Source organism: Salvelinus alpinus, chromosome 13, assembly GCF_045679555.1.
Source record: "Salvelinus alpinus chromosome 13, SLU_Salpinus.1, whole genome shotgun sequence".
NCBI classification, from domain to species: domain Eukaryota; kingdom Metazoa; phylum Chordata; class Actinopteri; order Salmoniformes; family Salmonidae; genus Salvelinus; species Salvelinus alpinus.
The window spans coordinates 24,323,493-24,442,514 of NC_092098.1; the positions used below are offsets into that span (position 1 = coordinate 24,323,493).

Below are 119,022 nucleotides of genomic sequence, written 5' to 3' on the forward strand. Positions count from 1 at the left end.
CATCTTGAGCAATAAATATTGTCTGAATAACCACCGAAATGTGCTGTTCCCTTTCAAGCTGTGAAAAAATGCTTGTTAACCTTTTCTGATTTAATAGAGCTATGTATTAAAGTTTGGAGGCCACACCTATTTTATGCAATTAAATGTTTATGTAATGCAGTGTTCATATGTAGATCACATCTACAGCTGAAGTCGGAAGTTTACATACACCTTAGCCAAATACATTTAAACTCAGTTTTTCACAATTCCTGACATTTAATCCTAGTAAAAATTCCCTGTCTTAGGTCAGTTAGGATCACCACTTTATTTTATGAATGTGAAATGTCAGAATAATAGTAAAGAGTTTATTTCAGCTTTTATTTCTTTCATCACATTCCCTGTGGGTCAGAAGTGTGCATACACTCAATTAGTATTTGGTAGCATTGCCTTTAAATTGTTTAACTTGGTTCAAACATTTCGGGTTGCCTTCCACAAGCTTCCCACAATAGGTTGGGTGAATTTTGGCCCCTTCCTCCTGACAGAGCTGGAGTAACTGAGTCAGGTTTGTAGGCCTCCTTGCTCGCACACGCTTTTTCAGTTCTGCCCACAAATGTTCTATAGGATTGAGGTCAGGGCTTTGTGATGGCCACTCCAATGCCTTGACTTTGTTGTCCTTCAGGCATTTTGCCACAACTTTGGAAGTATGCTTGGGGTCATTGTCCAGTTGGAAGACCCATTTGCGACCAAGCTTTAACTTCCTGACTGATGTCTTGAGATGTTGCTTCAATATATCCACATCAATTTCCTGCCTCATGATGCCATCTATTTTGTAAAGTGCACCAGTCCTTCCTGCAGCAAAGCACCCCCACAACATGATGCTGCCACCCCTGTGCTTCACGGGGGATGGTGTTCTTCGGCTTGCAAGCATCCCCCTTTTTCATCCAAACATAACGATGGTCATTATGGCCAAACAGTTCTATTTTGTTTCATCAGACCAGATTTATCCAAAAAGTACGATCTTTGTCCCCATGTGCAGTTGCAAACCGTAGTCTGGCTTTTTTATGGCGGTTTTGGAGCAGTGGCTTCTTCCTTGCTGAGTGGCCTTTCAGGTTATGTCAATATATAGGACTCGTTTTACTGTGGATATAGATACTTTTGTACCTGTTTCCTCCAGCATCTTCACAAGGTCCTTTGCTGTTGTTCTGGGATTGATTTGCACTTTTCGCACCAAAGTACGTTCATCTCTAGGAGACAGGACTGAGCGGTCCCCGCTCCTTCCTGAGCGGTATGACTGCTGCGTGGTCCCATGGTGTTTATACTTGTGTACTATTGTATGTACAGATGAACATGGTACCATCAGGCCTTTGGAAATTGCTCCCAAGGATGAACCAGACTTGTGGAGGTCTACAATTTTTTTGGGGAGGTCTTGGTTGATTTCTTTTGATTTTCCCATGATGTCAAGCAAAGAGGCACTGAGTTTGAAGGTAGGCCTTGAAATACATCCACAGGTACACCTCTTTTGACTCAAATTATGTCAATTAGCCAGAAGCTTCTAAAGCCATGACATTTTCTAGAATTTTCCAAGCTGTTTAAATGCACAGTCAACTTAGTGTATGTAAACTTCCGACACACTGGAATTGTGATTACAGTGAATTATAAGTGAAATAATCTCTGTAAACAATTGTTTGACAAATTACTTCTTTCATGCACAAAGTAGATGTCCAAACCGACTTGCCAAAACTATAGTTTGTTAACAAGAAATTTGGAGTGGTTGAAAAATGAGTTTTAATGACTCCAAACTAAGTGTATGTAAACTTCCGACTTCAACTGTACACCAGAGACTCTGGATATAATGACGAGATGCTTGTCTCTGCCAATGACTGCATTCGGAAAGTATTCAGACCCCTTGACTTTTTCCACATTTTGTTACATTACAGCCTTATTCTGAAATGTATTAAATCATCTTGGGAAGGGTACCAAAAATGTCTGCAGCATTGAAGGTCCCCAAGAACAGTTTTCTCCATCGTTCTTAAATGGAAGATGTTTGGAACCACCAAGACTCTTCCTAGAGCTGAGCAAAACTGAGCAATCAGGGGAGAAGGGCCTAGCACTCCACCAATCAGGCCTTTATGGTAAAGTGGCCAGACAAGCCATTCCTCAGTAAAAGGCACTTGACAGCCCACTTGGAGTTTGCCAAAAGGCACCTAAAGGACTCACACCATGAGAAACAAGATACTCTGGTCTGATGAAACCAATATTGAACTCTTTGGCCTGAATGCCAAGCTTCACGTTTGGAGGAAACCTGGCACCATCGCTATGGTTAAGTATGGTGGTGGTGTCAGCATCATGCTGTGGGGATGTTTTTCAGCGGCAGGGACTGGGAGACAAGTCAGGATCGAGGGAAAGATAAACGGGGTGAAGTACAGAGAGATCCTTGAAGAAAACCTGCTCCAGAGCCCTCAGACTGGGGTGAAGGTTCACCTTCCAACAGGACAATGATCCTAAGGACATAGCCAAGACAATGCAGGAGTGGCTTCGGGACAAGTCTCTGAATGTCCATGAGTGGCCCAGCCAGAGTCCAGACTTGAACCCGATCGACGATCTCTGGAGAGACCTGAAAATAGCTGTGCAGCAACGCTCCCCATTCAACCTGACAGAGCTTGAGAGGATCTGCAGCGAAGAATGGGAGAAACTCCCCAAATACAGGTGTGCCAAGGTTGTAGTGTTATATCCAAGAAGACTCGAGGCTGTAATTGCTGCCAAAGGTGCTTCAACAAACTATTGAGTAAATGGTCTCAATACTTAGGTAAATGTTATTTTTTAAATATACATTTTTGCTTTGTCATGGGGTTTTGTGTGTAGATTGAGGGGGGGAAAACAATGTAATCCATTTTAGAATAACGCTGTAAGGTAACAAAATGTGGAAAAAGTCAAGGGGTCTGAATAATTTCAGAATGCACTGTATATCCTCCCCACAGCCATGTATTTAGAGTTGTGCCAATGCAGTTAATGCTATTTGATGCATTTACTTTACACTTCAACATTGTATGGCAGCCATGTTAGCTCCCCATTAACATTACATGGGGAATATTTAATCAATATTTAACTGAATGTCTAGAATTAGAAGAACATTCAAAATTGTAAAAGTTAGCCTAACTAAATATATTTCTCTGATCCGCCCTAACAATGGGATTCCTTGATCGCAGAGTTGAATGGTTGGCTGTCAAGCTACCGCTTATTCCTGTCTTTGGATTGGTGGATACATCTCGTTTTTTTTATGAGAGAGTTAACGTCAACTGCCTCTAATGAATATGCATAGACGTCTCGAATTTCTGTAGGGACAATTCTGATATTACTGTAATGACCTGACTAGATCATAAATGAACAATTGTCCAGACAGAGGGTTGAGTTTGCGAATTGACGGTTTATTAAACCAACTTTACACAGGCTACTGTTTGACCGTAGCCCACGCCAAATAAATGGAAGATAACCCACAAGCCAATCGTGACCTTCTCTTGTGAAGCCCAGACGTAAGAGAGAGAACAAAGGCTGAACCTGGTCTTAACTTCCAATGCTCCATCCCCCTCCACGCCACTCCGCCAACCGCCAGGATGCCCGGCATCAGAACATTCCAGGCATTCCCGTGATTGGCAGATAGCAGGTTGATTGACATGTCGGACCCCGCGAACACTGGGTACTGGTCAGTACAACACAACCACCTACTAGCCTAACACATAACACACAGCTGTCTGTGCGGGTCGCTACATTACGTTTTTTCCCTCAAAGTTGCTGTGAAGTCACGTGCATCACACTTATATCAGTACACGCGTAACAACCTAAGTACTACGAAACTTCTATTAGATCAAATAAGGCCTCATGTATCAAAATAGCAATTGTTTTTTTCTCCTGACTAAATTCGACACTACAAAACCCCTCACTTGCTTAATAATTCATGATCTGCTTAACGTGGACAGATTTGGGGGGGGAGTAAACCCTCTCCCTTCCTTTCTGTTTACACTCATTAGTGAGCCGTGGTTATTTGCGTATTAAAGTGTGGCCTGAATGAGTGCAGTTTGGTTTTCAATAGCCTATTGTTCATGTGAAAATATAGATCTAGTGCATTCAAATAGGTGCTCTGGTTGTGTAAAGCACATTGTTATGGGTGTAAGATGGCACAGTGATGCCATCTGTTGGTAAATGTTCATTACTGCAACTCATGTGTTTATACCGGGGTTGAGATACCCGGATGTATTGTGTTGTACGGAACAAGGCTGGTTACTCGCATCAATGTCTCTGTCTCGTCATTTAACATTCAAACACACATTTGTACTAAATAATATGTTATTTTAAAAACGTGTTTAATTGACAATTTGATAACGCGAGCGATTGAGCAAACTACGATTCCCAGACTACACTTCACTGCATTTCCGGTCCTGCGCGGTTTCTGGAGCGAATTGGAACCCGGAGTCAGGATTCTGTCAATGTGTAGTAGTTGGAGAGCAGGTAACGTGTTTATTTCTAAATTCTGCAGTTTGAACAAACAACAATTGTGCCACCGTGCAGAACATATATTTTTAGTTTGCATGGTGCACACGGAAACTCCCGGAGAGGCCAGAATAACGCCGTTCTGCGGTTGAAATGTACTGGCTCCAGATGGGGTTAGCGTCTCCATTCCAGTGGCCATGCCGATTGTTCTTTGTTACATTTGCATTGCCGCAAAAGACGCGTCTGAGATCTGAGTTAAAACCCGGCTAGAGTTTGGAATACGGCGAAAACCTGGATCCCATTCTTATTGTGTATCTACTCCCCTGGTGAATTGTGATTAGCGTAAAATGTATAGCGTTATTTTCATACTGGAGAAGTGTAACGTTATGGCCTTTGCTTTAGTGAAGTCCCCATACATTTACCACACCACTGTTTTTGTCCAGAATATAGCTCCAGGTTGAGTTATCCACATTAATCAATAAGTGTAGGCCTTACATTAGCCACTCCTTTGGTCCACTTCAGAGGATTGCATACATTCTTCAAAATTAATTAATTTGACCAACCTATTTGGTATTTATAAATGTATTTCTCTTGCAACCAACAGCCTATATCTATAATGATCATGCTGTAATAATGTAATGATAATCTCTAAGTAAAAATAGGTAGCCTACTGATCTTGTAAATAGCATTGGTTCCTTATCTTCCATGACCCTTTAAACTTTTGAACGTTTTGATTTCAATAAAGCAAATGATACACGTTACAAACGTTTGTAACACTATCCCTTAATCCTTTTCTTTAATTTTTTTATTGTTGATTGTCATAATGACGGAGCAAACACCAGAGGAGTTTATCTGTGAGTATACTGAAAACTTCAATGCCTTGAAATGGCAAAGTGCGCATTGCCATTCTATTGTAGCTCTCACTTGGTCTGCACATGCGTGTGTGTGGCGCCCTACAGGTGCATATGTGTGTATTTCACATTGTGCATGCCTGTGCCTATTTAGACATAACCCACTGGGCACAGACATCAATTCAACATAATTTCATTAAAATACATGGAAACAAGGTTGATTCAACCAGTGCGTGCCCATTGGGAAGGGTATGTGATATGTCAACCTCGTCTCAGAGCATTTCGTAGTATTCTGTATGTAAATTGCCACACTCCATTTAGGATAATACTGTATGCCTGCTGTAAGTTGCCTATATGCAGCATGAACAGAAAGAGGAATGTGGACAGAGACCTAGTAGAGCAGCACAGCCCCCTCAAGATTCTGAGCCTGCCTGGCAGGGTTGGTCCTGCAAAGCCAGAGCCCCCTGATGGGAGAGCATAATATACAAGGACATTCTCAAAGCTGCTAATGAGAACCTTGATGACCTTGTACCTAGCCGGTGGGGTACCCCCAACCAGGTAGTGGCAGTGCTGGCAACACTGGCTGCAGTAACCCATGGGGGGGGGGGTCACAATCGGACAATCAGAGAAGGGGCATATTATTGTGACCCTGGTGGGGTGTGTGTATCTGATCTCCATCACCTAGGACTTGACATTGGTTAATCAAATCTCCCCATTTTTGCCAATTTTGCTCAATCTTGCATGCTTTCTCAAACAGCTGTAACTGGATATGCATTTGTAAATCAAGTCCTTTCTTGAGTTGGGCTCTGTGATGTAACAACCATTGAGCATCTGAGCTTATGGTTGATTGTGCTGCAAAGGGGTTGAGTGTGTAAGAGTGTGTGTTTGTATGTATCCCACATCTGTTGCTAGGGGGTAAGGATGTTACGGTCAATATAGGATGAATCACAATAATTGTTTGCTATAATAATAATTGCTTGAACTGAGCTGTCAACATTATTACTCATATTTATTGTTAATGATGGGAATTGAGATATGCAAGATTTTTGAAAATGTATCGTTTTTTTAAGAGCTATGTATAAAGCAAATTGAGGTGAGAGCAATGGAAATGCTTTTAGCAGAAATCTGCTTCAGTTCTGTAGGTGGCACTGTGTGCTCTTTTCAAAGGATGGATCCTGGCCTCTTGTGGGGCCTAGGGATCCGGGGGGATGGGTGTGGCCGGTCAGTCACTGGGATGATTACCCAATTTGGGATGGGGAGGGGCTTTAGCAGGTGGAATAGTGGGTAACAATTGGAGGGTTACTTAGTAGTAATACAAATATCATGGTATAGCTATATATGGACACTCAATCACTATTGTACTTTTTAATGATAAATTTACAAATATATATTATGATAAATAGATTTGAAACTTGTATCTCATTATGGCAATTGGTGAAATAAGTGTAGACAGTTATAATTGTAATGGCTTAGCAGATAATAAGAAAAGACAAACAATATTTGTTTGGCTTAAAGAGAAGAAATATAATATCTATTGTTTACAGGAAACTCATTCAACAATTTTAGATTAAGTTGTGTGGGAAAAGGACTAGTCGGGGAATATACTTCTCCCATGAGCAGAGAAACTAAAAAGGGGTGATGATATTAATTAACAATAATTTTGATCTGAATGTGCAAATTGTCCAAACAGATCATCAAGGTAGATGGATTCTTTTAAATATGTTATTGGACCATAAACAGATATGGCTCATTAAGCTATACGGTCCAAATAATGATGATCCATATTTCTTTGAAAATATATATAATAAATGATCAACCCTACAAGCAATACACAACTCTACTATTATGGTGGGAGATTATAATACTGTTTTAAATACCGCATAAAGGAAATCACGGATGTCATGGATATATTGGAACTAGTGGATATATGGAGGCTAAAATATCCTGACCTAGTGAGATATACATGGTGGAGGCTCAATCAAGCTAGTCGTCTTGATTACTTATGTTTTTCTCATTGGCACCAAAAGTTTAAAAAGTGTTGATAGGGGACAAAATGCGGTCGGACCATCAGATAATTGGCATATACATTACTCTTACTGAATATCCACATGGGCGAGGATCCAGATTCTCTTATTGTATGGGACACGTTTAAATGTGCCTTTTAGAGGTCAGTACTCAGCTCTAAAGCAAGAGCAATTTAGATCAAAAGACTTCATATTAACAAAGGAAATAGAGGGACTAACAGTACAGATAGATAGCAATAAAACTATACCATAGAGGCACAGAACACGTTAGAGGAAAAACAAAAAGAAATGGAGGAACTTATTCAAGAAAGATCAAGTGTAATATATTATAAAAATAAAGCAAACTGGATGGAACATGGGGAAAAATGCACCAAATACTTTTTAAATCTTCAACATAGAAATGCTACCAAAAATGACTTACTGAAATGTGTTGCAAATGACAGAGTCACCCTTGATTCACCAAATTATATTATTGATGCAAGTAAAGCCTTTAAGTCCGGGAAAACCCCAAGGGCTGGATGGCATACCAAGTGAGGTGTATTTTATGATATACTCAGAGGACCGTTATTAGCATGTTTTAACCACTCCTATGTAAATGGTAGATTATTGGACATTCAACAAGAAGGTCTGATTTCATTTTACTGAAACAGGATACAAGTGGTAAATCTAAAGATCCAGTCCACGAAAAAAATTCGAGGCCCCTTACACTTCAAAAATTCTAGCAAAATGTATAGCGCATAGAATTAAAAAGGTATTGTTGCATATTATTCTCTCTAATCAGACAGGTTTTTTACATGGGCGATACATTGGAGATAATATAAGACAAGTACTGGAAACAATAGAACACAATGAAAAATCTGGTTAACCAGGCCTGGTTTTCATAGCTGATTTTGAAAAGGCTTTTGATAAAGTACAACTGGAGTTTATATATACAGTGGGGCAAAAAAGTATTTAGTCAGCCACCAATTGTGCAAGTTCTCCCACTTAATTTTCATCATAGGTACACGTCAACTATGACAGACAAAATGAGAAAAAAAAATCCAGAAAATCACATTGTGGGATTTTTAATGAATTTATTTTCAAATTATGGTGGAAAATAAGTATTTGGTCAATAACAAAAGTTTATCTCAATACTTTGTTATATACCCTTTGTTGGCAATGACAGAGGTCAAACGTTTTCTGTAAGTCTTCACAAGGTTTTCACACACTGTTGCTGGTATTTTGGCCCATTCCTCCATGCAGATCTCCTCTAGAGCAGTGATGTTTTGGGGCTGTTGCTGGGCAACACAGACTTTCAACTCCCTCCAAAGATTTTCTATGGGGTTGAGATCTGGAGACTAGCTAGGCCACTCCAGGACCTTGAAATGCTTCTTACGAAGCCACTCCTTCGTTGCCCGGGCGGTGTGTTTGGGATCATTGTCATGCTGAAAGACCCAGCCACATTTCATCTTCAATGCCCTTGCTGATGGAAGGAGGTTTTCACTCAAAATCTCACGATACATGGCCCCATTCATTCTTTCCTTTACACGGATCAGTCGTCCTGGTCCCTTTGCAGAAAAACAGCCCCAAAGCATGATGTTTCCACCCCCATGCTTCACAGTAGGTATGGTGTTCTTTGGATGCAACTCAGCATTCTTTGTCCTCCAAACACGACGAGTTGAGTTTTTACCAAAAAGTTATATTTTGGTTTCATCTGACCATATGACATTGTCCCAATCTTCTTCTGGATCATTCAAATGCTCTCTAGCAAACTTCAGACGGGCCTGGACATGTACTGGCTTAAGCAGGGGGACACGTCTGGCACTGCAGGATTTGAGTCCCTGACGGCGTAGTGTGTTACTGATGGTAGGCTTTGTTACTTTGGTCCCAGCTCTCTGCAGGTCATTCACTAGGTCCCCCCGTGTGGTTCTGGGATTTTTGCTCACCGTTCTTGTGATCATTTTGACCCCACGGGGTGAGATCTTGCGTGGAGCCCCAGATCGAGGGAGATTATCAGTGGTCTTGTATGTCTTCCATTTCCTAATAATTGCTCCCACAGTTAATTTCTTCAAACCAAGCTGCTTACCTATTGCAGATTCAGTCTTCCCAGCCTGGTGCAGGTCTACAATTTTGTTTCTGGTGTCCTTTGACAGCTCTTTGGTCTTGGCCATAGTGGAGTTTGGAGTGTGACTGTTTGAGGTTGTGGACAGGTGTCTTTTATACTGATAACAAGTTCAAACAGGTGCCATTAATACAGGTAACGAGTGGAGGACAGAGGAGCCTCTTAAAGAAGAAGTTACAGGTCTGTGAGAGCCAGAAATCTTGCTTGTTTGTAGGTGACCAAATACTTATTTTCCACCATAATTTGCAAATAAATTCATTAAAAATCCTACAATGTGATTTTCTGGATTTTTCCCCCTCATTTTGCCTGTCACAGTTGAAGTGTACCTATGATGAAAATTACAGGCCTCTCTCATCTTTTTAAGTGGGAGAACTTGCACAATTGGTGGCTGACTAAATACTTTTTTGCCCCACTGTAAATGCCTGGAACATTTACATTTTGGACAATCTCTTATAAAATGGGTTAAAGTCATGTATAGTAAAATGGGTTAAAGCTGATCTACCCCCTAAAAAATATATACAAATAAATAAATAAAATACTATATGTTACGTTTGGTATGGTTACATAAGACAGATGGTTACTTAAAGGCAAAAACGAAAGGAGGGTGGTTGGTCGAAGTAGGCGTATAACGTGAACATCTAGCAACCCAAAGATTGCGAGTTCAAATCTCATCACAGACAATTCATATTCATATCTTTAGCATTTTAGCTAATTAGCAACTTTTCAACAACTTACTACTTTTTAGCTACTTTGCAACTACTTAGCATGTTAGCTATCCCTTCCCCTACCCCTAATCTTAACCCTTTTAGCTAACCCTAACCGTAGCCCTTTAACCAAACTCCTAAACTTAACCTTAACCACTAGCCTAGCTAATTTTAGCGAGCTAGCTAACGTTAGCCACCTAGCTAGAATTAGTAACATATAATATGAATTGTAATTCTTAACATATCATACGAAATGGGTGATGGACAGCCACAAATGAATACATACCATACGAATTGTAACATGTCATACTAAATGGAGTGTCCCACATTTATATACAGTATAATACGAAATGCTCTGAGACCAGGTTGGATATGTGGTATCTGATATGTGACTTTTTAATGGTACCCTTCAGGATGTGAGGACTGTGGGCAGTATCATGACTCTGAGTGTCCAGAGCTGGGACCAGTAGTGACTGTACAGGACTCATTTGTTCTCAGCAGAGCTCGGTGAGTAAAAGTCCACCATGCAAAATATACAATGAGAGGGTTACTGAGTTGACTCCAGCATGGAGAGGGTTTCCAGCTTAGCTTAAAATCTTACAAATTGTGTCTTTAAAGATGGCAATATTTAACCTGATATCTGAGGAACAGAAATGGAGGAGGCTATGTATTGATAGATGTTGTATTGTTTGTCATTGGTCAGGTCCTCTCTGCCGGAAAATCTGGAGATCAGACAGGTGCCAGATGGAAAGGAGGGAGTGTTTGTCCTACGACGGTTGGTCAATAGGACCAGGTTTGGACCGTTTGAGGCTAAGAGGGTGTCCCACCTGGACAAAGGCCTGTTTCCTCTGAAGGTGCTTTCTCAACATATGGTGCTAATTTTATGGAGAAGATGTATATGTCTTTAACAGTTGAAGTTGGAAGTTTACATACACTGAGGTTGGAGTCATTAAAACTCGTTTTTCAACCACTCTGCAAATTTCTTGTTAATAAACTATAGTTTTGCCAAGTCGGTTAGGACATCTACTTTGTGCATTCATCATTCCCAAGGTTCATCCTTGGGAGCAATTTCCAAACGCCTAAAGGTACCACGTTCATCTGTACAAACAATAGTACGCAAGTTTAAACACCATGGGACCACGCAGCCATCATACCACTCTCCTAGAGCTGAACATACTTTGGTGGGAAAAGTGCAAATGAATCCCAGAACAACAGCAAAGGACCTTGTGAAGATGCTGGAGGAAACAGGAACAAAAGTATCTATATCCACAGTAAAATTAGTCCTATATCGACATAACATGAAAGGCCACTCGGCAAGGAAGAAGCCACTGCTCCAAAACCGCCATAAAAAAGCCAGACTACGGTTTGCAACTGTACATGGGGACAAAGATCGTATATTTTGGGAGAATTGTCCTCTGGTCTGATGAAACTAAAATAGAACTGTTTGGCCATAATGACCATCATTATGTTTGGAGGAAAAAGGGGGAGGCTTGCAAGCCGAAGAACACCATCCCAACCGTGAAGCACGGGGGTGGCAGCATCATGTTGTGGGGGTGCTTTGCTGCAGGAGGGACTGGTGCACTTCACAAAATAGATGGCATCATGAGGAATGAAAATGATGTGGATAATTTGAAGAAACATCTCAAGACATCAGTCAGGAAGTTAAAGCTTGGTCGTAAATGGGTCTTCCAAATGGACAATGACCCCAATCATGCGCCCAAAGTTGTGGCAAAATGGCTTAAGCTCAACAAAGTCAAGGTTTTGGAGTGGCCATCACAAAGCCCTGACCCCAATCCTATAGAAAATATGTGGGCAGAACTGAAAAGGCGTGTGCAAGCAAGGAGGCCTACAAACCTGACTAAGTTACACCAGCTCTGTCAGGAGGAATGGGACAAAATTCCCCCAACTTATTGTGGGAAGCTTGTGGAAGGATACCCAAAATGTTTGACCCAAGTTAATCAATTTAAAGGCAATGCTACCAAATACTAATTGAGTGTATGTACACTTCTGACCCACTGGGAATGTGATGAAAGAAATAAAAGCTGAAATAAATTCTCTAAATTAAATTATCATTCTCTCTACTATTATTCTGACATTTCACATTCTTAAAATAAAGTGGTGATCCAAACTGACCTAAGACAGGGAATTTTTACTAGGATTAAATGTCAGGAATTGTGAAAAACTGAGTAAGTGTATTTGGCTAAGGTGTATGTAAACTTCTGACTTCAACTGTACAGTGGGGAGAACAAGTATTTGATACACTGATGATTTTGCAGGTTTTCCTACTTACAAAGCATGTAGAGGTGTGTAATTTTTATCATAGGTACACTTCAACTGTGAGAGACGGAATCTAAAACAAAAATCCAGAAAATCACATTGTATGATTTTTAAGTAATTAATTTGCATTTTATTGCATGACATAAGTATTTGATCACCTACCAACCAGTAAGAATTCCGGCTCTCACAGACCTGTTAGTTTTTCTTTAAGAAGCCCTCCTGTTCTCCACTCATTACCTGTATTAACTGCACCTGTTTGAACTCGTTACCTGTATAAAAGACACCTGTCCACACACTCAATCAAACAGACTCCAACCTCTCCACAATGGCCAAGACCAGAGAGCTGTGTAAGGACATCAGGGATAAAATTGTAGACCTGCACAAGGCTGGGATGGGCTACAGGACAATAGGCAAGCAGCTTGGTGAGAAGGCAACAACTGTTGGCGCAATTATTAGAAGATGGAAGAAGTTCAAGATGACGGTCAATCACCCTCGGTCTGGGGCTCCACGCAAGATCTCACCTCGTGGGGCATCAATGATCATGAGGAAGGTGAGGGATCAGCCCAGAACTACACGGCAGGACCTGGTCAATGACCTGAAGAGAGCTGGGACCACAGTCTCAAAGAAAACCATTAGTAACACACTACGCCGTCATGGATTATAATCCTGCAGCGCACGCAAGGTCCCCCTGCTCAAGCCAGCGCATGTCCAGGCCCGTCTGAAGTTTGCCAATGACCATCTGGATGATCCAGAGGAGGAATGGGAGAAGGTCATGTGGTCTGATGAGACAAAAATAGAGCTTTTTGGTCTAAACTCTACTCGCCCTGTTTGGAAGAAGATGACGGATGAGTACAACCCCAAGAACACCATCCCAACCGTGAAGCATGGAGGTAGAAACATCATTCTCTGGGGATGCTTTTCTCTAAAGGGGACAGGACGACTGCACCGTATTGAGGGGAGGATGGATGGGGCCATGTATCGCGAGATCTTGGCCAACAACCTCCTTCCCTCAGTAAGAGCATTGAAGATGGGTCGTGACTGGGTCTTCCAGCATGACAACGACCCGAAACATACAGCCAGGGCAACTAAGGAGTGGCTCCGTAAGAAGCATCTCAAGGTCCTGGAGTGGCCTAGCCAGTCTCCAGACCTGAACCGAATAGAAAATCTTTGGAGGGAGCTGAAAGGCCGTATTGCCCAGCGACAGCCCCGAAACCTAAAGGAGCTGGAGAAGGTCTGTATGGAGGAGTGGGCCAAAAAACCCTGCTGCAGTGTGTGCAAACCTGGTCAAGAACTACAGGAAACGTATGATCTCTGTAATTGCAAACAAAGGTTTCTGTACCAAATATGAAGTTCTGCTTTTCTGATGTATCAAATACTTATGTCATGCAATAAAATGCAAATTAATTACTTAAAAATCATACAATGTGATTTTCTGGATTTTTGTTTTAGATTCCGTCTCTCACAGTTGAAGTATACCTATGATAAAAATTACAGACCTCTACATGCTTTGTAAGTAGTAAAACCTGCAAAATCGTCAGTGTATCAAATACTTGTTCTCCCCACTGTATGTCTATACAGTGGGGTACAGTGTGTACAGTGTATGTCTATACAGTGGGGAGAACAAGTATTTGATACACTGCCGATTTTGCAGGTTTTCCTACTTACAAAGCATGTAGAGGTCTGTCATTTTTATCATAGGTACACTTCAACTGTGAGAGACGGAATCTAAAAATCCAGAAAATCACATTGTATGATTTTTAAGTAATTCATTTGCATTTTATTGCATGACATAAGTATTTGATCACCTACCAACCAGTAAGAATTCCGGCTCTCACAGACCTGTTCGTTTTTCTTTAAGAAGCCCTCCTGTTCTCCACTCATTACCTGTATTAACTGCACCTGTTTGAACTCGTTACCTGTATAAAAGACACCTGTCCACAAACTCAATCAAACAGACTCCAACCTCTCCACAATGGCCAAAACCAGAGAGCTGTGTAAGGACATCAGGGATAAAATTGTAGACCTGCACAAGGCTGGGATGGGCTACAGGACAATAGGCAAGCAGCTTGGTGAGAAGGCAACAACTGTTGGCGCAATTATTAGAAATTGGAAGAAGTTCAAGATGACAGTCAATCACCCTCGGTCTGGGGCTCCATGCAAGATCTCACCTCGTGGGGCATCAATGATACATTCCAGTAACATTCCAGAGAGACATCAGAGATTGTAACGTTCTCAGCTTCACGGAAACATGGCTCACTCAAGAGACGCTAACGGAGTCGGTGCAGCCAGCTGGTTTCTTCACGCATCGCGCCGACAGAAACATACATCTTTCTGGTAAGAAGAGGGGCGGGGGTGTATGCCTTATGATTAACGAGACGTGTTGTGATCATAGCAACATACAGGAACTCAAGTCATTCTGTTCACCTGATCTAGAATTCCTCACAATCAAATGTCGACCGCATTATCTACCAAGGGAATTCTCTTCGATTATAATCACAGCCGTATATATTCCCCCCCAAGCAGACACATCGATGGCCCTGAACTAACTTTATCTGACTCTTTGTAAACTGGAAACCACACACCCTGAGGCTGCATTCATCGTAGCTGGGGATTTTAACAAGGCTAATCTGAAAACAAAACTCCCTAAATTCTATCAGCATATCGATTGTGCTACCAGGGCTGGTAAAACCTTGGATCATTGTTATACTAACTTCCGCGACGCATATAAGGCCCTCCCCCGCCCTCCTTTCGGAAAAGCTGACCACGACTCCATTTTGTTGCTTCCAGCCTACAAACAGAAACTAAAACAAGCTCCCTCGCTCAGGTCTGTTCAACGCTGGTCCGACCAATCTGATTCCACGCTTCAAGACTGCTTCGATCACGCGGATTGGAATATGTTCCGCATTGCGTCCAACAACAATATTGACGAATACGCTGATTCGGTGAGCGAGTTCATTAGAAAGTGCATTGACGATGTCGTACCCACAGCAACGATTAAAACATTCCCAAACCAGAAACCGTGGATTGACGGCAGCATTCGCGTGAAACTGAAAGCGCGAACCACTGCTTTTAACCAGGGCAAGGTGACCGGAAACATGACCGAATACAAACAGTGTAGCTATTCTCTCCGCAAGGCAATCAAACAAGCTAAGTCCCAGTATAGAGACAAAGTAGAGTCGCAATTCAACAGCTCAGACACAAGAGGTATGTGGCAGGGTCTACAGTCAATCACGGATTACAAAAAGAAAACCAGCCCTGTCGCGGACCAGGATGTCTTGCTCCCAGACAGGCTAAATAACTTTTTTGCTCGCTTTGAGGACAATACAGTGCCACTGACACGGCCCGCTACCAAAACCTGCGGGTTCTCCTTCACTGCAGCCGAGGTGAGTAAAACATTTAAACGTGTTAACCCTCGCAAGGCTGCAGGCCCAGACGGCATTCACAGCCGCGTCCTCAGAGCATGCGCAGACCAGCTGGCTGGTGTGTTTACGGACATATTCAATCAATCCTTATCCCAGTCTGCTGTTCCCACATGCTTCAAGAGGGCCACCATTGTTCCTCTTCCCAAGAAAGCTAAGGTAACTGAGCTAAACGACTACCGCCCCGTAGCACTCACTTCCGTCATCATGAAGTGCTTTGAGAGACTAGTCAAGGACCATATCACCTCCACCCTACCGGACACCCTAGACCCACTCCAATTTGCTTACCGACCCAATAGGTCCACAGACGACGCAATCGCAACCACACTGCACACTGCCCTAACCCATCTTGGACAAGAGGAATACCTATGTGAGAATGCTGTTCATCGACTACAGCTCAGCATTTAACACCATAGTACCCTCCAAACTCGTCATCAAGCTCGAGACCCTGGGTCTCGACCCCGCTCTGTGCAACTGGGTCCTGGACTTCCTGACGGGCCGCCCCCAGGTGGTGAGGGTAGGTAACAACATCTCCACCCCGCTGATCCTCAACACTGGGGCCCCACAAGGGTGCGTTCTGAGCCCTCTCCTGTACTCCTTGTTCACCCACGACTGCGTGGCCATGCACGCCTCCAACTCAATCATCAAGTTTGCGGACGACACTACAGTGGTAGGCTTGATTACCAACAACGACGAGACGGCCTACAGGGAGGAGGTGAGGGCCCTCGGAGTGTGGTGTCAGGAAAATAACCTCACACTCAACGTCAACAAAACAAAGGAGATGATTGTGGACTTCAGGAAACAGCAGAGGGAGCACCCCCCTATCCACATTGACGGGACAGTAGTGGAGAGGGTAGTAAGTTTTAAGTTCCTCTGTGTACACATCACGGACAAACTGAATTGGTCCACCCACACAGACAGCGTTGTGAAGAAGGCGCAGCAGCGCCTCTTCAACCTCAGGAGGCTGAAGAAATTCGGCTTGTCACCAAAAGCACTCACAAACTTCTACAGATGCACAATCGAGAGCATCCTGTCGGGCTGTATCACCGCCTGGTACGGCAACTGCTCCGCCCACAACCGTAAGGCTCTCCAGAGGGTAGTGAGGTCTGCACAACACATCACCGGGGGCAAACTACCTGCCCTCCAGGACACCTACACCACCCGATGTCACAGGAAGGCCATAAAGATCATCAAGGACAACAACCACCCAAGCCACTGCCTGTTCACCCCGCTATCATCCAGAAGGCGAGGTCAGTACAGGTGCATCAAAGCAGGGACCGAGAAACTGAAAAACAGCTTCTATCTCAAGGCCATCAGACTGTTAAACAGCCACCACTAACATTTAGTGGCTGCTGCCAACATAATGACCCAACTCCAGCCACTTTAGTAATGGGAATTGATGGAAATTATGTAAAAATGTACCACTAGCCACTTTAAACAATGCCACTTAATATAATGTTTACATACCCTACATTACTCATCTCATATGTATATGCTGTACTCTATACCATCTACTGCATCTTGCCTATGCCGTTCTGTACCATCACTCATTGATATATCTTTATGTACATATTCTTTATCCCTTTACACTTGTGTGTATAAGGTAGTAGTTGTGGAATTGTTAGGTTAGATTACTTGTTGGTTATTACTGCATTGTCGGAACTAGAAGCACAAGCATTTCGCTACACTCGCATTAACATCTGCTAACCATGTGTATGTGACAAATAAAATTTGATTTGATTTTGATCATGAGGAAGGTGAGGGATCAGGCCAGAACTACACGGCAGGACCTGGTCAATGACCTGAAGAGAGCTGGGACCACAGTCTCAAAGAAAACCATTAGTAACACACTCCGCCGTCATGGATTAAAATCCTGCAGCGCACGCAAGGTCCCCCTGCTCAAGCCAGCGCATGTCCAGGCCCGTCTGAAGTTTGCCAATGACCATCTGGATGATCCGGAGGAGGAATGGGAGAAAGTCATGTGGTCTGATGAGACAAAAATAGAGCTTTTTGGTCTAAACTCCACTCACCGTGTTTGGAGGAAGAAGAAGGATGAGTACAACCCCAAGAACACCATCCCAACCGTGAAGCATGGAGGTGGAAACATCATTCTTTGGGGATGCTTTTCTGCAAAGGGGACAGGACGACTGCACCGTATTGAGGGGAGGATGGATGGGGCCATGTATCGCGAGATCTTGGCCAACAACCTCCTTCCCTCAGTAAGAGCATTGAAGATGGGTCGTGGCTGGGTCTTCCAGCATGACAACGACCCGAAACACACAGCCAGGGCAACTAAGGAGTGGCTCCGTAAGAAGCATCTCAAGGTCCTGGAGTGGCCTAGCCGGTCTCCAGACCTGAACCCAATAGAAAATCTTTGGAGTGAGCTGAAAGTCCGTATTGCCCAGCGACAGCCCCGAAACCTGAAGGATCTGGAGAAGGTCTGTATGGAGGAGTGGGCCAAAATCCCTGCTGCAGTGTGTGCAAACCTGGTCAAGAACTACAGGAAACGTATGATCTCTGTAATTGCAAACAAAGGTTTCTGTACCAAATATTAAGTTCTGCTTTTCTGATGTATCAAATACTTATGTCATGCAATAAAATGCTAATGAATTACTTAAAAATCATACAATGTGATTTTCTGGATTTTTGTTTTAGATTCCGTGTCTCACAGTTGAAGTGTACCTATGATAAATATTACAGACCTCTACATGCTTTGTAAGTAGGAAAACCTGCAAAATCCGCAGTGTATCAAATACTTGTTCTCCCCACTGTATGTTGTTTGTAATGGTGCTAATATCCCACTCTGTATTCTCTGTGTCTTTGTTTTGTTGGTGACCTGGACAGATCTTCCAAAGAGATAGCCTGGTAGTCTGTTTTGATGCAGCCAATGAGGATGACTGTAACTGGATGACGCTGGTTCGGCCCGCCACTGACCATCAGCACCAGAACATGACTGCTTACCAGCACGACGACGAGGTCTACTTCAACACCTCACAGATATATGGTTGTAACCATATATCATATACTAATACTCCCAACCAAAGCAACTGAGAACAGTTTTGTCCATTCTGTAGTGGATAGGTCCCAATATCCACACTAGCGTACTATTTGATGTCCATGGGCAATACATCACTAATAACTGGAAGAGAGATCTCAGACACGGAGATGTTTCACTCTACTTTTATATTGTAACCCTCTGTCTTTTCCCCAGGATGTGCTTCCAGGGTCTGAGCTGAGGGTTTGGTATGGGGCCTTCTATGCCAAGAAGATGGAGAGGCCCATGCTGAAAGCCCCAGTCCCTCCTCCTCCAGCAGGTATGGAGCTCCACTGGATTCTGCATCATTGTCCCCTGACATGCAAACTGGTGTACTGTAGCTTTCACCCTGCTCTTAACGCAGATCAACTAAGTGTTCTGATGCTAAACTCATAATGAATGTGAAATATGTGACATTGTTGTACTATTGTTTTTCTCTCAGTTGTGCATACTGCCTGTACCAAGCCAGAGGGGACTTTGGGTAAAGCTGGACCATCACTGCCCCCAGCCGGTGGGAGAGAAGGATGCAGGTGAGTTACATTTACATTTACATTTAATTCATTTAGCAGACGCTCTTATCCAGAGCGACTTACAAATTGGTGCATTCACCTTATGATATCCAGTGGAACAACCACTTTACAATAGTGCATCTAACTCTTTTAAGGGGGGGGGGGGGGGGTTAGAAGGATTACTTTATCCTATCCTAGGTATTCCTTAAAGAGGTGGGGTTTCAGGTGTCTCCGGAAGGTGGTGATTGACTCCGCTGACCTGGCGTCGTGAGGGAGTTTGTTCCACCATTGGGGTGCCAGAGCAGCGAACAGTTTTGACTGGGCTGAGCGGGAACTGTACTTCCTCAGAGGTAGGGAGGCGAGCAGGCCAGAGGTGGATGAACGCAGTGCCCTTGTTTGGGTGTAGGGCCTGATCAGAGCCTGAAGGTACGGAGGTGCCGTTCCCCTCACAGCTCCGTAGGCAAGCACCATGGTCTTGTAGCGGATGCGAGCTTCAACTGGAAGCCAGTGGAGAGAGCGGGGTGACGTGAGAGAACTTGGGAAGGTTGAACACCAGACGGGCTGCGGCGTTCTGGATGAGTTGTAGGGGTTTAATGGCACAGGCAGGGAGCCCAGCCAACAGCGAGTTGCAGTAATCCAGACGGGAGATGACAAGTGCCTGGATTAGGACCTGCGCCGCTTCCTGTGTGAGGCAGGGTCGTACTCTGCGAATGTTGTAGAGCATGAACCTACAGGAACGGGTCACCGCCTTGATGTTAGTTGAGAACGACAGGGTGTTGTCCAGGATCACGCCAAGGTTCTTAGCACTCTGGGAGGAGGACACAATGGAGTTGTCAACCGTGATGGCGAGATCATGGAACGGGCAGTCCTTCCCCGGGAGGAAGAGCAGCTCCGTCTTGCCGAGGTTCAGCTTGAGGTGGTGATCCGTCATCCACACTGATATGTCTGCCAGACATGCAGAGATGCGATTCGCCACCTGGTTATCAGAAGGGGGAAAGGAGAAGATTAATTGTGTGTCGTCTGCATAGCAATGATAGGAGAGACCATGTGAGGATATGACAGAGCCAAGTGACTTGGTGTATAGCGAGAATAGGAGAGGGCCTAGAACAGAGCCCTGGGGGACACCAGTGGTGAGAGCACGTGGTGCGGAGACAGATTCTCGCCACGCCACCTGGTAGGAGCGACCTGTCAGGTAGGACGCAATCCAAGCGTGGGCCGCGCCGGAGATGCCCAACTCGGAGAGGGTGGAGAGGAGGATCTGATGGTTCACAGTATCAAAGGCAGCCGATAGGTCTAGAAGGATGAGAGCAGAGGAGAGAGAGTTAGCTTTAGCAGTGCGGAGCGCCTCCGTGACACAGAGAAGAGCAGTCTCAGTTGAATGACTAGTCTTGAAACCTGACTGATTTGGATCAAGGTCATTCTGAGAGAGATAGCAGGAGAGCTGGCCAAGGACGGCACGTTCAAGAGTTTTGGAGAGAAAAGAAAGAAGGGATACTGGTCTGTAGTTGTTGACATCGGAGGGATCGAGTGTAGGTTTTTTCAGAAGGGGTGCAACTCTCGCTCTCTTGAAGACGGAAGGGACGTAGCCAGCGGTCAAGGATGAGTTGATGAGCGAGGTGAGGTAAGGGAGAAGGTCTCCGGAAATGGTCTGGAGAAGAGAGGAGGGGATAGGGTCAAGCGGGCAGGTTGTTGGGCGGCCGGCCGTCACAAGACGCGAGATTTCATCTGGAGAGAGAGGGGAGAAAGAGGTCAAAGCACAGGGTAGGGCAGTGTGAGCAGAACCAGCGGTGTCGTTTGACTTAGCAAACGAGGATCGGATGTCGTCGACCTTCTTTCCAAAATGGTTGACGAAGTCATCCGCAGAGAGGGAGGAGGAGGGGGGGGGGGGATTCAGGAGGGAGGAGAAGGTGGCAAAGAGCTTCCTAGGGTTAGAGGCAGATGCTTGGAATTTAGAGTGGTAGAAAGTGGCTTTAGCAGCAGAGACAGAAGAGGAGAATGTAGAGAGGAGGGAGTGAAAGGATGCCAGGTCCGCAGGGAGGCGAGTTTTCCTCCATTTCCGCTCGGCTGCCCGGAGCCCTGTTCTGTGAGCTCTAGAGTTCACTTCTAGAGATGCCACAAATACTTTGCGGACATAAAGTACCTGTCAAAAGTTTGGACACACCTACTCATTCAAGGGTTTTTCTTTCTTTTTTACAATTGTCTACATTGCAGAATAATAGTGAAGACATCAAAACAATGAAATAACACATACGGAATCATGTGGTAACCAAAAAAGTGTTAAACAAATTAAAATATATTTTAGATTCTTCAAAGTAGCCACCCTTTGCCTTGATGACAGCTTTGCACACTCTTGGAATTCTCTCAACTATCTTCACCTGAAATGCTTTTCCAACAGTCTTGAAGTAGTTCCCACATATGCTGAGCAATTGTTGGCTGATTGTCCTTCAATCTGCGGTCCAACTCATCCCAAACCATCTCAATTGGGTTGAGGTCAGGTGATTGTGGACGCCAGGTCCTCTGATGCAGCACTCCATTACTCTCCTTCTTGGTCAAATAGCCCTTACACACCCTGGAGGTGTGTTGGGTCATTGTCCTGTTGAAAAACAAATGATAGTCCCACTAAGCCCAAACCAGATGGGATGGCATATCACAGCAGAATGCTGTGGTAGCCAGGCTGGTTAAGTGTGCCTTGAATTCTAAATAAATCACAGACAGTGTCACCAGCAAAGCACCCCCACACCATCACACCTCCTATTCCTCCTCGGGAACCATACATGCGGAGATCATCCGTTCACCTACTCTGTGTCTCACAAAGACAAAGTGTTTGGAACCACAAATCTCAAATTTGCACTCATCAGACCAAAGGACAGATTTCCGCCGGTCTAATGTCCATTGCTCGTGTTTCTTGGCCCAAGCAAGTCTCTTCTTATTATTGGTGTCCTTTAGTAATGGTTTCTTTGCACCAATTCGACCACAAAGTCTCCTCTGAACAGTTGATGTTGAGATGTGTCTGTTGTGTCTGATGTGTCTGAACTCTGTGAAGCATTTATTTGGGCTGCAATTTCTGAGGCTGGTAACTCCAATGAACTTATCCTCTGCAGCAGAGGTAACTCTGGGTCTTCCTTTCCTGTGGTGGTCCTCATGGGAGCCAGTCATCATAGCGCTTGATGGTTTTTGCGACTGCACTTTAAGAAACTTTCAAAGTTATCAACATTTTCCGGATTGACTGACCTTCATGTCATGAAGTAACGATGGACTGTCATTTCTCTTTGCTTATTTGAGCTGTTCTTGCCATAATATGGACTTGGTCTTTCACCAAATAGGGCTATCTTCTTGTCACAACACAACTGATTGTCTCAAATGCATTAAAGAAGGAAAGAAATTCCACAAATCAACTTTTAACAAGGCACACCTGTTAATTGAAATGCATTCCAGTCAGTGGTGGGAAAAGTACTCAATTGTCATACTTGAGTAAAAGTAAAGATACCTTAATAGAAAATGACTCATGTAAAAGTGAAAATCACCCAGTGAAATACTACTTGAGTAAAAGTCTAAAAGTATTTGGTTTTAAATATACTCAAGTATGAAAAGTAAATGGAATTGCTAAAATGTACTTAAGTATCAAAAGTAAAAGTATAAACCATTTCAAATTCCTTATATTAAGCAAACCAGACAGCACCATTCATAATCTTTTTTTGACGGATAGCCACGGGTACACTCCAACACTCAGACATAATTTACAAACAAAGCATTTGTGTTTAGTGGGTGTTTTCTTGATAAGTGTGTGAATTGGACCATTTCCCTGTCAAAATGTAATGTACTTTTGGGTGTCAGGGAAAATGTATGGAGTAAAAAGTACATTATTTTCTTTAGAAATGTAGTGAAGTAAAAGTTGGAAAAAATATATAAATATTTAAGTACAGATACCCCAAAAAATTACTTAAGTAGTATTTTACACAACTGATTCCAGGTGACTACCTCATGGAGCTGGTTGAGAAAATGCCAAGAGTGTGCAAAGCTGTCATCAAGACAAAGGGTGGCTACTTTGAAGAATCTCAAATACAAAATATATTTTGATTTGTTTAATACTTTCTTGGTTACTACATGATTCCATATGTGTTATTTAATAGTTTTGATGTCTTCACTATTATTCTACAATGTAGAAAATAGTACAAATAAAGAAAAACCCTTGAATGAGTAGGTGTGTCCAAACTTTTGACTGGAACTGTATGTATATCAAAAGAACCAGTCAGTCTTTCCACCTGTTTTACACCTATAGCTTCCCACCAGGAGTCAGAACCTGGATCAACCAGAAGGGAGTGCTATCTTCACAAATGTGATTTGTCTGAGAGACCCCGAACAGAGCGCTTGACATCAGCATTAGATTATGCAAAGATATTCTGTCTAAGAAAGGTGTTTAAAGGAGCATAGGGCTTCAGTCTGTATGGATCTTGCTATTGTCTTTTTCCACAGTCATGGACCCACAATAAGGCTAAACATCCACACTTAACATGAGGTGTGGACCAGATGGACCATCATCTGAAACGACCCTCATTCTCAGGGTTCACACCTTCAAATGTTGTTAATGTCCCTATGAGATATGTGAAGTGTTTGTTGTGTATATTAGCCCCAAGCGTTAAACAATTAGCTCTGTCTCTGTGGTGATGTGCATTACTGTGGTGTGAAGTAGGGTCCCTCATAACTACTAAGATCTCATTATTTCCCACATGGCCCATTTACATCTGGTCACCCCTCTATGTTAATAGAAATCAGGATAAGAAGTTGTTCTGCCGATCGAGGGGGTCTGTGGAAACTCGGATTGAAAAGGGATACTATTGTAAGAAAAATCATAGATGTTCATGACAAGGCAGGTTCATGACAAGGCTTGTGGTTTTGGATACCTCATGAGTAGGTTAGTATACTTCTCATATGAACCCACACAGTCCAAACCAGAGCCATATGGGCGATGTCATGTAAAACATTTTTTTAAATGATATTTCCCATGTCTCCTCAGGATATTTTTAGGGTCTTTGCTAGTGTTATGGTTATCAGAGGGAGAAAGGTGTTGGGTGATATGCCAACATTCCACTGTTCTTGAATTCCATCTTATTTACAAATATGGTGCTTATTGTTTTTCTGGGCAGAAATAGGAGAGTTGGGACTCGAGTGCTTTGACAAACTGGTTCAGTGTTAAATGCTCCCTGGAAAGGCTGGTGTTTGGTCTGTCTGGCCAGACCCAGGAAATGATGTCACATCTACTGGCCCTTCCCCTGCTTTCACCTGAAAAGAAGGAGGGGCCAGACTGAGTCAGGCAAGAGGGTGGAAAAAAACAAGGAAGGAAGCTCTCAGTAGGCATGTGTGTGTATGTTTAGTTCTTCTGAATGTGTGTTAGAGGAAAAAATAAGGATTTGGGGATTTCAACACTATTAAAGCCTTTCTAAAGATGGATATGGATGTTCCGGACCCTTCCCATGGGAATATGGGGCTGCTGAGAACCTTTGACTCCTCTGAGTTTGGGAGCTGGGAGAAGATAGGCTCGGGCGGATTTGGACAAGTATACAAAGTCCGGCATGTACAGTGGAAAACATGGCTGGCTATCAAGTGCCCTCCCTGCCTTCATGTAGATGACAAGTGAGTGGGACAGCTATTATTCTGGGATTCATTGTGTGTGGGGGTATGAAGAATGTTGTTTCAAGTATTTAAGCCTAGACTCCATGATATCTGTTTGATATCCTCTGTGGGCTTCAGAGTAAGAAGTTGTAGTTCTATGTGATTATGAGTTTGAACCTCTATCTAAGGGTGTGAGGTACGCTGTGAACTGGGCAGCATGCTTATTCAGCCTTATGTCACGGACTCATGGATGGTGGACATACACTGAGTGTACAAAACATTAAGAACACCTGCTCCTTCCATGACAGACTGACGAGGTGAAAGCTATGATCCCTTATTGATGTCACTTGTTAAATCCACTTAAATCAGTGAAGATGAAGGGGAGGAGACAGGTTAAAGAAGGATTTTTAAGTCTTGAAACAATAGACATGGATTGTGTATGTGTGCCATTCAGAGGGTAAATGGGAAAGACAAAAGATTGAAGTGCCTTTGATCGGAGTATGGTGGTAGGTGCCAGGCGCACCGGTTTGTGTCAAGAACTGTGACGCTGCTGGGTTTTTCACGCTCAACAGTTTCCCGTTTGTATCAAAAATGGTCCACCACACAAAGGACATCCAGCCAACTTGACAACTGTGGGAACATCCCTGTGGAATGCTTTCGACACCTTGCAGAGTCCATGTCCCAACAATTTGAGGCTGTTCTGAGGGCAAAAGGGGGGGGGGCAACTCAATATTAGGAAGGTTTAATTAATGTTTGATATACTAAGCGTAGCTAACGTCTCTCACGAGCAGTTCTTGTCATTGCACTTAAAAAGCTTGAGTATACAACCTAGAAAATGTATCTAGAAATGTGCAAATGATGTCAACACCACACTTCTCTCCTTTGGTCCACCTTCCATCAGACCCCATCAGGTTGCCCTTACTACCCTCTTATTAGACGACGGTCCAGATTGGCCGCCAGTAGTTTTTGTCATGGTTTAGAAAGGCCACAAATACAGAATGTTTCAATAATGTAAAAAAAAAAAAGCTAAAGTTAAATAGAACAACAAAAAATCTGTGGGGAGCATTGGAGTCAACATGGGCCAGCATCCCTGGGGAATGCTTTCAACACCATGTAATCCATGCCCCAAATTAATTGAGGCTGCTTTGAAGGCATGCCCTCTTGCGTGGGTGACCCATGATCTTTCACATGTATGCCAACAGCAGGAGGAAACACAAGAGGCCTAGCTCAGCTGTCCCCATCAGAAGAACATCCTGTCCCCATCCTGTCACCCTACCCTACCCTCTTCTTAACGGATGTTTCCACTCCACCATCTTGGATGTAGTATACACCTGAGCCCCCCCTGAAGCCTCAAAGAGGACTATCAGCTATTCTTTTACTCTCATTATTAGTTTCCTACTTTCTACTTGATTTAAAAATTAACCGGAGTGGATGTGTTTAAAAAATCTGTACAATGTCCTTTCATTCCTTTGGCACAAAAGGTGTTGCTTATGAAATGGTGGCTTTACATTCATCAACAGTGGAGAATGTTGGTGCATTTGAACATTTTTGGTGTCATATCAAGTTAATGTTTCTAAAGGTGTAAGAGGTTGGGAACATTGTTCAAGAGGCTTATAATATAGAACACTTTAACCGTTGTGACCATCTGTCATTTGAGAGCTTTTACAGCTTTGAAGACAATGATTGGATCAAGTTGCGGCTAAACTTAATTTCACTTGAGGCAGGCGCACAGACCGAATGCTGAACTTTCTGCTGTTGAGAACTTGTTGAAGGATTGTTCACTGTCACAGGCACTTTTAAATTACATTTGAGTAATTTAAGCTGATTACAGTGTTATTGGCATTACATTTGCACACAAAATCAGAACTTAAATGTCTCACAGAATGGAATAAATATAAATTAAAATTTTGATGTGTATACAGTGCTCCTTGGGGGGAGTGTATACCCAAAAAAGCAGACTTGTAAATATTGACATTTTGGCAAAATAGTGTTAAAACAACTGTTATAGATGTTACACCTTCTGTTATGGATATTAGTCTGAAATACACATTCAAATCTTAGATTTCTTGATAAATATCTATCATAAACACATGACATTTGGAATGTTTTTAAAATGTCAGCAAAAGGCATAGTACCTTAGGATTGTATAATTACACATAGCCTGAATAGTATACAAGCCATGCACCATACCCTAATACGTCATTTTTCTGTCATACATATACAGTTGAAGTCGGAAGTTTACATACACTTACTTAGGTTGGAGTCATTAAAACTCGTTTTTCAACCACTCCACAAATTTCTTGTTAACAAACTAGTGTTTAGCAAGTCGGTTAGGACATCTACTTTGTGCATGACACAAGTCATTTTTCCAACAATTGTTTGAAGATGATTTCACTTATAATTCACTGTATCACAATTCCAGTGGTTCAGAAGTTTACATACACTAAGTTGACTGTGCCTTTTAAACAGCTTGGAAAATTGCAGAAAATGATGTCATGGCTTAGAAGCTTTTGATAGGCTAATTGCCATAATTTGAGTCAATTGGAGGTGTACCTGTGGATGTATTTCAAGGCCTACCTTCAAACTCAGTGCCTCTCTGCTTGACATCATGGGGAAATCAGCCAAGACCTCAGAAAAAAATTGTAGACCTCCACAAGTCTGGTTCATCCTTGGGAGCAATTTCCAAATGCCCGAAGGTACCACATTCATCTGTACAAACAATAGTATGCAAGTATAAACACCATGGGACCACGCAGCCGTCATACCACTCAGGAACGTTCTGTCTCCTAGAGATGAACGTACTTTGGTGCGAAATGTGCAAATCAATCCCAGAACAACAGCAACAGCCTTGTGGAGATGCTGGAGGAAACGGGTACAAAATATCTATATCCACAGTAAAACGAGTCCTATATCGACATAACCCGAAAGGCCACTCAGCAAGGAAGAAGTCACTGCTCCAAAACCGCCATAAAAAAGCCAGACTACGGTTTGCAACTGCACATGGGGACAAAGATTGTAATTTTTGGAGAAATGTCCTCTGGTCTGATGAAACAAAAATAGAACTGTTTGGCCATAATGACCATCGTTTTGTTTGGAGGAAAAAGGGGGAGGCTTGCAAGCCGAAGAATACCATCCCAACGGGTGGCAGCATCATGTTGTGGGGGTGCTTTGCTGCAGGAGGGACTGGTGTATTTCACAAAATAGATGGCATCATCAGGAACAAAAATTATGTGGATATATTGAAGCAACATCTCAAGACATCAGTCAGGAAGTTAAAGCTTGGTCAAAAGTCTGTCTACCAAATGGACAATGACTCCAAGCATACTTCCAAAGTTGTGGCAAAATGGCTTAAGGACAACAAAGTCAAGGTATTGGAGTGGCCATCACAAAGCCCTGACCTTAATCCTGTAGAAAATTTGTGGGCAGAACTGAAAAAGAGTGTGTGAGCAAGGAGGCCTACAAACCTGACTCAGTTACACCATCTGTCAGGAGGAATGGGCCAAAATTCACCCAACTTATTGTGGGAAGCTTGTGGAAGGCTACCCGAACCGTTTGACCCAAGCTACACAATTTAAAGGCAATGCTACCAAATACTAATTGAGTGTATGTTAACTTCTGACCCACTGGGAATGTGATGAAAGAAATAAAAGCTGAAATATATCATTCTCTCTACTATTATTCTGACATTTCACGTTCTTAAAATAAAGTGGTGATCCTAACTGACCTAAGATAGGGAATTTTTACTATGATTAAATGTCAGGAATTGTGAAAAACTGAGTTTAAATGTATTTAGCTAAGGTGTATGTAAACTTCTGACTTCAACTGTTTGGGGTCACTCAGAAATTAAACTTTTTTGTCCATTAAAATAACATAAAATCAATCAGAGATACAGTGTAAACATGGTTAACCTTTCTGAACCACCCGTCCCGGATCCGGGATAATTGTCATCAGAAACGCTGACTAGCATAGCCTGGCGCCACAGGTATATAATATAATTTCATGAAATCACAAGTGCAATATTGCAAAACACAGTTTAGCCTTTTGTTAATCCATCTGTCGTCTCAGATTTTGAAATTATGCTTTACTGCGAAAGCAATACAAGCGTTTGTGTAAGTTTATCGATCGCTCGATAAAACAATAAGTACACCTAGCATCAGGTAACTTGGTCACGAAAATCAGAAAAGCAATCAAATTAATCGTTTACCTTTGATGATCTTCGGATGTTTTCACTCACGAGACTCCCAGTTAGACAACAAATGTTCCTTTTGTTCCATAAAGATATTTTTTATATCCAAATACCTCCGTTAGTTTGATGCGTTATGCCCAGGAATCCACCGGAAAGAGCGCTCGCGACAACGCCGACAAAAATCTCAAATTATATCCATAATGTCCACAGAAACATGTCAAACGTTTTTTATAATCCATCTTCAGGGTGTTTTTCAAATATCTATTCGATAATATATCAACCGGGACAGTTGGCTTTTCACTAGGACAGGGAGGAACAATGGCCGCCTTTCTCTGTTACGCAGAACTCACTCTGAGAGCCCCCACCTATCCACTTACGCAATGTGCCCTTTCACGCTCATTCTTCAAAATAAAAGCCTGAAACTATGTCTAAAGGCTGTTGACACCTTAGGGAAGCCATAGAAAAAGATGTCTGGTTGATATCCCTTTACATGGGCAATAGGGATGCATAGGAACAGAGAGGTTTCAAAAACAGGGTCACTTCCTGATTGGATTTTCCCCAGGTTTTAGCCTGCAATATCAGTTCTGTTTAACTCACAGACAAAATGTTTACAGTTTTGGAAACTTCAGAGTGTTTTCTATCCTAATCTGACACTTATATGCATATTCTAGTTTCGGGGGCTGAGAAATAGGCAGTTTCAAATGGGTACGTTTTTTTGCCAAAAACGAAAATGTCGCCCCCTAGTCTTATTAATGTTGTGATTGACTATTGTAGCTGGAAATGGCAGATTTTTCATGGAATATCTACATAGGGGTACAGAGGCCCATTATCAGCAACCATCACTCCTGTGTTCCAATGGCATGTTGTGTTACGTAATCCAAGTTTATCATTTTAAAAGGCTAATTGATAATTAGAAAACCCTTTTCAGTTATGTTAGCACAGCTGAAAAAGAAGCATAAAACTTGCCTTTAGACTAGTTGATATCTGGAGCATCAGCATTTGTGGGTTCGATTACAGGCTCAAAGTGGCCAGAAACAAAGAACTTTCTTCTAAAACTCATCAGTCTGTTTTTGTTCTGAGAAATGAAGGCTATTCCATGCCTTCATTACCAAGCAGAAATTACCAAGAAATTGAAGATCTCGTACAACGCTGTGTACTACTCCCTTCACAGAACAGCGCAAACTGGCTCTAACCAGAATAGAAAGAGGAGTGGGAGGCCCCGATGCACAACTGAGCAAGAGGATAAGTACATTAGAGTGTCTAGTTTGAGAACCAGACACCTCACAAGTCCTCAAATGTCAGCTTTATTATATAGTATCCGCAAAACACCAGTCTCAATGTCAACAGTGAAGAGGCGACCCCGGGATGCTGGCCTTCTAGGCCAGAGTTCCTCTGTCCAGTGTCTGTCTTCTTTTGCCCATCTTAATCTTTTCTTTTTATTGGCCAGTCGGAGATATTGCTTTTACTTTGCAACTCTGCCTAGAAGGCCAGCATCACGGGGTCGCCTCTCCACTGTCGACGTTGAGGCTGGTGTTTTGTGGGTACTATTTAATTACAAATGAGCTTTTCTTTCAAAACAAGGACATTTCTAAGTGACCCCAAACCTTTGAATGGTAGTGTATCTCAAAATGAACCTTAACCAGTTGAATTGCATTTTTTTATTTTTATATTGCAACAAAATGTGCAAATAAAACAATGTACATGTCCATATACTGCCAATAATTTTTCTGGACACTGGACGAAGTCAGTATATTTTGGGGGGCTTTCATTTCAAAAAGACACTCCAGGACAGTTCACAGATTGTTGATAAACACTTCTCATCTTTTTATCTAAAAAAACAGTACTGCCATGTATGAGAAATGCATTTCAGCATATATTTTCCATGAGAATCTTAGCTAGAACACATAATTTTCAAGATATCAACAATTGTTTCAGTAAAAGTCTGAAGAATACATCCCAGAAAAAGCACACAAAATGTGTTGAATGCACAAGCTTCTATGGTATGATACATCCATTGGTGGAAAAAGTACCCAATTGTCATACTTGAGTATAAGTAAAGATACCAAGAAAATGAAGTGAAAGTCACCCCGTAAAATACTACTTGAGTAAAAGTCTAAAAGTATTTGGTTTTAATTATACTTAGGTATCAAAAGTAAATGTAATTGCAGAAATATACTTAAGTATCAAAAGTAGAAGTAGAAGTATAAATCATTTCAAATTGCTTATATTAAGCAAACCAGACGGCACAAGTTTCTTGTTTTTTAATTTATGGATAGCCAGGGGCACACTACAACGTGCAGACATAATTTCCGAACGAAGCATTTGTGTTTAGTGTGTCCTCCAGATCAGAGGCAGTACGGATGACCAGGGATGTTCTCTTGATAAATGCGTGAATTAGACCATTATCCTGTCCTGCTAAGCATTCAAAATGTAATGAGTACTTTTGGGTGTCAGGAAAAATGTGTGCAGTAAAAAGTAATTGTTTTCTTTAGGATAGTAGCAAAGTAAAAGTTGTCAAAAATATAAATAGTAAAGTACAGATACCCCCAAAAAACTACATAAGTAGTACTTATGTACTTTACACCATTGGATAAATCAATATCCATCACATCCACAACCGTTATGGATGTTACAGATATCATCATGCTGAAAAAGGATACTGACAAGGAAAAGAGAGAAACCAGTAAAAGACCATATAAAACCTTGATTAAAGCTTTAAAGAGAACGTTTCAAGATGACCCGATGTAAGGCGCATGTTTTACAACTATTTATTTTAAATGGGTGTTACAAGACAGTGAAGACACTTCATTTTTGTATGTATTGCGTCATTAACATCTCATCTTTTTAATTAACACTGGGGAGCAGCTGTTAGTGGAAAAACAAGCTTTGTGAGCCCCTTCTAAAAGCCATGAAATATGAGACTTGGCCATCTACTCTTCAATGGTAAAAATTCATGCTTTAACCTCCGTAAACTTGTCATATAAAGCCTGAACTCCAACATGTAGATCTAAAGGATAATTATGAACGTGATTTCAGTTGGAAATGACTAACTTTTTAATTGTGCATGCTCAGGTTAACTTGCACTGAATCACCCTTTAGCAGACACTCACAAACATGAATTTGTTGCCTCCTTTAAATTGTTTTATTATGTTACTTCCTATGACCATTTATTTCACTTCTACCCTACTGCTTTTGCAAAACATTTACAAAGGAAAATGTCAGATACACAGCACAAGGAGTAAGTTCTTCAGCTTTTCCAATGACAAGCATTGACATCCATCTCCAATCCGTGGTAGCTAGACTCATGGCACCCACTAAACCTGAACTAAAGATGCTATCTGCTCTGAACATCTGAAAAGTACATGAACTGTAATTTGCCTGCCTGCACCCTGCCTCCACACACTCCTCTGACTCAAAGCCAGCTTTGTCTGACTGGGTCCCAACTCCCTTCTATGCAGACGATGTTTAGTGGAAACAATAAGAGAAGTTGCAGAACCAGTCTTGCTGGGCTCCTCTCCCTTATAAAAAGGGTCATTGTTTGGTTTTGAAAGGTTTCTGAGCTGAGGAGTTTTCTGGGTGATGCCAGGTGATTACGACTGTCAGCCCCTCTCTTTCCCCCCCAAATCTCCTAAATCCACACATTTGCACTGATTTTTAATGCTTGTCAGATTTATTTGATGAGAAAGCTTACACTTTTATTGAATTTAAATGATTTCATAATTGACACCTCCAAACATAATGAAATGGCTGCCTTAGAGACAGACTATACTTCATAATTGTATCTGCTTCTACTACTTTTTAAGGTGTTCTCATCAGCATGCTGTTTTGACATGAATGAATCCTTTGTAAACTCAAGTCGTTGCTCATTTGTAGTGAAGACACTCCCGTACACACACATTATTCATGATGATTAAGCAGTTTATCTGAGTTTGTTTTCAAAGGGACCTCTCCTTGAGACCTCTCTATTGAGGTCAGTAGTGATAGGCTTCACTGCTCTGTTTGCATCTGCATCTAGCCTAGCCAGGCTAACACCGATAAAGGTAATAGGAAATTGTGCAAAGGTTGAGCAACGAGCACAGAGAACAAGAGGTTTGTTGTGTTCACAACTCCACACAGACCTCGATACATTGGCATGGCTCTCTCTGGGGAATGTCATAAAGGCCTAGCACTGTCAGAGACTGGTTAATGCATGGGGAATCTCATGCATCTCAGTTTGTTGTCTCCTTGTATTCTACTGTGTAACGAAGTTTGAATTTGGGTCAATGGTAAAAGGTATTCCAGATGGTGCTGTTTTAACAAGGCTTAGAATACCAGTCTTAGTAAGATAAGAGAACAGCATTTTACGAATTTGTTGTGAATCGAGGTATGTAGATGGATGGGCAGGTTTATAGGACAGCTTAACCTAAATTCCCTTTACTCTGTACAGTATGAGTTACAGTATGTAGTTCAATCTGAACAGACAGGTATACAAGGCCTTTATGTACCACTTGGCGCAATGAAGGCTAAGTAAGTAGGTAAGTAAGTTAACAGACCGCTATGTCCTCTGTAGGGAGCGAGCAGAGCTGCTGGAAGAGGCTAAGAAGATGGAGGCGGCTAAGTTCCGCTACATCCTGCCAGTGTATGGGATCTGTGGGGACCCCCAGGGCCTGGTGATGGAGTACATGGAGACAGGCTCCCTGGAGACCCTGCTGGCTGCTGAGCCTCTGCCCTGGGAGCTGCGCTTCAGGATCATCCACGAGACGGCGGTGGGAATGAACTTCCTGCACTGCATGAGCCCACCCCTCCTGCACCTGGACCTAAAACCTGCCAACATCCTACTGGACGCACACTACCATGTCAAGGTGAGAGACGACTTACTTGGTTTGTTCATTGGAGGTCGCACAGGGCGCTGTGTGGGAAGAGCTTGCACATTTGAAACAATTGTTCCTGAAATACACATTGCATTGGTTCTAAATTGGGATTCTGCCTCCCTGGTGCGGCGGGCGAACTCAACCAAACACTCCTACAGTATTGCTACTGCTTCTGTTACTGTTACTACTGCTACTGGTTCAGAAGATTGGTGATACACAGAAAATGGCCAAAAACAGTAGAACCAGCTCATCTGCTTTTACACTATGATTTGACTATTAGATGTTCAATGTTTTTTTAGAAAAAATGTTTTAAAATGAATAGTTTCACCATATTAAAATTACAGTTTAGTTCAAGTAACAGGATTTAAAATGTGGGACAGTTTTTATTTAAAAAATGTTACCGTAAAATGAATCACTAATCACATTAAAAAAAGAATAATCTTCAGAAATGACTTTGTCAAAGCAACAAAATAACTAGGGCTTTACAATGACGGTGAAAACTTGTTGGGTTTAAACGTCTGAATTTAGGCACTTCAGCAAGTCTTTACTGTATATAAAACATCTGATTTTATTGAATTTTCCATGTGATCTATACTAAAGGCCACTTCATTTAATATAACAGGATTTTATATTTCAATATTGGTGCACAAATTCTACTTAAAATATCAGAGACACAAAGGTACTTATTTCATGGAACGACCCAAATATGTCAAATCAATACACTGTCTAATGTTAGAAAAGTCAGATTTGACCTTATACTGAGTATTTAGTAAACCTACACCCAAATGATGTAGCATGACTCTTTAAAACAACAGCCCAAACGCAATAACTTCAAGTCCTTTTAATAAGATTTGCTCAAGGATGAATTTCAGCTGACAGGTATGGAGGGAATCTGTTATTCACTTGAATTTTGCTTTAAATGGCCATCCTGTTGGACACATATGCTACGGGCAGAAAGGTGTCTCCCGCCCAGCCTTCATCCCACCTGATCTCCAACCTCCCTCTGCATGACTAATGGTTGGAGGTGGAGGAGAAATGGGTGGGAACCTTCCTTCAACCTGTCTGTTTTAATACCTCCATGTAAACACGTAGCCTGGGCCTGTCTTAACAGGCTGAGGTACTCTGCCAACACTGACTGAGTTTGTGTTCGGCTACTCGCCCACACATGTAACTCAGTCAAACAGGGTCTCAACTTCTGACACGAGGGGTAAGGAAAGCACCCACAGGCTAGGACAGGACATGGCTGGGAGGCACCGTCAGGCTAGGACAGGACATGGCTGGGAGGCACTGTCAGACTAGGACAGGACATGGCTGGGAGGCACCGTCAGACTAGGACAGGACATGGCTGGGAGGCACCGTCAGGCTAGGACAGGACATGGCTGGGAGTCACCGTCAGGCTAGGACAGGACATGGCTGGGAGGCACCGTCAGACTAGGCCGGTACATGGCTGGGAGGCACCGTCAGACTAGGACAGGACATGGCTGGGAGGCACCGTCAGGCTAGGACAGGACATGGCTGGGAGGCACCGTCAGGCTAGGACAGGACATGGCTGGGAGGCACCGTCAGACTAGGCCGGTACATGGCTGGGAGGCACCGTCAGGCTAGGACAGGACATGGCTGGGAGGCACCGTCAGGCTAGGACAGGACATGGCTGGGAGGCACCCTCAGGCTAGGACAGGACAGGACGTGACTGCCTCTGACCTCATCATGGCTCTGGATGCATAGAATACAATGAGGGCTCAGCCATCAGCTTGAGGGTAAAGTTAGTCATAGGTAGCCATGACCATAAGAACAAAGGGAAAGGCTGAGAGTTCCAGTGGGTTCTTGTCTTATGTATATGTTCTGTATATCCTCATCTCCCCCCTTAGAAATTGTATGTTGGTCTTGTCCTAACAAGCTGTGTTCTGTTCTGTATCTCCCATCTCCCCCTTCAGATATCAGATTTTGGTCTGGCACGATGGAACGGCCTATCCAGGGTTGATGAAATCAGCCGTGACGGGTTCTGTGGCACCATTGCCTACCTGCCGCCGGAGAGCATCATCGAGAAGGACAGGGTGTCAGAAACCAAGCATGACGTCTACAGGTGAGTGTCTTCACCTTCACTTCTCTCTGTGCTTGTCTGCCAGAGGGGTGGAACGTTGTCTGTTTAAAGCTTAGTCATGATGTTTGTTTTTTCACTTCTTCCCTCCATTGTTTGTTTTACAATATTGGTTTTAATCAATATGAATCTGAATTGGATTTACACTGAGTTTACAAAACATTAAGAATACCTGCTCTTTCCATGACAGACTGACCAGGTGAATCCAGGTGAAAGCTATCATCCCTTATTGATGTCACTTGTTAAATCCACTTCAATCAGTGTAGATGAAGGGAAGGAGACAGGTTAAAGAATGATTTTTAATCCTTGAGAACTGAGACATGGATTGTGTATGTGTACCTTTCAGAGGGTTAATGGGCAAGACAAAAGATTTAAGTGCCTTTGAACGGGGTATGGTAGTAGATGCCAGGCGCACCGGTTTGTGTGTGTCAAGAACTGCACCGCTGTTGGGTTTTTCACGCTCAACAGCTTCCCGTGTGTATCAAGAATGGTCCACCATCCAAAGGACATCCAGCCAACTTGACACAACTATGGGAAGCATTGGAGTCAACATGGGCTAGAATTCCTGTGGAACGCTATCAACACCTTGTAGAGTCCATGCCCTAACAAATTGAGGCACTTCTGAGGGCAAAAGGGGTGCAACTCAATATTAGGAAGGTGTTCCTAATGTTTTGTACACTGTGTATATTAATCAATTATAAGTTATGCCTGGAAAACCCATAGTGAGTCAGTCATTCAATCATTTATCACTTTTGACAGTATGCCTTGATACTGAACTGTTGTTATTCCCTTCCTGTTACAGCTTTTCCATAGTCATCTGGGGAATTCTCACACAAAAGAAACCTTACCAAGGTGAGACATGTTGAGGAAATGTATAGATATTCTGTTCTCATGTAAAGACACCTTGTAGTCCTTCAGGGTTTGTCTTATAAAATGCACTCCTAGTATTTCTTAAACTCAAAGTTACAGGACTGCAATGGAGCCCCACAGGGGAGGTATCATTATACCCATAAAACCTAGCGGTCAAACAGGGAAATGATTCCAATGATTCCAATTGTTTTTCATAAAATCCCTTTCTCATAAGGGATTTTAGAAACACTTAAAATAAGGGCTGTGTTTCATGTAGGCTTACTCTGGCGTGACTTTTGATAACCATGTAAATCTCTCTCGGAGATACCAAAGAAGCCAGGGTGATCTGAGTTTAAGTCCACTGCCTCTGTTTGCTTTGAATTATTGACTGACTGGCTGACTGGCTGGTCCCAACGCCTGATAACAAAGAGACCATTAACAGAAGAAGCCTAAGAGATTTTTTCAGGCCTGGTGTGGGAAACAAACAAAACATCTATACACTTTCCTTATCTGAGCGTACATGAATGATAATAATGATAATAATTAACTGTACATACTAGTGTCAGTCTTACCCAGATTAGTTTATGTTGCTTCTCCATACCTTCAACAGCACACAATCAAGACATAATTGATTGATATTTTTATTTAGAATAATGTGACCTTAGTAGACCTTATGGACTGAGGTATCATATGAACAGTAGAGAATTGAATGAAGTGTATCAATGTGTCTTATGTCTTGTGTTGACTGGAAACATATGTCCTCTATTTCCTCCAGGGGAGAACAACATCCTGCAGATCATGGTAAAGGTGGTAAGAGGGGTGCGCCCTGACCTCAATGTTGTTCCCCGGAGTCGACCCCAGGCCTGCACGGGGTTCCTGTGCCTCATGCAACGCTGCTGGGCCACCTCACCTGACACCAGACCCAGCTTCCAGGGTGAGTAGAGACCAAATGGGGCCTATGTCTCTAAAGGGTGGGTGTTTGTGTGCGTCTTAAAGCAGTAAGAACCCAATTAAACTGTGTTACACAACATCATGATGTACTGTGCGTAGCTTTCTGAAAAGGTGAAAATCAAACCAAGGGATGCTATTCTGTACACCTGACCAAACCTGACCTTTGTTGTTTTCTGTCTGCAGAAATCACATCAGAAACGGAGGAGCTGTGTTCTAAACCCCAAGAGGAGTCCAAGACCCAAACTCCTGAGCTCGAGAATAACCACTGCCATGGACTACCCACTGACAAGGTATAACCTCCACACTTCTATTTCCCTGCCTTCTCCCTCTGTTATTTCTATTTATTTCTATCCTCTTCTTCTCCCTGACATGCCATACTATATAGTATTCTGTCAGTCTTCTTTGGTGTTCTTCTGTAATGTAATTAGAAAACCCTCTGGTATGTCGGAATGTTTGAGTGCCTATTTTTGAGATTGCTTTCCTGTGTACTGGACCTGTTATTGCTTCCATAATACATACAAAGTCAATGTTTGATCCTGACAAACAGTTTCCTCATGAAATAAGAATGCTGTTTAGCAGCATTGTTTAACTTGGTTAACTCTGTTGCGACACATTCTGAATGTTTGGTGCTCGATGTACGTGACAAACTGACCGACACCCGTTTACCAAATATGACAGAATTTACAGGTGTTATTGTGCAATGTGTGAAGCTGATATATTGGTGATGATAAACAGTCGGAGAAAGGCATGAAGACTGGGTTTGAGAGAAACTATTGAAAGGCCCAGTGCAGTCAAAAATGTGATTTCCCTGTGTGTTTTATGTATACTTCCACACTATGAGGTTGGAATAATGCTGTGAAATTGTGAAAATTATGAAAATGCAGAAACAAGTCAGGCCCAAATCGGCCATGCTGCCAGAGAAAGACTACAGCCTATCAGAGCTGCTGAGCCAGGTGGACTCTGGGATATCTCGGAGCTTTGACCGTGTGACGGAGGACTGCTGTCCCAGCAAAGACAACACCAGCAAGAGACTGTCAGGGATCTCCTCTGTAGACTCTGCCTTCTCCTCTCAAGACTCCATCACCCTCTCCTTTGAGAAAGATAATATATGTGGTAAGACTGGCTGATATGGTGATTGTAGTCAATACATTGTGGCATTGTCCATGGTTTTCTTTAACAGATGACAGGAATTCTTATTTATCAGGGTCATATATCCTACATATAAGTAATACAGTTCTGAATGACTTCTGGAGCATGTGGAGTGTCTCTTTAACTTTCAGACAGGTTCTTTGTCGTTTTGGCCCTGAGTCTATACTGTATCTTCTATCTCCTTGTTGTTTAGACTCAGGGGAGGTGCAGAGGAGGAAGCTGAGCGACGCCATCCGTACCAAAGACATGTCCAAGCTGATGAAGATCCTGCAGCCTCAGGACGTGGACCTCTTATTGGAGGGCGGCTGCAGCCTGCTCCACCACGCTGTCACGCAGGCCAATGAGGAGGCCATCAAGTTCCTGCTCCTCAACCACGCCAACACCAACCTGGCCAACGCTCGCGGCTCCACCCCACTCCACCTGGCCACCGAGATGCACCTGAAGGGCCTGGCCGAGCTGCTGCTGGGCCGTCGGAGCACCAACGCCAACGCACGGGACGAGGACCAATACACGGCCCTGCACTGTGCTGCTCAGAACGGGGACGAGGCCATCACCCGCCTGCTGCTGGACCGCGGCGCCTCCATCAATGAGACGGACGCCCAGGGCCGCACGCCTGCACACATCGCCTGCCAGCATGGCCAAGAGAACGTGGTCAGGGTGCTGCTAAGCCGCGGGGCAGACGTCCACGTGAAGGGCAGAGATGACTGGACGGCACTTCACCTGGCTGCTTGGCAGGGCCACCTGGGCATTGCCAAACTGCTGGTGAAGCAGGCTGGAGCGGACGTAGACGGGCAGACCACTGACGGGCGCACGCCGCTGCACCTGGCCTCCCAAAGGGGGCAGTACAGGGTGGCAAGGATCCTGATAGAGCTGGGGGCAGATGTCCACGTGACCTCCATTGGCCTCCACACCCCCCTGCACGTGGCGGCTGAGACAGGCCACACCAGCACCTCCCGCCTCCTGGTCAAGCACAATGCAGACATCCAGGCCCGGACTGACCAGGGTCTTACCGCCCTCCACCTCGCTGCCCAACGCGGCCACTTGCCCACAGTGAAGATGCTGATGGAGGAAGGGGCAGACCCCTACTGCACCAATCAGACCCTGCGTACCCCCTGCCACCTGGCGGCAGAGGGGGGCCACTGTGAGGTTTTCAAAGAGCTTCTGGACCACTGCCCTGAGGCTGTTAGTCTGTCAGACGAACAGGGCCTCACCCCTATGCACCTGGCTGTGAGGGGAGGCTATACAGATATCACCAGCATGCTGCTGGCCCAGGGGGTGGAACTATCACCGGAAGTACCACAGGACTCCATCTCCCAGCATACACAAGAGTTACAACAGGACTCCATACCCCTGCCACAGGATGTACCACAGGACTCCATCCCCCAGGACACCCTGCATCCAACAGCAGAGGACTGCCCAAAGCTCCTGGCTCGTAGGCCTAGCCAGTTGACCTTGCGGCTCCAGAGGAAGGTTGTAATCTTGAAACTGACGGAGCGTGAGGGTAACGAATGTCCAGAGTCCACTGGTGCACTGTGAGCCTCGGCCCTCCGTTGAGAGGAGGGAGTCACCCAGTGACTGGATTGTACAGAACTGTCCTTGAATTGAAAACAGTCAGGGATCTCTTCTATTCCCTTCCCCATTGATGTGATGGGAGAAGTGTCCAAGCTAAAGAGACCAGCTGCTGTATTGTGATTTTGTTTTTTTGTACATAGTATTTTTGATTGATTGTGTGTTATTATTATGTCAGTCTTTGATCGTTCATTGCCAGATGTTATGATTATTTGGTGCTTTGGGCCTCTCAAAGCCCCTGTTATCTTACTTTGGTATCTTGTCAGGGAAGGAATGCTTTAATGTAAATACACTGTATATAGAACCATGAGCTCATTTGGATCATTATTTACTTTTTTCACTTCATGTTAAATATAGACTCCATGTCACGTTTCCCCCTTAATAGTGTAACTTTTCTACTTTGCATATGCACATTCGTACATTCATTTCCGTCTGTACAGAAAGAGAATGTTGACATCTGTGGAATGCTCATTTGTATTTTAATTTCCCATCTACTTACTCGAGCTGGTATGTTTATCATGTCCATAAGTTATATTCTCTAATAAAACAAGTGTCAATACAAGTGTGTGTGTGTGTGTGTGTGTGTTGTGAGTGTACCCATGTGCGCCTGTGAATGACATCTTCAATGCCAGGCAGAATAGGCATGTCTCTATCTGCAGCCAGCGTTGTTCTTATCTGTGCCTCCTGCCTATCCCCCAGACCCCACAGAGCATGCTCAACTTGGCACCAGCCATGGGAACTGCCCTCGGGGGGGATCACAGGCCAGGCAGGTGGGAGGGGGGTGGAGTGAAGAGTGGGGAACATGCCTGCCTTTCCAGGCTGTTGGCTCATTCCACAGACCACTTAAACTCCTAAACCTCACTCTCTTTAACCAACATGCCATTGTTGACGCTTGCAGGGCTGGTCCTCTTGAGGAGTCGTAACCCAAGTCTGAAGCCCTCCTGAGCTGAGCCCTGCCGAGCCTTGTAATTGCCCTGTTTTTACAGCTCATGTTTGCGGAGTCCCACAAATTTGATTGGTGAGTTTTGTGTAATCAGAGGACTTGTTTTGTGTGTGTGTTTATCTCACCTGTTGCCAAGTGATCCTTAGTGGTGTGGAAGATCATGTGCTGCCATTACTCAATCTTCCCTCAATTATCATGTAATTCCTTCGCTGTACCCTTTCTACATACTGTACACAGTAGCTTGTTATTCAAGTACACTCCCTCTACTTGCACTGTGCCTACCCTTATAGTGTTTGATGAAAAAGTAAGTAGAGAACATTATTTAAATGTATTTGACTCTTTAAACCTCTCATTGGAATAACAAACACTGCTTTGACTCATTGCTCCCTCTTAGTGACGCTCATCTCTACTTCATCTTTTGATTGTGTCAAGATGATTCATATCATGTTAATGTGCAGAAAATGTTCCTTCTGATCCCTGGGCCTCCAGCAGTCGCAGCATGCAGGCCTCTAGGTCCTCCTGGTCCAGGGAGTGATCCAGGGTGGCGGGAAACTGACTCCTGCCTGAACCTTGCTGGGCTGAGCTGGACAACATCCCCTGTGGCACCGGAACACTCAGATCCCAGCCTGCTGGCTGGGTTCAGCCTCCAGCTCAGTGGAAGATCTTCTTAGCCTCTTCCAGGGAGGTGACTGCAGGCAGGGAAATGTCCCTTAACCCCTGCTGGGGCCGGTGACCTGGGTCAGAGGGCCCTGGGAGACTTTTGCAGCTCTGAGGCTATGGCTCTGAAGCTGTGACAGAGGGCTGCTGGAGTCTACCTGGAAGGGATCTGCTCCAGCCTGAGCCTGAGGGGCGCTGTGGAGACAATAGGATACATCCTAGCATCTGTGGATCCTCCTGTGTAGGACCAGGGGACCCCAGCCTATTAGGCCATCCTATAGGACTCAGGCCTCCACTGTGCGGCACGCTGGTCTTGGTGTAGCTGGTGCTGAGGCAGCCAGTAAGTAGCACTGTGCATGTACTGCACAGACACACCTACTGGGCCTGGGGGCCAGAATGAGATCGGTGGCCAGGTTGGCCCTAGGTCCTCCCTGTCCCTGTCTGTGGGTAGTACACCTAGGGAGGACTGTGGAGCCATATCCCCTTGGTCTGCTGAGGCCACATGTATGGAGCCTGCATCTACATGATAGTGGTGTCCAGCATGGCTGAGGAGCTCATTTGTCTCATGTTAAATACTAGACCGTGACGAATATGGAATGCCAACAAAGGTTCTCCCTGAATTTGCAGCACATTTTTGTTACCAAGCAAGTTACTTTCACTTGAATTACTACCAATTAGGTTCAAGAGATAGCTAGGTCTCACCTGGAGGTCCGTTACTCTGATAAGGGAAAAATAAATTAATTTGAAGGTGGCAGGTAGCCTAGTGGTTAGAGCGTTGGACTAGTAACCGAAAGGTTGCAAGACCGAATCCCCGAGCTGACAAGGTAAAACTCTGTCCTTCTGCCCCTGAACAAGGCAGTTAACCCACTGTTCCTAGGCCGTCATTGAAAATAAGAATTTGTTCTTTACTGACTTGCCTAGTTAGATAAAGGTTCAAATAATAAATAAAAATGGAGCGAGTAGATGGTGAATGACCATTCACTATTTAAATGATTTCTGAACATTCTGTCTGCTATTATTCCTGTGGAAATCAAGTTCTATTGATCTTTTGATATTGTAAGACTAAATGTTTTTCATTATGAATCATATAATCTCTAATAGTAGTCTGATCCATCCTAAGGTTAATAACTCTACTGTATTTAATTGGAAACAAGCCAGTTATTGTCTGCCCTCTCTGTGTAGTCATCTGGCCAGCCTGGCCTTTTCCTGTCAAGGTCTGTCTTAAAGGTCATGGGACTTCCTCCCTGGAAGACGCTAGTACAGGTTGTACTCACCTGGATGCTACAACAGGGCCTTTTTGTGAGGAGTCATACCTCAGTGGCAGGAGACCCATCCCCAAACACTTCCCTGAGTCGAACGGCTGAATGGACGCAAGCCCCGTATTTGTAATATCATTAGACATATCTCTGATGAAATCTGTGAATGTATTGTAATGTTTTCTGAATTGTATAAACTACCTTCATTCTGCTGGACCCCAGGAAGAGTAGCTGCTGCCTTGGCATCAGATAATGGGGATCCATAATAAATACAGTAGACTGAACCGCTTCTGATTTAAAATATACCAAATAAAGTGATTTCAGAAAGCAATCATTTTAAACAGCGGTAACATAACAGTAGCCTAACATCTTTACAAACTCACAAGCTGGCTGCTCAGAGCTAAAACGATCACATGATCACTGAAAGCTTTTTTAACCTGACAGAACTCGTCTAACCAGATCTGAGCTGGTGTCTCTGGTTGTGAACAAGCAGCAACCTGTAGACCAAAGATCGCCTTGGGTTGACAATGTGGGTGCACTGAGGCAGTGATGATGACTTCCTGTAGATTTAATGGCTGAATATGTAGACGCTAAAAGCACCGTGTTGAACTCATGAAAAGTTACTAATTGACAGAGTTGAGAGGCAGAGAGAGAAGGGGGTTCATGTCCAGTGAATTGGAAAGATAAATGTTTAATGATTATTTCTTTCCTGCGGTGGATAAACAAACATGTCACTGTGTATCTTATTATTGATGTACATATTTTCAATCAGTTTAACATTATTTACAGATTAAAATAGTACAATATTTTGCTTCTGTAGTTGTATGCCCACATTTGATGTACAGTGCATTCGGAAAGTATTTAGACCCCTACTTCCACATTTTGATACGTTACAGCCTTATTCTAAAATGGATTAAATTGGTTTTTTTCTCCCTCATCAATCTACACACTACCCCATAATGACAAAGCAAAAACTTTTTCTTTTTTTTTTAAAACATTTTTGCATGTGTATTAAAAATAAAAAATGGAAATATTACATTTACATAAGTATTCAGACCCTTTACTCTACTTTGTTGAAGCACCTTTTGCAGCGATTGCAGCCTTGAGTCTTCTTGGGTATGACGCTACAAGCTTGGCACACCTCTATTTGGGGAGTTTCTCCCATTCCTCTCTGCAGATCCTCTCAAGCTCTTTCAGGTTGAATGGGGAGCGTTGCTACACGGCTATTTTCAGGTCTCTACAGAGATGTTCGAGCTCTGGCTGGGCCACTCAAGGACATTCAGGGACTTGCACTGTGTGTAGATTGCTGAGGATTATTTTTTATTTTATCCATTTTAGAGTAAAGCTGTAAAGTAACACAATGTGTAAAAATTCATGAGGGCTGAATACTTTACGAAGGCACTGTATGTCTGCATAAGTCATTTGAGTTGTTAATCCTCTTCCAAACCAAGTGCTTCTTCATAGTGAATGAGATCCATTTGGTGAGCTGGTTACATGACAAGTCTTTTCCCTTAACTTTACCCCCTAATAGGCCTGTTGAGAAGAAAATCAAAATGTCCAGTTTACTCCACGTTATTGAGGTCATAAGAGACTTTGTTCAGATTGTGTACCTGTAGCACTTTCTCTTACCACGAGGGGGCTCTGTTACCCTATCTTTAAAATGTGTTGTCAATGTTTGTCTTAATATATTATTTATAGAGAGAACATTAGCATAATGGTACATTTGTTATGGTTGAAAACCTACCCGATTACACCCGTTCTCTGAAGCTACAGCTGTTTCTTTTTTAGTCCCTATTGTAAAGGTGATAGCTACTGAACAAGCAGTTCAACATCAATCTGATTTTATTAGATTTTAATGGGGAAGGCACAGATCTGTTTTGATCAAGCAGAATCATTCAAACGGCTCTTTATTCTGGTGCCAAATTGGAGGTGCTGTGTGTTTCCATGATGCAGGCATGAGATGAAACACTAGAATAAGCTGGTGCATGTCACGTTTTAATGACCATTGTCAACATGCCCTGAAATATATACAGTTGCAGGCTGCAGTGAATCAACATAGGTTGCATTGTTTTAGAGGAAAAATATGTTGTAAACAGTTTTCTACTGGAAAAACACGTCTCTGTGGACCTGATTAGCCATTAAGCCACATTCAATCATTGAACTGCAGTGGATCTCTGCATATGAAGGCCCATGTGTTTTGCCATTAGACTTGAGTCAATTAGTCAAATGAAAACTGCTTAGGAATACATTCAGGTGACGCTCCTGTAGTAATTCACATTATATACGCCACCTCATGGGGGCTAATGACATTGATACCGCTGTGTGGTAATGTGGCCATAATAGCCCTGATGAGGCGTAGTAGGTCATAAATATTGTCATGACTTCATGGTCAGGATGAACAGAGATCACCAATGGCAGGGTATAGTAGGAGGCCTAACAGAGGAGGCCAGGGTATAGTGGGAGGCCTAACAGAGGAGACCAGGGTATAGTGGGAGGCCTAACAGAGGAGGCCAGGGTATAGTGGGAGGCCTAACAGAGGAGACCAGGGTATAGTGGGAGGCCTAACAGAGGAGGCCAGGGTATAGTGGGAGGCCTAACAGAGGAGGCCAGGGTATAGTAGGAGGCCTAACAGAAGAGGCCAAGGTATAGTGGGAGGCCTAACAGAGGAGGCCACGGTGTAGTGTGAGGCCTAACAGAGAAGGCCAGAGATATAATCACTGCTTGTCAAGGTGATCATAAATTCACAGCATCACTCCATAATGGAACACAAGGCCCTCTTTTATATACTACTTATGTTATGCAGCTCTTTGTCTTCAGTATTTCCTGATACAGTGCTGTGGGCTGATACAAGTGTAATTAGGGTCGTAGGGTCGTAAATGGAGATGTTTGCCCAGCGGGAGTGGGAGAAACATGCATTATGGATTGTAAATCCACACCAACCCAGACTGTCCTTTCTAAAATTATTAAGAACTCCTCTTCTCTCAACAGAGGAAGCTACCTTGCTGGAAGCCCAAATCAATCTCAATGAACTCAAAAAGGGCATTGGATAACATGAATAAAGGCAAATCAGCTGGGTAGGATGATATTCCTCCTGTTTAAAATGTTTGAATAAATTAGGTCCATATTGCTCTGAATGATTCATAGAGCCGTTCACAAAGGTTAATTTAGGAGACGTGAACACAACACTAATTTGGCTCCACCTAATGTTCTCACTATTGCCCCCTATCTTTGAAAAACACAAATATTAAAATTTTCCCAAATGTTTTCCTCTCGTCTCGAGACTAACTTACCCAAATTGATCCACATGGACCAAAGCGAGTTTGTTAAAAAGCATTTATCCTCGAATAACCTCCGTTGACAATTACAAACACTGCATGACCAAAAGTATGCGGACACCTGCTCATCGAACGTCTCATTCCAAATCATGGGAATTAATATGGAGTTGGTACCCCCCTTTGCTGCTATAACAGCCTCCACTCTTCTGGAAAGGCTTTCCACTAGTTGGAACATTGCTGCGGGGACTTGCTTCCATTCAGCCACAAGACCGTTAGTGAGGTCGGGCACTGATGTTGGGTGATTAGGCCTGGCTCGAAGTCGGCGTTCCAATTCATCCCAAAGGTGTCCGATGGGGTTGAGGTCAGGGCTCTGTGTAGGCCAGTCAAGTTCTTCCACACTGATCTCGACAAACCATTTCTGGACAGACCTTGCTTTGTTCACGGGGGCAATGTCATGCTGACCATTATTCCTCCTCCACCGAACTTTATAGTTGGCACTATGCATTGTGGCAGTTAGCTTTCTCTTCTCCCCCAAACCCAGATTTGTCCGTCGGACTGCCAGATGGTGAAGCATGATTCATCACTCAAGAGAATGTGTTTCCATTGCTCCAGAGTCCAATGGAAGCGAGCTTTACACCACTCCAGCCGACAACGCTTGACATTACTCATGGTGATCTTAGGCTTGTGTTCGGCTGCTCGGCCATGGATAAGAAGAGCAGTTCTTGTGCTGATGTTGCTTCTAAAGGCAGTTTGGAACTCAGTAGTGAGTGTTGCAACCAAGGACAGTAAATTTTTACGCACTACGTGCTTCAGCACTTGGTGGTCCTGTTGTGAGCTTGTGTAGCCTATCACTTCGCGGCTGAGCCGTTGTTGCTCCTAGACGTTTACACTTCACAATAACAGCACTTACAGTTGACTGGGGCAGCTCTAGCAGGGCAGAAATTTGACAAACTGACTTATTGGAAAAGTGGTATCCTATGACGGTGCCACGTTGAAAGTCACTGAGCTCTTCAGTAAGGCCATTCTACTGCCAATGTTTGTGTATGGAGATTGCATGGCTGTGTGCTCGATTTTATACACCTGTCAGCAATAGGTGTGGATGAAATAGCCGAATCCACTAATTTTTGTATATATTGTGTATCTTAGACACTTCATCAGAAACAACAGCTCCTTGGGCTGTATTATCTCTCGACGCAGAAAACGCTTTTGATAGACTACAATGGTCATATCTCTAGTCTGCTCTTGGAACATATGGGAGTTGGCTTCAATTTCATTAATATTATTAAAATACTATTTGTCAATCCCTCAGCCATACTTGTAACAGGCAATATCAGCTCTGCTCCATTCAGAATCACTAGACGCAGCAGACAAGGAGATCCAGTCTGGCCTCTGCTATTCTTATTATCCATGGAACATCTGGCCCAGACAATTAATGCATTGAAAGAAATACCACCAATTTCTCTCAAATCTACTGATAATTTCATATCATTATATGCAGATTATATTTGACTATATCTAGACAATGTATCGCAATCGCTCCCAAATGCATTGAAGATCATCAATAAATTCAGCTTCATCTCAAGTTATAAAATGTATCTGACCAAATCAGCCCTACTGCCTCTCAAGGCCCTGATGGAGGACTCCATCTCTACTTATGGAATCACAATCGTTTCCCATTTTAAATATCTGGGAGTAGATATATTTCCTTCTCTAGATAAAACCATTGCCAGAACCTTTAACAGAACGCTGAAATCAATTAAATCCGACCTCAGTTGATGGAATAATATCCCAATTGCTTTAACCTGCAGAATATCTATTGTCAAAATTAATATATTGCCAAGGTGTTCAGTGCTTCCCATGGCTCCCCCTTCTGGCTATTGGGATAAAATTTGCTTCAACAATTAAATGCCAAGGTAAATTATTCCAGATAAAGGTGTAGGAGGACTATCTGTACCAAACTTTAAATTGTATTTCCAGGCTCTAGCATTTTGTCCCATTCTAAATTGGTTTAGACATGATTATTTTGCCCTCTGGCTGAGTATAGAGAAAAATATGGTGCCTCCTATTGCCCTGGAAGAGGTGGTCTTCACTGATATATGCCTTAAACAATGTAGTAAATTACGCTTGGTCCTTTTATTGCTCACACAATTTTCAAAATGGCACGCCCATACTCCAATATTTCACAATAATGCCTCTGGAGGATGGCCTTTTGCACCCCCCAATGGTCCACATGTTGAGTCCGTACCCTTACCGATATCATGGACAGTAAGGGTTTGATAACATTCCAAGATTTGAAAGATACCTACGCATTACCAGGAAACTTTTTTCTATATACAATTTAGGTCAGCTATGGAGTACTTTGGGAAACCCTACTACCAAAACATCCAATGATGGGATTTAGAAATAAATGATCTGGTCGCCAGAAAGGACTGATCTCTATAATATATTAACTTTTGGAAAGGTCATATTCTGAGCTAGCCATTAAAAAAAGTATGGTTCACAGATTTAATTGAATCTGAACCACGCTTTAACTGCAACATAATATCGAAAATATGACCTTGGCATCCCGTAATCCAAACCCTCAATTTATACATTTTAAGTTTGGTCACAGAGTGTAATTAACACCAACGAAACATTTTACAATGAAATTGGCCCCAACTCCCAAGTGTTCACTGTGTTCCCTAAATCAAGTAGGCACCTTCCTTTATATGATGTGGGAGTGCCCTGCAGTTAAATGCTTCTTGGGCAAAGTTACAAAATTCATTTCGAAGTGCATGAATTTAAATGTTGAACGCTTTCCATCTATTATGTTACTTAATTAACGATGATAGCCCCTTGAATATCTATCCTATTCTACTCTTAGTCTATGCCACTCTGACATTGCTCGTCAAAGTATTTATATATTCTTAATTCCATTCCTTTACTTTAGATTTATGTGTATTGTGAAATTGTTAAATATTACATGTTAGATATTACTGCACTGTTGGAGCTAGGAACACAAGCATTTCGCTACACCCACAATAACATCTTCTAAAAGCATATATGTGACAAATACAATTAGATTTGATTTTAATTAGTCTGAAAAGATTACTGCTGGCAGTCAGCACTGCTGTGAAAAAAATGTTGACTCTAAGATGGAAACCACCTCACTCTCTCCCATTTAACCAGTAGATACAGTTACTATTAGAAGTTATAACATTAGAATTATCAACAGTGAGAATGGGGGGGGGCAGTTACGTGTTCTGGCGTCCTGTTGTGTGGTTATCAGGGCACGTTTACCAGTTACTCAGGGCGTTTCTCTGCATCCAGCATGCCAATCACCCTGCTCTCTGCCAATCAAAGGAATGCCTGAAATGTTTCGGTGTCAGGCGTTGCTGGTGGCCAGCGGGATAGCTACCTGTTATTGTTATCAGATTTATCAGACAGTAGCCTGTGTGAGTTCTGGGTCAATAAACCGTTCAATTGGAGAACTCCAGAACTGTTGTGGACATTCTCTCATTTATGATCTATTGAGGTAATTAAAAATATTTTATACAAGGTGTGTCTATGTTAAATTGTTTACCACGATGACGTAATCCTGTGGTTGAAATTTCACCCTCAAAACAACAGCATACTGTAATTGATGCATTTTTGCAAATTAAATCAATTTTCCATGTAGATTCACGTCACAATACGTTGACAAATTACGTTGAAACAACGTTGATTCAACCAGTTTGTGCCCAGTGGGAACTGACCACAGGAGTTGACATAACGGCACAAACTATCTGGGACCAATAGTGTTTAGCGATTAACAGATTATTATAAAACAAATTGGTAACTAATTGACGACAGCTATCGGTTAAATGATTTGAATTCAATTTCATTCAGTTTTTTCCCCCTGAGCTTAATGTGCAGCTTTTCTATAGATACATCTGATCACGCCCGAACTGTGCATATAGTAGTGGTTTCTAGTTTCCAACAGGCCAATGTTCTACATACACTACATGTGTATGTGGACACCTGCTCTCGCACCCTATATAATTATTTTTGATCATACATGATGTTCCAACTCTTCCATGTGTTCCACTGTTTTGTTGATGTTTCTTCAATATACCCATACCAAAGTGTTAGGGGTTCAATTATGACAAATTAATTTAAAAAGGGAATCTAGAGCTTGAATAATGATGATTCGATATAACACGTTGATATATTCGTTGTGCTTTGTTTCAAAAGTGTGTAATTTATTATATATGCAGAACGATTTGTATTGAATTTATATTGATATAATAACCCACCCCCTGATTTACAAGTGGTTCGTTCCCGAAAGGTGGGTGGGTTTTTCTCCGCTCAAAGAAATGTGCTAGTCTGCAAGCCACCATCAACAATACTTTACTGCCCCACAGGCGCTCGAGGACCGAGGTAAAGGGAAGTCAAACACCCGTGAATTCCCTTGACGATTTGACAAAGGATTAGCTAGCTACAAGGTAAATGTCAGACAGAAGAAATACATCATATGTCATTACCCTGTTTTATCGTTTAGATAGCTACTAATACTATTATTTTGTTGGGCTCCTGCTGGAAATGATTAATATTGACGACCAGATAACGGGTCACGATTAACGTAAGTTCGATAGCAAGCGTATGTTGGCTAGCTAGCAGCTAGTGTTATAGGTTTTGCTAACAGCAAGCTAACATAAGGTCAGTCGTTTAGTTAACTAGTTAGCCACTCATTTCAGATGTATGTCAATGTAGCTAGCTAACTAGCTAGTTGTATGTGTTAGCTAGCTAGTCGTAAGTTAGGCTAACTTCCTATTTTTCATGTTTTTTCAAATTCATGTTGTGAAGATGTTACTGTCATTTGTCCTTTCCTCCTTGTGTTAAACCTAGCAAACTACTCAGACAAAAAAACAATTATGTTAGGGAACAGCGGTTGTTTTCTAGTTGTCCCTGCCATGGGCATCAGGTGGCAACAAATTCACTGAAGGCTGTTGCAAGAAAATGTACAATAATTGCCATATGAGACCACACTTAACTAAGGTTTCATTTAGACTTCAAATACATCCACATAATTATCCAGTAGAGTGTTAAGGTTCCAAATGAAACTGTGGTTTGGTGTTATACTTGGGGAATACTGTATTCCATGTTATAGAAAATCTTCTCCGGAACACAGAACACTTTATGATGAGGATATCTTATGATATGATTGAAAAAGGTTGCGGACTGGTCAATGTTAATCCCTAGTCAATAATGGCACCAAACAGTGCGACCTGTCATTCAGGGCACCTGAATTTGCTGCTTTAATCTCCACTAGTTTAGCTAAAAAAAATATGTTTTTGCATGATGCCATTAATTCATTTAATTCAACTTTTAAAGTTTTAAACGATTAGGCCTACCATGTCACAGCTCGTTTGCTTGCACTTGCTTATATTTAGCGCGAAGTGTTGATGATATAAGAACAAACATACACTACCGTTCAAAAGTTTGGGGTCACATAGAAATTTCCATGTTTTTGAAAGAAAAGCTATTTTTTTTGTCCATTCAAATAACATCAGATTGATCAGAAATACACTGTAGATATTTTTTATGTTGTAAATGACTATTGTAGCTGGAAATGGCTGATGTGTTAGGGAATATCAACATAGGCCCATTATCAGCAACCATCAAGCCTGTGTTCCAATGGCACGTTGTGTTAGCTAATCCAAATTTATCATTTTAAAAGGCTAATTGATCATTAGAAAACCCTTTTTCAGTTATGTTAGCATAGCTGAAAAAGAAGCATACACTGGCCTTCTTTAGACTAGTTGAGTATCTGGAGCATCAGCATTTGTAGGTTTGATTACAGGCTCAAAATTGCCAGAAACAAAGAACTTTCTTCTGAAACTCGTCAGTCTATTCTTGTTCTGAGAAATTAGGGCTATTCCATGTGAGAAATTGCAAAGAAACTGAAGATCTTGTACAACGCTGTGTACTACTCCCTTCACAGAACAGTGCAAACTGGCTCTAACCAGAATAGAAAGAGGAGTGGGAGTGCACAACTGAGCAAGAGGACAAGTACATTAGTGTTTAGTTTGAGAAACAAACGCCTCACAAGTCCTCAACTGGCAGCTTCATTAAATAGTACCCACAAAACACCAATCTCAACGTCAACAGTGAAAAGGCGACTCCGGGATGCTGGACCTCTAGGCAGAGTTACAAAGAAAAAGCCATATCTCAGACTGGCCAATAAAAAAAAAGATTAAGATGGGCAAAAGAAGACAGACACTGGACAGAGGAACTCTGAATGATCACACCTGTTTGTTGGTACGTGTGAAAAGGTTAAGGTAGGGTTTGCATAAAGCATTAACAAATCTTCATGCTTTATGCAAACAGAGTTTGAAACAATTTATGATATAAAATGTAACTTTTACTACTTCGTGTAAATTAGATACGTAATATGCTAATTAGTATGTACAGCATGTCAAATTCCACACGTTAAGCTCATTCATTTATAGAAAGGTGGTCATATTGTTAACATATATTGATGTTTTATGCAGAACTGGGAGGTAACTATTTAATGAAGCAACACCAAATAATTAATATAATTGTTTTTATGAATTATGCTAATTAGCTGGTGAATTGCAACGTTCCATTCACTTCAATTGGAAACATTTTATAAGCTTCTGCTCTTACACCTTTTAAGGAAGACAAACTTAAAAATAAAATAAAAATGCACAAAGTTGGTGTGTGTGAGGTAGTACGTGTGTGTGCGTATTGTGTGATTAATATAGACACCACAGGACCTGGAAAAAAATGGGATGAATTTACATTGAATATAGACATAATAAATCTAAAATGCAATTCAAATAAATTCATTAGTTCCTAATCTATGGATGACACATGACTGGGAATACAACTTAAAAAAAAAACAGAAAGGTAGGTGAGTGGATCAGAAACCCAGTCAGGATCTGGTGGGAGCACCATTTACCTGCTGCAGTGAGACACATCTCCTTCACATAGAGTTGATCAGGCTGTTGATTTTGGCCTGTGGAATGCTGTCTATTACTCTTCAATGGCTGTGTGAAGTTGCTGGATATTGGTGGGGGAATCCCAAACATGTTCAGTGGGTGATGTCTGGTGAGTATGTAGGCCATGGAAGAACTGGGACATTTTCAGCTTCTTGGTATTGTGTACAGATCCTTGCGACATGGGATCGTACATTATCATGCTGAAATATGAGGTGATGGTGGTGGATGAATGGCATGACAATTGGCCTCCGGATCTCGCCACGATATCTCTGCATTGAAATTGCCATCGATAAAATGCAGTTTTCGTCGCTTATGCCTGACCATACTATAACCCTGCCGCCATCATGGGGCACTCTGTTCACAACATTGACATCAGCAAACCGCTCGCCCACACAACGCCATACATGGCATCTGCCCGGTGCAGTTGAAACAGGGATTAATCCGTGAAGAGCACACATCTCCAGCGTGCTAGTGGCCGTCAAAGGTGAGCATTTTCCCACTGAAGTCGGTTACGAAGTCGAACTGCAGTCAGATCAAGACCCTGGTGAGGACGACGAGTACGCAGATGAGCTTCCCTGAGACTGTTTTTGACAGTGTGCAGAAATTATTCAGTTGTGCAAACCCACCGTTTCATCACCTGTCCGGTGGCTTGTCTCAGACAATCCCACAGGTGAAGAAGCCGGATTTGGAGGTTCTGGGCTGGCGTGGTTACACGTGGTCTGCGGTTGCGAGGCCGATTGGACGTACTGCCAAATTTTTTAAAACAACGTTGGTAGAGAAATTAACATTAGAATTCTCTGGCAACAGCTCTGGTGGACATTACTGCAGTCAGCAATCCAATTGCATGCTCCCTCAACTTGAGACATCTGTGTCATTGTGTTGTGTGACAAAACTGCGCATTTTAGAGTGGTCTTTTATTGTCCCCAGCACAGGGTGCATCTGTGTTATGATCATGCTCTTTAATCAGCTTCTTGATATGCCACACCTGTCAGGTGGATGGATTGTCTTGGCAAAAGAGAAATGCTCACTAACAGGGATGTAACCTAATTTGTGCGCCAAGTTTGTTTTTTGTTTTTGTTTTAGAAATACTATATTTGTACATATGAAAAAAAATATCCCAGACATTTTATTTCAGCTCATGAAACATGGGACCAACACTTTTACATGTTGCCTTTATATTTTTCTTCAGTATAGTTGACTGAACTGTATAAACAATTATGACTATTTAGCATTATAAGAATTACAATTATTAACAATCAAACAATGTATCCCATTTTAACTAGTCAATTATGGGCAGGTGACCTGGTAAAACAATACCCTAACATCTAGCCTAGGCCTCTTTCATATCTCTCTTAATCTCTCTGACACATGCATACAAAAAAAACTCACCAAATCTCTCATTCTCTCCCATGGGTACACACACTGCCAGCCAGTCAAGCAGATATCTCTCTTGACGGGCACAGTATTAGTAAAAAACATTGACTTAGAATACTGCAGTTTGCAATACTGTCTAAAACACTTAATGTGCTGTTACTGTAATATCTGCATATGTAGCCTAATTGAGTTATTTTTGTCATTACTTCTGCTACGCATGGTATGTACTTTTGAAAATGGTCTAAAAGATTTCATTTTCAATCTTTCGGGATACTGTAGTGCTGCTAGATGACTGATTTGTATTGGATTTGCCAAAGGTGGATTTGGCGCATTCGCACTTGGTCAAAACAATGTAATAGTTTTTATTGTTAAGTACATACTGTAACGGCAGTAATGACGATAGTTGTTCCGCGAAACTCCTGATTTTGGTGAGTGTAATCGTTATTACTTTTGTGTTATTATTTCTCTTTCCCTGCAATGTTGGGAAGCGCCCATAAGTAAGCATTTCACTGTTAGTCTAAACCTGTTATTTGTCACATGCTTCGTAAACAATGTTTTTTAATTAAGTACCTAAAGTATTTTGACAACATTAGCTATCTAGATTTATGCTCTCCTGTCTTGTTTTATTTTTTATTTAACTAGGCAAGTCAGTTAAGAACAAATTCTTATTTACAATGAAGCCATACCAAAAGGCCTCTTGCAGGGACAGGGGCCTTGGATTTAAAAAATAAAAAATAAATAAAAAAATGGTTGTCTTTCCACTTGGTTTGTCATACTGTGCATATTGTATTTTTATTTGTGCTATTACTGGGAGTTATTTTCAAATGTCAATATAGGCTATATTTAGGGACAGTATAAAAGAAGAATGGGAACCTTGAATATGTGCGCCTACTCATTCATTTTAATCTCATTGTGCAGTTTAGTTATGTAATTCTTCAGATAAACGCAAGGAAGAAAAGGATCCTAGGGGAGAGAGGGAGAGACAATTATTTTCAATTACCCGCTTGGTTGTCACATTCCGAAATGGTCACCAATGTAAGCCGGGGTAAGTTAATTTACCAAAAGTAAACATGGGTCACCAGACAAGACTCACAGTTTCTGTGAGATCACTGTCGGGTCCTCGTTTACATGGCTTTTTCATAAGCTTTTTAAAAGGTGTTCCATCGTTTTGAAAATCAGGTCATCCCTCTCCTTTCTCATAAAGGGGGATCTCTATCTTCTGCGCTGTTTGATATTTCATCAGATATGCTTTGAGTGCACTGCCTTGAACAAACCGTACCTCTCAGCATGGTAATGACAGTCTCATTCATGATGAGCAATTTACATCAGAAAGTCTCCCGTTCCGTCTGACTAGTACAAGCCAAGATGTACATTTGAAAGAGTTTCTCTGTTCAAGAATGAGGGAGAACTCTTAGAGGTCAATGAATGTTGTGCTAGTCTCATTTCCTTTCATGTCCTCTTATCTCCATGTTTTGTTACTCCCTCTCAGAGATAGTATGGACAAAGAGGAGCAGTTTGTCAACATCGACCTAAACGACGACAACATCTGCAGTGTCTGCAAGCTAGAGACCGACACGGGGACCATGTCCTTCTGCCACGTCTGCTTTGAGCTCAGCATCGAAGGTGAGAACGTGAAGTGGGGGGGAGGATATCAGATATCACATTTTTCATTCAACTCTTATTGGCCATCTGCTGCCTGGGAAGAACGGTGGTCTAGAACAGTACTCGTGTTACTTGATAAAAAAATGTAGTCAGTGGCAGGATAGCACACAACAGCACAGTAGCGTCTTGTTCAAAAATTTATTGAATTCCGTTGGTCATACGTCCATTAAACACAGTCTTGCTCCGCTACTGGTCGGACAGGTGTAGTGTGTCATAATGCAAGATGGAAGGGTCTCTCTTCAGAGGTCGCATTTATTTTGGAAGATTGCAAAATATGACCTTTACTGTCAAGACAGGAGAAACATATTGTTTCAGGTGATAATAAAACATATTTATTTCATTTACTTTCTATCAAGTCAAGCTAGCTTACACAGAGCAGATAGCTAGCTAAAAGCTAGGTTGAATGTAGCCAGCTAACCCAATGCCTAATAATTATCATCATAAACAAATGTCATGAATACCATCAAGAACATTTTCGGAATTGTAATGGCAGGCTACAGTCATATAATTGGCTTAACTTTTTAGGAATAGGGGGCAGCATTTTCACTTTGGATGAATCGCGTGCCCATAGTGAACTGCCTCCTACTCTGTCCCAGATGCTAATATATGCATATTATTATTATTATTATTATTACTATTGGATAGAAAACACTCTGAAGTTTCTAAAACTGTTTGAATTATATCTGTGAGTATAACAGAACTCATATGGCAGGCAAACTTCCAAACAGGAAGTGGAAATTCTGGGGCTGGTTGATGTTAAATTCATCGTCTATTCACATCCCAGTAAGATATGGATCTGTTCGCACTTCCTACGCCTTCCACTAGATGTCAACAGTCAGTAGAACGTGGAATGCAGCCTCTAGTGTGATGTGGGGCCGGATGGCAGCTATTTGAGTCAGTGGTGTGGCAGAATGCTAGTTCCTGGTCACGCGCGCTAGTCATGATATGGCCATGCGTTCCATTACTCTGTAGACAAAAACGAATGCTCCGGTTGGACGTTATTGGATATATATGATAACAACATCCTGAAGATTGATTCCCTACTTAATTTGACCAGTTTATTCGACCTGGAATATAACTTTTTGAAGTTTTCGTCTGAGTTCGCCTGGACCTGTGCCAGCGTTTGGACATGTGAACTAAACGTGCTAGCAAAAGTAGCTAATTGGACACTAGTAATGGACATTATCGAACAAAACAACGATTTATTGTGGAACTAGAATTCCTGGCACTGCATTCTGATGAAAGATCATCAAAGGTACGGGAATATTTATGATGTAATTTCGTATTTCTGTTGACTCCAACATGGCGGAGAAATGTTGTGTATTTCTGAGCGCTGTATCAGATTATTGCATGGATGCTTTTCCCGTAAAGTTAAAAAAAAATCTGACACAGCGGTTGCATTAAGAACAAGTGTATCTTTAATTATATGTAAAACATGTATCTTTCATCAAAGTTTATGATGAGTATTTCTGTTATTTGACGTGGCTCTCTGTAATTACTCTGGATATTTTGGAGGCATTTCTGAAGATGGCGCCAATGTAAACCGAGATTTGTGGATATAAATATGCACATTAACGAACAAAACAAATGTATTGTGTAACATGATGTCCTTTGAGTGTCATCTGATGAAGACTATCAAAGGTTAGTGATTAATTTGATCTCTTTCTGCTTTTGTGACTATCTTTGGCTGGGGAAAATGGCTGTGTTTTTTGGATTTGGTGGTGATCTAACATAAATTTATGTTGTGTTTTCGCTGTAAAACATTTTAAAAATCAGACACGATGGGTAGATTAACAAGATGTTTATCTTTCATTTGATGTATTGGACTTGTTATTGTGTGAAGAAAAAAAAATAATATTTTTTTACATTTCGTGCGCTGCCTTTTCAGTGGATTGTTGTGGGTGTTCCGCTAGCAGAAACCCCGGGCTAGAAAGGTTAACAGCCAATGTATTATTCAACGTTACTATTAAAATAGTACTCATTGTTTGGATCATTGTTTACAAGTTGCCCGCTATCCTATAAAGCCATTGTGGAAAACTACATTTGTTCTGTGGTTTTTCTACCTTCCTGTTCTGGTCGGACTGGAGATGATGCAAAGTATGCGTCTCGCAACAGAGCCTTGGACGCAAGGGGGCATTGCAATGCCACTCTGGTGTGGATTGTCCCCATTGAAGTGAATGACTTCCGGCGCAGCACAATTGGAATGTGAATGAGGCTTAGCAGGGTTTGAAATTCACTTTTTGGTCCACCAGCCACTGTGGCAGGTAGGTAGGTAGAAATAAATAATAATCTACCATCCACTGAGATGTTTTTACAAGCCAAAATAGTTTTCCCATAATTGCACAACAAAAATAAAACCAATAAACGGATGACCATGCTTTTGGTTTTTCTAAAACAAATGTATTACTAGTAAGAAGTAATGGGGTATATTGCTTAATTTCATTTTTGTGACCGGTCTTTTAACCAATGTATGTTAATTTATATTTTAGATACAATAGTAGAAACGGATACAATGCATTCGGAAAGTATTCAGAACCCTTGACTTTTTCAAAATTTTGTTAAGTTACAGCCTTATTCTAAAATGGATTAAATCGTTTTTTTTACCCTCATCAATCAACACACAATACCCCATAATGACAAAGCAAAAACAGGGTTCTAGACACTTTTGCTAATTGATTAAAAATAAAAACCTGAAATCACATATTCAGACCCTTTACTCAGTACTTTGTTGAAGCACTTTTGGCAGCGATTACAGCCTCGGCTTCTTGGGTATAACGCTATAAGCTTGGCACACTTGTATTTGTGGAGTTTTTCCTGTTCTTCTCTGCTGATCTTCTCAAGCTCTGTACAGAGATGGTTTTCCACAGAGGAACTCCCATTTCCACAGAGGAACTCTAGAGCTCTGTCAGTGACCATCGGGTTCTTGGTCACCTCCCCGACCAAGGCCCTTATCTCCCGATTTCTCAGTTTGGCTGGGCAGCCAGCTCTAGGAAGAGTCTTGGTGGTTCCAAACTTCTTCCATTTAAGAATTATGGAGGCCACTGTGTTCTTGGGGAATGCTGCAGACATTTTTTTGGTACCCTTCCCCAGATCTGTGCCTCGACACAAGCCTGTCTCAGAGCTCTACAGACAATTCCTTTGACCTCATGCCTTGGTTTTTGCAATGACATGTTGTCAACTGTGGCACCTTATATAGACAGGTGTGTGTCTTTTCCAAATCATGTTCAGTCAAATGAATTTACCACAGGTGGACTGCAATCAATTTAAAGAAACATCTCAAGGATGATCAATGGGAACAGGATGCACCTGAGCTCAATTTCTAGTGTCATAGCAAAGGGTCTGAATACTTATGTAAATAAAGTATTCATGTTTTTTTATTTTGACTAAATCAGCAACATTTTCAGAACTGTTTTCGCGTTGTCATTCTTTTTTAAATCCATTTTAGAATAAGACTGTAACGTAACAATGTGGAAAAAGGGAAGGGTTCTGAATACTTTCGAAATGCGCTATAAACAGTTCTACAACAGAACATCAAGAATCAATAAAGTGCCTACCCTGCCACAAAAGGCTGAGTGATATGGCTTATTTATTATTATAGTTCAGGGTTCCACCAGGGTCTAAAATTAACACCCGCCAACTTTCATATACGGGTTTATTTTGGCATTGGCGGGTAAGGGGTGGATCGAAATGTACCTAATGGTTACCTGGAGGAAATGGGGGAGGGTCATGCTTTTAAAATTTCAGTCAATAGAAGGGTTTTGTATTTTTTTAACCTAGTTCAGGGGAGGGTCATGTAATTGATTTTAAATAGTTGTCAGTGTTTTTAGAATTAGTTAATTGCTAGGCAATACAGTGCCTTCAGAAAGTATTTATACCCCATGGCTTATTCCACATTTTGTTGTTACCACCTGAATTCAAAATGGATTGCTTTTTTTCCCCCTCACTCATCTACACACAATACTCCATAATGACGACCTGAAAACAACATGTTTTTTGGAATATTAGCAAATCTATTGAAAATTTTATGCAGATCTCATTTACGTAAGTATTCACAACCTGATTCAGTAAATGTTAGAATTACCTTTTGGCAGTGATTACAGCTGTGAATCTTTCTGGGTAAGCCTTTTTTTGCACATTTTTATTTTTTAAATTCTAAAAGCTCTATCAAGTTGGTTGTTGATCATTGCTAGACAACCATTTTCAAGTCTTGCCATAAAAATATAAAAAAATTGTCAACTAACTAGGCCACTGGATCTGATTTGATGTAAAGTGATCTATAACAGCGCTTTGGGCTTGCTGGAAGCAAGCTGTAAAATACCCATCAAAGACGGGACTCCAATGCATATAATAATATCATTGTTTCTTTTCTTTGACATTCTGAGGCTGAGCTACAACCTTCTATAGATGAGACAAACATAGACTTTTCTTGGGTAGTAATCTAATTCTGTCACTCAATTGATTTAAGCTATTCACTTTCTGTACTATAGAAAATGTTTAAACCCAGACAGCTTTTAAGAACACACGTGTGACCTTCTCTTGTTGGGTTAAGCCACGGAAGAGAGTAGCCAACAATTAAAGCTTCCATTTTTCTGTGTCGGTAGGCCTACTCTGTCTGGGGTGGAAAGGTTGGCCAAACTTTTTAAAGTACCATGTTCAGATCCCTAATGTCTGTTGTGGCATGTTCCTGTATTACCAAATGAGGAGAGTTACAAACTACACACCAGTCAGAGTTATACTTAAACTTCATCTTTAATGAGCTTTAAGCTTTATCCTTTGACTTTCAACAATTCACTATCTATAATGAATTTTGAGAGTTCCAACATAATGGCATCTGAGATCTTTTATAGCAAAGATCCACCCCCCTAGTCGACATGACAAAACACAGATAATAGGAACTGTTCACAAAGAAAGACTTTTACTTGAGAGAGGAGTATCCCATAGCCAGATAGCATTCGCTATAAATTATCGTTCAGTTTGGTCTCTAAGACGAGGTTCTAATCTCGTTCCTGGTACTTCAGGAGGCTGAAGAAATTCGGCTTGTCACCAAAAGCACTCACAAACTTCTACAGATGCACAATCGAGAGCATCCTGTCGGGCTGTATCACCGCCTGGTACGGCAACTGCTCCGCCCACAACCGTAAGGCTCTCCAGAGGGTAGTGAGGTCTGCAGAACGCATCACCAGGGGCAAACTACCTGCCCTCCAGGACACCTACACCACCCGATGTCACAGGAAGGCCATAAAGATCATCAAGGACAACAACCACCCAAGCCACTGCCTGTTCACCCCGCTATCATCCAGAAGGCGAGGTCAGTACAGGTGCATCAAAGCAGGGACTGAGAGACTGAAAAACAGCTTCTATCTCAAGGCCATCAGACTGTTAAACAGCCACCACTAACATTTAGCGGCCGCTGCCAACATACTGACTCAACTCCAGCCACTTTAAAAATGGGAATTGATGGAAATTATGTAAAAATGTACCACTAGCCACTTTAAGCAATGCCACTTAATACAATGTTTACATACCCTACATTACCCATCTCATATGTATATACTGTACTCTATATCATCTACTGCATCTTGCCATCTTTATGCAATACATGTACCACTAGCCACTTTAAACTATGCCACTTTATGTTTACATACCCTACAGTACTCATCTCATACGTATATACCGTACTCTATACCATCTACTGCATCTGCCATGCCGTTCTGTACCACCACTCATTCATATATCTTTATGTACATATTCTTTATCCCTTTACACTTGTGTGTGTGTGTAAGGTAGTAGTGTGGAATTGTTAGGTTAGATTACTGTTGGTTATTACTGCATTGTCGGAACTAGAAGCACAAGCATTTCGCTAAACTCGCATTAACATCTGCTAACCATGTGTATGTGACTAATAAAATTTGATTTGATTTCATAGCACAGAACTATTACCTCATCCAATGGCATAACTCAATTGTCAACTCTAGATACACCCCACTCCTTGACAAGCTCACTGAGGGGAGTGACTTGTGCACAGACATTGTGGAGGCAAGTAATTGGTTCCCCCTTAAACCATGTGAAGGGATGGCGTGATTAACAGATACATTCACATATGAAGACAATGTTCCATCCTGTCTCTTGCCTTTCTGATATTCTGCATAGTACCAGAGACATGTAAAAGACAAGCCTGACCTCTCCCCTCTGGGCCCCAAATGACTGGGCCCCAAATGACTGAGCCCCAAATGACTGAGCCCCAGCTGAGGGAAGAAATGCAACTGCCAACACTAGAGTCTATTAGAAATACATTCTAATAAAAAGTATATCACATAAGAATATTATGCAGATATGACATCTTAATTACTTATGTTACCCAACTAATACTGATTCATCCACCACATGACTTCTCAGATTGAATTATTGTTCAACAGGTACAGTTTCATTGCAAACAAGACACTGATTTGGCATTGGAGAAATATGATAAGATGAACAGAATTATCTCTGTCCAGCCTGTAATTTTGGTAATTTGTGTGGTATTAAAAAAAGCTCTAATATGTAAAATTATGTAGACTTGCATGAAATGTTTATGAAAGGCTGTTTTTTCTCAGACCTGCAAATACTATGGTAGATGTAGGCAATGCTTTTACTATAAAGGTGATCTTTTCACCCTTAATCTTGTTCACGGTGGTCTGCGAACCCACAACCTTCTGGCCCACAGCCCTGTGCTCTGTAAAAATTCCTGTGTTGCCATGTAATGCTTAATGGATGAACAGTTTCTAAACCTGCATATCCAAAGCTCTAGTCTGTCCAATAAGTGTTCTCTGCTCTTTTTTTAAGCATTCAGGGACGGTGTAGGGAGGGCCATCCATTTAATTTCAGAGATCCGATTTTCTCCATGTAAGCCTTTATTATAAATAACGTTCACTCCCTAACACGGAATCCAAACCGGCTGCGCCATCGTGCATTAATGTATTTTGTCCCCCCACACCAAACGCGATCACAACACGCAGGTTAAAATATCAAAACAAACTCTGAACCAATTACGTGGTTTGGGGACAGGTCAAAGTATTAAACATTTATGGCAATTTAGCTAGCTAGCTTGCACTTGCTAGCTAATATGTCCTATTTAGCTAGCTTGCTGTTGCTAGCTAATTTGTCCTGAGATATAAATATTGAGTTGTTATTTTACCTGAAATGGACAAGGTCCCCTTCCGACAATTAATTCACACACAAAACGGTCAACCGAATCATTTCTAGTCATCTCTCCTCCTTCTAGGCTTTTTCTTTTTTTGACTTTATATTGAGATTGGTAACTTTTCATAAATTAGGTGGATTACCGCCACTGACCTCGTTCGTCTTTGTCACCCACGTGGGTATAACCAATGAGGAGATAGCATGTGAGTACCTGCTTCTATAAACCAATGAGGAGATCGGAGAGGCAGGACTTGCAGCGCGATCTGCGTCACAAATCGAACTGACTTCTATTTTAGCCCTTGGCAACGTAGACGAGCGCGAGCGGTGTGGGTGCAATAATTGAATAATGTAGACTTCTAAATTTATTTTTCAGCACACGCGACGCGAGCGGTGTAGTCAGCCTGTAAGAATGTCTAATTCACCAGCCACGTTGGCGGCTGGTCACACTCATGGCAAGCGTTTCATAACTCAAGTATGGGCACCAGTGCAAGTTGTGATTTATAGCAAAATACATGCTGTTTTAAAAAGTATTTCTGCAATTTTGTTTTATATCTGGTAATGCACAAAGAAATCATAACGTTAACGTATCCCACCTTGCGCAGCAATACTTCCTGTCTGGAGGGCTGTGAGCACTGAGTGAAGTGCTGAAAGATTTGTTTTTAAATGCAATGAGTACAGGCATAAACTGTGTTCTAATTTACTCAAGTCTACTAAAGTGATACTTTGTCCTTGTGTTTCTTGGCTATTTATACTGAATAAAAATATAAACGCAACATGTAAAGTGTTGGTTTCATGAGATTACTTTTTTCCATACGCACAAAGCTTTTGTCTAATGTTGTGAACATTTGTTTACATCCCTGTTAGTGAGCGTTTTATTCTTTGCCAAGATAATCCATCCACCTTACAGTTGTGGCATATCAAGAAGCTGATTAAATGGCATGATCATTACACAGATGCACCTTGTCCTGGGGACAATAAAAGTCCGCTCTTAAATGTGCAGTTTTGTCACACAACACAATGCCACAGATGTCTCAAGTTGTGTGCAATTGGCATGCTTCTGCAGGAATGTCCACCAGAGCTGTTGCCAGAGAATTGAATGTTAATTTCTCTACTATAAGCCACCTCCAATGTCGTTTTAGAGAATTTGGCAGTACATTCAACCGGCCTCACAACTGCAGACCACATGTAACCACGTCAGCCCAGGACCTCCACATCCGGCTTCCTCATTTGCGGGATTGTCAGGGGAGGGGGAGGTGTTCTGAGGAATATTTCTGTCTGTAATAAAGTTATTTTGTGGGGGGAAAACTAATTCTGATTGGCTGGGCCTGGCTCCCCAGTGAGTGGGCCTAGCTCCACTCCCAGCCCAGTCATGTGAAATCCATAGATGAGGGCCTAATTTATTACAATTGACTGATTTCCGTCTATGAACTGTAACTGTAAAAATGTTGAAATTGTTGCATGTTGTGTTTTTATATTTTTGTTCAGTATCCATTGTTTTGTTCTCAGCTAGGTTGCTTTTCAATGTTTGAGTTTGCTTCCACTGCTAGCAAAAAGAGAAGTTGTCAGCCTCTACTAGTGAGAGTGTCACTGGCACATGTGATGACTCGAGTGGCCCTGTTACCAAAGTAACCTTAAAGAGGCAGCAACATTTTTTTTGTCTCTGATATTTTGGTTAAAAGACTCAAATCACAGAATGTTAAATTAATATGAGCAATATACCACATTACATCTTACTATCATATCAAATTGTATTTGTCACATGCGCTGAATACAACTCACTGTGAAATGCTTGCTTACAAGCCCTTAACCAACAATGCAGTTTTAAGAAAAATACCCCCAAAAATAAGAAATAAAAGTAACAAATAATTAAAGAGTAGCAGTAAAATAACAATAGCGAGGCTATATACAGGGTGTACTTTTACAGAGTCAATGTGCGGGGGCACCGGTTAGTCGAGGTAATATGTACATGTAGGTAGAGTTATTACTATGCATAGATAATTAACAAAGAGTAGCAGCAGCGTGTGGGGGGGCAATGCAAATAGTCTGGGTAGCCAATTGATTAGATGTTCAGGAGTCTTATGGCTTGGGGGTAGAAGCTGTTAATTAAGAAGAATTTTGGACCTAGACTTGGCGCTCTGGTACCGCTTGCCGTGCGGTAGCAGAGAGAACAGTCTATGACTAGGGTGGCGCTGGAGTCTTGGACATTTTTTAGGGCCTTCCTCTGACACCGCCTGGTATAGAGGTCCTGGATGGCAGGAAGCTTGGCCACAGTGATGTCCTGGGCCGTACGCACTTGCGGTCGGAGGCTGAGCGGTTGCCATACCAGGCAGTGATGCAACCAGTCAGGATGCTCTCAATTGTGTACCCGTTGAACCTTTTTGATAATCTGACGACCCATGCCAAAGTCTCAGTCTACTGAGGGGGAATAGGCTTTGTTGTGCCCTCTTCACAACTGTATTAGTGTGCTTGGACCATGTTAGTTTGTTGATGATGTGGACAACAAGGAACTTGAAGTTTTCAACCTGCTCCACTACAGCCCCGTCGATGAGAATTGGGGCGTGCTCGGTCCTCAATCATCTCCTTTGTCTTGATCACGTTGAGGGAGAGGTTGTTGTCCTTGCACCACACGGTCAGGTCGCTGACCATCCTATAGGCTGTGTCATCGTTGTTGGTGTTCACTGTTGTGTCATTGGCAAACTTAATGATGGTGTTTTGGAGTTGTGCCTGGCCGTGCAGTCATGAGTGAACAGGGAGTACAGGAGGGGACAGAGCACGCACGCTTGAGGGGTCCCCGTGTTGAGGATCAGCGTGGCAGATGTGTTGTTGCCTACCCTTACCGGCCCGTTAGGAAGTCCAGGATCCAGTTGCAGAGGGAGTTGTTTAGTCTCAGGGTCCTTAGCTTAGTGATACGCTTTGAGGGCACTATGGTGTTGAACGCTGAGCTGTAGTCAATGAATAGCATAGGTGTTCCTTTTGTTCAGATGTGAAAGGTCAGTGTGGAGTGCAATAGAGATTGCAACATCTGCGGATCTGTTGGGGCGGTATGCAAATTGGAGTGGGTCTAGGGTTTCTGGAATAATGGTGTTGATCTGAGCCATTTACCAGCCTTTCAGACGTGAATGCTATGGGTCTGTAGTCATTTAGGCAGGTTAACTTAGTGGTCTTGGACACGGACTATGGTGGTCTGCTTGAAACATGTTGGTATTACACACTTAGTCAAGGACAGGTTGAAATTGTCAGTGTAGACACTTGCCTGTTGGTCAGCGCTTGCTTTGAGTACACGTCCTGGTAATCTGTCTGGCCCTACGTCCTTGTGAATGTTGACCTGTTTAAAGGGTTTACTTACATCGGCTATGGAGAGCGTGATCACACAGTTGTCTGGAACAGCTGATGCTCTCTGGGATATGTGGGACGGTAGCGTCCCACTTGGCCAATAGCCAGGGAAAATGTAGAGCGCCATATTCAAATAAAATGATATAAAAATCATTTTTCAACATAGTTGTCTTTGCTGTCCTTGTATCCAAGATAATTGTGTAGTTTTGAGAAATTGTCGAGGTTACCTAGCCAGCTACACGTTCAAACAAAGTCAACAACGTAGCCACTGCTAGCCAGCCTACTTCACCGCCAGCAGTACTATATCATTTTAGTCAATAAGATTTTATTTTATTTTTGCAACGTAAGCTTAACTTCCTGAACATTCGAGACGTGTAGTCCACTTGTCATTCTAATCTCCTTTGCATTAGCGTAGCCTCTTCTGTAGCCTGTCAACTATGTGTCTGTCTATCCCTCTTCTCTCCTCTCTGCACAGACCATACAAACGCTTCACACCGCGTGGCCGCTGCCATTCTAACCTGGTGGTTCCAGCGCGCACGACCCACGTGGAGTTCCAGGTCTCCGGCAGCCTCTGGAACTGCCGATCTGCGGCCAACAAGGCAGAGTTCATCTCAGCCTATGCGTCCCTCCAGTCCCTCGACTTCTTGGCACTGACGGAAACATGGATTACCACTGACAACACTGCTACTCCTACTGCTCTCGCCTCGTCTGCCCACGTGTTCTCGCACACCCCGAGAGCTTCTGGTCAGCGGGGCGGTGGCACTGGGATCCTCATCTCTCCCAAGTGGACATTCTCTCTTTCTCCCCTGACCCATCTGTCTATCGCCTCCTTTGAATTCCATGCTGTCACAGTTACCAGCCCTTTCAAGCTTAACATCCTTATCATTTATCGCCCTCCAGGTTCCCTTGGAGAGTTCATCAATGAGCTTGACGCCCTGATAAGTTCCTTTCCTGAGGATGGCTCACCTCTCACAGTTCTGGGTGACTTCAACCTCCCCACGTCTACCTTTGACTCATTCCTCTCTGCCTCCTTCTTTCCACTCCTCTCCTCTTTTGACCTCACCCTCTCACCTTCCCCCCCTACTCACAAGGCAGGCAATACGCTTGACCTCATCTTTACTAGATGCTGTTCTTCCACTAATCTCACTGCAACTCCCCTCCAAGTCTCCGACCACTACCTTGTATCCTTTTCCCTCTCGCTCTCATCTAACACTTCCCACACTGCCCCTACTCGGATGGTATCGCGCCGTCCCAACCTTCGCTCTCTCTCCCCCGCTACTCTCTCCTCTTCCATCCTATCATCTCTTCCCTCTGCTCAAACCTTCTCCAACCTATCTCCTGATTCTGCCTCCTCAACCCTCCTCTCCTCCCTTTCTGCATCCTTTGACTCTCTATGTCCCCTATCCTCCAGGCCGGCTCGGTCCTCCCCTCCTGCTCCGTGGCTCGACGACTCACTGCGAGCTCACAGAACAGGGCTCCGGGCAGCCGAGCGGAAATGGAGGAAAACTCGCCTCCCTGCGGACCTGGCATCCTTTCACTCCCTCCTCTCTACATTCTCCTCTTCTGTCTCTGCTGCTAAAGCCACTTTCTACCACTCTAAATTCCAAGCATCTGCCTCTAACCCTAGGAAGCTCTTTGCCACCTTCTCCTCCCTCCTGAATCCTCCTCCCCCCTCCTCCCTCTCTGCGGATGACTTCGTCAACCATTTTGAAAAGAAGGTCGACGACATCCGATCCTCGTTTGCTAAGTCAAACGACACCGCTGGTTCTGCTCACACTGCCCTACCCTGTGCTTTGACCTCTTTCTCCCCTCTCTCTCCAGATGAAATCTCGCGTCTTGTGACGGCCGGCCGCCCAACAACCTGCCCGCTTGACCCTATCCCCTCCTCTCTTCTCCAGACCATTTCCGGAGACCTTCTCCCTTACCTCACCTCGCTCATCAACTCATCCTTGACCGCTGGCTACGTCCCTTCCGTCTTCAAGAGAGCGAGAGTTGCACCCCTTCTGAAAAAACCTACACTCGATCCCTCCGATGTCAACAACTACAGACCAGTATCCCTTCTTTCTTTTCTCTCCAAAACTCTTGAACGTGCCGTCCTTGGCCAGCTCTCCTGCTATCTCTCTCAGAATGACCTTCTTGATCCAAATCAGTCAGGTTTCAAGACTAGTCATTCAACTGAGACTGCTCTTCTCTGTGTCACGGAGGCGCTCCGCACTGCTAAAGCTAACTCTCTCTCCTCTGCTCCTCTCTCTCCCCTCTGCTCTCTGCTCTTCTAGACCTATCGGCTGCCTTTGATACTGTGAACCATCAGATCCTCCTCTCCACCCTCTCCGAGCTGGGCATCTCCGGCGCGGCCCACGCTTGGATTGCGTCCTACCTGACAGGTCGCTCCTACCAGGTGGTGTGGCGAGAATCTGTCTCCGCACCACGTGCTCTCACCACTGGTGTCCCCCAGGGCTCCGTTCTAGGCCCTCTCCTATTCTCGCTATACACCAAGTCACTTGGCTCTGTCATATCCTCACATGGCCTCTCCTATCATTGCTATGCAGACGACACACAATTAATCTTCTCCTTTCCCCCCTCTGATAACCAGGTGGCGAATCGCATCTCTGCATGTCTGGCAGACATATCAGTGTGGATGACGGATCACCACCTCAAGCTGAACCTCGGCAAGACGGAGCTGCTCTTCCTCCCGGGGAAGGACTGCCCGTTCCATGATCTCGCCATCACGGTTGACAACTCCATTGTGTCCTCCTCCCAGAGCGCTAAGAACCTTGGCGTGATCCTGGACAACACCCTGTCGTTCTCAACTCACATCAAGGCGGTGACCCGTTCCTGTAGGTTCATGCTCTACAACATTCGCAGAGTACGACCCTGCCTCACACAGGAAGCGGCGCAGGTCCTAATCCAGGCACTTGTCATCTCCCGTCTGGATTACTGCAACTCGCTGCTGGCTGGGCTCCCTGCCTGTGCCATTAAACCCCTACAACTCATCCAGAACGCCGCAGCCCGTCTGGTGTTCAACCTTCCCAAGTTCTCTCACGTCACCCCGCTCCTCCGCTCTCTCCACTGGCTTCCAGTTGAAGCTCGCATCCGCTACAAGACCATGGTGCTTGCCTACGGAGCTGTGAGGGGAACGGCACCTCCGTACCTTCAGGCTCTGATCAGGCCCTACACCCAAACAAGGGCACTGCGTTCATCCACCTCTGGCCTGCTCGCCTCCCTACCTCTGAGGAAGTACAGTTCCCGCTCAGCCCAGTCAAAACTGTTCGCTGCTCTGGCACCCCAATGGTGGAACAAACTCCCTCACGACGCCAGGTCAGCGGAGTCAATCACCACCTTCCGGAGACACCTGAAACCCCACCTCTTTAAGGAATACCTAGGATAGGATAAAGTAATCCTCCTAACCCCCCCCTCCCCCTTAAAAGAGTTAGATGCACTATTGTAAAGTGGTTGTTCCACTGGATATCATAAGGTGAATGCACCAATTTGTAAGTCGCTCTGGATAAGAGCGTCTGCTAAATGACTTAAATGTAAATGTAAATGTAAACTTTCATTAAATCACACGTAAGATACCAAATTAAAGCTACACTCGTTGTGAATCCAGCCAACATGTCAGATTTCAAAAAGGCTTTTCGACGAAAGCATAAGATGCTATTATCTGATGATAGCACAACAGTACACAAAGAGAGTGTAGCATATTTCAACACTGCAGGCACGACACAAAACGCAGAAATAAAATTTAAATCATGCCTTACCTTTGACGAGATTCTTTTGTTGGCACTCCAATATGTCCCATAAACATCACAAATGGTCCTTTTGTTCGATTAATTCCGTCCATATATATCCAAATTGTCCATTTATTTGGCGCGTTTGATCCAGAAAGAAACAGCTTCCAATTTGCGCAACGTCACTACAAAATATCTCAAAAATTACCTCTAAACTTTGCCAAAACATTTCAAACTACTTTTGTAATACAACTTAAGGTATTTGTAAACGTTAATAATCGATCAAATTGAAGACGGGTCTATCTGTTTTCAATACAGGAGAGCAACAAACTAACGCTACTTTTTTTGGTCTTGCGCAACTCTCAAAAAGTACACATGACGTTACACTGTTTCCAGATGGCCTTACTTCTTCATTGCACAAAGGAATAACCTCAATCTATTTCCAAAGACTGGTGACATCCAGTGGAAGCGGTAGGAACTGAAAACAGAGTGATTAGAAATCCAGTATCCCAATAAACTCATTGAACAGACAGTGACCTAAAAAAAATGAAAAGAATGAATGGTTAGTCCTCGGGGTTTTGCCTGCTACATAAGTTCTGTTATACTTACAGACATGATTCAAACAGTTTTAGAAACTTCAGAGTGTTTTCTATCCAAAGCTACTAATAATATGCATATCTTCTATTCTGGGGATGAGTAGAAGGAAGTTGAAATTGGGCACGCTATTTATCCAAAAGTGAAAATGCTGCCCCCTATCCTAGAGAAGTTAAATAGACAGGTACGAAGAATATATGTGAACTCTCTTGGTAGATAGTGTGGTCTACAGCTTATCATGAGATCCTCTACCTCTGGCGAGCAAAACCTCGAGACTTCCTTAGATATTGTGCACCAGTTGTTGTTTAGAAATATACATAGACCGCCACCCCTTTTCTTACTAGAGGCTGCTGTTCTATCCTGCTGATACAGTGTGTAACCTGCCAGCTGTATGTTATTCATGTCGCCGTTCAGCCACGACTCGGTGAAACATAAGATATTACAGTTTTAATGTCCCGTTGGTAGGATATACGTGATTATAGTTCTTCCACTTTATTATCCAGCAATGTAAGTTGGCCAATAGTACCGATGGCAAAGGCAGATTAGCCACTCGTCACCGTATCCTTACAGGGCACCCCAATCTCCTTCCGCGATATCTCCGTCTTTTTCTCCTGCGAATGACTGGGATGAGGGCCTCGTCGGGCGTCTGGAGTAAATCCCTCTCGTCCGACTCATTCAAGAAAAATGATTGGTCCAGCTCAAGGTCAGTAATCCCTGTTCTGATGTCCAGAAGCTCTTTTCAGTCGTAAGAGACGGTAGCAGCAACATTATGTACAAAATAAGTTACAAACAATGTGAAAAAACAAACAAAATACCACAGTTGGTTAATAGCCCTTAAAATGGTAGCCATCCCCTCCGGCGCCATTACATCTACTAGTAATACATTTCTTGTTTTAGAAACTTTACTAAGCATGCTCATCTGTTTTTTGGGGTGTAATTATAGCCCACAAAATGTTTTTGCTGGTGAAGAATTGGAGTGGCTGGTATTATTATAATTTTTTTGTGTACCTGGTACAGTGGCTGGTATACAAAAAAGTTTGTTTCAGGCCCTGTTGACATGTTTTACAAGGAGTACATGATGTGCCCCAAAGTACAAATGTTGAAGCGCACAAATAAATCTCGTAGAAAAATTATTTGAATGTTTTAATGATGCGAAATTACTAAAAGTTAATTTATATGTTTTTAGGAGTGATCCATCCTCAATCAAGCACAATCATTAGGTGAGACAAACATTTTCAGCTGCCCCTTTAAGGGACAAACTGTTACCGTGGTGACTTGGGCACTTGCTTGTCTGTGATTGAAATAGACATGCTTACCCACAAGTGACAAAATCTACCCGCATTTGGCAGGTGGTTGGTGTTAATTTTCAACCCTGGGCATAAGGCCTTGCCAGTATAATTTTCCAACAGCTTTGGCCTATAGGAGAAAAGTCTGCATGGCAAGTTAACCACAGTGTGGTTTGTGTTCTGTGTGTGTGTGTAAGCTGTGGGCCCAGCAGGTTAAGGTGGGGGTGTAATGGCTTGAATCACCTCCCTCCCACCGCCTGTCTCAACACCTGTCCCAGTGAATCTGCTCCCTGTCTCTAGGTGAAAGCCCTAATGGAAGCTTGATGTTATCCAGATTGATGATGTGCGTCCTTTGAGAGGATATGTTTTGGCGTCTATTCAAGCTCTGCCCTTGTCTTCATCAGGGACCGTATGTAATTTCCCCATGCAGTGGACAGAATGGGTCTGAAGGGCCCATAAGAGGCGAGCTGAGCATCCATTAATTCATTAATTCACCCCAACCCTTTCGTTAGAACACAGTAGACAGACTGCTGCTCAGCCTCCTCCTCATGCTTTGCCACTCCAATACGAGGTGCAGCAATGTGTTTTGAAGTGGCTTTTTCCATTTTTAGTTAATGATTGGCCTATGTTGAATGAAAGAGAACGCTACCTCCGAGGGGACTTGATGTGCTGTGTGGCTCAGCGTTTGTGTCATCTCATGGACAGACAGAGCCACTGTACAAGGGCCCCTCTTTTGTGAGGGAGAGCTGTGCATTTATCTCCACATGAAAGGAGAGAGTCATCCTATTGAAGCAGCTGATAGCAGAGCAGACTACATTTAAAAATATATATATATATTTAACTAGGCAAGTCAGTTAAGAACAAATTCTTATTTACAATGACGGCCTACCCGGCCAAACCCGGACGACACATGGCCAATTATGCTCCGCCCTATGGGACTCCCAATCACGGGTGGCTGTGATACAGCCTAAACTCGAACGAGGGGCTACAGTGAGGCCTCTTGCACTGAGATGCAGTGCCTTAGACCGCTGTGCCATTCGGCAGCCCAATGATACATCACTGAATACTTTTTTGAGTATAGTATTATGTAATTCTGACAGGAAGGGTAATTCATATGCATCAAGGATGTATGCTGTGCATGCATTGAGCAGTTATCGAATCCTGGAACTAAGGGAATATATCCTGACTGAGGAATGGTAATAATATATCCTGTTTGTTCCAGGCTGAGTTGTTTATTGTACTGCAGCAGGGATTTATTGTAGGTTTCCCAGAAAGAGCATGATTGTGAGTGGAATGGACAGATGACTCAGTCTGCGTTACCGTTGTCATTGTTGCTCCACTGTGTCTTTATGTGTCTAGATAAGCCTAGCCTATTTTGGCTATTGTTGCAGAGATGATACAGCCTGTGTGGCCACTGTCCATGAAGTAAGCAGAACAGTCGGGCAGGTGGAATGTGCTTTGTGGCTGCCTTTATGGGCTGGTGACATTTACAGTGCCTTCGGAAAGCATTCAGACCCCTTGACGTTTTCCACGTTTTGTTACGTTACAGCCTTACTCTAAAATAGATTTTTTTAAATTAAATCCTCAATCTACACACTACTGCATAATGACAAAGCAAAACCAGGTTTTTAGACATTTTTGCAAATGTACTAAAAATAAAAGCAGATTACTTGAAATTGAGCTCAGGTGCATCCTGTTTCCATTGATCATCCTTGATGTTTCTACAACTTGATTAGAGTCCACCTGTGATAAATTCAAATGATTGGACATGATTTTGGAAAGACACACCTGTCTATATAAGGTCCGACAGTTGTCAGAGCAAAAACCAGGCCATGAGGTCGAAGGAACTTGCGTGTGTGTCATACTGCAGTGTCCTTTAGTAGTTTATTCTCGCTGTGAATCCTTCAATCATGATTCTTTATCTAATAACTTTTTGACAATCCAAAAGTTGTACAGCAATGACCCGTTGGAACTGAAACTTGGCATTTACATTTACTACTTTCGGTCTGGTAGAAGATTTGGTCAGTGCCATTAAGGAGCCGAATTTCGATACCCCTCCCTATTGATGGGGAATAAAACAGTTGGGCTGCTGTAACAGTTGTTAAAGATTTATATGATACAGCGTACTATGTTGATGTTTACATAACATTTTAAATAGAGAACTTGATTAATATGTTTCACATCTGTGATCATTACTTTGTTTCATACTTATAACTATAACACACACTTTAACCCTTTTCAACAGATGTCTGGCTGAATAAGGAAAGGCCTTACAGAATTAACATGCAACTAATGTAAAGAAAGGGGGTTAGAATATTGTAATATGTATGCTGACGCATTCAAACAATCTTAAAATGAATGGTATGCTACTTGAAATGTTAACCATTTGTGTGTGCAATGGACCATTTACATTTTTGGGCCAAGTACCTTTGACCTTAAGGCAAACATTAAGCTACACCCGCAATAACATCTGATAAATGTGTAGGTGACCAATATATTTTGATTTGAAGTAATACAAGAACTGTTCTTGCCGTATGGGCAAGTGCCTTTGAGCGCTAAATGTCAACCCCTGTGTGTGTGTGAGACATTATTAGTAATAGTGATATATGGGAGGGAGCCAAGCATCTCCAGGCCCTGCTTACAGTCGAATCCCTCTGTGGCCAGGCTACGTTACATGCCCACTGATCATCTAGGCTAATGCCCGCGGCTTATCTGATTCTGCCCGACTGCAACTGCTCTCTGTCCACACTGCTCAGAGTAGAGTAGACCATGCAGAAGTCTCTCGCTCTCTCTGCCTCTCTTTGCTCTCTCGCTCTGCCTCTGCTCTCTCTCTCTGCCTCTCTTTGCTCTCTCTCTCTGCCTCTCTTTGCTCTCTCTCTTTGCTCTCTTTGCTCTCTCTCTTTGCTCTCTCTCTCTGCCTCTCTTTGCTCTCTCTCTCTGCCTCTCTTTGCTCTCTCTCTCTGCCTCTCTTTGCTCTCTCTCTCTGCCTCTCTCTGCTCTCTCTCTCTGCCTCTCTCTGCTCTCTCGCTCTGCCTCTGCTCTCTCGCTCTGCCTCTGCTCTCTCGCTCTGCCTCTCTTTGCTCTCTCGCTCTGCCTCTCTTTGCTCTCTCGCTCTGCCTCTCTTTGCTCTCTCGCTCTGCCTCTCTTTATCACTGTTCCTCATGGGTGAATTAGCACTGCTGAATATTCATCAACGCGACACACTGCTCTCTGAATATTTAAGAGGAGCCACACAACACACATTTTCTCTACTAGGCTACACTCAATAGTTCAAGACTGAGATGTTATCCAGGCCTTCATTCTCAGACTCAGTTTGCCCCTAGTTCAGAGTGTAGGCCTATAGCGCAGCAGTGCACTGTTGCTGTGGAGGGAATGCATATAGGGCTGTTTCTTTGTCCCTAACCACTTTCAGCTCCACACTCAGAGCTTCTCCCTAGCGTAGCCCAAGGTTAACATGAGGCCTTGGATATTCCGGCATATCACCTCAATTTAAAAAAAGAGGCTGACGTTGACAGACACTGCTGTGATTTTTTGCTTTGTTTTTTGTGACAATTCTATTATTGTTGATTGTCCAAACTCCATAGACAACAGGGCAGGTCCTGTAGGACCAGTAGCAATCTATGTTGTTTTGAATTAGGAGAGAGAACTGTGCAGCATGCCTGGCCCCTTCAGTGTGAAGAAAGGCTAAGAAGAACAACCTCTGTTGTTATACAACGGGTGGTTTGGAATTGTTAGAGCCTATCCTTCCCATGATATACTAGACAACATACACATGGCCATATTCTAAAAGTGCCATCGGGATGAGAAATGTCAATAGAAAAACAAGTAAAAACGAAACAAAATGCAGGTAGTTTGCTGTCATTCCAGCTTCAGTCGAAGTGATCGTGTTGGCTAGCTAGCAAGGGGGGGGGAAGAGCCTCCATAGCAACCATTTATGTTTGTCATACTTTTTTGTTTGCAATAGCAACTTGCAACTCAACCAGCACTTGGGTAGTTTTGCTTTACATGGCAGTCAATATGAATAGGACTAATGACCAGTAAACGCCTAAAATTGCACTTGACAACCAGTGTTAGTGAATGTAGCATCACGTTTTGTTGAAAAATATATTGTTTGGGAAAGAATTGTGCTATTTAATGCTGGTAACAAGTTGTATGAAAGCAATAATACACTTGAGTCCATGTGTTTGACGTTTTTATCACAGCCATGACAAAAATGTCCTTGTATTATCGCTTAGTTATAACATGTCTGAGTGTGCTTGCTTATGTTTAGTCTTGGAGGTCTTCTTTTTTTGCCTGGCTACCCAGACTCCTTGCTCCGGGCATACGCTACGCCACGCCCACAGACGTTAGTTTAATCTCTGAAATTAGTCTGGATCTGAGTACCTCCCCAACGATCCTTCAACGAATGTGAAAACATTCGAGGCCGTCTGGTCCAAAACCCGGTGGGTTGGACCAGAGCCAGAACACACATGGGTAAAGCAGCAGTTAAAAAATGTATTGGCTTTGATACGATCCAATTGCTGATGACGTTGTTTTGTACAATGCTCCTCATGCCTTTCGTCATCAGGCTAGTCTTTAGGACTTACAGTAGGAACGTCTATGTGTGTTAGAGCCCTGCACAGACATGGAATTGAAGCACGTGCCTTTCTAGTTACATATCGCTATAATATTTTTGACAATGTTATATTGATACTTTGACTCCAGGTATGGATTTGTAATTGTTGGCTAGCGCTAGTCGGCTGTTCGTGCGCCAAAACGCAGGTATTTTTCATCCTATAAGGTGTTCTCCATCTTATTTTTAAATAGTGAGTATGTTTTCAGCACTTTTATTTCCATGACTGATCTAAGCAAATGTTCTCATGCTCTCTTGTCTCTCTCCCGCAGACATATAGTGATCCATATGTTTGGTACATCAAATTGCAATAAAACCGCAGTATCAAATCGCAATTGTGAGAATCGCAATACTTATGGTATCGGCACCTAAGTATCGTGATGATGATATATTATGAGGTCCCTGGAAATTCCCAGCCCTATCAGCAAAGGCTCCGCTTTGGGCTGAACATTGAGATGTGAGAGCTGTTTTTAGCTAGCTACTTTTCGTCACTCTAAACTCCAACAAAAGTCACGGAACATTGTTATTTTCTGTGAAATAATCTCTCCTGTCAACATCGACAATGTTCTGGTCACCATGTTATGATCTTAGTAAGATATAACTGTACAGAGACGCACAGAAGAGCAGAAGCAAGTGGCTCCGCTTCAAAATGTTTTTGATCAATTTAGTCATTCTTGAAAATAATGTATCCTAGCTATTGATGGGGAAAAAACGGCCCTACACGGCCCTAACCCGATGTATAGTGTGTCCATGTGTTTCTAGCTGTCAGAAGCTACAGCAGTAATAGTAGTGGCTATTTTTACACTGCTACTGCAGCATTAGCTGGTTATTTATTTCCTTTCCCTGTTTCCTCCTACACCAGCTGTGTGTGGCGATTTTGGTAGCTGCAGGGCCCAGAGTATCACCACAGTGCAAACAATGGATTGTGACTGTTATTGCAGTCCTTCACTCACACCCCCACACCACAACACACTCCTCAAGGCCAAACAGGCTTTAAAGTTTGACGTTTCTCTGTGGGAGAGAGGGCTGTTTTTGAAGTAATTATGGTTGGCTATTAGCCTATGTTTTGTGGTCTCTGTCCAAGCCAAACTGATGTTTTGCCTTTTTATATTTGAGTTTAGGGGACATTTGTTTTTTGAATTGTGCTTTTGCACCTTTTGAGTGTTATTCACCACAGCATCCCTTTTGTGCTTCAGTTGCACTTCTCCACTCGGATGAGAATTCACAAACGGGCATTCTATCAGCACACAGTGCTCTGACCAGGGGTCGCGACTAACTTTTTTCCCCCTCACTGTCCAGAAGTGAAATTTCAACTGTCCCAAACTGAACTTGAACTGTCCCAAAATTAAAACAGACAAACATCCATTACATGATTAATAATTATAATTGATTAATTGAACATGTTAACCATATGTATACAATATATCTAAGAGAGAACAATGTTATTGTGAACTTGTTACTGATTAAACTGCAGCGGTCTAAGGCACTGCATCTCAGTGCTAGAAGCGTCACTACAGACCCTGGTTCGATTCCAGGCTGTATCACAAACGGCCGTGATTGGGAGTCACATAGGGTGGTGCACAATTGGCTCAGCGTAGTCCAGGTTTGGCCGGGGTAGGCCGTCATAGTAAATAAGAATTTCTTCATATCTGACTTGCCTAGTTAAGTTAAATAAAATAAAAAGTTAGAGATTTCTTTCACATACTTGCTGTGCTGTTTTGTTAATTTGTTCAGTCGTTTCATTCTCAACCAGGATTTCTATGGAACACCATGTTTTTATTTCACCTTTATTTAACCAGGTAGGCTAGTTGAGAACAAGTTCTCATTTACCACTGCGACCTGGCCAAGATAAAGCAAAGCAGTGCAACACAAACAACAACACAGAGTTACACATGGAATAAACAAACATACAGTCAATAATACAATAGAAAATGAGGTACAGTGTGTGCAAATGAGGTAGGATAACGGCGGTAAGGCAATAAATAGGCCATAGTGGCGAAATAATTACAATATAGCAATTAAACACTGGAGTGATAGATGTGCAGAAGATGAGTGTACAAGTAGAGATACTGGGGAGCAAAATAAATGAAATAGATAACAGTATGGGGATGAGGTAGTTGGATGGGCTAATTACAGATGGGCTATGTACAGGTGCAGTGATCTATGAGCTGCTCTGACAGCTTGTGCTTAAAGCTAGTGAGGGAGATATGAGTCTCCAGCTTCAGTGATTTTTATTTTATTTTTTGCAGTTCGTTCCAGTCATTGGCAGAAGAGAACTGTAAGGAAAGGCGGCCGAAGGAGGAATTTGCTTTGGGGGTGACCAGTGAAATATACCTGCTGGAGCACGTGCTACGGGTGGGTGCTGCTATGGTGACCAGTGAGCTGAGATAAGGTGGGGCTTTACCTAGCAGAGACTTAGATGACCTGAAGCCAGTGGGTTTGGCGACGAATATGAAGCGAGTGCCAGCCAACGAGAGCATACAGGTTGCAATAGTGGGTAGTATTATATGGGGCTTTGGTGACAAAACAGATGGCACTGTGATAGACTGCATCCAATTTGCTGAGTAGAGTTTTGGAGGCTATTTTATAAATGACATCGCCGAAGTCAAGGATCGGTAGGATAGTCAATGATAAATGTTTTACGAGGGTATGTTTGGCGGCATGAGTGAAGGATGCTTTGTTGCGAAATAGGAAGCTGATTCTAGATTTAATTTTGGATTGGAGATGCTTAATGTGAGTCTGGAAGGAGAGTTCACAGTCTAACCAGACACCTAGAATATGTGGACAATTACAAATACCTAAGTCAGAACCGTCCAGAGTAGTGATGCTGGGCGGGCGGGCAGGTGTGGGCAGCGATCGGTTGAAGAGCTTGCATTTAAGAGCAGTTGGAGGCCACGGAAGGAGTGTTGTATGGCATTGAAGCTCGTCTGGAGGTTAGTTAACAGTGTCCAAAGAAGGACACGTGGGTCCTTGCTTGTCAAAAAAGATTCACATCAAATAACACTATTTGACCAATCAGGACCTGAATATGACTGCACGTCACATAATAATTTAACACGTTCATACATTTTTTACGTAATTATTATACATTGGTTACACTCACTCGTATTTCATATGCCACAACGATTCATCGGTACGTGTGCTATGATGCTGGTAAAGTTGTCTCGGTCACCTACAGTGCTGGTCATAAAATAAAGCTAGCTAGCTCATGGATGCAAACAATGGTCTTCCCCAAAAACATAGCAAAACGACAATCTGTTTCAGTAACTATAGTTAGCTAGCTAACTATATAGCTAGGTGTCATCATCTAAAATATAACCCTAATTTAGAAGATGGTTCTTATTTGATTAATGGTGGTGGACCCATCTGTGAAGCTAGCCAAATAAGGATTAGCCACAATAAGGATTAGCCACAATCGTGGACTTTGCTGTTAGCCTTCAAAATAAAAGTATATCATAATTCTACTATTTGTATTCATTTGCATCACTGTAAATTACATACTTTTATTTTGAAGGCAAACCCGCAAATACCATTATTGTGGCTAGCTTCACAACACATAACCCGGTCCGGTCGAGCCTCACTAGCCAGATGAAGCTAGCTGGCTGCTTATAACATTAGCTTTGGGCAACAGCGTTAAGTAGCTGGCTAGCTATTTATTTTCATGAACTGAAGTTCAATTTCTATAGGCGAACAACAAGTGGCAACCTAGCTAATACTTACTCACAAGGATTCCTAAATCATTGCTAAGAATAATGGAAATGACTGCAGGTTCTACTGGTCATTGTTTTCAGACTGGTTGTATTGGTGCTAGCTAGGTACCAAGCTAAAGCTAGCTATCCCAGAAGTTGCTGGCGAACAAATGATGCTTTATTAACAACGCAGTATTGTAAGCACATAGTTTGTGGCCGGTGTTTGCTTGTTTGCAGACTTTTTGTACAGCTTTGACAGTGCTACTGTATTTTTTTTTGACATGCAAAAACCCGAACGTTCCTTAGTATGTATGTTGTGAAGTTAATAGCAGTGACGCTATTACTGTATAACTCCAGTAGGGCAACATCTGAAAAATAGCGCACTTGGTAGTGTGTACCGGTGCTCGACCAGTCAGCGAAAGCCAACATCACCCACGACAGAGTACGGTTGATTGTCAAGGGCAATGAATTCCGTTATCTTGGCTTTAACCTTTTGAGTTGTCTCGCTGAAATGTTCTTACTCTTTCAAATGACTGCTCGACTTGTTGACTGCTCGATCCACACAGCAGACATTGTGGGCTAGGTTAGGAATGCTACGTGGCGTCATTACGTCATGTACCTACACATTTTTAGCTAATATGGGCCGATTCCGACATGTTCACCAATATATTGTGCATCCCTAATTACAAGTAGGAAGTAATGTGGTATATTGTTTAATTTCATTTTGTGGCCTGAGTCTTTTAACCAAAATATCACAGATGAGACACAAATTGGGAGGTTAGCATTGTAACGCTGACTAGTATCCACATTGCTTCTCTTCCCTAGCAGTTGAAACTCAAACATTAAAAAAACAACCTAGCTTGTGAACAAAATAAAGTCTCACTTCAGTTGACTTTCATTTCAAGTAAATTAAACTAACTTTTATGCCTTCTAAAAATGAATCTGTCACTCAGCTCTTCACGTGCGCACGCACAGCCCCAGCCAGGCAGTGTTGCAGCGGGAGGCCAAAATACTTTACACATTTTAGTGTGCATTCGGTTCGTGGCCAGGGAGAGGCGACCATATTCTCTAGAATACCATAGTAACTAGCCATAGCCTACAGACAATGCAAATACCACAGCAACTCCAGGCACACGCAACCTCGGCTCGCAGACAGGCTGGGAGATAGTAAAATGTGCATTCTAATAGGCCTATTTTCCCAACATTTGAATGATATTCTAATATTATACATTTCCATAACTTAAATAATTACATATGTGATGCCTAGTCAGCCATATCATTGTTTGAAACCTGAATGTTTTACATAGTTTATCTTATCTTGCTTTTAATAGCCTACAGCCAAAATAGAAAAAAGCAGATAAAAAAAAAAAAGCAAATTCTTTAAGATTTCCTGATATGCCATTGAAACCAGAATGTATTATTCTACTGTCCAAAAGAATTAAGGCACAATCCTATTGTTGCATCTTCAGATATTCACTCCTTGTAAGTTTCTACCATTAGGCTGTATATCCTTCTCTGTTGCATTATTAAAAACTGCTCGCATCAGGTGCGCGTTTTAGAAATGGTGTTCTCCCGTAATAACATTTTGTAATATTCATGCATATGGCTGAGACGAGTGAACACATTGCTGCGCTTGTAATGTGAGTTAATCATAGTTTATCAACGTTTAAGCTAAATGTTTTGATCTGTTTCATCAGCCTCGTCTTTGTGTTTAAACATTTTAGTATGGAACCACTTATCCCTCAACTGTCCCAAATTCTGTTTTGACGACAGGACACCCTTCATTTCGGGCCCTAGCTCTGACTGATGTGTAGCTTACTTTTCTCTGGTAAAATGCTAGATTAACTTCAAGCAAAACATTAGGAAATATAGCTAGCTGTGTTCTTTCTAAACATTATAAAAAATAAAAAAATGTGAATTTACTTGTGTGGCTGCTAGCCAAATAGCGTTGCAGTTCTGTTGTCATCTGATGAAATGTTATTTTCTGCCGAATGTTGCACTAATGTATTTTCTGTGAAGGAAAACTATAGTTGCATGTCCCTGATCACTCTAAAGCAACAAAAAAACACTGTTCACTATCAATATAAAGTACAGGTGAAATGGTTTAAAAAACAGATTTTCTGATGGTCTGCATTATCAAGATGCTGATTTTTCAACTCTAATGCGACCCTTGCAGCTGTTTCAGAAGACGGCTAAACGCATCCAATATTCTTTGAAGATTTAACCTGATGCTCTTGAGTCAGAATACATCAGTTTCACATCAGAGATTGTTTTTCCCCTGAGCTGACAGGCCTCAGGCTGTTGAGACAGAGTAACCACCTCAGAGCCCCCCACTCTAACCTGAGAGCTGTTATGTGTCCTGTCCTTCTGTCTATCACACAGGTGTGATGTGACCTCAGTCTCTTCTCTCACAGATTATAGAAAGCAGACCGCGGTTCAGATGAGCAGCAGCAGGTTTCGGTCCAAGGCAAAACCGCAGCATTCCTTCCACTTCATCCCGTTACATAACGGAGATGGAATCTTTGCTGAGGCTAGTGACGTTACACACTCGCACACAGCTGGCATCATGAGAATGAAAAAGGCCAGGGGGAAATTCCAGAGAACGAAGAGAGGGGCTCAGCAGATCTGAGTCAGACACAATGCAGTGGAATGATGAAGCTGAAGCTGTCACTGTGCTGCTGTTAGGGGTCATTGTGCTGCTCTCTGGTCTAAACGGCCTGTTCATTGTGGCTGAACTCCTCACCTCGAGGTGCAAACAGCTCTGATTATGTTAAGGGCTGTGGCAGCCTGGCAGCTCCGTGTAGCCGATCTGAACAGGGGTGTTGGAGATAGAGGAACATGCTGACTTTGCTATAGCTGATCCCAGAGCCACTATTCCACCCCCCACTGAGCACAAATGGCTTTCAGTTTTGGCATTTGGGATATTTATTTTGGAGTGGTCGTGTAATCTACTGCTTTCAGCGGTAATTCCAGTGTTGGACAAAAGGCCTTTATGAATTGCATTAATAGGCCTATGTTTTGGGAATACAGTAATATTTAGGCTAATTCATTAATAATTTGCACCATATGCTGTTCAGCTCTATCTAGATTGACCTGCCTAAATACATAACCGTATACCAAATGTCAGGAACACCTTACGAATATTGAGTTGCTTCCTCTTTTGCCCTCAGAACAGCCTCAGTTCATCCGGGCATGGACTCTACAAGATGTTGAAAGCATTCCACAGGGATGCTGGCCCATGTTGACTCCATTACTTGCAACAGTTGTGTCAAGTTGGGTGGTGGACCATTCTTGATACACTGTTGAGTGTGAAAAACCCAGCAGCGTTACAGTTCTTGACACTCAAACCGGTGTGCCTGGCACCTACTACCAAACATTTTGTTCTACTGAATCATCCTCTGAATGGCACACATACACAATCCATGTCTCAATTGTCTGAAGGCTTAAAAATCCTTATTTTTTAAACGTCTTAGGGATAGGGGGCAGTATTCGGAAGTTTGGATGACTGAGGTGCCCAAAGTAAACAGCCTGTTACTCAGGCCCAGAAGCTAGGATATGCATATGCATGGTAGTATTGGATAGAAAACACTCTAAAGTTTCTAAAACTGTTAAAATAATCTGTGAGTATAACAGAACTGATTTGGCAGGTGAAATATCTTCAAAGGTAAGCAATTTTATTTTATCGCTATTTCTGACTTTCGTGACGCATCTGTTTGGTTGGAAAATGTTTTTCATGCTTTTGTATGCGGGGTGCTGTCCTTAGATAATCGCATGGTATGCTTTCGCCGTAAAGCGTTTTTGAAATCTGACAAAGCGGATGGATTAACAAGAAGTTAATCTTTAAGCCGATGTATAACACTTGTATTTTTTATGAATGTTTATTATGACTATTTCTGTATTTTGAATTTGGCGCTCTGCAATTTCACCGGATGTTGTCGGTGGTTCGCTAGCGGAACGCCTGCGCCAGAAAGGTTAACCTGTGGATTTAACAAGTGACATCAATAAGGGATCATAGTTTCACCTGGTCAGTCTATTTCATGGAAAGAGCATGTTTTGTATATGAAGGCAATGTAACAGAATTTAAAAAGGTAACTGCTTAACTCACTGTATTAACTCCTAGTTTCTGTTCACCCCTACTGGTTAAAAGTCCCGCGTCTTCCCCCTCCACCACTCAGTAGTGTAGCAGCAGGACTAAAGTGTGACCAGTATGTATGGTGTACTGTACACACGTGAGTTCTGTCTGTTTTCCAGGTTTAGCTCTGCAGTTGTTGACAGCCGTGCCAAGCTCTATTTAGACATATCACCATGACCCCTGCACCAATTTTCACTACCAACCTCCTACCCCGACGACTCCGAAACTGTGTCAAGGATCGAATGTTCTTGCCTAATGTAGGCCAACACACAGACACAAACAGGGTTGAGTGAAACAATATGCAGATAGGAAAGCAGTTACCTATAGCTTGTCATTATGGGCATACTGAGGCATAGTCTGGTTCTTTGGGACCAAGGGAGTGTGTTACTAATACCTAATTCACATAGGATATGCGGTATGTTGCCTGAAAAAGGAATTGGATAATGTTTATATGGTCTGCTTTCAAACAGCCACATTCTTGTCGGCATTTGCCTTACTATATTTGTGTCTTATTATGGATCCCCATTAACTGCTGCCAAGGCAGCAGCTACTCTTCCTGGGGCCCTCAGGCTCCTACTCCACTACCACATACAATGACTCCAACACTTAGGTTGGGGTCATTAAAACTCGTTTTTCAACCACTACACACTTTTTTTGTTAACAAACTATAGTTTTGGCAAGGCGGATAGGACATCTACTTTGTGCATGACACAAGTAATTTTTCCAACAATTGTTAACAGACAGATTATTTCACTTGTAATTCACTGTATCACAATTCCAGTAGGTCAGAAGTTTACATACACTAAGTTGACTGTGCCTTTTTAAACAGCTTGGAAAATTCCATAAAATTGTCATGGCTTTGGAAGCTTCTGATAGGCTAATTGACATAATTTGAGTCAATTGGTGCACCTGTGGATGTATTTCAAGGCCTACCTTCAAACTCAGTGCCTCTTTGCTTGACATCATGGGAAAATCAAAAGAAATCAGCCAAGACCTCAGAAAAAAAATTGTTGACCTCCAAGTCTGGTTCATCCTTGGGAGCAATTTCCAAACGCCTGAAGGTACCACGTTCATCTGTACAAACAATAGTACGCAAGTATAAACACCATGGGACCACGCAGCAGTCATACCGCTCAGGAAGGTGACGCGTTCTGTCACCTAGAGATGAACGTACTTTGATGCGAAAAGTGCAAATCAATCCCAGAACAGCAGCAAAGGGCCTTGTGAAGATGCTGGAGGAAACCAGTACAAAAGTATCTATATCCACAGTAAAACGAGTCCTATATCAACATAACCTGAAAGGCCGCTCAGCAAGGAAGGACCCACTGCTCCAAAACCGCCATTAAAAAAGCCAGATCACGGTTTGCAACTGTACATGTGAACAAAGATTGCACTTTTTGGAGAAATGTCCTCTGGTCTGATGAAACAAAAATAGAACTGTTTGGCCATAATGACCATCGTTATGTTTGGAGGAAGAAGGGGGATGCTTGCAAGCCGAAGAATACCATCCCAACCGTGAAGCACAGGGGTGGCAGCATCATGTTGTGTGGGTGCTTTGCTGCAGGAGGGACTGATGCACTTCACAAAATAGATGGCATCATGAGGCAGGAAATTATGTGGATATATTGAAGCAACATCTCAAAACATCAGTCAGGAAGTTAACCTTTCACGAGCCTCTACCCCGGGTCCGGGATCACCCCCCACCCCCCCCACACACTGATTAGCATAGCTAGCATAGCTTCACAAGTAGATAGTAGCATCTAAATATCATTAAATCACAAGTCCAAGACACCAGATGAAAGATACAGATCTTGTGAATAAAGCCACCATTTCAGATTTTTAAAATGTTTTACAGGGAAGACACAATATGTAAATCTATTAGCTAAACACGTTAGCAAAATACACCACTTTTCTAACTCCATCAGTTTCTTACTCCTTCAGGTGCTATCACCAATTCGGCTAAACTAAGATATTGATAGCCAATAACCTATAAAAAACCTCTTCAGATGACAGTCTGATAACATATTTATGGTATAGGATAGGTGTTGTTAGAAAAAAGTGCATATTTCAGGTAGAAATCACAGTTTACAATTGCACCGACCATCACAAATCGACTAGAATTACTAGATAGAGCAACGTGTATGACCAATTTACTCATCATAAAACATTTCATAAAAATAGACAAAGCATAGCAATGGAAAGACCCAGTTCTTGTGATTTCAGACCATATTTCAGATTTTCTAAGCGTTTTTCAGCGAAAACACAATAAATCGATAAGTTAGCATACCACATGTGCAAACGTTACCAGAGCATCGATTCCAGCCAAAGAGCGCTATAACGTAATCACCGCCAAAATATATTAATTTTTTCACTAACCTTCTCAGAATTCTTCCGATGACACTCCTGTAACATCATTTTACAACATACATATACAGTTTGTTCGAAAAGGTGCATATTTAGCCATACAAAACCGTGGTTACACAATAAAAATACTAGGAAATCAAGCCTCAATATGTCTGACGTCATCTATCAGAGTGATCTAGTTTAATTGAAAGCTAATCATATACTTGACTAAAAAATACAGGGTTGACAGGAATCGAAAGACAAATTAGTTCTTAATGCAACCGCTGACTTACATTTTTAAAATTATCCTTACTTTTCAATACAGGGTTCGCCAAGTGACGCGATAACAAACAAAATGGCGAAATATGCGTTTAAAATATTTCGACAGAACAACGATTTATCATATTAAATATTGCTTACTTTGAGCTGTTCTTCCATCAGATTCTTGGGCAATGTATCCTTTCTATGTTATAAACGTCTTTTGGTCGATAGATGTCCTCTGTCCTTCGAAATGTCCACCACCAACGACCGACACCCCGAAACGTTTCCAAAGCTAAAAAGGGCACGACAAAGAAATTCCTCAAAATCGCACTAAACGGATATAAATTGCTATAAAACGGTTCAAATTAACTACATTATGATGTTTTTAACAACTATAACGACTGAAAACATGACCGGAGAAATATAACTAGTTAAACAACGATTTGGAATGAGGCAGGTCCGATGTCCATCTTGCTTGTGGCGCGCGGAGAAGAGAGGGAGGTCCTCCCACGTTTTGTGGTTTTATATGGGCTGGGATTGTGCAATAGACTCCATTCAAAACGTGATGACGTACAGACACCCAGAGGAAGACGTAGGCAGTGTCGGTTTCTTCATAGCATTCACTGTCGCCTTAAAAACAGACTCCAGATCAGGGGTAAAAATTTCTGAAATCTGACCCCTGTCATGAAAAGTGCTGTAGATATTGTTCTGTACCACTCAGAGACAAAATTCCAACTTCTATAGAAACTAGAAAGTGTTTTCTATCCAATAATAACAATAATATGCATATTGTACGATCAAGAATTTAGCACGAGGCAGTTTAATTTGAAGACCCAAATATGCTAATGCGGAACAGCACCCCCTATAGTTGCAAGAAGTTAAAGCTTGGTCGCAAATGGGTCTTCCAAATGGACAATGACACCAAGCATACTTCCAAAGTTGTGGCAAAATGGCTTAAGGACAACAAAGTCGAGGTATTGGAGTGACCATCACAAAGCCCTGACCTCAATCCCATAGACAATTTGTGGGCAGAACTGAAAAAGCATGTGCGAGCAAGGAAGCCTACAAACCTGACACTAGCTCTGTCAGGAGGAATGGGCAAAAATGCATTTTGTAAATGTTGATGTAACATTTGTGAGAACTGTTCCAATGGGATGGTGGCTGTGTGTGGCGTAGGGGAAAGAAATAAGACAGTGCACAAACCCATATATTAATCATGAATTCATCATAATATTATTAAACATTGCCTATTAAACAAATATATTTTATAGCTATATGTTGATGTAACTATTACAGCGGGAATTGTGGAAACTGCTCCATTGGGAGGGGATGGGGGCTGTGAGTGAGTGAGGCGCATGGGGGAAAAAACATAGTTTGCACAAAACTGTATTCATCGCAATATTAAATAAATATGAATTTCCTTTTTAACAAAGACATTTTAGCATAAACACATTTGACCTGGGTAAATTCCTGCGACAGGACATCGGTAGAATATATTTGTAGCTATTGCATAGACGAGTTCAGGAGCTCCGTGCTGGGTAAGGTCTCGGTCATTGTCGGGTAGATTGGCAGGGTTTAGAAGTTTTCCATGCAAGAGAGATGTCTCAGATCATCTTCTGCGAATCTGTCATTAAGGCCCTGGATCAGGTGCGAGATGAAGTCTGTGCGTGCACACTTTGCCATCCCCGCTGAAGAGGAGTTTGTGGCTTTTGTAGTAACCGGGGTTGGCAGCGGTCTCATCTGTCTGTCTGAGATATATTGTAGGGCGGACCTGGTTGCCGCAACCATCGGCTTGATGTGTGCAAGAGACACATTTTATTTATGGAAAAACAGGTTCAGTATGTCCATGATTGGAAGCAAATCCAGCAAGAAATGGGTTATTGCTGTGAATCTGTCAGGCAATTTTCTGTGCCTTTTGATGCATTGGAGGACACAAGTGCAACACGATGTGCACTTTGAGCTGGTACAGATTTCTTTCCCGCAGTCTGACCCACCCCTGTGCCTTTTCCAGTCATGATACTTGACCTGTCGCTGCCCAGTCCCACCATCTTTTTAAAATCAATAACCTTTGATTAGAATGTTGCTAGGATGGCATTTGTGATTGTTTGGCATCTCCATGCGGTATCATTACATTTGCTAAGAACACAGTCTTCGCCTGGCCCTCATGCACATACCTCACAAACATCACAAGTTTCTTCTTGACTACAACTGTCACAGATTTTAACTCTGATTATTCCAACATACGGACTCTGTTCTATTTCCTGAATGCCCTTCTCAGTTAGTTTGACCGATGGCGTTTTGCATTTGCGCAATGCTGGAGTGATGTGTGTAGGTGGTACCCGACTGAATGGCAGGGTAGACGCTTTTATTTTTGTAGCTCTATCAACACTGGAAACTTGCGCTCTGCTATTTCCTCTTTTGCCATACAGTCCGTAGTTGCACAGTTTTGGAGTTGTCTGTTTACTTTTCTGCCTCTTCCTATGTTACTACAAAACATTTTCATTCTGAAGCAATACTGCATCATTGTGGTCGATCTGCATGGCATTTTTATGCACCTTTCTAATAGGTTGCGCAGCCTGTGGTGAAGGAATACATTTTTCCCAAACTTCTCACATAAAGATACAATATGTTTACCTGACACACCATGTACTACTTTTTCCTTCATGTGAAGCCATTTCTGTGGGAGATAAGCATTAGCTACAGCATTTTCTTCTACCCTAGCTGTTTCTGTTGCTGCGATCTCTGTCTGGGTCACAGTCTCCGTCGCAATCGCAGTCTCTGTCTCACTTTCATTTCAATTTAGGAGAGGTTAAAGAACCTTTTATAGTTTTTTTGTTGTTGTTTTAATTGACTTGTCATTGCTTTTTTTTCTTCAAAATTCCAGCGTTTTAAACATACAGTACCTAGCAACGAAAATGCCACTGACAACATCTTCCGCCACACACACCCGTCCCGCACTGCCGCAGAGACAAAGCGTGTGTTTTGGATGATGGATGAAACTTTTTGAATAATCACAGCGAGTTTATATTTAAATAGACATTGAGTGTCATGGTCGGTACACCTGCGTTTTCCAGAATGCAACACATTTTTTTCCTGTGTAAAAAAATAAAATAATAAATCCAGTGTGGAAAATGCAGAATTCTGCATTCTGAATGGATCATGTCTCTCTCTGCTTCCTTAGCCTCTGGGATTAGCTGTAGCATTTCGGGTTGGAGTTACTTACTCACCATATAGCATGATGACAGATCATTCCTCATGTAATATTTACCTTCCCTATATATGGTTCCTTTTAGCTTTTACTTAGACAGCGTTCAATCCAAACAGGAGTTACTCACTGATCGTTCCTCTGCTATCTATGCTCCCTTTGCTTTTACTCAGACACCATTCAAACAGGAGTCTGACTCTGACGGCATGGTGAATGTTTTGCACAATGCTTGGATGATGAGGCTGCTCTGTGGCTTTGTTTCTTTGAAGGCTAGGTAAACGGCTTGAACCGAAGATGTGCTAAAGCTAACAAAAGGATGATTCACAGGCCAGTGTTCTGTGTTCACACACGCCTGTTGCTCATCAGCTGCAGTGTTATGCTGCTGCTTATTTCCCTGACGAGTTGACTGCCACTGTCTGAGACGTTTACTCACCGCTGAATGGTGTTTGTGTTCCTGTTTGTGTGACAGAAAGAGTATTGCTAGCCAATATCCATAGCTGCTTAGCTCTGGGCTGGTACACTGCTCTGGTTGTGGGCCTGTGATTTGACCGTTGGGACTGTTTTTTAAATTTATTTTATTTGTAATTTAAATAGGACAGAGCCGTCAGTAGTCGATGCCTGATTTATCTGTTCGGGCTTAAGGCATTGCTCTTGGCTGGGCGGCTTATGGAGAACCTGGTAACTGCTGAGCAGGTTGGGTTTTTACATTTACATTTACATTTAAGTCATTTAGCAGACGCTCTTATCCAGAGCGTTTTAGGGAATGTTCTGTAGCCAGCGACAGACACAACACTGTCCCAGGTCAGCTATCCAAGCCTCAAGTATATAAGACTAATCCACCACAGAGCTGTCTCTCAGTGCTCAGGGTACACACACACACACACACACACACACACACTCTCTCTTACACACAGCCACACAAACACACACAATGATTGTATAGGCCAAATTGTTCTTAAACACAGTATGCTTGTTTAGTTTTTAGTTTTTTTTACTTTACCTTGTGTGTCATGGGGTTGGTTAACACAAGCAAGTCAGCTATTGTGTCTTAAATCTTACGGCGTTGAACAACTTGATGCTTTCCTGCTTGCTTTTCTCTGTATTCTGTTACAGGCAGCCAAGCTGCTCGCTGTGTGAGTGAGCTAGGCTGGCTGAAGGTCTTCCTCTTTTTCTGGGATATGGCTTTAGTTAAGTGTATCTTCCTGTTGTTGGCCCTGACATTAATGTAACACACCAGGAAATGGCCTGATCATGTTGACCTGATTTAGTTTGTGCTCTTTTTTTTTAAAATAATTTTTCTTCAAGTTGAGGCTAATGCTTTCTGATGACTGATATGGGCTGAATTCTCACCTTGCATATTTAGAGTTATTGTACAAGACTAGTTCAATAGGCTAGTCATTTGGTGGTCATATGCCTTCTTACATCTCCTCTCTTTCCTAGAGGTGTGTTTGCGGTGAACCTACCTAACGAGCATCCGCTTTACTGCCTCTCACTGTGTCTTGACGTTGACTAATCCCCTAGTTTCATGTTCCAGCATGTCTGTCTGCGTGATAGAAATGTAGGCCAGGAGGAAAAATACTGAAGACAATGCTTGTACAAACACACCCACTAGCTTGCTTGCTAACTTGTTCTCACACACTGCATTCAGTGTTTACACCATTGCCAGTCCACAACACTGCCCCCAGGTTACTTTAAGGTGATTTTTGACTTTGGATGTGGTAAATTATTCTGCATTTCTTCTGTATGTTAAGTGGGTTAGAGAGTGAATGGCCTCTTGCAGTCTGAGTTTAGGAAATGTTGTGGTATCCCAGGTGATCCTCTCACTCTGAGGAAGCTGGAGGCTCTGTTATTATGACTCAAATACCCTCACTCTCTGGAGAGCACACACCACAGCAGAGCAACTTCTCTTAAATAGTTACTCAATGAGATTCTTCAGAAGGATTTAAGTAATGTCAAAGCTTTTATCTTTGCAAAGATGGTAGCCTACTTGACTCTGTTCTTCTTTTACAAATTCTGTGAGGCCAACACTGCATTTTAGGTTATCTTTGAAAAGCCATTTTAGATATTGAGTAGGCTGAGGTGAGACAAAATTCAGCCTAGCGGGTATCTGTCCATTTAAGATGGGTAAATCTCTCCCAGCTCTGCTCTCTCCCTGGTTCAGAAGCCCGCTATCCCCTAGACCAGGGCTGGCCTACCCTTTTCCTGGAGATCTACTGTCCTGTAGGTTTTCGGTCCAACCCTAATTGAGCATATCTGATTCAGCTAGTTAAGGTCTTGTTGAGCAGATAATTAGTAGAATCAGGTGTGTTAAATTAGGGCCTTTTAGGCTGCCTTCAATAGGTTCATAAAAAAATAAATAGGTTAGTACTGTAAAACCGTTTATAGTTTTATGTCCTTTGAGAAAAACATCTAGAGCAGGAAATCATTTAAATATGCAGTGGTGCCTCCCGAGTGGCGCAGCGGTCTAAGGCACTGCATCGCAGTGTTGTGGCGTCACTACAGCCTGGGGTTCGATCCCAGGGTGTGTAACAACCGGCCATGACTGGGAGTCCCATAGGGTGGCACACAATTGGCCCAGCGTCATCCGGGTTAGGAGAGGGTTTGGCCAGGTGGACTTTACTTGGCGCATCGCATTCTAGAGACTCCTTGTGGCGGGCCGGGCGCCTGCAGGCTGACACTCGGTTGTTAGCTAAACGGTGTTTCCTCCGATACATTGGTGCAGCTGGCTTCCGTGTTAAGAAGTGCGGCTTGGCGGGTCATGTTTCGGAGGGTGCATGACTCGACCTTCGCCTCTCCCGAGCCCGTTGGGGAGTTGCAGCAATGAGACAAGATCGTAATCACGAAATTGGGGCGATAAAGGGGGTAAAAATTACAAAAAAAGAAGACAAAGATATCTTTAGTGGCTTGACTTTGAAAAAAGAGCAAAGCCAACAGTACCTCATTTCAGTTCTTAGCCCTCTGTTTCCTAGCAATGTATCAAATGCTTTGATGTACATATAGCATTGATTGCCAAACAGAACATGTAACTAATTGTCTTCTTTAACTGATTGCTCTCTCCCTCCCTCCAGGTGTGTCTCATGCCACCCTCCTGCACACCAAATCCCTACGAGGCCACCGGGAGTGTTTTGAGAAGTACCACCTCATTGCCAACCAGAAGCTGTCCCGCTCCAAGGTCTCCCGCAGTCCCTACGAGGGCATGAAGCTGGCCCTTAGCCAGAAGATCAGCCGCATCGTGCAGTACGCTCAGAACAAAGACTCTGTCAGCTCAGAGGGGAGTCCTGGCCGCCGGGGGGGCAAGCACCAGCTCCTCTGCTACAGCCAGAATGGAGACCGTAAACTACTGCCCCAGTCGGACGCCCAGGTGCCCCGCTACACCCCACGCTGGAACCAGGGGATGGGGGCAGGAGGGCTGCCGGACTACGCCACGGGCATGCTGGAGTGCCACTCGACCGAGGAGCTGGGGCTACTGGAGGACGTGCGCGGCCTCGGGGCCTTGTGGGGGGTCACAGGGAGGAGGGGCCTTCTTCACTGCAGCCACAGCCAGTCTTCTGGAGGAGACCACCAGACACTGCATTCAAACAATGGTCACAGAGGAGACGAGTGTGAGTTCGCAGTCAGCCTCATTTACTTTACACCACAAACAGTAACTAGCCTTCCTCCATTCCTAAAACACCACACTGGTTGTGGTCAGATTCTCTCTACCCCTCTATTCTCCAGAAGTGTGCTTTCGTTCACTCCCCCCATGGATTAAAAGCATTGCATTGGTGTAACATAAGCGTGGCTAGATGGAGCCTCGCGGAAAGAGTGCACCATTTTAGGAGAAGGGTAGATAAGTCAGACTATAGCCAGAGTGTTATTTAGCTGGTTTCTGAGCCTCTATAGGCTCCTCGTGAACTAGGGAAGCCTGGGGAAGTTCCATGGAAGAAATCCTCTAAAGAGGGGTCAGAACCCGCCGTAAATCTGTGACGCCTCGCAACACGTCAAACCAATCAAATGTCTTGTTTGGGTGGCTGCTCCGAAGATGCTCACCAGATTAGTGCTGTAGGAGCAGCAGTGTGTGAGGACTAAACATTTCAACAAAACAAGCACTGGTGACAAAACATTTTAGAACCGTTTTTGCAGCACACTGGTTTTCACAGCATTTCACTATTATTTCGAGATGAGCTAAAGCTGCAGCAAGAGGTGAGAAATGGTCTACAATGCTGGCCATATCAATATTTTGACATTTCTGAAGTGATATTTGGCTGTAAAGGCTAGCATTAGGGACAAGTAGCTAGCCACGATGAGGTTCGTTTTGAGAAAAGTCAGCCAACCTTGTAAACTACCTAGGTATAACTAGCTAGCTAGCTACTATATAGCCAACAAAATGTGAATAAGCATATTATTGATCTGAAAGGCTAGCTGTGTTAGGCCAGTTGCTAGCTTATCCAGGGTCAGTGATACATAGAGCAACCATGTATTGTATCTCTAAGGGAAATGCAATTTTGCTCAAATGAATGAAATAAATGAACCTCATTAAATGTTAACTGTAATGCTGATCTCCAGTAGCCTAATTGTCATCTCCTTATTTTCATATACTGTAACTAAATTACAAGGGTTGGATTTGCACTGAATGTTATATGTCAGCGCTTAAAAGGCATGTACAGCGTCTGGTATATGGTTGGCCTCCTATACATTGTCTATTGTTATGGTATCAGTTGAAATTGAGAGCTTAGTTTAGTTTAACTTGTAAACAATGTGTGAGTGTAGCTAATCTCTGCATCAGATGCCCATAAGGCCAGTAATGTTATCATACTGTAGGCTTATTGCTGTATTGGCGATGCATGCCATATGATAAGCTGCAGATTGGATTCACAGAGCTGATATACTGAGAGAGAGTGACAATCAAATAAAACAGATTGGAGATCTTACAACTAGACAAAAAGGATCGTACAACTAGACTCATTTTAGAATACAACACCGACATGTTAGAGACCGAACCCTTTCCCCTCTTTATTGCAGGATTGTGATGTGGTTAATCAACATTGACATTAGTTCATTTTGAATAATAGTTTAACAATTAAAACAAGTTCAAACACTCGCTTCACTTCAAAGAATCAACACTTCATCGCTTCAAAATGTACACATACGTGAACTTGTATGTAAAGATTAGACATCTTAGTCTAAATAACAATAGATAATTGAGTAGTAACATGTCAGCTATTATTACTAAAGCATAATTTCAGGTGAACCAAAAAAACTCCATACAAGCGGTGGCCAACCTTGCTCCACTGATCCCTGATCTACTGGGTGAGCAGACTTCTATTCCAGCCCAGCAATGGCACACTTGATTATGAACTCTTTAGATTTGATAAGTTGAATCCTGGTGTGTTAATGCTGGGCTGAAACAGAACCCTGCTACATCCAGCAGACCTCCAGCAGGGTTGTCCTGCTCCAATTGAAATAGGTTTATACATTGTGTGATGTTTCTACACACATAACCAATGGCATATAGGATATACCCTTAGTTTCTTGTGACATTCATTGGGACCTCTCTTCATATGCAAACAAGCTTTTACAGCTTTCCATGTCTGGGGACAGAAAACATCACAAGAAACAGTCTTCATTATATTTAAATTAGACAGCACTGAATATGATGTTGCTATTATCTCTCTGTCCTCAAAGTTTTCCCCTCTGGAACTGGAGAATCTTTTCATAATATCCTCCCACAAAATGACCTGCCCTTTCCAGTAGCCTACACACTCCCTTTACTGTAGCTGGAGCTGCAATTTCACCCTCTTTCATGTAGTGTTGCACGGTATACTGAAATTTCGGTACTTTTTTGATACTAGAACATGAAAAGTGGTTCGGTACTATAATTTTTGTTGCTTCAGGTACTTCTGTCAAATGTGTCTCACAGATCAAGCCTGTCTATCAGAGCAGTCAACCCCTTTATTATAGCTCGCACCGTGCATGCTCCACTTACTCATTGCTAGCCTGCACTGGGAATCTGAGCTGCATCATGTTAACTTTGTGCAGCATGAGGGGAGCTAAGTCTTGAGTAATGCGACACGGCATGTAGAAATGTTGGGACTGTTAATTACTGTTCGCAAAACAATGTCTATATAGGCTAAAATACTTAAAAAATGGAAGAAGATACTGGTAGCTTCCAGCTTTGTAGGCTAACTTTCCTTGCTAACCATAATGCAAAATATGCCAATTTCAAAGTTGATTGCCCACAACTTTTCATGCACTTATTCAGTCTCTCTCACATCTCTCCCAAATATGATCTTTTACTTTTATGCAAATGTTGTTGATCAGTACAATAAAATTAAGTCCCAACTGGTAGGGGAAAAGATTGTTTCATCTGTAGCCCCATGAAATCAGCCAAAACAAGCTCAACTCAATACATGCACACACCTATTGAATATGCATTCATCTGTATTGTGGACAGGCCTAGGCAACATCTTGATTTACCCAGTTTATCAATAGAGATTTACCATTCAAATAAATGATTACCATTATGTAGTTAGATTTGGTAAAAACAAAGTCAAATTGATTGTATATTTGTATAATTGATTCATTGATGCATACATGACTGTCTGATATTTTTTTTTAAATGTAATGATATTGAACTCAAAAGATGCAAGACAGTTGAACAGAGCAGTAGCTAAGTTTATCTGTCTGGACCAATTGCAATTTTGTGCCTTCTTTTTTTGGCGTGGTTTTGGTATGGAGTATTGTGATACTCAACCTGGTAGCGGTATCGAAGTCAAAATTCTGGTGTTGTGACAACTACTTCTATAACTGTTATCTACAAATGCATTTGGAGACTGTTTTTAATTGACAATGATTACATCAAGATAGTTAGCTAGCTGATGACATTTAGCCTACAAAGTCGTTGTTGTAGCCAGCTATCTAGCTAATAATGAATAGTTTAACATAAAAAAAATGTATTTACTTACTTGAATAGCTACTCCCACTGCCTTGTTTTTTGGGTCCTTAAAAAAAATCTAAGTAATGGGCAATCTTCAAGATATTTTCAGTGTCAGCAAAGCGCAGCCATGTGGACAGAACAAATTGAGACGAATGGAGAAGTCACCAGAGTGGCTTAAAACGTTTTGTGACGTTTGACTTTACCAGTGTAATCCACTTTCAATTTCAATAAATATAAATCGCAGAATGTCGGCCACACTTGATAACTTTAAACTAGAATAGACAACAACTACCCGGACGGAAAACAGTGATGCACATAAAACACATCACCCCTTCTACGGGCGTGTGGGGGAGGGTTCTTGAAAGATAACATCCAATCAAAATTTTGCCGCGGACCATTCAAAACGTTTTTGGAATACAAAATTCCTCAGACCTCCGAGGGAGGCGTGACAAAGACGTGTATTTGGAGATAGGACCACGCGAGACCAGAGCCTCTGAAGACTGGCATTGAATGGGAGGAGGGATGTTGAAAAGGGAGGGAAACAGATGGGATGCAACGCACCCCTTTCTTTCCTCTCTTATCTGTTCTCTGTGATCTTTGTTATATGGAGTCTGCTATCTCTTCCATTTCCCCTACTCATTAATGGCGGACAAGACAATGTAGTGACGCAGGCCAGGGCCCAGTTTTTAGTACATCCTCACACATTCCTCTTCAGCCACCACTCTCCCTCCTTTCCCCACACCACCACACTCTCTCTTTGTCCAGAGAAAAGTTATTCTTAGTCCTACCTCATAAAGTGTCCTTGGGTTCTCCATGCCCTGTCACAGCACCAAGTTTGTTTGTGCCTGCTACACGCCCTCTTGGAGAGAGGATGAATCTCTCAAGGACGCTGGCGCTTTCAGGTCGTTTATAGAATTCCATTCCTTTGTAAATTATGACAGTAACTTTCAGACCCTTAGCTTTTCTCTCTCTGTTTCTGCGTAGTTTGTTGTTGCTATGCAACAAAGGCCCGATTCAGACTTAAGAAATGTACGCCTTTTCTATGCACTTCTCAGTAGTTGGTATTCAGACCTACCTTATGCAGGTGCGTAACGGGCTTTGCAGGTGTGGTTCCCTTGTGCACGCTGAATATATGTAATTCAACAGCTGAAAACCCTCCTACTTGCTGTCCAAAGATTTAGTGGTGTTTTCATTCTATAGGGTTTTCAGTACATTTAGCTAAAGCCATCCCTTTAAATTTGGTTTACCTTTTAATTCTAATTGTCTCTATAGACTTTTCTCGATTCCTCCGAATATTACGGATCAATGAAAGAAAGCTATGTAATACACACATTCGTGTCCTTTTCAGCACCAATTGGTAGATAAAAAATAAATAAATACTCTGATCATGTATATTATTTAGGGTTAGAATGTTGTTTTTCCCAGTTTGGAGAGCCTTTGCACACAATATATTGTTGACTCAAAAGTAGTGGTTTGATTCATCCTGAAAGTTGCCGTATTAAATTGTTCAATCCATGAAATATTAGGTGAGAAGTGTACAATAGGGGTTGATCAGTAGTCCTATATATCTACCTGACTAATCAGCACTAATCATGGAACTGTGATGACAACAGTCCAGCCATCATGAAACATGCTCCAGGTTTGCTGCTACATATGGTCTGCGTTCCATAATGATTAAAATAGGCTACATGTCCCAAATTATTGCACAACTTGTAATATGTTAGCCTAATATGATCCACTATTGCTAGCGATCCTCAGGAACAACCACACGAACGTGAGAGAGGAGAGAAAGGTAAACTAACAATGTGATGGAATGATGCAAAATGTAAGGAAACTAAAACTAAAGTGACAGTTATAAATGTATATGGGAATAACTGACGGTGACTCCCAATTTAACACACTATCGATTTTGTTAAATACAGTGAAAAGTCTGGGCATACAGTTGAAGTCGGAAGTTTACTTACACTTAGGTTGGAGTAATTTAAAACTCGTTTTTCAACCACACAACAAATTTCTTGTTAACCGACTTGACAAAACTATAGTTTGTTAGGACATCTACTTTGTGCATGACACAAGTCATTTTTCAAGCAAATGTTTACAGACATATTATTTAACTTATAATTCACCGTATCACAATTCCAGTGGGTCAGAAGTTTACATACACTAAGTTTTTTTATTTTAATTAAAAAAATTAAAAAATTATTTTTTTTATTTTTTAATAATTTTTATCCCATTTTCTCCCCCCTTCTTGTGGTATCCAATCGCTAGTAATTACTATCTTGTCTCATCGCTACAACTCCCGTACGGGCTCGGGAGAGACGAAGGTCAAAAGCCATGCGTCCTCCGAAGCACAACCCAACCAAGCCGCACTGCTTCTTAACACAGCGCGCCTCCAACCCGGAAGCCAGCCGCACCAATGTGTCGGAGGAAACACCGTGTACCTGGCCCCCTTGGTTAGCGCGCACTGCGCCCGGCCCGCCACAGGAGTCGCTGGAGCGCGATGAGACAAGGATATCCCTACCGGCCAAACCCTCCCTAACCCGGACGACGCTAGCCCAATTGTGCGTCGCCCCACGGACCTCCCGGTCGCGGCCGGCTGCGACAGAGCCTGGGCGCGAACCCAGAGACTCTGGTGGCGCAGTTAGCACTGCGATGCAGTGCCCTAGACCACTGCGCCACCCGGGAGGCCTTACATACACTAAGTTGACTGTGCCTTTTAAACAGCATGGAAAATTCCAGAAAATGATGTCATGGCTTTAGAAGCTTCTGATTGACTCAAATTATGTAAATTAGCCTATTGGAGGTGTACCTGTGGATGTATTGCAAGGCCTACCTTCAAACTCAGTGCCTCTTTGCTTGACATCATGGGGAAATCAAAAGAAATCAGCCAAAATAATTGTGGACTGGTTCATCCTTGGGAGCAATTTCCAAACGCTGAAGGTACCACGTTCATCTGTACAAACAATAGTATGCAAGTATAAACACCATGGGACCACGTAGCCGTCAAACCGCTCAGGAAGGAGACGCGTTCTGTCTCCTAGAGATGAACGTACTTTGGTGCAAAAAGTGCAAATCAATCCCAGAACAACAGCAAAGGACCTTGTGAAGATGCTGGAGGAAACGGGTACAAAAGTATCTATATCCACAGTAAAATGAGTCCTATATCGACAACCTGAAAAACTGCTCCAAAACCGCCATAAAAAAGCCAGACTACGGTTTGCAACTGCACATGGGGATAAAGATCGTACTTTTTGGAGAAATGTCCTCTGGTCTGATGAAACAAAAATATAACTGTTTCGCCATAATGACCATCGTTATGTTTGGAGGAAAAAGGGAGAAGCTTGCAAGCCGAAGAACACCATCCCAACCGTGAAGCACGGGGGTGGCAGCATCATGTTGTGTGGGTGCTTTGCTGCAGGAGGTACTGGTGCATTTCACAAAATAGATGGCATCATGAGGAAAATTGTGGATGTATTGAAGCAACATCTCAAGACATCAGTCAGGAAGTTAAAGCTTGGTCGCAAATGGGTCTTCCAAATGGACAATGACCCCAAGCATACATCCAAAGTTGTGGCAAAATGGCTTAAGCTCAACAAAGTCAAGGTATTGGAGTGACCATCACAAAGCCCTGACCTCAAACCTATAGAAAATTTGTGGGCAGAACTGAAAATGCCTGTGCGAGCAAGGAAGCCTACAAACCTGACTCAGGTACACCAGCTCTGTCAGGAGGAATGGGCCAAAATTCACCCAACTTATTGTGGGAAGCTCGTGGAAGTCTACCCCAAATGTTTGACCCAAGTTAAACATTTACATTTGACATTTTAGTCATTTAGCAGACGCTCTTATCCAGAGCGACTTACAGTAGAGTGCATACATTTTATTACATTTTTTACATACTGAGACAAGGATATCCCTACCGGCCAAGAGCAGACGCTCTTATCCAGAGCGACTTACAGTAGAGTGCATACATTTTATTACATTTTTTACATACTGAGACAAGGATATCCCTACCGGCCAAACTCTCCCTACCAGCCGACGCTATGCCAATTGTGCGTCGCCCCACGGATCTCCCGGTTGCGGCCGGCTGCGACAGAGCCTGGGCGCGAACCCAGAGACTCTGGTGGCGCAGCTAGCACTGTAATGCAGTGCCCTAGACCACTGCGCCACCCGGGAGTTCTTAAACAATTTAACGGCAATGCTACCAAATACTAATTGAGTGTATGTAAGCTTCTGACACACTGGGAATGTGATGAAAGAAATAAAAGCTGAAATATATAATTTTCTCTCCTATTATTCTGACATTTCACATTCTTAAAATAAAGCGGTGATCCTAACTGACCTAAGACAGGGAATTGTTACTAGGCTAAACATGTCAGGAATTGTCAAAAACAGAGTTTAAATGTATTTGGCTAAGGTGTATGTAAACTTCTGACTTCAACTGTATAATTAAACCATTCTAGAAGTCATAAATCAACTTGGTAGTTTTGGCGCTATACTGTCATTTGCCATGGCTACAGAAGCCTATAGAGTACCACAGTACAAGTCATAATACCCATAAAACCTAGCGGTCAAACAGGGAAATGGTTCCAATCATTTCCCCACCATTTTTCCCGTAGGGGATTTTAGGAACTTAAAATAAGGTCTGTTTTTTCGTGTAGGCTTACCCTGGCGTGACATTTTGATAACCATGTAAATCTCTCTAGGACAAGGTGACTTTTTTTATCAATATATTCAACCCCCCAAAATGAAATGCTAATGTGGCTATCATAAAGAACTACAAATGCCATGATGATCTGGATAAGACTGCCAAATCGAGGAAAAGGTAAGAAGCTCTGGATTAACTATCTAATGTTCTCTAAATGTAGTAATTAATAAATAGGCAAAATTTCTTTAAATGGAAAATTGAGAACTTGACACCATACCTGTTAGCAAAGGTGCCAGCTAGAGATGACGTGCAGAAGCTTGCAGGGATTAGCATTTTTTAATCTGAGAGTAAATAGAGCCAAATATATTGATAAGTCACCTTGTCCGAGAGAGATTTACATGGTTATCAAAACATGACGCCAGGGTAAGCCTTCACGAAACACAGCCCTTATTTTAAGTGTTTCTAAAAATGCCGTATGGGAAAAAATGTATGGTGGGAAAATGATTGGAACCATTTCCTTGTTTGACCGCTAGGTTTTATGAGTATTATGACACCTCCACTGTGAGGCTCTATAGCTTGGGTCTCCAAATTCCTTCCCTTCAGGTTATAATACCAGCATTTCATAAACTCCGCTGTTAAAAAGCTGATATGTTGATATGCTTCAGTTTGCTGCCATATTATTGGTTTCACATTTGTCTCTAGCAATCAAAAGGTAAAATAGATCAACAATTGTAATTTATATTTTCAACCCGCTTAGTCAAACGGCTCACACATTCACCTAGCTCTTATCAATTGGTAAATTATTGCATGGATAATGGTGTTATTTCTATCAGTAAAAAAATGAAGTAGATGTGGAACCGACAGGTTGCCCCACCTTGTTCATAATTTTATTGCACGTAAAGGTGGTGGAATTATGAGGGAATTAAGTCAAGGTCAGAATACAGTGTATCTGTAAACACACCTCCGCGACTCCTTAATTTCTTTGATATCCACCCCAAACTAATAGTTCAGAATACGTGTAGAGTGAAAAGTGCATAAAAGGGGAATTACGTTCCATTTATGCATGCTTACCTCGGGTCGCAATCCCCCCCAGTGACTGGAGTTGCTTTAGTTGGTTCATTTATTTGATCGAACATGTTGTGTTGCTCTTGTTTTGTGACCCAATCTGTGTGTTTTATCTTCCAGTGATTAAAATGAGTGTGGACGAGCTTCACCAGCTGAATGGGCAGCTGCTGCTACAGATTCAAAGTAAGAGACACTTTCATAGCCATCTATTGAAGTTAACTGTGAACAGATGTCTAAATTATTCCTTTGCATTAATCATCCATAGAGGAGTGCTTTAGCGCATGCATGGGTTTTAAGTCTCTTGTTTTAAATGCTTGTAAATGTCCATAAATGGATGGAACTGAATGTGCCTCATTAGTGTTTTCTTGCATCTCTTCTATGCTGGTGTGTCTTTGATGTGACGTTGTGTCTTTGTGAGGTGGTGTTATGTATTGGTAGTACTGCGTTGTCATTGCTGTCTGCACCTTCTGCTTAATCTGTTTGATTTGATTTCCGGGTGTGTGGTCCCTGGCCTGCATTGATGTCTTTTGCTCTGTGTGTGTGTTTTTGTGAGAGAGTAGGGCTGTGGCTGGTGATTGTCAAGCAAATACAGTTGAAGTCGGAAGTTTACATACACTTTTGGTTGGAGACATTAAAACTCGTTTTTCAACCACTCCACAAATGTCTTGTTAACAAACTATAGTTTTGGCAAGTCAGTTAGGACATCTACTTTGTGCATCACACAAGTAATTTTTTCAACAATTGTATACAGATTATTTCACTTAAAATTCACTATCACAATTCCAGTGGGTCAGAAGTTTACATACACTAAGTTGACTGTGCCTTTCAAACAGCTTGGAAAATTCCAGAAAATGATGTCATGGCTTTAGAAGCTCCTGATAGGCTAATTGACATAATTTGAGTCAATTGGAGGTGTACCTGTGGATGTATTTCAAGGCCTACTTTCAAACTCAGTGCATCTTTGCTTGACATCATGGGAAAATCAAAAGATATCAGCCAAGACCTCAAAAAAAAATTGTAGACCTCCACAAGTCTGGTTCATCCTTGGGAGCAATTTCCAAATGCCTGAAGGTACCAAGTTCATCTGTACAAACAATAGTACGCAAGTATAAACACCACGGGACCACGCAGCCGTCATACCGCTCAGGAAGGAGACGCGTTCTGTCTCCTAGAGATGAATGTACTTTGGTGCGAAAAGTGCAAATCAATCCCAGAACAACAGCAAAGGACCTTGTGAAGATGCTGGAGGAAACCGGTACAAAAGTATCTATATCCACAGTAAAACGAGACCTATATCAACATAACCTGAAAGGCCGCTCAGCAAGGAAGAAGCCACTGCTCCAAAACCGCCATAAAAAAAGCCAGACTACAGTTTGCGACTGCGCATGGGGACAAAGATTGCACTTTTTGGAGAAATGTCCTCTGGTCTGATGAAACAAAAATATAACTGTTTGGCCATAATGACCATCGTTATGTTTGGAGGAAGAAGGGGGATGCTTGCAAGCCGAAGAATACCATCCCAACCGTGAAGCACGGGGGTGGCAGCATCATGTTGTGTGGGTGCTTTGCTGCAGGAGGGCCTGGTGCACTTCATAAAATAGATGGCATCCTATAAATTATGTGGATATATTGAAGCAACATCTCAAAACATCAGTCAGGAAGTTAAAGCTTGGTCGCAAATGGGTCTTCCAAATGCACAATGACCCCAAGCATACTTCCAAAGTTGTGGCAAAATGGCTTAAGGACAACAAAGTCAAGGTATTGGAGTGGCCATCACAAAGCCCTGACCTCAATCTTATAGAAAATTTGTGGGCAGAACTGAAAAAGTGTGTGCGAGCAAGGAGGCCTGCAAACCTGACTGTTACACCATCTCTGTAAGGAGGAATGGGCCAAAATTCACCCAACTTATTGTGGGTAGCTTTTGGAAGACCACCCAAAACGTTTGACCCAAGTTAAACAATTTAAAGGCAATGCTACCAAATACTAATTGAGTGTATGTAAACTTCTGACCCACTGGGAATGTGATGAAATAAATAATTCTCTCTACTATTATTCTGACATTTCATATTCTTAAAATAAAGTGGTGATCCTGACTGACCTTAAACCGGGAATTTTTACGAGGATTAAATGTCAGGAATTGTGAAAATCTCAGTTTAAATGTATTTGGCTAAGGTGTATGTAAACTTCCGACTTCAACTGTAACTGCCGGTCTCACTGTAATTGACTGTAAATGAACATAAACATGTTTAGCATCTCCTGGCTTCCACGCATAGCTTACAAGCCACTGATGCAGACCTTTGGAACATCTACATTTAAAAAAAGTATAAATCAATTTAATATAACCTACATCACCATCACAATAAATCTATGATTTATTTTAGAACGGTCTAAAAAACATGATTTGAAAATGTTTTAGTCTATTTCAGAAGAGCAGATAGCGTCCTCTGAGTTGTCCTTATGTTAGGACCTGATCTGGATATGGCTGTGGGCTACACTAATTCATTTAGCAGACAAGATTTGCTTAGAATTCCGTAGCATTCTTTTATTTTATTCTATAGTATGAAGAATAAAATTGAACATAGCTGAATGAAATAGAAAGTATATTTTCTCCATGCAATTTATGAGGGAGTGCACACGTGGCTATTCTTTGTTGAGAGGTTAACAAAGAAACAGGTCCTCTATATGCTTAATTTTGAGCTATTTAACTTTAGTTGTGATACAAATGTTGGGCTCTATGTTTTGATTTTTAATACATTATAAGGCTGCATGATGTGACTAATGATAATTTGAAAAAAAGTTGCATGAAAGGCATGAGCTCTGCTTTGTTTCTTGCGCAGACTGCACTCACTTCATCAGTCTCTTATTCACAATTTGACAGGAACTTGATAAATCCTTGAATTTCCCAGCGGCAACCTCCATGCCTTTTGTGGCCGCTGTGCCCCTGGGCTGAATATTATAATTCCCTTCTCCCGGCTGCTAATTGCGGTGCTCCGAAGTACCTCACTCACATGGCTCTCTCATATCTAAATTCTTATTAGCCAATGCCCGTCACATGATCGCGACCTTCTCACAGCCATGTCAGCTCCAAAGTAGGCTGCAAGTGAAGACCGACACATCGGGGACGCAACTGCGTATGTGCCTATCAAATTCCGAGGCACGTATTGAAGAACTGTACACTTATTTTTTTGTCAGCCAACAAGATGAGTAGGCCTAACAAACAGCAAAAGCTCTAGCCTATGTCAATTTACTATCCCCCATAGTACAAAAGTTGACATTCTGTGTGATAGATAAATAAATAAATATTCCAAATATGGTCTGGGACAGTTGTGGGATGCGATAGATCCCAAATTAATGCAACCACTCGCATTAAAAAAAAACTTTTTAAAAGCAATGAGGCTGATGCAACCGATCAGAACGTTTAGCTTAAAATGTTGATCAACTATAAGGCTATTTCTTCACATTATAAGCGCAGCAATGAGCACACTGCGGGAAACCACCATTCTTAAAAGTTACCACAAATGCAATTATGCGTGTAATGCTTTATTACAAAGGTGCATTTTTATGGTGAAAATGATCTTCCCCAAACTTGAAGCTCACTCATGCGCCGCCTATGTATGCCAGGTAGGCTCTACACCCACCTGTTGTAAAGCGGATTAATGTGCTTAATTTTAAAAGTTATTTGGGCGCTTTAGTTGTGATACAAAGCTTGTCAAAACATATAGGCCTATGGGCTAGGCTACATGAGGTGTGCAACTATGATTAGAAAAAAAGGGCATGCACTGTTTCTTGCCTTACTGCACACGCTGGGCATCATTCACAAGTGATAATACATAATTCTCAAGTGATAGGCTAATAGTGACACCAATCAGACTATTCTTCATTTAATCTTGTCTTTACATATATCTGTGAAATTAGTTTTGATTTAAAATGGACCATTATCATGTACCTGTCTCAGAAAACAGGGTCAGGGGGAACAAATATGTAATCTATGGACTTAAATAGTGAATGAAGTACGCTTTTCCTGTGGTTCATTTTCATGCCAGCCAGGTAGGCCATACTCCTGTTGTAAAGCGGCAGGTAGGCTAGTGGTTAGAGTGTTGGGCCAGTAACCAAAAGGTTGCTGACAAGGTAAAATTCTGTCGTTCTGCCCCTGAACGAGGCAGTTAACCCACTGTTCCTCGCTAGGTCGTCATTGTAAATAAGAATTTGTTCTTAACTGACTTGCCTTGTTAAATTAAATAAAAAAGCGAAGCAATGTGCTTAATATTAGGAACGTTGAGAAATAAATATAGTAGGCATAGCCTATAGAAAGCTGATGGATCCTCTTATTTTTAATACAGGCCATCAACTCTGTTTTCTCACGCAATTGCATAGCCTATAGAAAAGTTGCGCAACGTAAGCTCATGGGCTTTTATGAAGTGTTTGATTTGATTTTCTGATTACATTTGCATTGATGTCAGAGTGATTAGAGGGACAATAGAGTGCTGAGTACCAGGCAGTTAGCAAGTTTGGTAGGCTATTAATGACCATCGGCAGCCTCAGAGCTTGGAGAAGCCTAGTTACCGTGACTAAACGGTCACGTGGAATTTGACTGTTAGCATGACTCGTGACCGTCGGTGTGGCGGTAATACTGTCACTGTAACATCCCTAAGAGAGAGACCCTGCACTGTACTAATCTCTGCTCTGTTTCCTCTCCCCTCTACAGAGGTGTTTGAGGAGCTGACAGTGGCTGTGCAGGAAAAAGACTCACTGGCGTCGGAACTGCATGTTCGTCACATCGCCATCGAGCAGCTCTTCAAGAACTGTGCCAAGCTGCCCTGGCTGCAGATCAGCCGGGCCGGGTCCGTGGTCAAGGCCAGCAGCAACACCTCTGTGGAGTAAGGGGAGTCTGGGGATACATACCTGGCTGGTGACTGCCTCTCTCAAGGAGATGGCTGTTTCACTCCCAGGGCTAAAGACAGACTAACAGGATGGCCACTGTGGCCCGTGCCCTTTACATTGTATAAGACTTGTTGCGTGGTGTGGTTTCTCTCAGAAGAGTGAGGAATGGACATGGCCTCCTCTCATCTGGTGCTCCAAGGCTTTCTGACGGCAGTACTTTGAAGGGGCTCGGAGAAAGGCAATAAAATTAAAGGATCTTGGGATCCACTGACTTCCACATGGGAACTGTGGGTTGTTGAGCCTCGCTGTCGGTGGACCTGTTGCCTATGCAGACAAAGTATTTTGAAAGAATACCTATTCAGATTTGATACAGAATGACATGAGTGAGATCTTGTTTGAATACTGGTATATACTAGTAATTGCCAAAATAAAGGAAACACTTGAGTAAATGAAATAAAGTATATTGAAAGCAGGCAGGACTCTAAAGTCAGATTACAACAGTGAAAACAGCTTGCTTCTAGCTCAACCGGGTCAAAAGATCTGACCAATTTTACAGGCACAACATTTTTATCTTCCTATAGCCGAGCGGATCCCCGGGACTGCATTTTAGATTCATAAACCATGTCGTGGGCCGTTCTAAAACTACTCATGCGTCGACGTTGTTAACCATTTGTTTATACTTTGTTCAGTCATGTTACCTTGTTCGTTAGCTAGCTAACAACCTGGTAACTTTACCAGTATATCCAAGCATTTGGGGGCACAGAAAGAAAGGAAAAGGGGTAGCTTCTTCAGGAGATCAGTGAATAAATGACAGATCTCTTGCATGTCAACATCACAAACCTCATGTTTTTAAAGAGACTGTGTACAATTTTCTATGTATGCATCTCAATAGGAAAATGCTGCTTTTACACAATATGTAGACAATTAATATTCCACAAATTACTTTAATGACAGGTATTCGTATCATCATTTTAGCTTTTATAATAAACAAATGTGTTTACAGTGTTCCGTATTAGTTTCTAGGGCACAACGTGCTTCAGAAGTAGCTAGAATTCATAGGCTGCGTAATTCAGATTTTTTTTTTCTTCACTAATTGGTCTTTTGACCAATCAGATCAGCTCTGAAAAAGATCTGATGTGAAAAGATCTGTTGATGTGATTGATCAAAAGAACAATAGGTGGAAAAAATATCAGAATTGGTCTGCCTGTGAAAATGTAGCAATATAGGCCCAATCTCAATCAACTTTTCTAGTGCTCCTAAATTTAATTTGGTGCTCCCAACTTTAAGTTACCAATGAAACATTTGAATTTAGAACCCTGAAAGCAGGTGCTTCCACACGCGTGGTTCCTGAGTTAATTAAGCAATTAACATCCTATCCCGTCATGTATAAACATGCCCAGTTGACCATTACTTTGGCTAACATGGCTAGAAAAGGGGTGTCAAAGGTGCGTAGAGGGTTTAGTGTGGGTGGGTGTGTCTGTCAGTTACCAGAAGGGTATACTACAAAGCATGATCAAGGAGTTAGCCAGCTAACTTGCGTAAATGTTCTGAAATAACATTTTTTAGAAAGATACGCTTGATATGGGCATGGTCTAATTGACTCAACAACCAAAAACGCATATCTAAGTTTAACTGTCTTAATGAACCAGAAAATCAATCATTATTTCTGGTTGTAGTATACCCCCCTGATCTCGACTCAATTGAAAACTTGTGGGAGATTCTGGAGCGGCGCCTGAGACGGCCTTTTTCACCACCATCAACAAAACACCAAATTATGGCATTTCTTGTGGAAGAATGGTGTTGCATCCCTCCAAAAGAGTTTCAGACACTTGTAGAATCTATTCCCAGGGGCATTGAAGCTGTTCTGGCGGCTCGTCGTGGCCCAACGCCCTATTAAGACATTGGTATTTCCTTTATTTTGGCAGTTACCTGTATCTAGCTGCAGTTTTCTTTTTACAATGACAGTTTTCATTTATTGAATTTCCTCATACTCTTTTACATTTACTTTTCTTTTTGTTATTTTAATCACACCCATTTCCTCGCTCCTCCAGAAAATATTTGGTTGACTGGTTCTGTTGTTGCTGTGGTAACTGTTACTAAATGAGAGGTTATTTTGTATTCAGTGCAGTGAAACATACTCTTGCGATTTGAATAAATTGTGTTACATCTAAGAGGTGGGATTTTAAGTCCAGAGGTTACAGTTTGCTTTTATTATTTCTCCAGTTTTTGATTGGATTTTGATGTCTTGTTTGTATTTTTATTTGTTTTGTATTTTGTTAGTGGCATGCTGCAAATGCTGTTTTCTGCTATTATTAACTTTAAGTCCTCTTGATTTCAACTGGTAAGGTATTTTATGGTAGCCTGTGGTAAGGCTGTTGAGCACAAGTCATGTAGTTGAACAAGGGAGTGACATGAAATGTGTGCTGATGGTAGAAAAGGCCTAACTCGGTAAGCATTGTATTGTCCATTTGCCAAACCAAAGCCTTTATTTGCTTCAAGGCAGCAAATATCAGTATTTAATATTTCACTTGTGAACTACAAGTATAGGCCTCGCTAGACCAACTAGAATTGATAGTGAAACGCAATAGAATATACACTGATACCAAATTCACTTGAAATGTGGCTCAATGATAAACTTGTGACTCTATAAAATTGGTTTAGCTGTAATGTCCTGTGTTATGAACTGCTCAACACAATTTGGCAGGTAGCCTAGCGGCTAAGAGCATTGGGCCAATAACCAAAAGGTCACTGGTTCGAATCCCCGGGCCGACTAAGTGAAAAATCTGTCAATGTGCCCTTGAGCAAGGCACTTCAAATCTAATTTTATTAGTCACATGCGCCGAATACAACAGGTGTAGACCTTACAGTGAAATGCTTACCTAAAAGCCCCTAACCAACAATGCAGTTTAAAAAATACGAATAAGAAATAAAAGTAACAAGTAGTTAAAGAGCAGCAGTAAAATAACAATAGCGAAACTTCTCTACAGGGGGTACCGGTTGCTCTTGTAAATCGCTCTGGATAAAGAGCGACTGCTAAATGTATTCTCCCCTGGTTTCACTGTCTGTTAAGTTGATGTTAGATTGTGTGACTGAGTTTATTCAAGCAATTATTCGTATATTGTCTTATTATTTTGTGGTTGTGTGCTTTGGTTTTTACTTGTTATTTTATTTTAGCTAATCATTTTCTGGTGGCAGGTCTATTCTGTGTGGAGTTCAAATGATGTATAAACTGCCGAATCCAGTTCTCTTAATACGATGTGTCCATTAGTTTTTAAAGGCACTGATCTGAATGGTGAAAAGAAAGCAATATGATGGAAAGGCCAAATAATGATTAACTTTACCTATCCAGCCTGGTCAGATCAGAGATTTTGAAGAAAAGGAGACAGATGAACTAGCCTTAATGAATATTTGGGACACAGATGTAGTAAGAAAATGGATTTTAGTATGTCTCTGGTCAATACTTAGACCTGCATGTGAAATTTAGGCATACTCTGGTGGTTTGAAACAGCTGTAGAGGTTCTGCTCACTGAAGTGGACCCTCTATCATTGGCCCAACTAGAATGTGTATATTTTGGGAAGAAAGAAACAAATATATTCAGGTTGATGTATTTGAATCTTCCAATGTCAGTCTCTCTTTATAAGAGATCAGGTTTGACCCCTTTGGGGTTAACAAGAAAGGTTTTAGCTCTGCTTTTAACTCTTATCCTGCGTTTCTTTGGATTAATAAATGTCTATTCTTCTGAGCGTGAGTTTGTCACCCTAATTCGTACAACTGGTATGTTGTATGAATTTTATCATACACATTCTAAATTTTGGTTGTTGAGATTTGACTCGTCTTAGGTCAGTTAGGATCACCACTTTATTTTAAGAATGTGAAATGTCAGAATAATAGTAGAGAGAAGGATTTATTTCAGCTTTAATTTCTTTCATGACATTCCCAGTGGGTCAGAAGTTTACATACACTCAGTTAATATATGGTAGCATTGCCTTTAATTTTTTTTACTTGGGTCAGCCGTTTTGGGTAGCCTTCCACAAGCTTCCCACAATAAGTTGGGTGAATTTTGGCCCATTCCTCCTGACAGATGGTGTAACTGAGTCAGGTTTGTAGGCCTCCTTGCTTGCACACGCTTTTTCAGTTCTGCCCACAAATTTTCTATGGGATTGGGGTCAGGGCTTTGTGATGGCCACTCCAAAACCTTGACTTTGTTGTCCTTAAGCCATTTCGCAACAACTTTGGAAGTATGCTTGGGGTCATTGTTCACATGGAAGACCCATTTGCGACCAAGCTTTAACTTCCTACCTCATGATGCCATCTATTTTGTGAAGTGCACTAGTCCCTCCTACTGCAAAGCACCCACACAACATGATGCTGCCACCCCCGTGCTTCACGGTTGGGATGGTATTCTTCAGCTTGCAAGCCTCCCCCTTTTTCCTCAAAACATAACGATGGTCATTATGGCCAAACGGTTCTATTTTTGTTTCATCGGACCAGAGGACATTTCTCCAAAAGGTACGATCTTTGTCCCCATGTGCAGTTGCAAACCGTAGTCTGGCTTTTTTATGGCGGTTTTGGAGCAGTCTTCCTTGCTGAGCGGCCTTTTAGGTTATGTTGATATAGGACTCGTTTAACTGTGGATATAGATACTCGTTTCCTCCAGCATCTTCACAAGGTCCTTTGCTGTTGTTCTGGGATTGATTTGCACTTTTCACACAAGTACATTCATCTCTAGGAGACAGAACGCGGCTCCTTCTTGAGCGGTATGACGGCTGCGTGGTCCCATGGTGTTTATACTTGCGTACTATTGTTTGTACAGATGAACGTGGTACCTTCAGCCGTTTGGAAATTGCTCCCAAGGATGAACCAGACTTGTGGAGGTCTACAATTTTTGATTTTCCCATGTCAAGCAAAGAGGCACTGAGTTTGAAGGTAGGTCTTGAAATGCATACATAGGTACACCTCCAAATGATGCAAATGATGTCAATTAGCCTACCAGAAGCTTCTAAAGACATGACATCATTTTCTGGAATTGTCAAGCTGTTTAAAGGCACAGTCAACTTAGTGTATGTAAACTTCTGACTCACTGGAATTGTGATACAGTGAAATAATCTGTAAACAATTGTTGGAAAAATTACTTGTTTCATGCACAAAGTAGATGTCCTAACCAACTTGCCAAACGAAACTAGTTTGTTAACAAGACATTTGTGGAGTGGTTGAAAAACAAGTTTTAATGACTCCAACATAAGTGTATGTAAACTTCTGACTTCAACTGTAAGTATTCAGACCCTTTACTCAGTACTTTGATGAAGCACCTTTGGCAGCAGATAAAGCCTTGAGTATTCTTGGGTCTGCCTCTACAAGCTTGGCAAACCTGTATTTGGGGAGTTTCTCCCATTATTCTCTGCAGATCCTCTCAAGCTCTGTCAGGTTGGATGGGGAGCTTTGCTGCACAGCTATTTTCAGGTCTCTCCAGAGATCTTCGATAGGTTTCAAGACCAGGCTGTGGCTTGGCCACTTAAGGACATTCAGAGACTTGTCCCGAAGCCACTCCTGCATTGTCTTTGCTGTGTGCTTAGGGTCGTTGTCCTGTTGGAAGGTGAACCTTCACCCCAGTCTGAAATCCTGTGTGCTCTGGAGCAGGTTTTCATCATGGATCTCTTCATACTTTGCTCCGTTCATCTTTGACTCGATCCTGACTAGACTCCCAGTCCCTGCCGCTGAAAAACATACCCACAGCATGATGCTAACACCACCATGCTTCACCATAGGGATGGTGCCAGGTTTCCTCCAGAAGTGACCGCTTGGGTGGTCAGCTTGTGGCGAAATCCTGCATGGAGCCTTTACCGTGCGATGCCACTTTAAGAGCGCATCAGCAGTAACATGCTCACCAGACCGGACACGTCGCAAAATACATTTAGAAATCCATGTTATTCAATTATTGCACCCACACTGCTCGCGCGCGCCAACGAGTGTCTGCGACGCCAAAGGCTAACACCTTGCCCAAACCGGCTGCGCACATTTATTTTGCCCCCCCACACCAAACGCGATCACGACACGCAGGTTAAAATATCAAAACAAACTCTGAACCAATGACATTAATTTGGGGACAGGTCGAAAAGCATTAAACATGTTTGGTAATTTAGCTAGTTAGCTTGCACTTGCTAGCTAACGTTAATTTGTCCTATTTAGCTAGCTTGCTGTTGCTAGCTAATTTGTCCTGGGATATAAACATTGAGTTGTTATTTTACCTGAAATGCACAAGGATCGAAAAAGCCTTGGTTTCATGCATGTCAACATCAGAAGCCTCCTCCCTAAGTTTGATTTACTCACTGCTTTAGCACACTCTGCCAACCCTGATGTCCTTGCCGTGTCTGAATCCTGGCTTAGGAAGGCCACCAAAAATTCAGAGATTTCCATACCCAACCATAACATTTTCCGTCAAGATAGAACTGCCAAAGGGGCAGGAGTTGCAATCTACTGCAGAGAGAGCCTGCAAAGTAATGTCATACTTTCCAGGTCCATACCCAAACAGTTCGAACTTCTAATTTAAAAAATGTATCTCTCCAGAAATAAGTCTCTCACTGTTGCCACCTGCTACCGACCCCCCTCAGCTCCCAGCTGTGCCCTGGACACCATTTGTGAATTGATCGTCCCCCCCATCTAGCTTCAGAGTTCGTTCTGTTAGGTGACCTAAACTGGGATATGCTCAACACCCCGGCAGTCCTACAATCTAAGGTAGATTCCCTCAATCTCACACAAATCATCAAGGAACCCACCAGGTACAACCCTAAATCTGTAAACATGGGCACCCTCATAGACATTATCCTGACCAACTTGCCCTCCAAATACACCTCTGCTGTCTTCAATCAGGATCTCAGCGATCACTGCCTCATTGCCTGTATCCGCTTCGGGTCCGCGGTCAAACGACCACCCCTCATCACTGTCAAACGCTCCCTAAAACACTTCTGCGAGCAGGCCTTTCTAATTGACCTGGCCCGGGTATCCTGGAAGGATATCGACCTCATCCCGTCAGTTGAGGATGCCTGGTCATTCTTTAAAAGTAACTTCCTCACCATCTTAGATAAGCATGCCCCGTTCAAAAAATGCAGAACTAAGAACAGATATAGCCCTTGGTTCACTCCAGACCTGACTGCCCTCGACCAGCACAAAAACATCCTGTGGCGGACTGCAATAGCATCGAATAGTCCCCGCGATATGCAACTGTTCAGGGAAGTCAGGAACCAATACACGCAGTCAGTCAGGAAAGCAAAGGCTAGCGTTTTCAAGCAGACATTTGTATCCTGTAGCTCTAACTCCAAAACGTTCTGGGACACTGTAAAGTCCATGGAGAACAAGAGCACCTCCTCCCAGCTGCCCACTGCACTGAGGCTAGGTAACACGGTCACCACCGATAAATCCATGATAATCGAAAACTTCAACAAGCATTTCTCAACGGCTGGCCATGCCTTCCACCTGGCTACTCCAACCTCGGCCAACAGCTCCTCCCCCCCCCCCCCCCCCCCCGCGCAGCTACTTGTCCAAGCGTCCCCAGCTTTTCCTTTACCAAAATTCAGATAGCAGATGTTCTGAAAGAGCGGCAAAACCTGGACCCATACAAATCAGCTGGGCTTGACAATCTAGACCCTCTATTTCTGAAACTATCCGCCGCCATTGTCGCAACCCCTATTACCAGCCTGTTCAAACTCTCTTTCTTTCATATCGTCTGAGATCCCCAAGGATTGGAAAGCTGCTGCGGTCATCCCCCTCTTCAAAGGGGGAGACACCCTGGACCCAAACTGTTACAGACCTATATCCATCCTGCCCTGCCTATCTAAGGTCTTCGAAAGCGAAGTTAATAAACAGATCACTGACCATCTCGAATTCCACCGTACCTTCTCCGCTGTGCAATCCGGTATCCGAGCCGGTCACGGGTGCACCTCAGCCACGCTCAAGGTACTAAACGATATCATAACCGCCATCGATAAAAGACAGTACTGTGCAGCCGTCTTCATCAACCTGGCCAAGGCTTTCGACTCTGTCAATTACCGTATTCTTATCGGCAGACTCAGTTGCCTCGGTTTTTCTGATGACTGCCTTGCCTGGTTCACCAACTACTTTGCAGACAGAGTTCAGTGTGTCAAATCGGAGGGCATGTTGTCCGGTCCTCTGGCAGTCTCTATGGGGGTACCACAGGGTTCAATTCTCGGGCCGACTCTTTTCTCTGTATATATCAATGATGTTGCTCTTGCAGCCAAAATGCAGCCAAAATGAGGTCAGGGACCAAGAGCAGCACTGCCCCCTCAAGATTCTGAGCCTGCTTGGCAGGGTTGGTCCTGCAAAGCCAAAGCCCCCTAAAGGGAGAGCATAATAAACAAGGAAATTCTCAAAGCTGCTAATGAGAACCTTGATGACCTTGTACCTAGCCGGTGGGGATTCCGGTGGGGTGCCCCCACCCAGGCAGTGGCAGTGCTGGCAACACTAGCTGCAGTAACCCATGGGGAGGGGGTCACACTCGGACATTCAGAGAGGGGGTATATTATTGTGGCCCTGGTGGCACGAAACCAATCGGACTGCATGGAGAGGCTTGGGAACATGGTCAAAATGGATGACCGTATTGTGGGTGTTTCAGGAAGAAGGTGTACATTTGACCTCCATCATCTAGGATGTGACAATGGTAAATAAATCTCTACATTTATGCTCATTTTTTGCGCGGTCTTGCAGGCCTTCTCATACAGCTGCAACTGCAAGTACATTTGTAAATCATGACCCATCTTGAGTTGGGCTCTGGGATGGTGCAATTGTTGAGAGGGTGAGCTTATGGTTGTGTGGGGGTAAGGGCTGAATGTGTGTGGGTGTATGTGTGTATCCCACAACTGTTGCGAAGGAAGAAGTAAAAGATGTTAGGGACTATAGAGGATGATTCACAGCAATATGTAATAAAAATCGAGGTGAGGGCGATGGAAATGCATTTGGCAATGGATCTGCTTCGGTTCGGTGGATGGTGCTGTGTGCACTTTTCGAAGGATGGATCCCAGTCGGTCCGGGGCTGTGCGATGCGGGGGGTCGGGGGTGGTCTGCCGGGCATTGGGATGACAACCCAACTCGAGATGGGGGCTTTTGGCGGGTGGAATAGTGGGGACCAATTGGAGGTTTGCTTAGTGGAGATGCAAATGTCATGGTACAACTATATAGACACTCAATCATTATGTTACTTTTTAATAGGACGTTTACAAACATATATTTTGATAAAAATAATTGAAAGGTGTGTCTCATTATGGTAAGTGGTGAAATAAGTATAGCCAGTTACAATTGTAATGGCTTAGCAGATAATAAGAAAAGACGATCAGTATTTACCTGGCTAAAAGAGAAGGATTATAATATCTACTGTTTACAGGAAACCCATTCAACAGTTTTAGATGAAGTTTTGTGGAAAAAGAACTGGGGGGGCGAAATATATTTCTCCCATGGGCAAAGAAATTCAAAAGGGGTGATGGTTTTAATTAATAATAACTTTGATCCAAATGTGCAACTTGTCCAAACAGATCCTCAAGGTAGATGGATTATTTTAAATATGTTATTGGACAATAAACATATATGGCTTATTAACCTATACGGTCCGAATAATGATGATCCAAGCTTCTTTGACAATATATATAAGAATGTATCAACTCTACAAGCAACACTAGACTCTATTATTATAGTGGGAGATTTTAATACGGTCTTAAATACCTCTATGGACCGGAAAGGAAATCACACTACAAACTATCACCCTCAGGCACTTAAGGAAATCAGGAATGTCATGGATATATTGGAATTAGTGGATATATGGAGACTTAAATACCCTGACCTAGTGAGATATACATGGCGGAGGCTTAATCAAGCTAGTCGCCTTGACTACTTTCTTATATCATTCTCTCTGGCACCAAAAGTTAAAAAGTGTTTGATAGGGGACAGAATGCGGTCGGACCATCACATAATTGGCATATATATTACTCTTACAGAATTTCCACATGGGCGAGGATATTGGAAATTTAATCAAAGCCTACTAGATGATAAATTGTTTAGAACTAGGACAGAATAATTTATAACTGACTTTTTTAGACATAACATAGGTACAGCAGATCCCCATATTGTATGGGACACTTTTAAGTGTGCCTTTAGAGGCCATGCAATTCAGTACTCATCTATAAAACAAAAGCAATTTCGATCAAAAGAGTCCATATTAACAAAGGAAATTGAAGGACTAACAGTACAGTTAGATAACAATAAAAACGGTACCATAGAGGCACAGAATAAGTTAGAGGAAAAACAAAAAGAAATGGAGGAACTTATTCAAGAAAGATCCAGTGTAATATATTAC

At 42.4% G+C, this 119,022-nt stretch overlaps 2 protein-coding genes and 1 pseudogene across 3 annotated transcripts; all 3 read left to right on the forward strand.

Annotated features, from left to right (window-relative positions):
- The first annotated feature begins 4,488 nt into the window (after positions 1-4,488).
- Positions 4,489-24,023, forward strand: LOC139537994 (PR domain zinc finger protein 15-like; annotated as a pseudogene).
- Positions 24,024-24,663: 640 nt separating this feature from the next.
- LOC139537435 (receptor-interacting serine/threonine-protein kinase 4-like) lies at positions 24,664-41,207 on the forward strand. The gene is made up of 8 exons (XM_071338708.1): positions 24,664-25,014; positions 33,729-34,020; positions 35,964-36,112; positions 36,930-36,979; positions 37,752-37,910; positions 38,111-38,217; positions 38,812-39,040; positions 39,270-41,207. Exons 1-8 carry the CDS (start codon positions 24,827-24,829, stop codon positions 40,610-40,612), a joined length of 2,517 nt encoding a protein of 838 aa, XP_071194809.1. The 5' UTR covers positions 24,664-24,826; the 3' UTR covers positions 40,613-41,207.
- A 9,895-nt stretch (positions 41,208-51,102) lies between these two features.
- LOC139537436 (protein EURL homolog) lies at positions 51,103-112,407 on the forward strand. 2 transcript variants are annotated; one of them, XM_071338709.1, is made up of 5 exons: positions 51,103-51,239; positions 56,623-56,756; positions 94,226-94,759; positions 103,904-103,966; positions 108,489-112,407. In XM_071338709.1, the coding sequence occupies exons 2-5, from the start codon at positions 56,630-56,632 to the stop codon at positions 108,662-108,664; spliced, it is 900 nt and encodes a 299-aa protein (XP_071194810.1). In that variant the 5' UTR covers positions 51,103-51,239; positions 56,623-56,629; the 3' UTR covers positions 108,665-112,407. The 2 variants fall into 2 exon arrangements, with proteins under 2 accessions (XP_071194810.1, XP_071194811.1); XM_071338710.1 differs by lacking the exon at positions 51,103-51,239 and adding an exon at positions 51,256-53,055.
- Positions 112,408-119,022: the final 6,615 nt, after the last annotated feature.

What these genes read in the sequence shown, in the direction of transcription:
- LOC139537435 (XM_071338708.1), top strand. Translation starts at nt 24,827, where the DNA reads ATGGATATGGATGTTCCGGACCCTTCCCATGGGAATATGGGGCTGCTG. An exon ending in TGCCTTCATGTAGATGACAA is followed by an intron (nt 25,015 to 33,728) that starts GTGAGTGGGACA and finishes TGTCCTCTGTAG; the next exon opens with GGAGCGAGCAGAGCTGCTGG. An exon ending in ATGGACTACCCACTGACAAG is followed by an intron (nt 38,218 to 38,811) that starts GTATAACCTCCA and finishes ATGAAAATGCAG; the next exon opens with AAACAAGTCAGGCCCAAATC.
- LOC139537436 (XM_071338709.1), top strand. Translation starts at nt 56,630, where the DNA reads ATGGACAAAGAGGAGCAGTTTGTCAACATCGACCTAAACGACGACAAC. An exon ending in CTTTGAGCTCAGCATCGAAG is followed by an intron (nt 56,757 to 94,225) that starts GTGAGAACGTGA and finishes CCCTCCCTCCAG; the next exon opens with GTGTGTCTCATGCCACCCTC. An exon ending in TGGTCACAGAGGAGACGAGT is followed by an intron (nt 94,760 to 103,903) that starts GTGAGTTCGCAG and finishes TTTATCTTCCAG; the next exon opens with TGATTAAAATGAGTGTGGAC.